General features: G+C 37.0%; 2 long non-coding RNA genes and 1 other non-coding gene across 3 annotated transcripts; all 3 read right to left on the bottom strand.

The window, feature by feature from the left end:
* Nucleotides 1-46,552: 46,552 nt before the first annotated feature.
* On the bottom strand, nucleotides 46,553-46,658 carry LOC140869976 (small nucleolar RNA R71). Its single transcript, XR_012146963.1, has one exon. It is a non-coding gene; the product is annotated as a small nucleolar RNA R71 (small nucleolar RNA).
* Nucleotides 46,659-71,924: 25,266 nt separating this feature from the next.
* Nucleotides 71,925-72,812, bottom strand: LOC140894743 (uncharacterized). Its single transcript, XR_012153922.1, has 3 exons — nucleotides 72,672-72,812; nucleotides 72,043-72,125; nucleotides 71,925-71,964 (listed from the first exon to the last, which is right to left on the bottom strand). It is a non-coding gene; the product is annotated as an uncharacterized lncRNA (long non-coding RNA).
* A 27,105-nt stretch (nucleotides 72,813-99,917) lies between these two features.
* Nucleotides 99,918-100,759, bottom strand: LOC140867831 (uncharacterized). Its single transcript, XR_012145281.1, has 3 exons — nucleotides 100,680-100,759; nucleotides 100,133-100,192; nucleotides 99,918-100,040 (listed from the first exon to the last, which is right to left on the bottom strand). It is a non-coding gene; the product is annotated as an uncharacterized lncRNA (long non-coding RNA).
* Nucleotides 100,760-113,662: the final 12,903 nt, after the last annotated feature.

Below are 113,662 nucleotides of genomic sequence, written 5' to 3'. Positions count from 1 at the left end.
TCACCACATACTTGTGAGTGTGGATATCCTAAGCTATCTGCGAAAATTAGTGTGACGAATCTTCTGGCCAGAGTACATTATGTGTTTTAGGTTAATGGGTTATCCTAGTAACACATGGCGATGTCACTAATAGATCTCCAAGATGTTATGCATAGTTATCGAATCTCGAACGACTCTCCGATATACCACTGGTTTTTGATTCAATCGGGATATATGGTTTGAAGGGATCCGTACTATACCTAACCAAAATCTACTGTGATCTTGCAGGCACTATCAGTAATACCTAGGGAATCATGGGGCGATGTTGCTAGGCACTCTTACCATGATTCGATGGGTAAATCCGGAAATTGTTGTTCCGATGTCACCAGGAGTTGTGAGCCCACGGCTAGCTGTATTCCTGAACCATTGAGGGTTACACAAGTAATGGAATTACAACAAACCCCGTAGAGATAGTTAAAGTTTTAAAGAGTTTTAAAATAATGAAAGAGAAGTTAGACATCTTAAACAAAAGTGGGAGATGAGATTTTCCTAAAATGACCTAGTGGGATGTACATTTTTGGAGATCACTGAATTCGTATTCATAAAAATTATCTTGACACTAAAAGATGCAGAAATGGGTTCTGTGCACGACTTAGGTGACATCAGTATATCAATCGGAGTCACGATGCATTTATATACTAATTTCAAAAACAACGGTCTTGCCTTGTTTACTTAACTTATGGATTGTGGGCTTTAAGGAGTAAAGAGTCCTGATACAATTAAAACTAGAACTTATCTATAAATCGAGGTGTTGGGTTCAAAAATCAACTTAAACATTGTGTCATATAATTTACGAAATTACGGCACTAAAAATAATCTAAGGGATTTTCGAAAATCCTTTGGCTCCTTTTTGAGAAAATTCGGATTGTGATTTTTGTGAAAAATAACTATTCTGAATTTAACAGATCATATCTGATTTATTCACTACGCAAAACTTCTGATTGATTTCTAGTGCAGTCAATCAGAGGGTTTTCTGTTTACTGTTCCGTGGACCTATATACCGGTGATTGATCGTGACGCCATCAGTTCCCGGGGATTTACAAGAAGAGCAGACTTAAATTCTGTTGGAGTCCATAATCTCGTTTCGAGATTTAAGGTAAAACATTAATTATGATTATTTGTTTTACTTGTGTAATTTTAATCGTAAAAGTTTTTGATACCCAGATATGGAATTCCGTTCCATCTAAAAATATAAAATTTTTAAACTTCCTATTCCGCTGCACCGGGTATCCATTCTAATTGATCTGAACACCGTTTTCCAACAGTGGTATCAGAGCCAAGGTTTGCACAGATCAAACGATTAAATTAATCGATTGTACAAATATTTTAAGCCTCGTTTTTGAAACAAAACAAATTTTTAAAAAATCAAAATTTTGACATGGCAAAACACGGGCACTAGCGATCGGTCGCAGCCCGGGATTGTCCCGGGCAGCCCGAGAAAATTAAAATTGTTTATTTTTAAAAAAATATTTTGAATTTTTGAAATTCTAGTAGTTTTGATCCGATCGAAAATTGTTTTCGATTGGATCACGAGGCATCGGATCGAATTGTTTCGAGTCCGAAATTTTTTTTAAAAAAAATTAAATTGATTTTTGATTAAATTTGAATTTTAGGAAAATTTAAAAATTTTATCCGTTAAATTGAATTATAATAAAATTAATTATTTTGGTACAATTGATGATAAGATAATGATCTTATAGATGGATAAGATAAAATATGATTTTATCTTTTAATTAAAATGTCATTGCATGTTTTATCCAATTATTTTAATTAATATGAATTACTAAAAATTATATAAAAGGATGATCGAGTTGCCATGACCAATATTTTAGGTGTATGTTAGGTGATTTACATTTGTCTTATTGTTGTTGGTGTTTTATTAATGGGCTTGGTTTATAGCCCAATATGATTGTCATATGTAATAAAAGTGGGCCTGGTTTAAGGCCCGTTCCCACCCCTAAAATGTATCCCATTTTTGTCATCGAAATTTAATGTAAATTTATTAGACATAGTGGTAGATAAATGTTTTTGAAGAAATGGTGGGCCCAGCAGACAATGAAGACGAAGAAATGTAAATTGGAAGCTCAATGTAATAGGAATTGCATAGCATACTTGCCAATCATCTAGGATTGGACTTAGACTTTGTGATTGGCAAACAACGGGTCGATTAGTAAATGGGAATCGATTCATCCTTTAATATAATATATAGATATTATTGATTTATGCATGTTTAGACATAAATTGTATGACATCCCGCAAGCATACATAAATTGAAGTGATAAGACATATTTTCAAAATAAAATCCCGTCATTTTAAATATGATTTAAAATTGATATCAAGGATAAACACAAGTGGAATTTTAAATATTTATTTAAATATTCCTACCTCCCATCAACGATCAATGTATGTTATGCTTACCCGCGGATATGGTCCGGGTCATAGTATTGGGGGGGCCCTGTTCGTTCGGAAAGCTGTACATTAGATCGACTACATGTTAATAAGTTGGGTGGAAACTCTCCCATGGGATTGGCTCATATATATTGTGGGATCCACATTGGCGACCGTCCATCACAACTTAATTCTTGATGGGTCATCTTGACATGTCACAATAAATGGCGTCATATTATTGGACATGAGGTAAAATAGAAACATGGAGGTTTCTATTGAAGACAATTGGGCTCTACCTTTTGAAAATTATAGTTGGCTGAGATTATATCGCGACTATAGTTTGTCCCAATTGACTCCATGTTCCCACTAAAGAAAATGTTTCTCGTTTTCACTAGAGGGTAGTTGAAATCGTCGACAAATAGTAGGAGTGTAATTCAATAAAATGAAATCTCGGCCATATTTATATGTCTTAGTAAATTAATTAAACAATTCATCGATTAATTGTCTGGCTTTCATCTCAGTATATCATTATGATGAATTCTTTCGTAATCCACATGTTTCAATTCTCGAAACAAAACAAAACTTACTTGGCGCAAAACAATATGGAATGATTCCATAAGTTAAGATTGTCCTAAGTATCGAAAAGATTTTCTAAGTGTTAGAAAAAAAAAGAAAATCTTCTCCGAAAACAGCCAGCCGGCTAGATGTAACTGTCGAAAGGTTGGCCGAAAAAACTAAGAGAAAAATTGGTTGGACCCATGATCTCAAACGCCAAATGTTACATGCAAAATTGGACAAGGTCTAAACAAGTTTAGCCATCACTGCAAGAAACCCGGTCATTGGAAAACTGTAACTGCAAGGAATACCCTCGAGCAGTTGCGAAACGTCAAAGGGTATGTTTTACAGTTGAAATAAATGTTTTTCTTAATATTATTTTTCATGGTATTGGATACCAGATGTAGATCTCACATTTGGCAATGAGTTGCAAATGATGACAAGAAGTAATCGGCTAAGGATGGGTGAGACCCAGTCAAGGCTCGGGAATGGTTCCAGAGTTTAAATCCATGAGCTATGGGAATTATTTGTTTAAATTTTGCAAACCAATTTTAAAGTTGTATTATGAGAAAAGATATTTTTATTTGTGCCAAAGATTTCATTAAAACATTATTTCTATTTCTATGCTTGATAGAGATGAGTTTTCTTGTAAATTGTTGTGAATGGGATTTGCAATATTTACAAGAATGAATGTTTTGATTTGAAGTGGAAAATTTAAAAACGATCTATATAACTTAAAATTAAAAGACAGTTTCCAATTAATTATGTTTTGAATAAACCGGTAACAACAAATAAAAGGAAAAAACGATAGTCAAAACCCGGCAAACCTTTGGCATGCTAGGTTATGGGGGTCATATTTCCTCAAGGAGGATGAACAAGCTAGTGGGAGATGGCATGTTTGAATATGTCCTGAAAATAACTCTCTACCGTACTTGTGAGTTCCCTTGCCTAAAGGGAAAAATGACTAATCTATCTCCTTTCAAAGGGAAACCAACCTGAGCGAAGTTCAAAATACTGTTGGATTTGAATCCATACAGATGTTATGCGGTCCAACTTTAGGATGGTTACTTAAATGTGGCAACACCTACTTCATTACCCTTTACTGATGATTTAATGTCAATGGTATGGGCGTATTTATATTTAATGAAATATAAGTCTGAAGCATTTGAAAGGTTCAAAGAATTCAAGGCTAAAGTAGAAAACAATGCAAGGGAAAAAGTAATTAAAGGCGACTTCGATCGGATCGAGGTGGAGAATACTTAAGTAACCGAGTTTTTGGACCTATTCTAAAAGAGAATTGGGATTTCTCTCAATCAGTGGAACCTCCTCCTATACAACCTCATCTGAATGGTGTTTCGGAGCGTTCGCAATCGAACTATTGTTGGCACATGGTTAAGATCCATGATGAGCTTCACGTGAGCTTCCACCTTCGTTTTGGTGCTACGCGCTTGAAACGGCGGTATAGTTTGTTAAAACAACGTCCACACTAAAGCAGTAAATAAAACATACCATAACGAGTTATGGAATGGCAAAGCTCCTAATGTATCTCGTAACTTGGAGGATTTGGGGATGTTCCTGTCTTACGTGAAGCAAGACAGTGGGAGATAAGTTGTGATAGTCCGATTCCTCCTTATGTTATTTTGTGGGGTATCCGAAGAATTCAATCGGATATTATTTCTAACATCCTCCTAATGAAACAAAAGTGTTTTGTTTCAAAGGAATGCCACCTTCTTGGAGAACGCGGAGATACTTATTGGTTAAGAAAGGCAAGGATGATGGAACTCGAAGAAATTCCGAGAAGAACCCGAGATACAAAATAGTGATCCTAACACCTCATAGAATCATCACAAGACAAACGCCTAACTACTAGGAGATCCGAGAGGAACTATCTAGGCCTCCTATTAGATATGGTCTTCTTCTTGAAGGGGATCAAAGTGAACCCGACATTGGATGTGATCCAAGAAACTCCAAGGAAGCAATTTCTGATGCGGATATCAAATTTTATGGCTTGAAGCTTTGCAATCGGAAATAGATTCGATGCATTCGTAACCAAGTTTGGTCTTTAGTAGATCCTCCCCGATGGAATTGATCCAATTGGGTGCAAATGGATCTACAATGAGAAAGCATGGGGCCTGATGGAAATGGTATTGACCTACAAGGCACGATTGGTGGCAAAAGATAGTTATGACTCAAAGACAAGGGAGTTGACTATGATGAAACCTTTTCAACCAGTCGCAATGTTCAAGTCCATAAGAATCCTTATTGCCATAGCAGCATGGTTTAATGAACTATGAGATATGCAAATGGATGTAAAGACCTTGCCATTATTCTTAATGGAAACATTAAGGAAGAGATCTATATGATGCAGCATGAGGGATTACACAACAATCCATGGGAAGCGAGCCATAATGTAATGCAAGCATCAGGAGATCAATCTATAGTCCTGCAAACAAGCATCAAGAAGTTTGGAACCAGAAATTTGATGAAACAATAAAGGATTTTGGTTTCATCAAAAACCCGGAGGAACCATGGTGCGTGTACAAGAAAGTAGTTAAGGATGCCAGTAACAGTCTTAGTACTTTATGTTGATGACATTCTACTCATAGGGGAATGACGTAGGGATGTTGCAGTCAACAAAGATATGGTTAATCAAGTAGATTCTCCGATGAAGGATTTTGCGTGAGGCCTCCTATATTCTTGGATACATATCTATAGAGATAGATCTAAGAGGAATGATAGGACTTACTCAATCAACGCTACATCGAAACCATAATTAGTGTGAATATACAGAGCAATAGGTTTTCGAATAAGTGAAGGAAGATGGGTCCCAAGAGCAGGCACATCTACCTATGTGTCATTGGAGTTTCCTTTATCCAAGTGTATGTATTCCAAGACTGACGAAGGAGATAGAGAAGATGACACACATACCATATGCATCAGGCCATTGGTAGTATCATGTAATGTGATAGATATTCTACCAGAACCGGATGTGGCCTATGCTCTGAGCGTCACGAGCAGATATCAAGCCAATCCCGGTCAAAGGCATTGGAAAGCCGTGAAGGATATTCTTAAGTACTTGCGAAGGACTAAGAATTTGTTCATGGTTTTGAAAGAGTGGGTGCCCAGTGAGCCAACTTGTGGCTATGGGCTTTGATGACTCTTTGTAAAAACAATCTTTTGTTTTAATGTAATTTACACTTTTATTAATGGCAATGACTTTATATTACTTCATATTGTTATATATGTGATATACTATATGTTGTATTTGATAAAGACCTTGAAATATACCATAGTGTATGTAAGATGTGGTAGAACATGGAGATGTCTATCATGAAATACATCTTATAGTCCACTAAATGGTATGATTCTAAAATGTTCCTAGTCGATTGAGCCGTCCCGATAATAAGGATAAGGATCGCTCCGAGTTTGAAGACTAGCATTTGCGATGCGGAGTACCACGTTTCATTGGTAGTGTGGAACATAGAGATTGTTCGAAGCACCGCAAATAGGATATTCATAGGAATGAATAATCGAACTACCCTATCCGGACTTTCCCAAGTGGTTTTATCACTTTATTCGAGTGGATAAAGTCCGCGGTTTTTTTGGTTGTACACCATTAGTCCTTACGATTCTTGAAACATCATGGAGAACTTCTATATGCTAGATGCTGTGCTTGGGACTCGTTTACCGACTACTAATGGGGGTCATCAGGTGTCGGTAAATTGGGTAACAGCTACGACAACATATGGAGGAGTCGATACTTGCATTGTTAGTCAAGGATTCACCACATTACTTGCGAGTGTGGATATCCTATGCGATCTGAGTGAGATATTAGTGTGACAAATCTTCTGGCCAGAGTACTTGATGTGATTTATAGAAATGGTTTCTTAGTAGCACATGCGATGTCCACTAAATTTGATCTTCAAGATGTAATTGCATAGTTTTATCGAATCCTTGAGCGAGCACTCGATATAATACCAATGGTTTGTTGATTCGATCGGGATATATGGATGAAGGGACCGTACTGTAACGCTAACCAAAATCTACTGGTTCTTGTATGCACTATCAGTGATACCTAGGGAATCATGGGGCGATGTTGCTTACTAGGCTCTTTAACCATGATTCGTTTAGGCAAGTCGGAAAGGTGTTGTTCCGAGTCACAAGGAGTTGTGAGCCCACCGGCTAGCTCGTATACCCTGAACCATTTGAGGGTCACACATGGAATGGAGTTTTTAATCCCCGTTGAGATAGTTAAATTTAAAAGAGTTAAATTTAATGAATTAAAAGAAGTTTGGACTTCTTAAAAATAAGAGAAAATGGAGTAGGATTTCACTAAAATGACATAGGGATGGACATTTTTGGAAAACCACTGAATTCGGATTCAGGAAAAATTTATTTTGACTTTAAAAATGGTGCAGAAATGGTTTCTGTGCACATTGGTGAAAATCGGTTTCATCAATCGGCAGTCACGATGAAAGTTTTATTATTAATTTTTGAAAGCGGTGCGGGGCATCGCTTGTTCGGGCCCTAACTTATGACTAATGGGCCCCTAAGTGTGTTTAGTGGCCTGCATTATAAATAAGTATATTGCAGTACAAAAATTACAAAAACAATAGGTCCATAATTTTGAGAGCAAAATTTCGAAACCCTCCTCCATCTCAAAAGATTTTCAGGCCGACCCCTCCCCGTCTGCCCGAGAAAAATTCCGGTCTGTGATTTTGAATTGCAGTCCAAGGAATAACGAAAACATTCGCTATTCGTTTAATCACTTTCGCAGAAAACTTTCTGACAGATAGTTCTAGTGCAATCTGTCAGAGGGATTGTTAAAACCCCATTCGTGGACCTGATTGAAGGAAGTTTCATCAGTTTCCTGGGAGATAACAAGAAGCCGCAGAGAAATCTGTGTGGTGTTCCATTATTCTCGCTTCGAGATTGAAGGTAAAATTTAATTAATTTTATTTTAAATTTTACACACACTTTATAATATTAATCGTTGAAACGGGTTGATACCGCACACTATGGAATTGTTCCATAATAAAACATTTTTAAACTTCCGCTGCACCGGGTATCAATCGTGATTGAACTGAACGCCAGTTTTCCCTACAGTGGTATTCAGAGCCAGTTTGCTCAGATCAAACGATTAAATTAATCAATTGTACAAAATTTTTGAGTCTCGGTTTTTGAAACAAAATAAATATTTTTAAATAAAAAAAATTTTTCGGGGCAAAACCCGGGCAGCGATTGGATCGCTGCCCGGTGGGGCAGCAATTGTTGCTGCCCCGGGCAGCGCTGTGCGCTGCCCAGGGCAGCGCACGGCGCTGCCCTAAGGGGGCAGCCGGGCTGCCCCCGACCCGCGCCCCGGGTGCGGGCCGGCCCGGGAGTGTCCCGGGCGGCCCGGGGGAAAATTTATATTTTATTTAAAATTAATTTTAATGTGTTAAAATTTTATTTTTGGTCCGGTCAAAAATTGTTTTTGATTGGTTCACGAGATTTCGGATCGAATTGTTCGAGTCCGTAAATTTTAAAATTGATTTTTGGATAAATTTGAATTTTTGGAAAATTTTAATATTTTATCCTTAAATTGAATTTTGAAATCAATTATTTTTGGTACAATTGATGATAAGATATGAACATATGATATATTAAGTAAAATATGATTTTATCTGTAAAATTGGATTTTATAGATAAAATATGATTTTATTTGATATAGAGATAAAAATGATTTTATGTGTAAAATATGATTTTATATATAAAATATGATTTTATCTTGTTTAAATTTAAATTGCCACTGCATGTTATCCAATAAATTAATTTTGAATAATGTTATTGGATAAGGATGATCGATTGCCATGACCAATTTTGTAGGTGTATGTTAGGAGTTTACATTTTGTTTTTATTGTTGTTGGTTTTATTAATGGGCCTGGTTTATGGCCCGATATGAATGTCATATGTAATAAAAGTGGGCTTGGTTTATGGCCCGTTCCCACCCCTAAAAATGTATCCCCTACTTGTCATTGTTATTTATTGTAAATACATTAGATTTAGTGGGAGATCAAGATTTGAAGATGGTGGGCCCAGCAGACAATAAAGACTGAAGAAAATGTAAATTGAAAGCATATGTAATAGGATTGCATTGCATACTGCATATTACCTAGGATTGGACTAAGACCCGTGATTGGCAACCACGGGTCAATTAGAAAATGGAATCGATCATCCTATATAATATTTGATATTATGATTGTATGCATGTTTTAGACATAATTGCAGTGAATCCGGCAAGCATGCAATAAAAAATATGAATGAGACAAATATTTTATAATTAAAAATCCCTCATTTTAAATATGATTTAAAATTGATATCAAGATAAATAAAGGAAATTTAAATTTGTTTTAAATGTTCCTACCTTCCATCAACGGTCAATGTATGTGATGCTACCCGCGGATACGGTCCGGCTCATATTATTGGGGGGCCCGTCCGTCGGAAAGCTGTACATTGGATCGACACATGTTGTAAGGTTGGGTGGAACTCCCATGGGATCGGCTCATATTATTGGGGGATCCACATGGCGACCGTCATCATACTTAATATTGATGGGTCATCTTGACATGTCACTTTAAACGGCGTCATATTATTGGGCCCTTATTGGACATGAGGTAAATACATGGGGGTTGCTTTGGAAGCAATTGGGCTCTACCTTTTGAGAATTATGGTTGGCTGATATTATTCGGGACCATAAGTTTGTCAATTGGACTCCATGTTCTCACTAAGGAAAAAGTTTCCCGTTTTCACTAAGAGGGTGGTGAAATCGTTAAAATAGTGGGAGTGAGATTCATAAAATTAAATTCGCCTATTTATTCTTAGTAAATTGCTTAAACAATCATTGATATTTGTCTGTTTCATCTCAGTAATCCACATATTTCTGTTCTCCAACAAAACAAACTTATTGGCGCAAACAAATACAGAATGATTCCATAAGTTAAGATTGTCCTAAGTTCGGAAAAGATTTTCTAAGTGTTAGAAAAGGCTTCTCCGAAAACAGCCCCGGCTGATGTAACTAGAAAAATGGTTGGACCATGATCTCAAGGCAATATGTTACATACAAAATTGGACAAGTCTAAACAAGTTTGCCATCACTGCAAGAAACCCGGTTATTGGAAACGTAACTGCAAGGAATACCTCGAGCAGTTGCGAACTGCAAAGGGTATGTTATACATTGAAATAAATATTTTTTACTACTTCTTGGGTATTGGATACCAGATGTAGATCTCATATTTGCAATGAGTTGCAAATGATGATAAGAAGTAATAGGCTAAGGATGGGTGAGACCCAGTCAAGGCTCGGGAATGGTTCCAGAGTTAAATCCATAGCTATGGGAAATATTTATTTAAATTTTGCAGAACGGTTTTAAGTTACTTTTAAGAGATGTTTTATTTGTTCCGGATTTGATTAAAAACATTATTTCTGTTTCTATGCTAGATAGAGATGGTTATTCTTGCAATTTTGTGAATGGGATTTGCAATATTTACAAGAATGAATGTTTAATTGGAAATGGACAACTTGAAACGATCTATACAACTTAAAACTAAAAGACGTTCCAATAAATTATGTTGATAAACCGGCAACAACAAACAAAAGGAAAATCGATAGCCAAAACCCGGCAAACCTTTGGCACGCTAGACTAGGTCATATTTCCTCAAGGAGGATGAACAAGCTAGTGGGAGAGGGCATGTTTGATATGTCTGATATTAACTCTCTACCTACTTGTGAATCCTGCCTAAAAGGGAAAATGACTAAATCTCCTTTTAAGGGGAAACCTGAGCGTAGTCAAAATCTGTTGGATTTGATCCATACAGATGTTTGTGGTCCATTTAGAGTTGGGACTCAACATGGCCACACCTACTTCATTACCTTTACTGATGATTATTCAAGATATGGGTATTTATATTTAATGAAATATAAGTCTGAAGCATTTGAAAAGTTCAAAGAATTCAAGGCTGAAGTAGAAAACAAGCTAGGTAAAAGTATTAAGGCACTTCGATCGGATCGAGGTGGAGAATACTTGAGTACCGAGTTTTTGGACTATCTGAAAGAGAATGGGATTCTTTCTCAGTGGACTCCTCCTATGACACCACAGCTGAATGGTGTATCGGAGCGTCGTAATCGAACTTTGTTGGACATGGTTCGATCCATGATGAGCTTCACTGAGCTTCCACCTTCGTTTTGGGGCTATGCGCTTGAAACGGCGGTATTGTTGTTGAACAACGTCCACACTAAAGCAGTGGACAAAACACCATACGAGTTATGGAATGGCAAAGCTCCTAAGTATTCGTACTTGAGGATTTGGGGATGTCCTGCTTACGTGAAGCGGACATTGGAAGATAAGTTGGATAGTCGATCCAGCTTATGTTATTTTGTAGGGTATCCGAAGAATTCAATCGGATATTATTTCTATTATCCTGCTGAAACAAAGGTGTTTGTTTCTAGAAATGCCACCTTCTTGGAGAAGGAGTTCTTATTGGATAAGAAAGGCGAGATGATGGAACTCAAAGAAGTTCGAGAAGAACCCGAAATACAAAATAACGATCCTACGCCTCAGGAACCATTACTGGACACGCCTGAACCTAGAAGATCCAAGAGGACTTCTAGACCTCCTGTTCGATATGGTCTTCTTCTTGAAGGGGATCAAGATGAACCCGACATTGGATGTGATCCAAGAAACTTCAAGGAAGCAATTTCTGATGCGGATTCAAATTTATGGCTTGAAGCTATGCAGTCTGAATTGGATTCAATGCATACAACCAAGTTTGGTCTTTAGTAGATCCTCCTGATGGGAATTGTTCCAATAGGGTGTAAATGGATCTACAAGAGAAAGCTTGGGCCTGATGGTAAGGTATTGACCTACAAGGCGCGATTGGTGGCGAAAGGTTACACTCAAAGACAAGGAGTTGACTATGATGAAACCTTTTCACCAGTTGCAATGTTCAAGTCCATAAGAATCATTATTGCCATAGCTGCATGGTATGACTATGAGATATGGCAAATGGATGTGAAGACTGCTTTTCTTAATGGAGACATTAAGGAAGAAATCTATATGAAGCAGCCAGAGGGGTTCACATCCAGGGAAGCGAGCATAAGGTATGCAAGCTTCAGAGATCAATTTATGGTCTAAAACAAGCATCAAGAAGTTGGAACCAGAAATTTGATGAAACAATAAAAGATTTTGGTTTCATCAAGAACCCGGAGGAACCATGCGTGTACAAGAAAGTAGTTAAGGATGCGGTGACATTCTTAGTACTTTATGTTGATGACATCCTACTCATTGGAATGACGTAGGGATGTTGCAGTCAACAAAGATATGGTTATCAGTAGATTCTCGATGAAGGATTTGGTGAGGCATCCTACATTCTTGGGATACAGATCTATAAGATAGGTCTAAGAGAATGATAGACTCACTCAATCAACCTACATCGATACCATATTGAAACGGTTTTCAATGGATGGGTCCAAGAGAGGACATCTACCCATGTGTCATGGAGTTTCTCTATCCAAGTCTATGTGTCCCAAGACTGATGCAGAGATAGAGAATATGACACATGTACCATATGCGTCAGCTATAGGTAGTATCATGTATGGGATGATATCTACCAGACCGGATGTAGCATTTGCTCTGAGTGTCACGAGCAGATATCAGTCTAATCCTGGTCAAATGCATTGGAAAGCCGTGAAGGACATTCTTAAGTACTTACGAAGGACTAAGAATATGTTCACGTCTATGGAGGACGAGAACTCAAATTGGAAGGCTATACCGACTCTAGCTTCCAAAGTGACGTGGATGACTCGAAGTCAACCTCTGGATTTGTATTCATGCTCAATGGCGGTGCTGTCTCTTGGAAGAGTTCCAAGCAGGACACCACAGCGGATTCCACCACTGAGGCTGAATACATTGCAGCATCAGCTGCTGCTAAAGAGGCCGTTTAGATGAGGAATTTCGTCCAAGAGTTGGGCGTCATTCCTGAATTTGTTGGTCCAGTCCCGGTGTACTGTGACAACACGGGTGCCGTTGCTCAAGCAAAGGAACCAAGGTCTCATCAAAGATCCAAACACGTACTGAGGAAATACCACATCATCCGGGAGATTGTGGAAAGAGGAGACATCACTGTCGAACGAGTGGCCTCTGCAGACAATATCGCTGATCCGCTTACTAAGCCCTTGCCAGGACCATTGTTTGACAAACATCGCGAAGCAATGGGTCTACGTAGTATGACTAGTTGGCTATAGGGCAAGTGGGAGATTGAAAGAGTGGGTGCCCAGTGAGCCAACTTGTGGCTATGGGCTTTGATGACTCTTTGTAAAAACAATCTTTTGTTTAATGTAATTTACACTTTTATTAATGGCAATGACTTTATATTACTTCATATTGTTATATTGTGATATACTATTGTTGTTTTGATAAAGACCTTGAATATACCATAGTGTATGTAAGATGTGGTAGAACATGGAGATGTCTATCATGAAATACATCTTATAGTCACTGTATATTCTAAAATGTTCCTAGTCGATTGAGCCGTCCGATAATAAGGATAAGGATCGCTCGAGTTTGAGACTAGCATTTGCGATGCGGAGTACCACGTTTCATTGGTAGGGAACATAGAGATGTTCGAAGCATGCAAATGGATATTCATAGGATGAATAATCGAACTACCCTATCCGGACTTTCCAAGTGGTTATCACTTATCGAGTGGATAAAGTCCGCGGTTTTGGTTGTACACCATTAGTCCTTACGACTTGAAACATCATGGAGACTCTATATGCTAGTGCTGTGCTTTGACTCGTTTACCGACTCTATGGGGGTCATCAGGTGTCGGGATTGGGTACAGCTACGACACATATAGGAGTCGATGCATTGTTGTCAAGGATTCACCACATACTTGCGAGTGTGGATATCCTATGCGATCTGAGGAGATATTAGTGTGACAAATCTCTGGCCAGAGTACTTGATGTGATTTAATAAATGGTTTCTTAGTAGCACATGCGATGTCACTAATTTGATCTTCAAGATGTATTGCATAGTTATCGAATCTTGAGCGACTCTCGATATACCAATGTTGTTGATTCGATCGGGATATATGGATGAAGGGACCGTACTGTACGCTAACCAAAATCTACTGGTTCTTGTAGGCACTATCAGTGATACCTAGGGAATCATGGGGCGATGTTGCTAGGCGCTTTACCATGATTCGTTGGGCAAGTCGGAAAGTGTTGTTCCGAGTCACAAGGAGTTGTGAGCCCACGGCTAGCTGTATCCCTGAACCATTGAGGGTCACACAGTGTAATGGAGTTTTAATCCCCGTTGAGATAGTTAAATTTAAAGAGTTAAATTTAATGAATAAAGAAGTTGGACTTCTTAAAATAAGAGTAAGGGAGTAGGATTTCCTAAAATGACATAGGGATGGACATTTTTGGAAACCACTGAATTCGGATTCAGGAAAATTTATTTTGACTTTAAAATGTGCAGAAATGGTTTCTGTGCACATTGGTGAAATCGGTTCATCAATCGGAGTCACGATGAATTTTATATTAATTTCTGAACGTGCGGGCTTTGCTTGTCGGGCCCTAACTTATGACTAATGGGCCCTAAGGTGTTAGTGGCCTGCATTATAAATAAGTTATTGCAGTACAGAAATTACAAACAATAGGTCATAATTTTGAGAGCAAAATTTCGAAACCCTCCTCTCTCTCAAAAGATTTCGGCCGACCCCTCCCCTCTACCCGAGAAAATTCCGGTCTGTGATTTTGAATTGCAGTCAGGAATAACGAATCAGATTCGTTTAATCTCTTCGCAGAAAACTTCTGACAGATTTTCTAGTGCAATCTGTCAGAGGGATTTAAACCCCATTCGTGGACCTGATTGAAGGAGTTCATCAGTTCCTGGGAGATACAAGAAGCGCAGAGAAATCTGTGTGGTGTTCATTAATCTCGCTTCGAGATTGAAGGTAAAATTTAATTAATTGTTATTTAAATTTTACACACACTTATAATTTAATCGTTGAACGGTTGATACCCACACTATGGAATTGTTCCATAATAAAATTTTTAAACTTCCGCTGCACCGGGTATCAATCGTGATTGATCTGAACGCCAGTTTTCCTACAGGTTTATGGAGGGAGAGAATTGAAGTTGGAAGGCTATACTGACTCTAGCTTCCAATGTGACGTGGATGACTTGAAATCAACCTCTGGATTTGTATTCGTGCTCAATGGCGGTGCTGTCTCTTGGAAGAGTTCCAAGCAAGACACCACAGCGGATTCCACCACTGAGGCAGAATAAATTGCAACATCAGCTGCTGCTAAAGAGGCGGTTTTGGATAAGGAAATTCATCCAAGAGTTGGGTGTAATTCCTGAAGCTGTTGGTCCAGTCCCGGTGTACTGTGACAACACGGGTGCCGTTGCTCAGGCAAAGGAGCCAAGGTCTCATCAGAAGTCCAAACACGTACTGAGGAAATACCACATCATCCGGGAGATTGTGGAAAGAGGAGACATCAGTGTCGAGAGAGTGGCCTCTACAGACAATATCGCTGATCCGCTTACTAAGCCCTTGCCAGGACCATTGTTTGACAAACATCGCGAAGCAATGGGATTACGTAGTATGACTAGTTGGCTTTAGGGAAAGTGGGAGATTGAAAGAGTGGGTGCCCGGTTAGCCAACTTGTGGCTAAGGGCTTTTATGACTCTATGTAAAACAATCTTTTGTTTAATATAATTTACACTTTTATAATGGTATTTACTTTATCTTTCTTCATATTGTTATATTATGATATAATATTGTTGTTTTTGATAAAGACCTTAAATATACTATAGTGTATGTACGATGTGGTAGCACATGGGGATGGCTATCATGAAACACATCTTATAGTCACTGTATATTCTAAACTGTTCCTAGTCAATTGAGCCGTCCGCAAAAAAAAGGGATAAGGATCGCTCGAGATTGAGACTAGCATTTGCGATGTCGAGTACCACGTTTCATTGGTATGAAACATAGAGATGTTCAAAGCATGCAAATGGATATTCATATGATGAATGATCGAACTACCCTATTCGAACTTTCCAAGTGGTTATCACTTATCGAGTGGATAAAGTCCGCGGTTTTGGTTGTACACCATTAGTCCTTATTACTTGAAACATCATTGAGACTCTATATGCTAGTACTGTACTTTGACTCGTTTACCAACTCTATTGGGGTCATCAGGTGTCAAGATTGGGTACAGTTACGACACATATAGGAGTCGATGCTTTGTTGTCAAGGATTCACCACATACTTGTGAGTGTGGATATCCTATGCGATCTGAGGAGATATTAGTGTGACGAATCTCTGGCCAGAGTACATGATGTGTTTTAGGTTAATGGGTTATCCTAGTAACACATGCGATGTCACTAATAGATCTCCAAGATGTTATGCATAGTTATCGAATCTCGAACGACTCTCGATATACCAATGGTTGTTGATTCGATCGGGATATATGGTTGAAGGGATCGTACTGTACGCTAACCAAAATCTACTGGTTCTTGCAGACACTATCAGTAATACCTAGGGAATCATGGGGCGATGTTGCTAGGCGCTCTTACCATGATTCGATGGGTAAATAGGAAATTGTTGTTCCGAGTCACAAGGAGTTGTGAGCCCACGGCTAGCTGTATTCCTGAACCATTGAGGGTTACACAAGTAATGGATTACTAAAACCTCGTAGAGATAGTTAAATTTAAAGAGTTAAATTTAATGAAAGAGAAGTTGGACTTCTTAATTAAAGGGAGTGAGATTTCCTAAAATGACATAGGGATGGGCATTTTTGGAAATCACTGAATTCGGATTCAGAAAAATTATCTTGACTCTAAAAGATGCAGAAATAGTTTCTGTGCACATTGGTGAAATCAGTTTATCAATCGGAGTCACGATGAATTTTATATTAATTTCTATAACAACGGGCTTGGCTTGTTGGGCTTAAGTTATGGATTGTGGGTTTTAAGGAGTTAGAGTCCTGATACAATTATAAGTAGAAATTATCTATAAATAGAGGTGTTGGGTTCGAAAATCAACTACATTGTGTCTTATAATTTTCGAACACTGCATAAATAATCTAAGGGATTTTTTGAAAATTCCTTGCTCCTTTTTGAGAAAATTCGGATTGTGATTTTTGTGAAAAATTACAATTCTGAATTAACAGATCATATCTGTTTATTCTCTACGCAAAACTTCTGATTGATTTCTAGTGCAGTCAATCAGAGGGTTTCTGTTTTCTGTTCGTGGACCTTATTTTGGTGATTGATCGTGACGCCATGAGTTCCCGGGATTTACAAAAAGAGCAGATTAAATTCTGTTGGAGTCCATAATCTCGTTTCGAGATTTAAGGTAAAACATTAATTATGATTATTTGTTTTACTTGTGTGAATTTAATCGTAAAAGTTTTGATACCTAAATATGGAATCGTTCCATATTAATAAAATAAATTTTTAAACTTCCGCTGCACCGGGTATCAATTCTAATTGATCTGAACACAGTTTTCCAACACAAATCCGAATTCTGACAGACGGATATCGAAAATCGGAAGATTGAAATGAAGAAAAGAACGTGGGTTTGCTTCTGGTTTTTCCATCCTTGGCTGCTGTCTCACGTTGGAACTAGGAGGAAAGTCAAGTGGGAATTAAGATATATATTTCATATTTGCAGTTTAGTCCCTGAACACTTCAGAAATTACAATTTAGTCCTCGGCCAATATTTTAATCCAATTTCAATCCTTATTAATTTAAGAATATTAGAATTTAATTCTAAACTCTAAAAATTCTCAAATTAAATATTCTCGGATTAAAATTAAATCATTTCGATCTTAAAATTGCGATATTTGCAAATTGCCTTCTGCGCGAGTTTCACCTCTGAATTCAATTCTCTTTAATTCACGAAACTTGGAATTTAAATCTCAAATTCCATAAATATTCAAATCGAATATTTCAATCTTTTAATTTAAGAATCCCGGAATTTAAATCTCAAAAACTGTAAATTCTCAAATTAAATATTTTCAACTCGGAAATTAAATCTTTAATTTCCATAAATATTCCAATTAATATTTTCTCATATTCGGCATTTAAATCTCTAATCCCGAAATTAATAATTGAAGATTTTCCGGATCTTACAGTTATTGTAGTGTAAATTTAGTTATACAATAGTGTAAACCTAGTGTAATTTTAGTTATACTATAGTATAATGCTAGTGTTATTTTAGTTATACTATAGTGTAATTCTAGTATAATTTTAGTTATACTATAGTGTAATTCTACTGTTATTTTAGTTATACTATAGTGTTATTGTAGTGTAAATTTAGTTACACTATAGTGTAAACCTAGTGTAATTTTAGTTATACTATAATGTAATGCTAGTATTATTTTAGTTATACTATAGTTTTATTGTAGTGTAAATTTAGTTATACTATATTGTAATTCTAGTGTAATTTTAGTTATACTATAGTGTAATGCTAGTGTTATTTTAGTTATACTATAGTGTTATTGTAACGCCCGGAATTATTTATTTTTAATTCGAAAATATTTAATTTGGGAATATTTAGAGTTTTGATTTAAATTCTAATATTCTTAAATTATTTATGATTGAAATTGAATGAGATAAGAAGTTGAGGACATAATTGCAAATTTTGAAGATTTGAAGGGCCAAAATGTTGGAAAACGGTGATCAGATCAATCAGAATTGATACCCGGTGCAGCGGAAGTTTTAAAATTTTATATGAAACGATTCCATATCATGGGTATCAAAACTTTACGATTAAATTGTGCGTGTAAAAATTAAATAACAATTAAATTTTTACCTTGAAATCTCGAAACGAGATTATGGACACCAACAGATTACTCTGCTCTTGTTGTATATCACAGGAACTGATGAACGAACAATTCTTCAATCAGGTCCACGAACAGAAGTTTAATCCCTCTGATAGATTGCACTAGAAAATCTATCAGAAGTTTCTACGAAGAGAATTAACGAATTTGATCCGTTAAACCAGACTGCAAATTCAAAATTCACAGGCTGGATTTTCAGAGAGAAAACACAGAGGGGGGCGGCCGAATTCTAAAGACTGGAGTCTAGGGTTTTCGAAAATTATGAGCCTCTGTTATGTAGTTTCTGTACTACAATAACTTATTTATAATGTGGGCTGCTAACAGCTTAGGGCCCATTAGTCATAAGTTCAAGCTTGACAAGCAAAGCCCGCATGTTCAGAAATTAATATAAAATTCATCATGACTCCGATTGATAAACCAATTTCACCAATGTGCACAGAAACCATTTCTGCATCTTTTAAAGTCAAGATAAATTTTCTGAATCCGAATTCAGTGATTTCCAAAAATGTCCATCCCTATGTCATTTTAGGAAATCTTACTCCTCTACTCTGATATAAGAAGTCCTACTTCTTTGTTCATTCAATTTAACTCTTTAAATTTAACTATCTCAACGGGGATTAAAAATCCATTACTTGTGTGAACCTCAATGGTTCAGGGATACAGCTAGCCGTGGGCTCACAACTCCTTGTGACTCGGAACAACAATTTCCGACTTGCCCATCGAATCATGGTAAGGGTGCCTAGCAACATCGCCCCATGATTCCCTAGGTATCACTGATAGTGCCTGCAAGAACCAACAGATTTTGGTTAGCGTACAGTACGGTCCCTTCATCCATATATCCCGATCGAATCAACAACCATTGGCAAATCGAGAGTCATTCGAGATTCGATAACTATGCAATGCATCTTGAAGATCAAATAATGACATCGCATGTGCTACTAAGAAACCATTTCTTAAAACACATCATGTACTCTGGCCAGAGATTCGTCACACTAATATCTCCTCAGATTGCATAGGATATCCATACTAACAAGTATGTGGTGAATCCTTGACAACAAAGCATCGACTCCTATATGTGTCGTAACTGTACCCAATCCCGACACCTGATGACCCCAATAGAGTCGGTAAACGAGTCAAAGCACAGTACTAGCATATAGAGTCTCAATGATGTTTCAAGTAGTAAGGACTAATGGTGTACAACCAAAACCGCGGACTTTATCCACTCGATAAGTGATAACCACTTGGAAAGTCCGGATAGGGTAGTTCGATCATTCATCGTATGAATATCCATTTGCATGCTTTGAACATCTCTATGTTCCATACCAATGAAACGTGGTACTCGGCATCGCAAATGCTAGTCTCAATCTCAAGCGATCCTTATCCCTATTAACGGACGGCTCAATCGACTAGGAACTGTTTAGAATATACAGTGACTATAAGATGTGTTTCATGATAGCCATCCCCATGTGCCACCACATCTTACATACACTATAGTATATTCAAGGTCTTCATCTAAACATCTTATAGTATGTCACAACATAATAATATGATAAAAGATAAAGTAAACGCCTTTATAAAAGTGTAAATTATATTAAACAAAAGATTGTTTATACATAGAGTCATCAAAGCCCTTAGCCACAAGTTGGCTCACCGGGCACCCAATCTTTCAATCTCCCACTTGCCCTAAAGCCAACAAGTCATACTACGCAGTCCAATTGCTTTGCGATGTTTGTCAAATAATGGTCCTGGCAAGGGCTTAGTAAGTGGATCAGCGATATTGTCTGCAGAGGCCACTCTCTCGACAGTGATGTCTCCTCTTTCCATGATCTCCCGGATGATGTGGTATTTCCTCAGTACGTGTTTGGATCTTTGATGAGACCTTGGTTCCTTTGCCTGAGCAACGGCACCCGTGTTGTCACAGTACACCGGGACTGAACCAACAACTTCAGGAATGACGCCCAACTCTTGGACGAAATTCCTCATCCAAACGGCCTCTTTAGCAGCAGCTGATGCCGCAATGTATTCTGCCTCAGTGGTGGAATCCGCTGTGGTGTCCTGCTTGGAACTCTTCCAAGAGACAGCACTGCCATTGTGCATGAACACAAATCCAGAGGTTGACTTCCAGTCATCCACGTCACTTTGGAAGCTAGAGTCGGTATAGCCTTCCAATTTCAATTCTCTTCCTCCATATACCATGAAATATTCTTAGTCCTTCGTAAGTACTTAAGAATGTCCTTCACGGCTTTCCAATGCATTTGACCGGGATTAGCTTGATATCTGCTCGTGACACTCAGAGCAAATGCTACATCCGGTCTGGTAGATATCATCCCATACATGATACTACCTATGGCTGACGCATATGGTACATGTGTCATTTTCTCTATCTCTTCATCAGTCTTGGGACACATGGACTTGGATAGAGAAACTCCATGACACATAGGTAGATGTCCTCTCTTGGACCCATCCATTGAAAACCTTTTCAATATGGCTTCGATGTAAGTAGCTTGAGTAAGTCCTATCATTCTCTTAGATCTATCTCTATAGATCTGTATCCCTAGAATATAGGATGCCTCACCCAAATCCTTCATCGAGAATCTACCTGATAACCATATATTTGTTGACTGCAACATCCCTACATCATTCCCAATGAGTAGGATGTCATCAACATAAAGTACTAAGAATGTCACAGCATCCTTAATTACTTTCTTGTACACGCACGGTTCCTCCGGGTTCTTGATGAAACCAAAATCCTTTATTGTTTCATCAAATTTCTGGTTCCAACTTCTTGATGCTTGTTTGAGACCATAGATTGATCTCTGAAGCTTGCATACCTTATGCTCGCTTCCCATGGATGTGTATCCCTCAGGCTGCGTCATATAGATCTCTTCCTTAATGTTTCCATTAAGAAATGCAGTCTTCACATCCATTTGCCATATCTCATAGTCATACCAAGCAGCTATGGCAATAAGGATTCTTATGGACTTGAACATTGCAACTGGTGAAAAGGTTTCATCATAGTCAACTCCTTGTCTTTGAGTATAACCTTTCGCCACCAATCGTGCCTTGTAGGTCAATACCTTACCATCAGGCCCAAGCTTTCTCTTGTAGATCTATTTACACCCTATTGGAACAATTCCATCGGGAGGATCTACTAAAGACCAAACTTGGTTTGTATGCATCGAATCTATTTCCGACTGCATAGCTTCAAGCCATAAATTTGAATCCGCATCAGAAATTGATTCCTTGAAGTTTCTTGGATCACATCCAACGTCGGGTTCATCTTGATCCCCTTCAAGAAGAAGACCATATCGAATAGGAGGTCTAGAAGTCCTCTCGGATCTTCTAGGTATAGGCGTGTCCATCAATGGTTCCTGAGGTGTAGGATCATTATTTTGTATCTTGGGTTCTTCTCGAATTTCTTCGAGTTCCATCATCTCGCCTTTCTTATCCAATAAGAACTCCTTCTACAAGAAGGTGGCATTCCTTGAAACAAACACTTTTGTTTCAGTAGGATGATAGAAATAATATCCGATTGAATTCTTCGGATACCCTACAAAATAACATAAGGTGGATCGACTATCCAACTTATCTCCCACTGTCTGCTTCACGTAAGCAGGACATCCCCAAATCCTCAAGTACGAATACTTAGGAGCTTTGCCATTCCATAACTCGTATGGTGTTTTATCCACTGCTTTGGTGTGGACGTTGTTCAACAACAATACCGCCGTTTCAAGCGCGTAGCCCCAAAACGAAGGTGGAAGCTCAGTGAAGCTCATCATGGATCGAACCATGTCCAATAAAGTTCGATTACGACGCTCCGATACACCATTCAGCTGAGGTGTCATAGGAGGAGTCCACTGAGAGAGAATCCCATTCTCTTTCAGATAGTCCAAAAACTCGGTACTTAAGTATTCTCCACCTCGATCCGATCAAAGTGCTTTAATACTTTTACCTTGCTTGTTTTCTACTTCAGCCTTGAATTCTTTGAACTTTTCAAATGCTTTAGACTTATATTTCATTAAATATAAATATCCATACCTTGAATAATCATCAGTAAATGTAATGAAGTAGGTGTGGCCAAATTGAGTACCAATTCTAAATGGACCACAAACATCTGTATGGATCAAATCCAACAGATTTTGACTACGCTCAGGTTTCCCCTTGAATGGAGATTTAGTCATTTTTCCTTTCAGGCAGGATTCAAACGTAGGTAGAGAGTTAATATCAGACATATCAAACATGCCCTCTCCCACTAGCTTGTTCATCCTCCTTGAGGAAATATGACCTAGCCTAGCATGCCAAAGATTTGCCGGGTTTTGACTATCGTTTTTCCTTTTAATTGTTGTTACCGGTTTATCGACATAATTTATTGGAACGTCTTTTAATTTTAAGTTATATAGATCATTTTCAAGTTGTCCATTTCCAATCAAACATTCATTCTTGTAAATATTGCAAATCCCATTCACAAAATTTCAAGAAAAACCATCTCTATCAAGCATAGAAACAGAAATAATGTTTTTAATCAAGTCTGGAACAAATAAAACATCTCTCAAAAGTAACTTAAAATCATTCTGCAAAATTAAATAAACGTCTCCCACAGCTTTGGCTTCAACTCTAGAACCATTCCCGAGCCTTGACTGGGTCTCACCCATCCTTAGCCTATTACTTCTTGTCATCATTTGCAACTCATTGCAAATGTGAGATCTACATTTGGTATCCAATACCCAAGAAGTAGTATTAAGAAAAACATTTATTTCAATGTAAAACATACCCTTTGCAGTTCGCAACTGCTCGAGATATTCCTTGCAGTTACGTTTCCAATGACCGGGTTTCTTGCAGTGATGGCAAACTTGTTTAGACTTGTCCAATTTTGCATGTAACATTTGGTCTTGAGATCATGGTCCAACCATTTCTCTAGTTCGGCCAACCTTTTGGCAGTTACAACAGCCGGGGCTGTTTTCGGAGAAGCCTTATCTAACACTTAGAAAATCTTTTCCGAACTTAGGACAATCTTAACTTATGGAATCATTCTGTATTGTTTGCGCCAGTAAGTTTGTTTTGTTCGAGAATTGAAACATGTGGATTACGAAGATTCATCATACTGATACTGAGATGAAACAGACAATTATCGATGATTGTTTAATTAATTTACTAAGACATAAAATATGGCAAAATTTATTTTATGAATCTCACTCCCACTATTTTAACGATTTCACTACCCTCTAGTGAAAACGGGAAATTGTTTTCCTTAGTGGGAACATGGAGTCCAATTGACAAACTATGGTCCCGAATAATATCAGCCAACCATAATTTTCAAAAGGTAGAGCCCAATTGCTTCCAAAGCAACCTCCACGTTTTTACCTCATGTCCAATAAGGGCCCAATAATATGACGCCGTTTATTGTGACATGTCAAGATGACCCATCAATATTAAGTTGTGATGGACGGTCGCCATGTGGATCCCCCAATAATATGAGCCGATCCCATGGGAGTTCCACCCAACTTACAACATGTGTCGATCCAATGTACAGCTTTCCGACGAACGGGCCCCCCCCAATAATATGAGCCGGACCGTATCCGCGGGTAGCATCTCATACATTGATCGTTGATGGAAGGTAGGAACATTTAAACAATATTTAAATTTCCTTTATTTATCTTGATATCAATTTTAAATCATATTTAAAATGAGGGATTTTAATTTTAAAAATTTGTCTCATCATTTAAAATTTGTATGCTTGCGGGATTCATACAATTTAGTCATGCATACAACGATAATATCATATATTATATAGGATGATCGATTCCATTTCTAATCGACCCGTGGTTGCCAATCACGAGTCTAAGTCCAATCCTATGTAATATGTAGGTATGCAATGCAATCCTATTACATTGAGCTTCCAATTTACATTTTTTCAGTCTTTATTGTCTGCTGGGCCCACCTCCGTCTTCAAATCTTCATCTCCCACTAAGTCTAATGTATTTACAATAAATAACTATGACAAGTAGGGGATAAATTTTAAGGGGTGGGAACGGGCCATAAACCAGGCCCACTTTTATTACATATGACAATTCATATTGGGCCATAAACCAGGCCCATTAATAAATCCAACAACAATAAAAACAAATGTAAATTCCCTAACATACACCTACAAAATTGGTCATGGCAATCGATCATCCTTATCCAATAATATTTAATTCAAAATTAATTTATTGGATAACATGCAATGGCAATCAAATTAAAAAGGATAAAATCATATTCCATATATAAAATCTTATTTTACATACAAAATCATATTTTATCTTTTTATCAAATAAAATCATATTTTACATATAAAATCCAATTTTATACATAAAATCATATTTTATTCAATATTTCCATAAGATCATATCTTATCACCAATTGTACCAAAAATAATTAATTTCATAAAATCTGATTTAACGGATAAATTCTATAAATTTTCCAAAAATTCAAATTTATCCAAAAATCAATTTTAAAATTTTCGGACTCGAACAATTTGATCCGACGCCTCGTGGACCAATCAAAAACAATTTTCGATCGGACCAAAATTAGAATTTTAACATATTAAAATTTTAATTAAAATAAAAAATAAATTTTCCTGGGCCGCCCGGGACGATCCCGGGCAGCCCGCGCCCCAAAAGGGGCTCGGGCCGGGCAGCCCGTCAAAAAATTTAATTTTTAAAATTTGTTTTGTTTAATAAACCGAGGCTTAAAAATTTTTTGTACAATCGATTAATTTAATCGCTTGATCTGAGAACCTGGCTATGATACCACTGTTGGAGAACGGTGATCAGATCAATCAGAATTGATACCCGGTGCAGCGGAAGTTTTAAAATTTTATATGGAACGATTCCATATCATGGGTATCAAAACTTTACGATTAAATTGTGCGTGTAAAAATTAAATAACAATTAAATTTTTACCTTGAAATCTCGAAATGAGATTATGGACACCAACAGATTACTCTGCTCTTGTTGTATATCCCAGGAACTGATGGACGAACAATTTTTAAATCAGGTCCACGAACAGAAGTTTAACCCCTCTGATAGATTGCACTAGAAAATCTATCAGAAGTTTTTACGAAGAGAATTAACGAATTTGATCCGTTAAACCAGACTGCAAATTCAAAATTCACAGGCTGGATTTTCAGAGAGAAAACACAGAGGGGGGCGGCCGAATTCTCAAGACTGGAGTCTAGGGTTTTCGAAAATTATGAGCCTCTGTTATGTAATTTTTGTACTGCAATAACTTATTTATAATGTGGGCTGCTAACAGCTTAGGGCCCATTAGTCATAAGTTCAAGCCTGACAAGCAAAACCCGCATGTTCAGAAATTAATATAAAATTAATCATGACTCCGATTGATAAACCAATTTCACCAATGTGCACAGAAACCATTTCTGCATCTTTTAAAGTCAAGATAAATTTTCTGAATCCGAATTCAGTGATTTCCAAAAATGCCCATCCCTATGTCATTTTAGGAAATCTTACTCCTCTACTCTGATATAAGAAGTCCTACTTCTTTGTTCATTAAATTTAACTCTTTAAATTTAACTATCTCAACGAGGATTAAAAATCCATTACTTGTGTGACCCTCAATGGTTCAAGGATACAGCTAGCCGTGGGCTCACAACTCCTTGTGACTCGGAACAACAATTTCCGACTTGCCCATCGAATCATGGTAAGAGCGCCTAGAAACATCGCCCCATGATTCCCTAGGTATCACTGATAGTGCCTGCAAGAACCAATAGATTTTGGTTAGCGTACAGTACGGTCCCTTCATCCATATATCCCGATCAAATCAACAACCATTGGTAAATCGAGAGTCGTTCGAGATTCGATAACTATGCAATGCATCTTGAAGATCAAATAGTGACATCGCATGTGCTACTAAGAAACCATTTCTTAAAACACATCATGTACACTGGCTAGAGATTCGTCACACTAATATCTCCTCAGATTGCATAGGATATCCATACTAACAAGTATGTGGTGAATCCTTGACAACAAAGCATCGACTCCTATATGTGTCATAACTGTACCCAATCCCGACACCTGAGGACCCCAATAGAGTTGGTAAACGAGTCAAAGCACAGTACTAGCATATAGAGTCTCAATGATGTTTCAAGTAGTAAGGACTAATGGTGTACAACCAAAACCGCGGATTTTATCCACTCGATAAGTGATAACCACTTGGAAAGTCCGGATAGGGTAGTTCGATCATTCATCGTATGAATATCCATTTGCATGCTTTGAACATCTCTATGTTCCATACCAATGAAACGTGGTACTCGGCATCGCAAATGCTAGTCTCAATCTCAAGCGATCCTTATCCCTATTAACGGACGGCTCAATCGACTAGGAACTATTTAGAATATACAGTGACTATAAGATGTGTTTCATGATAGCCATCCCCATGTGCCACCACATCTTACATACACTATAGTATATTCAAGGTCTTCATCTAAACATCTTATAGTATGTCACAACATAATAATATGATAAAAGATAAAGTAAACGCCTTTATAAAAGTGTAAATTATATTAAACAAAAGATTGTTTATACATAGAGTCATCAAAGCCCTTAGCCACAAGTTGGCTCACCGGGAACCCACTCTTTCACAAAATGCAAATAGTTGAAAAGTTGGTGGACACTTGTTAATCTTATGCATATTCACGTGTATACTATCATGTTTCATCAGAAATGGAAAAGGAAGAAACCGAGAGCAAAAACACAAAAGAACTCCAAGCTTCTTCTTTATCTTTAAATTGCTATATCTTGAGTTTCGGGTATCCGATTTTGATTCCGAAAAGGGTTCTGGACTCCTTGCAAGAAGACCTTCGATTTGATGTGAGTTTTCTTTTGATTCATTATGGTTAGAGAAGTCGAAAATGGCAGAGATCAGATGAGGTTATGAATTGTTGTTGTTGAGCTTGTATTCCTTGTTCTATTGAGTTCGGGTTGAAGGATGGCTATCGATTATGTTCTTATGAATTTCCAACAAGTATTTCAAAATTCCTATCTTATGTTATGCTAGTTTTGATTGATATTCAGTTGATGGAAGATGTATATGGTGATAGATTAAGAGTTCGGATTGCCGAATTATACCGATATGCCGTCGAACTTTTGATTTGAAGTTGTTTTGCTTGTTTCTTTGTGAGCTGACATTGACATGGATTAGAGCTGATATTTCCTTGGCAATTATTTTGTGATTTCAGTTGTAAACAAGGACCATCGAGCATGAGAACATCAACTTCAAATCGGTAGAAGAAAGAATAAGATTTGGACACCTAGAAGACACCATAAACTTTGCAATCGAAAGGTAAAAGTGGACTACTATTTTGAATGAGATTATAACTCGAGATGGTTTGTATCGAGTTCCCTAAATCACATACTTATTTTATTACTTGCTTTTATATGTTTTCTATGAATTATTGAATGAGTCTATGGTGTTAATGAATGCTATATTGATTTTATATGTGCATTCATATTGATAAATCAATTCTTTGATTTTGAAATGAATGGAAACGTTCGATTAGACGATTTGAGGGATTATATATGTATGTCCTGGGTGGTTGACTTAGCCTAGCGTCTGATTTACATATATAGTGGCTTCAAAGTCTAGAGAAGCAAGATAAGTAGCCCCACCTCGATTGGGAGAATCGGTGGTTAGTTATGATATCTTCTTCTCGGGATCCCAACCGATGAAATGAGAGAATTCGTTAGAGAACCTTGTTTTAAAACATGCATTGTAGATACTTTTATATCATGAATTTGATATATGCTTTGCTATGCATGTTTAGTTGCTTTTACTGGGAAATATATTTCTCACCGGAGTTATCCGGCTATTGTTGTGTTGTGTGTGTCATGGCAATAGGCGGAAGTGGAACTGGACAGAAGCGAACTTGAAGAACAAGGGATAAGAGAATAGCGTGATGATACGAGTTTAGATGATTGTGAGCTGTCAATGCTAGAGTTGAGTCCAAAGACATGATTATATTATAGTTACTTGTACCTAGACTTATTGTTGATATCGTTATTGTCTTAATGATATGTACAAGACTTGAGATGATGTTGCTACTCTTAGGACTTAACTTGATGTTTGTAAACAATGTTTCATGTATGATATATTAGCCTGTCTTGAGATGATTTTAAGGCTTTAACATGATCCATTTCTATCAAATTATATCTTGTTAGAATGCATGCTAGTTTATGATTTGGTATAGACTATGTATGAGTTGATATCAGATGAGAAGTGAATGAAGGAACTAGAGTTGACAGCAACTTAGTATCTGTTTCTATTTGCTGGACTTGAGCTCGCTCGATCGGGTGTTTTCTACCGATCGAGCGAGGCCTTAATTTAGGAAGAAGAATCTTGAGCAATTTGTGCTCGCTCGATCTGTGGAAAGTGACCGATCGAGCGAGGCCAACATTGTTCCACCTGAGAGTTGGGCTTAAGTGCTCGCTCGATCGGTGGGTTTTCACCGTTCGAGTGAGGTACTAATTTAAATTATTTTTTTTTTACGTTATTTAGACTTTGATTCTTTGTCTATTATTTATGATGATTTGATTAATGAGAGATTAGAACTCGGGTCGTCACAGTTATTGTTGTGTAAATTTAGTTATACTATAGTGTAAACCTAGTGTAATTTAAGTTATACTATAGTGTAATGCTAGTGTTATTTTAGTTATACTGTAATGTCATTGTAGTGTAAATTTAGTTATACTATATTATAATCCTAGAGTAATTTTAGTTATACTATAGTGTAATGCTAGTGATATTTTAGTTATACTATAGTGTTATTGTAGTGTAAATTTAGTTATATTATAGTGTAATCCTTGTGTAATTTTAGTTATACTATAATGTAATTTTAGTGTTATATTAGTTATACTATAGTGTTATTGTAATGTAAATTTAGTTACACTATAGTGTAAACCTAGTGTAATTTTAGTTATACTATAGTGTAAAGTTAGTGTTATTTTAGTTATACTATAGTGTTATTGTAGTGTAAATTTAGTTATACTATAGTGTGATTTTAGTTATATTATAGTGTAATGTTAGTGTTATTTTAGTTACCCTTTAGTGTTATTGTAGTTTAAATTTAGTTATACTACAGTGTAAACCTAGTGTATATAGAGTTATACTATAGTGTAATGCTAGTGTTATTTTAGTTATACTATAGTGTAATCCTAGTGTAATTTTAGTTGAACATACGAAATAATACCTTTTATGGGTCAAAAATATGCCTCATATAGTTGATCCATGACCCCAGAGGTTGACTTGATGAGTTATCCTCATCAATTGTTGTTTCATCCAGATCATCAAAGACTGATGATAGATTAGCACTTGTTTCTTGAGTTTTAGATTCCTCAACATTTTGTTTCCCAACCGGTGGTTGTATTTTTTGTTCTTGTAAAACAAATGGTTTTAGCATATGTTGTTTATAAGAAACCAATGGTTTCTCTATAGCCTTTACAATTGGCCCTTGAATAGCAGCCCATAGTTGGGTTTGAGCTTGCATACATCCTGTAATTCGATTAGATACTTTGATCCGATCAGCTTGTTGTAACCTGCCGGCCATTTCAGCATTAATGGCTAACTGGTTGAACTCGTTTTGAAGCAACCCAAGGTGTTCCCTGAGATGCCTCTGCATTTTCATGATGGAATCCACGTCACTTCCTTCCATCTCTTGTTAAGAAATCTGCAAGAATATTTTCATGAGATTTAATAATAACAATATCAAAAATATAATTTTGACATAATGCATGCCATCTTAATAACCTAGCTTTCTCAGGTTTAGATTCGATCTTATTTTTCAGGAAAGCTTTTACCTGGGTGTTATCAACCTTCAGTGTGAATTTTTTAGCAAGTAAAAATAATGGCCATTTTTCGAAAGCCCTTTTAACTGCATAAAATTCCTTCTCGCTGATATGCCATCTAATGGCCTCAGATTCTGAAAAAAGACAGCTACAGTATCTGCATTGTATTTCTCCATCCGAGGTGATCTTGGTAAGGACTGCTGCCCACCATTCATCACTAGCATCCGTAAATAACACCAGATCATCTTCATCTACGGGTATAGCCATTATTGGGAGATTCTTACATATCTCCTTTAATTGGTTTACCCCTTTAGTATGGTCATCTGTCCATACAAACCTGGCATTCTTTTTTAACAAAGGACTGAACACCTTTCTGTACATTGCTAGGTTGTTTATGAACATCCCAGCAAAATTAACTATTCCAAGAAAACTCTGGAGTTGTTTTACATCTTTTAGTTTATCTGAAAAATTCTTTACTTTTTTCACAATATGGTGTTGTAGAATTATTCCAGTTTCATCAATTTCAATACCAAGGAATTCAATTTTCCTTGTTGCTATGACTGCTTTCTTTTTAGATAAAAACAGTCCTTCTTGTTTACAAATTTTAGAGAAAATCTCTAAATGTTTAACATGTTCGTTTATGTTTTTTGATGCTATAAGAATATCATCAATATAAACAAACATAAAGTTGAAATAATCTTTAAAAAAGTTATCCATCTTTTTTTTAAATATCTGGGGTGCATTAGCCAATCTCATAGGCATAACTTCCCAAATATAGTGTCCTTGTGGAGTAGAGAAGGCTGTGAATTTCTTACTGCCTTTTTCCATTCGAATCTGGTAAAATCCAGACTTACAATCAAATTTTGAGAACACTCTAGCATTTCGTACACAGCTAATTAGGTGTTCTCTACTCGGTATGAAGTACCCATCAAACTCCAAGATTTTATTAATACCTTGGTAATTAATAACTAACCTGGGTTTCCTCTTTTTATTTCATCATGATTTCTGACCAGAAAACCTGGGCTGCTATATGGTGAAACTCCTTCTTTGATTAGACCAAGATCCAAATGTTCCTTGATAATCATTCTCATATCCCTTTGATCTATTATGTTCATCGGGATAGGCTTATATCTGACGAATTCATACTCTTTGCCTTATTTTAGAGTAATACTGGCTTTGAGTTGATTTCTATCCCACCATGCTAAAGGATGCTCGTTGTAACTTTCTTTGAGTCTTTTTTTGACATATTCAAGGGATAGCTTATTTTCTAACTCTATATCTCTGTGATTTAGAGTTAGAAAATAAGTTCTTGTTCTATATCTCCATATCCTCTATTTGGAGTTCTTGTTCTGTTTTTATTTTCAACATAGTTTCTCAAAACCTTATCGGTGTTTGTAATCCGGAAAATGCATTATATAATCAACTTTGTGGGTGTTTCTCTCAAATATTAATATTAGATTATTCTACTAATCATATATCCTACTTTTCCAATGTCATTGTATGTTTCCTTCAAGTTTATGAAGTTTAATGCAAATCCAACACTTACTCAAATTCAAACTAAAACAAATGTAGGAAATCGTTTGAGAAAAAACATACAAATCATAATTGGAGTCTAAACTATTTCATGTGTCTCCTCTTCATTATTCCTTGTGATCTGCTATCTTTGAATGATTGTAATAGGAAATCAACAATACCTATCTAAAGGTCAGTGGGCTGGTAAAGCTTTTTCAACACAATCAAGTTCTGAAATCAAATTCTCAAAAATCGAGTTATGCTATGGATCAGCCGTGATTCCATGAGAAGTTTAAGGGTTTGTGGGTCGGGTTCATTTTTTACATCCCTAATTATGTATAAAATATTAATTAAGTAGGATTAATGCATTATTAAGTAAGAAAAGAAGTCATCGAACATCAACTACTTTAGAATTACCGAAGATTTGTGTAGACCTTTCCAAGGGTGTTCAGACCAACATATCATCAACGCGTCCAATGTGGATCAACATGTGATCGGAGCTTCCAATCATACTCATGCAGGCATGTGACAACTCAAGCATGACTGGTGACTTCATAGCCAGTTAGGAATTTTTTAAATCCGTATATTAATATATCATATGAGATCATTTCCTTGGCACCACTAGTTATGTTATGAAGTGCTTCTATAATAGACGGATACTTTTATATATTTGATAATGAAAATTTGGGTACTGTTTGTTTGGAAAAAAAATTATTTTATATTGATTTCATAAATATTTATGATGTAGTATTTATGTTGTAAAATATTTATAAACAATTGTATGTTTTGTGCAGTAAGTCTACTTTAAATTGTTTATTACTAGGCTTTCAAATTAAAATCACATATAGTCGAGATTTCGTTGTTAAGTAGATAAATTGAATTATTATTATTAATATTATGTTTTTTAAATTTTAAAATTAATTATTTTGTTAAAAAAAAATAAAAAATCAAATCGGGTTTGTTTGGGTTGATTTGGTTGGTCTGGTTCGGGTTGATAGATTTTTTGATAATATCTTGTGTCAACCCGACTCAAACACCCGAAACCACCAAAAGCCTAAAAAATGTATTATCACCATGCATACTCTTATACATTAAATTGAATGAGGATACTACCTTTAGGATTTTGATTAATCATGTCAATGTCAAAGCACTTGATACCTTGTTGTTGTATGAATAGAAATTGAACGTGAATCACAACTTGAAAGAAAATGAATAAGATATGGTGCAACTCTTAAAGAGGGTAAAAAGAAGAACATAATCTCATGGAAAAAGGGGGTCGGTTTTTGAAGAAACTTTAGACTGAGAAAGTGTTTTATTGCATAAAACTTTGTGTTTTACAAGTGATCATCCAATAGCCGACGACAGCCTCTGGTCTGGACCCCAACTCTTGAGATCATCTCTAATAGCCTCCATTGAATTAGAAAACAGCCATACATACATTCTTCAGATTATAACTGCATCCCGTGCCAAATTGCCTAGAGTTCAATTCTTATAAAGGAGCTCTTACCAGAGTCCAGCCCCGGTATCCACTGTTCTTTGTAAGCTAATATACTTTTACCATCCCCCACACACCACCTTAGACCTTTAGAAACCAGCTCTCAGCTCCAACTAATAGATTGCCAAATAAATGAGGGCTTCACACCTCTAGGAGCATCCATCACATCCAAAAATCTAAAATATCTCGCTTTCAAAACACTCAACATAAGAGAGTCCGAGTAGTAGATGATTGATAAGTGCATTTTGTATGCATTATTTCATGATATTTTTAAGTTTATTTTTGTGTGCGTTCATATTGTTTTGTGTATTTTTATGTGTTTTATTGCATTCATGTGCACTCCACTCTCCAGGTTAATTTTGTTGGAAAATGGATTTTTGAAGAATGAATTACGGAGCAGCCATGATTCAAAAATAATATTTTATTTTAGAGATCCAATCAAATTTTAGGATTTTTTGAAGTTGCTGACCAAATTTCGGCTCGATCCAACGGTTAGAACTCAAGATATAAATTTTTCAAGAAAATTGCGTGTTAGAAAGGACACATACACGGACCACGGACATGGGTCCGGATAAGGGTCCGTGCATCTTTGTAAAAAAATCAGCGTGCCAGTTTAATGCACGAACCTAGGAACGGACCCTTATCCAAGGTCCGTGCATGTCGCAGAATCAGAACAATTGGAATTTTCGGAAATTAAAACTCTTATTTTGCGGGCTTTATTTCGTGGACTTTAAAAGACATATAAATAGAACTCTATTGCACGCATAGAAGGGGGGTTCGAAACGCAGAGATCGTGAGGCTGCTAGGAAGCTTGGAGATTGAAGAACGTTCCAATCGAGTTTTTCTTCCTTTCTTTCCTTTTGATTATTAAACTTTTTTGAATTTTGTTTTCAACTATTGATTAGTTTTCTTTCAACCAAGACGACGGGATTGGGCCGAAAAACGTGGATGTTTATTTGGGATTTTTCAGATTCGATTTGATTTTATTGATTGTTAGATTTATATTTGTATTGTGAATGATCTGGCCAATTGTTTGCTTGCATGTTAATCGATTCCAAGTCGACAGAGGAGGAATTGATTTTGATCGCTCTAATAATTAACACGAGGTTACATTGGCAAGAAATAGTATCCGATTTCATTGTGCGGTTTTAGGTGCAAACTGGGTTCTCACAATTCCAAATGCATTCAAAGTTGATTTGAATTATGAAAGATTGATCCATCAAAATTTGTGAAAGGGCCCGTGTCCTGATTTAATATTTAATGATCAAACAACCAGGATTAATTAATGTAAACAGCGAAAACGAGTTAAAAATTTGCGTTTGGGCCTACAGAAATTTCGGCATGACCTATTCGTAAATAGGACATTCCAAAAACCTGTACAACACAACCAGCAATATATACTCAAAAATAGAGTCACAACTCCAATTTACAAACCTATAGCCGCACTGGCCAGGACTAAACACATGCAGAGCCGGCAAGGCTCGATCACACAAATAACAATTCAAAACAAGATCCAAAACTATTTATACAGATACATAGGGCATCACCCCGGCAAATATAAAACTCGCTAAACTGATATATATATATATATTTGGGAACTCGACTCCACGCTCGCCTCACTGGGTACCACTAGATGACGCTCCACCAGATGCGTCAAATCCCCCTGGATAACCTGCTATGGAATCACAAACAACCACAGCATAAAAAGAAAACAGGGGTCGGACCCCAGTACGACGAACTATAAAAATTACGACAAATAACATGAATAAAATCAAGTACAATTCAATGAAATGCAATGTAATGCGTGACAGATATCAATGAAATAAGGGATACCAAAAGGAGTCCAAATAATCGTATCACAATAAACTCAGTGGCCACCCGTGCCAGGAACGCAGCAGACCTCGAATCATCACTGCTAATCCATACACGTAGCATCGGAGGGTGACAGGAGCGACCCGTCCAGCCTCATGCTGTCATCAGGAGTGTCGTACGTAGCATCGGAGGGCGACAGGAGCTACCTGTCCATGCCTCATGCTATCTCAGGAGTGTACTAAAACAATGTCACTCGCTCCATGATGACTCAATATATCTCAAGAGATCAATATCAATAGCAATCAAAGGAGTCAAGGCTCAACGTGCTATGTAAACTTGTAAATGAGTGAATGCAATCATATAATCCACGTAAGCACATAAAACACGTTATCACTCATTACAAAATACTTAATATCATTACATGCCATTATAGGCGTCGTAATATAAACAGCTCATACGTACCTCAACCAACACTTAATTACCACAGAAATATCTCAAGTAATATTCGAATACTCCAATCCTGTGAAAAACCATTTATTTCACATCAATTCCTATTTTCGTTTACAAATCTGACAATTATCGGAACTAAGTCTAAAAATCAAACTAACAGTTCCAAATATTCATATTTCATATTCAGTCATTCTATCAATGTCTAAATCTCGATAAATGACTCTAAAATGTCGCAATACCCAAAGGTAAATAATCTGAAATTTTCCAGAAAATTGCTCATACATACTAAAAATCATATATACTAGTTCTACCACAACTAAGCAACCGTATAATGATTAAAACAACTATAAACGTCAAAAATCCCAACTTATATAAATCTGAATTTTCCAAAATTCTACAATTAAGTCTGGAAATTTCGTTCAATACCTCAAATCCACAAAAATGTTGTTCCTACATCCAAAACACAACAATTATCAATTCTTTAAATCAAAATTCAACCAAAAATCATATAAGTTGAAATTAAATCGGCTCACCCCAAAACAGTCTCTGAAGTTGCGATTAAGGACTCAAAACTAAACTCAAATCGTCTCTAAAGCAAACACCACGAAGACTGGCGATGATGGCGACGGAAATCGGCCGGAAAACGTGAACAGGGGGCGGCGGGTTTCCGAGTATTGCGAGGAAATATTACAAAAGCGGTATCAAAAGATAGGTCTCGTCACGAGGATTCCGGAACTATATTTACTTTTGAAATCCGGCCAAAAACGAAGGAGATACGGGCATTTAAAGTGACGGAAGAAATGTTGAAAGAAAAAGAAAGAAAAATCGATACAGACGCCGAGAAGATGATGGTGATGAGAGAGAATATGATATGTATCATATCTATATGTATATCCATAATAAAAAAATGGTTTAGTTTAAATGTGTGTCTTATTTTATTCATTCGGGATTAAAACTTGACCCGGTTTGAGTTATTTCAACTCCTGTGTGATTTATAAATCAAATATGCAATTTAATATCGTCTATAAACCGATATTTATAAATACATATTTTTAACACACAAATTAATTAATAGAGTAAAATCGGGTCCTTACAATTTGAATAGGCTTAATTGTTCCAGAAATATTCTTTTAAACAAGTTAGGAGAATTCACCGTAATTTAAGATTAAATCTGAGTTCTGAATTGGCTACATGTTACATGATTTGTTCGGTACCTACATATGTCTTGGTTGTCTCGTTTTAATTAAATTTTCTTTTCAACTATTTTAATTCTTATTTTTTAAGCAGTTTTTATTTTCAATTCTTAGTTTATTTAAATCAAATTGCCTTTTTTTTATTATTTTGTCTAGATTAAGTAAAATAATTAAATCTTGAGAATTGACAATAGTCTCTGTGTGATCGATACTTGGACTCTCTTTTCACTTTACTATTACTTGACCTAGTGCACTTGCTAGTAAATACCGAATTAAGCGGTCAATGATACGCCACACTTGTTTGGCTAGTAATGCTTTATTGAACTCAACCATGCTATACCATTTTTTGAAACGGATGATCTCCACCAGAATTTTGCGCACAGTTGCTCGATCTCCTTGCAAACTGTTAATGGTATTTTAAAGCAAGACATTGCATATGATGGAATGGCCTGAAGTACTGCTTTAATGACAGTTTCCTTACCACCAGCCGAGAATAATTTAGATGACCAAGAATTAATCCTCTAAAAAACACGATCACAAATGGATGCAAATTGAACTCTCTTGCTTCGAATTGAAAATGTCGGGAGGCCTAAGTACAACTCATGACCTTGAACCATCGGCATATTCAAAATGTTCTGATATCTTGAATACTTTGCAAGTGAGCGCTTGGGCTAAAGGTGATAGCCGATTTTTCATAATTGATAACCTGTCCAGAAGCATCTTCATATGGCAAAAACTTTTTTATCTGCACACAATCCTGAGTATTAGCTCGGAAGAAGATTAAACTATCATCTGCAAAAAAAATGTGGGACACCATAGGGCTTCCTCGGTCTATTTTAACCCCTTGAAAAAGCCTTCTATCTGCTGCATTGTGTAAAATTGTAGACAAACCTTGCGCACATAATGCAAAGAGATACAACGACAAGTGGTCACCTTGACGCAACCCCTATTAGGCTTGACTTCACCAAAAATTTCTTGGTTAACTCGGACCGAGTATGAAACTGAAGATACACAACGCATGATTAAGTCTACCCAATCAGAAGAAAAACCAGATTTTAACATAATAAATTCCAAAAAATTCCATTCAACCCGATCGTGTGCTTTGCGCATGTCAACTTTAAGTGCTGCATACCCAAATTTCCTCTTGTTATGGTTTCTAATCCGGTGCTTACATTCAAAGCCCACAATAACATTATCCGTAATTAACCAACACGGGATAAAAGCGCTTTGAGAAAGATCAATTACCGAATTCAAGACTGATCTAAATCTATTAGTGATAGCACGAGAGACTATCTTATAACAAAAATTACACAGACTTATAGGCCTAAAATCTTTAGGGGTGCAAGGATCCACTATTTTCGGAATCAGTGTTAACAAAGTAGAATTCCGGAGGGTAACATCACCAATTTCATTTCAAATATGCAGAGTTGCGGTAGTAATCTCCTCCCTAATTAAATCCCAAGATTTTTGTTAGAAAATTGCTGTGTATCCATCTAGTCCCGGAGCTTTCGAAGGGTGCATATCGAAAATGGCTTTACGAATATCAGCTAGTGTGAAAGAGGCCTTCAAAATCGAATTCATAAATGTTGTAACACTAGGTTTCACAAACTCTAGAGCTTCGTTCAAAACCAGAGAAGAAGGTTTACTGGAAGAAAATAAATTTTGGAAATAATTGATCATTTCACTAGCCATATATCTATCATCTAAAAACCAGGTTCCATTCAACGATTTTAGTCTTTTGATTCTGTTGTGTCTCTTTCTTTCAGTAGCATAAGCATGGAAGAACTTTGTATTTCGATCACCATGACCAAGACAATTTGCACGTACTCTTTGTTTCCAGTGAATCTCATCTTGAATGTAAAGTTTTTCAATTTCTTTTTCCAGCCCATGATTTTTGGCCTATTAGCAGCATAACACTGAGAGTTTTGTAAATAATTAAGATTGAGTTGAAGTCTTTCAACCTTTTTACTCAACTGGTTGAACCGAGAACCTACCCATCTCTTAAGCTTTCCCTGACAAGCTTTGAGTTTAGATGGCACATCTAAAGATTGCTGACAGAAGTCAATTTTACGTGTTTTTATCGCATGGTTTTTGTGTTTTTTGCATTAGTTTTGTTTCATCTTGTCTACATTTAAGTTAGTTTATTAGCATTGAGTTTTTTTTTTGCATGCATTTTATTCAATCCTCCTGATTTGTGGTTGACTTGGCAGGAAAATTAGAAGAATAAATTGTTTTTGGGAAGAAACAGGGTGCACTCGAGCTGCAAGATTTGCAGCCAGAGTGCGTGCATGAGAAAAAAAACCAGAAGGGAGGCAAAACTATGCGCTCGGGCGGTCAAATATTGCAGCCCGAGCGCGGCCTCAAGGAAAAGAATCAGAGGAGAGGCAGAGTTCCATGCGCCCGAGCCGTCAAATTATACCGCTTGGGTGCTCTTGCATAATTTGGAAACTTTTAATTCCGGGTGTTTTACATGAAAAGGACTCTTCGGCATTATATATAGATAAAAATATGACGTTTTAAGGGTTCCAAACTATCAGAAATGCAGAGAGAAGCGGCCGCCATCAAGGAGAAGAACGTGAAGAGGGAGGAAACTTGAAGAACTCAAGAACTACACAAACTAGTTTTGTCTTTTCCTTTTCTTTTATTTGTTGGGATTTAGAGGATCCTACTCCACAACTATGTTTTGATTTCTTCTCGAAGATTTAATTTTGTTTTTAAGCGTTCTTGATTATACTATGGTGTTTATTGTAATTTTGTAGATGGATCAACTTCGAATTGATTTTATGTGTTATAATTGATACCGAGAGGAGATTTTATATTATGATAGAGTAATATAATCCATGGATCTACAACTTGAATAGAGATATGAGGTTGGGTACATGATAATAGTCATAGTCCACCAAGTCGAAAGCTATAGGATTCCACAAATCGTTAATGCAATTGCAATTTTTAAATAACACAAGGAGACTTGGTTATTACAATTTGTTAATTAGATTAATATAGCTCGAGAGAGTATATTTATAGTTTAGGGAATTTCGTCAAAAGCATGGCTTGAGAATTGAAATTCAATCATTAGAGAAGAAAAGAGGTAGATGAACCGAGATCTTAACAATCGTTTATTTATTTTCTGAACTTATTTTCTTTATTCTCTTTTGTTTCATCCTTTTATTTTAGTTTATTAATTTATTTTCCATCTCTTTTTAATTAGCTAAAGAATGATAATTGAGTAAATTTGTCAAACGTCAATCTCTGTGGGACGATACTCGTACTCTGTACACTATATTATTACTTGAATCGTGCACTTGCGATTTATTCGAGCTTAATTAGCTCAATGGTACCAGGAATCATAAAACTTTGTATTTAAGCCTGGGGTACAAGGTTCGATTCCTGGGGAGGGCAAAAACTCCCCACCAGTGGGGAGAAGACCATAAGTGCAAGAATGGCTGGGCCAGCCCAGTCCATTACAAAAAAAGGCACTCATCGTCTTCTCCCCCTGGTGGGGAGTTTTTGTCCTCCCTAGGAATCGAACCTTGTACCCCAGGCTTAAATACAATGTTTTATGATTCCTGGTACCATTGAGTCCCTTTTTTGTATCGCCAGTGAAACTCTCTCCTTCACCACCAATAATTCTGCTAAATGTGGAGAGAAATGGTGAGGGAGATATTTACCAAATGCAATTAAGGAATGTCTTTGATTATTTCTATCCACCACGCCGACACCAAAATAATCACTGGATCAACGATTGCAACATTGATAAGTGTAGTTTATACGCATATTTTCATGACATTTTAAAGTTAGTTTGCATGCATATGTTATGTGTTTTAGCTTATTTCATGTCGTTTCGTGCATTTTGTCTACTCATTATTCCCTATGGTTTATTTCCAGGAGATAGACGAAAACTTGGTATTTTTGGTGAAATAGAGAAGTTCTGCTTTGGCAATGAAAGATCGAGCCAAATGGAACAAAAGAAGGAAGAGAACGAGTGCAGAGCAGTTGAAGAAGGCTGTACATCTAAGTGAAATGAAGAAACAAGATGCGCATCTGCGCAAAGACAAGAAAAAAGACTAGTCGCGCATCTGCTCAAGAGTTGCGCGTCTGCGCTGTAGGAAGAAGGGATGCGCGATTGCGCTGCTGATGGGAACTTGAAGTAGCGCTAATGAGATTGGAAACCACACATAATGATGCACAATCGCACAAGAGGGAAGATGGTTGGCGCATGAAGCTGCGCAATAGCGCAACAATGGATGAAGAAGAGATGCGCGCGAGCGCAATCCACACCGCGCGCGAGCGCGGTAACAATTTCCAGCAGAGTTGAGGGCAAGAACATGCGCGGGCGTGATTGTTTGCGCATGCGCGTGAGAGAATACTTGAGGTACAATTTTGTAAGCCTGCGCGCGAGCGCGATTTCATCAAGCTCAAGCGCTTGTCGCGGATTTTGAAAGTTCGGAAATTCCTTGTGGCGTAGGGAATTTAATTATATTGAGATCCAAACACTATAAATAGGATTTTTTTATTACTTTTGGAGGGTTCCGGTTCCAGTTCCAGAATTCCAGAAGGCAAACGACGCGAGGCGGCTACTGCTTGTGAGATTTTCTTATTCTTTTCTTTTCTTTTTATTTTATTTTTCATGATTAAAACTTTGTTTGAATTATGAATTTGATTATTGAATAGTTTTATTTTTCGATCAAGGCCACGTGATTGGGTCAGACAATTTATGTAGAAAAATTGTTTGTTTATTTGAGATTTTCAAAATTGATTTTATTTTATTGATTGTCAAATTTATATTTGTCTTGTGAATAGCCTGATCAACTGTTTGCTTGCATGTTAATTGATTCCAAGTCGACAGAGGAGGTTTCGATTTTGATCACTTTGATTATCAACATATTGTAAAACTAACTAGAAATTGAATTTGTTTTCAATATGCGGTTTGGGTGTAAACTGAATTTTTACAGTTTCTCATGCATTCAAATTTGATTAGAATTACAAAAAATTAATCCGTTAATATTTGAATAGGTTTGATTGTTCTAGAAATAGTCCTTTGAACAAAGTAGGAGAATTCCCGTGAATTAAAATTAAATCTGAGGCTTGAATCAACTTCTTGTTACATAATTTGTTTGGTACCTACGTGTGTCCTTGATCAAACTTTTCCCATATTTGAATTTAATCTAAATTTTCTTGTTGCGTTCTAGTTAACTTAATTTTATTTGCAATTTTAATTACTAGTTAAAAATCTGAATTCAATTTTATTCACTAGTCTAGATTAAGTAGGAATAAATATAATTTGGTAGTTACAAAATACAGTCCTTGTTGGTTCGACATCCGAATTTCTATTCACTATCTATAACTTGACCTGGTACGCTTGCCAGTAGAATGTATTCACACCGATTAAGCCGGTCAAGTTTTTGGCGCTGTTGTCGGGGACTGTAGTGATATCAAAATTTTTATTTCTCTTGAGATTAGACTTTATATTTTGTATTTTTATTTATTAAATTCTAAAATTTTGCTTTGTTTCTAATTTTCAGGTACTAGCTTGTTGTGCATTCATAGCACTCGATCCAAGGAGCTTTTTCCGCTTGATTTGTAGATCGAATGCATGCTCAGCAAGATCTGGAAAGCAAGGAAGAATTTTAATTTAGTACTTGAAACAGAATCTGAGGCAGAAGAAGAGATGGCAGATAATAGAACAGTTCTAGATTTAATTCGCCCACCTGTTGTTGGTTATGGATCAAGCATAGTTCGTCCTGCTGTGGAGGCGAACACTTTCGAGCTGAAGCCTTATATTATTCAGATGATCCAGCTTCAGGCAAGATTTGGGGGCACATCTGTGGAAGACCCCTACGCTCATCTGGAGCGTTTTCTGTCGATCTACGACACGTTCAAATTCAATGGGGTAACCTCTGATGCAGTGCATCTGCGGTTATTCCCGTTCTCTCTACAAGGTGAAGCGACTGAGTGGCTCGATGATCTCCCTACAGGTTCTATCCTACCTGGACTGAACTTTTTCAAACTTTTTTGAACAAATACTTCCCTCCTACGAAGATGACGAAATTGTTTTCAGATATTATTTCTTTCAAGAAGAAGGAGGGAGAATCTCTACACACGGCATGGACCAGATTCAAGAAGATGTTGAGGATGTGTCCTCAGCATAATCTTACTCAAATCCAGCAGACTCAGACGTTCTACAACGGAGCCGATCAGTCGGTTCGATCTATGCTGGATGCTGCTGCTAATGGATGTTTATTCAGGAAAATGCCAGCGGATGCCTGGGAGATCATTGATAACATGGCAGAGAGTAATATTGGGTGAGCGGATGTGAAGAAATAGAAGGTGGCTGGAGTTCTAGAGGTCGATTCTTTGATGGCCCTGAATGTGAAGATTGACGCTCTGACGCACCAAGTGTCACTTTTTAAAGCAGAGTCAATGATTCAAGTACAAGGAGAACAACAGTTGTTTGAGGTTAAGGCAGCTAATTTTGCAGGAAATCAAGGACGGCAGCCGTACAACTCATACAACAACTATAATCAGAACTGGCAGCCCAAGCAAGAGGAGAAGAAGCCGAAATTTGAAGAAATCATGATGAAGTATATGGCGGGTACTGAGGCTCGCCTACAGAATCAAGAAAGTATGCTACAGAAGTTGGAAATTCAGATGGGTCAAATCGCAACCCAATTGTCAACTCGCCCTACTAGATCTTTACCGAGTAACACTGAAACAAATCCCAAGGGCGTGAATGCAATCTAGGTAGTTACTAGAGCACAGTCTGAGAAGCAGCCGGAAGAAGAGAATATCATGGAGGGGCCGAAAATTGAAACAATCAAGGAGGATGTGCGTGCTGAAAATTCCTCCACGACAGGTAAGAAAGGTAAGACTTCAAAATTTGAAGTTAATGATAATGTTGATATGTCTACATTACCTTTTCCCCTTAGAGCTAAGCAATTACTATTTGATTCTAAATTTAAAAAGTTTCTTGAAATTTTCAAGAAACTGCATATTAACATACCCTTTGCAGATGATTTAGCTCAGATGCCGAATTATGCAAGATTTCTGAAGGATTTACTGAGGAATAAAAAGAAGCTGAATGATCTGACGCAAGCAACACTGAATGAGGAATGATCGGCAGTGCTAAAAAATAAGCTTCCACCAAAATCTCAGGATCCAGGGAGTTTTTCTATGCCCTGTCAAATTGGAAGTTTATCTTTTGCAAATGTTTTGTGTGATCTAGGGTCAAGCATAAATTTTATGCCTCATGTACTTGTGATAAGTGCATTTTATGCACTTAATTTATATATGATTTGACTTGGATTTTGTGATGTATCGAGTGAATATTATGCGTATTTGTTGTTGTTTTTGTGAGTTGCAAGGATTTGAAGAAAAGTAGCAAGAAGAAGCGGAAAGCCGAATTACGAGATAGCAAACTTCAGAAAATTACTGGGAATGTAACAGACATCCAAATCCGATCTCCACCATTCAAATTGAATTTTAGGATGTTTTAAGGTTGCTGCCAAAATTTCAGCTCGATCCGACAGCTAGAACTTAAGTTATGATTATTTCAACAATGCTGCGCATATGGTGAAATGGAAGAACAAGTAGCGCCCCAGCTCTAGTTTTTCAGTACTCCAGCGCCTATAAATTCATGTCCAGAGTGCCCCAGCGCCGTATTTTGAGCGCTCCAGCGCGAGACGTCCGTCATTGAAAAATAAAATACGAAACTTGAGCGCCCCAGCGCCGAATTATTAGCGCTCCAGCGCTGCGCAGCCTCCAAAAATATGGAAATTATTTAATCGATTTTAAAAGGGATTTTATGACTTATTCTGGAGGATACGAGGGTTTAGAGAGTTTTTAGAGAATAGAGACGGCTATTGAGAGTTTTGAAGTGCACAAGAGCTCGAGAATTTGATACGAAGACAGAAGACGGCGGCAACCGGCGACGAAAAAACTTAATTTTACTTCGTTCTAGTTTTTCTTTAAACTCTATTTTTCTAGTTTGATGGATTATTTGAAGAACAAGTTTTGTTCGATCTTTGAATTTGTTATGAACTAATTTATTAGTCTAGAGGTAGACGGATCTTGACTGGAAACCATGATTGAGATATTTTGATTTATATATTTGAATTCTTCGCACAGTTTATTTGTGTTTTCCTGATTTTAATGCTTTCAATTTACTGGCCATAGATTGAATGATAATTGATTTAGAATCTATCACTCGAGAGAGGAGATTTTGAATATGACATAGGAAAATACATCTTTGGTGTTTATATTGTTCGAGAGGCATATAACTCCATAGAAGTCTTTAGAAGAATTCTCGTTCCATTTACCGGATTTAATAGTTAAACTTAGATAGACATATTGAGTTTGCTATTGAATACGAAATTCTGCTTGACACTCGAGAGAGGTAGTAGAAAATAATAGGGATTCTTAGCTAGTAAACTAGAAGAATTGATAATTGAACAATCATTAGAAATAAATTGTGGTGGACAGTTAAGTGAAGTCGAACCTCTAGCACTCATCGCTTATTGATTTTTTCACTCGTGAACTCGTGGTTATTTAGTTTTGTTTCTTGAAAATTTTAGTTTTATAAAATCAGATCAATTTCGTAGCTCTACATAGGATTAGGATTTTATTAGTTACAAATATTTTATATAATATCATTTATTCATTCTCCGTGGGATCGACTTGGACTTAATTCCTATATTATTACTTGACATCGTGCGCTTGCGAGCGATAAACACGCAACAAGTTTTTGGCGCCGTTGTCGGGGAATGAATTTTATTTGATTTATATTAAATTGTGCTAATTGGTCTTAATTAATTTTGATTTAGAGCATTTTATTTTATTTTGTTGGTTCTAATTTTAAATATTTCCTGTCTATGCAGTTTATGCGAAAAAGCCAAAGTTACGAGTCGATGCTCTTTGATCCGGAAATCGAGAAAACTGTTAAAGCTTTGAGAAAAGCTAGAAGAGAAGAGTTGAAACAAATGGCTGAAGAAATGGAAAGAGCTGTCAATAATGCTCCGGTGCCGATCAGAGATCACTTTCGACCAGTGATCAATACTCATTATTCTAGGATAGCTCGGCAGAACATCACGACAAATAATTTTGAGTTGAAGCCAGCTCTGATTAATATGGTGCAGCAGAATCAGTTTAGGGGTGCAGCTACTGAAGATCCAAATCTGCATCTGCGTACTTTTTTGGAGATTGCTGACACATTGAAGATTCATGGTGTTACTGAGGACACCATCAGACTACGATTGTTCCCGTTCTCTCTTAGGGACAATTCTCGTAGTTGGTTGCAGTCACTACCTCTTGGGAGTATCACTACATGGAAAGACATGGCATCCAAATTTCTGGCAAAGTACTTTCCTCCTGTCAAGTCTGCCCAGCTGAAAATTGAGATCACTACTTTCAAACAGCAAGATTTTGAGCAGCTTTATGAAGCTTGGGAGCGGTACAAGGAGTTGCTTAGGAAGTGTCCAAACCATAATTTTCTGGATTGGGAACAGATTGAGTTATTCTACAATGGTTTGAATGGCCCAACGAGGATTTCTGTGGATGCTGCAGCTGGAGGTTCAATATTTTCTAAATTTCCTGAACAGGATTATGAGATGCTTGAGCAAATGACTGTTAACAGTTATCAGTGGCCGAGTGAGAGATCTATAATAAGGAAGTCTGCTGGAATTCATGAGGTTGATGCATTCACTGCTTTGACTGCTCAGATGGCTACTATTTCTACACAGTTGGTTGCACTGACCAAAGGAAATCAAGTTTCTATTAAGACAGCATCGCTGGCGACTGCCGTAAATTCTGCTAATGGATTTGAGAGTGTGGAGCAAGCTCAATATGTGAACAACAGAAATTACAACAACTATCGAGGTAATCCTGTACCCAATCAATATCACCCTAGTCTGCGTAATCATGAAAATTTTTCTTATGCTAACAATAATAATGTGTTGAATCCTCCTCCGGGATACAATACAAATAAGGGTGAGGGTAAGCCTCCTTTGGAGGATGTTGTTAATGCTTTTGTGCAGGAATCGAGCAAAAGGATGGCGAGGACTGAGACTCGCCTTGAGAGCTTAGAGACGCATGTGGCCAACATGGGTGCTGTATTGCAATCCATGGAGACTAGCATTGGGCAGTTGGCGAACGCACTGAAAGATAATAACAGAGGCCAATTCCCAAGCAATACTGAGGTGAATCCCAAGGAGCAGTGTAATTCTATCACGTTGAGGAGTGGGAAGCAGGTGGATAATGAAGAGGGCAAATATGAGAGCAAGACGTCTGAAAAAGTTGCAGTTGACGAGAAGAAGGTCGAGGAGAAAAAGTCTGAACCTGAGCAGAAAACGATGTAAAACCTCCTCTTCCATACCCCAAAATGTTCAAGAAGAAGGCAGTGGACGAGCAGTTCTCAAAATTCTTGGATATTTTCAAGAAGATACATATCAACATCCTTTTTGCTGATGCTTTGGCACAAATGCCGAATTATGCGAAGTTTATTAAAGAGGTGATGTCTAAGAAAAGGAGGCTACAAGAGAATGAGGTGGTGAGCTTAACTGAAGAATGTAGTGTTATGCTCCAAAAGAAGATGCCACAAAAGCTGAAGGATCCAGGGAGTTTTACTATTCCTTGCACTGTTGGTTCTTCTTATTTTAATAATGCACTTTGCAATCTAGGAGCTAGCATTAATCTGATGCCTTTGTCTATTTTCAGGAGCTTAAAACTTGGCGAGGTGAAGGCCACAATGATCGCATTGCAGCTAGCTGATAGATCTATCACATATCCGCTTGGAATCATTGAAGATGTGGGGACCTCGGGTGCTAATCACATCTTAAAGGGCGATTAATAACAAGAAATATTCAATCAGAATATTAATCTGCTTAAAAATCAAATAAATACTACAGGACATTTAGCGACGCAAAACCCTACATTTGGCGACACAAAAACACGTCGCAAAAGATCAACATTTTTTTTTAGACCACCTTGATGCGCGGGCGCGCCTTAGGCTCGGGCCAAGGCACCCAAAGTGCCTTGGTTAGGCGCGGCCGCGCCTCTGGGCTGGGCGGACGCGCCTGACCCTCTGATTTGGCTTCCAAAGAGCTGAAAAATGGTTCCTTTGCCCCTGTTTTGAATCTCAAACAACATCTAACTTTTCAAACATGATGCATGCTTCAAAATCTAAGCAAAAACATGCATAACTATAAGTGAACCAAGCAACACAACATAGAACTTGATATACAACCCACAAGATCTTACATACTCTTGTTCTTGACAAACATACAAGTCTTTATGAGTAAGTGTTTATAACAAAACATATACAAGATCTAGATACAAAGGTTGACATCATCTCTATTACATAAACCCGAGTTCACCACATCTAACTCCACCTCTTTCTGCTTACAACCTTCTTTGTCCTGTGCTCGCCCCATCTATTCCCATGCACACATACAAACATAGAAATAGCCGGATGTCTCCGGTGAGAATTGAATCCCAGTATAAAACAACTATATCATGCATATCATACAGTTTAAATAAATACTCATATAAACATCTCAACAAGCATTAAACCAATCTATTGCAATGCATGAGTTTAAAATATGCTATCAAGATCTATATCGGTTCTTGGGATCCCGGGAAAGAAGAACACAACAAATCTCCCACCTACTCTCCCTTTCGGGGTGGCGTTGAGCTCTTTTCCCGGACTTTGGCATACTATATCAAGTTTCTAACAATAGGAGTTGATCTATCTCCTAGGTTCCTTTATATATATCCAAACGTCCGTATTCTTTTGACGAATCTGCCATTTCAAATCTCAAAGGGTTGTTGGCTCAAGATGAATGCATCAAAATCTAGAAGCATAAAAGTAAAAGCCAACTAATAACAAGCTAAGTCAAACAAGCAAGTAAATGTGCAAATACAAGATATATAAGCACATAGTATGTGATTTTGGAAGGGCATTCAAGCAAAATCTCTTGAATGTACAAGCCCTTATTCAAAGGTTGTCTTATACCTTTCAAACTTGGTTTCAAAGCTCTTCAAATCTGATCTAGCTGCACAACAAGAACACAATCAAAATCTGCTCATACTCTTCTCAATCTTCAAGGCTAACAAGTCACAAACCTTGTTCTTCCGTCGATCGGTTTGGAAGTCGGGATTCTCGAGTTCAATCAAGCTCTTAATCAATCTTAAAGGAATCATATTCAAGCTATATATATAAGCAATAACTCAAACAATATCCATCTCAAACAATCTAGACTCCAACTTGATCATTTTTCAAACCGACGGCGTAACAGTACGAAATCGGTAATCGAAACTGAAATCTAACCAATCTATCAATCAAATGTAACTCACAAGAATCTCATATCAGCAATATATCATCAAAAACCAGCAACTCAGACATGGTTAGGTTCGAATATTAGCTGGAAAAATAACATAAATTCCAAACGACATCCGTTCTTCGACCCGATTGTGATAATACAACACATAAAAACTCAAGAACACATATCCATACTCAAATTCTGAGTTCTTTATCATCTCAATTTCAAAATATGCTGGACCATAAAGATACTTACACCAAATCTAAGCTCGTCTTTCAAGGATCGCGGAACTATGCCCGAAATTTAATTTGGATGCACAGATCTTGAAATATGGAAGATTTAAGATGAAAATTTGAAAAGAAGAAGATAACTCTCGGTTTCTTGGCTGAAGGAATTGATAAATCTGATGAATTTCATACACAATACACGTGAATATGCATAGTAGACAAGTGTCCCACTCAAAAAACCATAATTGCACTTTGGCCCTTCATTTCTTCACTATTTGCAAATTGGCCCTTGAAACTTCTTTCTAATTCAATTGCAATCCTAAATAATTTAAGAATATTAGAATTTAAATCTAAACTCCAAAAATTCTCAAATTAAATAATCTCAGATTAAAATTAAATAATCTCGGGCCTTACAGAAGATGTTTTGGTAAAAATAGATAAATTTATTTTTCCGGCGAATTTTGTTGTGCTAGATATGGAGGAGGATGCAAATATTCCACTAATATTGGGGAGACCTTTCTTGGCCACTGCTGATGCCAATATTGAGGTGAATAATGGTGAGTTGTCGATGGGTACGGACGGAGAAAGAGTTATTTTTAACATATTCAAGAAATCAAGTAATCCACCCATCGAGGAATTATGTATGATTAAGCGAGTTGTGAAGCTGGATGGCCATCCCAAACTTGTTCATGAGATAGATTCAAAGAAGAATGATCCGAAGGTGCCAAAGAAGAAGAAGAAAACGAAGAAGAAATCAAAGTTTAAAAAGGTTGTTGAATATATTTGGAGGGTGAAAGCGAAAGGGAAGACCCTCAAGAAAGCGAAACCGGGCTAGAATGGGAATAAAGTCGGGCTATGGACTATAAACTAAGCGCTTCTTGGGAGGCAACCCAAGCTAGTTGTTTTTTGCGTTTTTTTATTTTCTTTTAGTTGTTTTTGTTTTTATTTTTATCATGAGGAAAATAGACATTAATAATGATTTTGAATTGTGTAGGTTAAAAAGTATGGAGCTGAAAGAGTTTAGGAGCCACCCCTGATGAAGAGTTTTGAGTGATTAAGATGGTGCCGAGTACTGACGCTTGGTGCCTAAGGTATGCGTCCCTTGTTTTTAATGAATACTGTACATTGAGGACAATACACAATTTAAGTTTGGGGGGGTGTTTAAAAATTGTGAAAATTTGAAATTTTTTATGAGTTAGTTGGAGTTGAAGGCATGATGTTGTAATTGTGTTGGCCTGTGATGAAAAAAAATTTTGTGTGCTGAAAAAGTTTATGTTAGCTATATTTAATCTTGAGTTCTCACATTTATGCACGAATGCCATGATTTTTGATACTCCTAGCAATTAGAAAAAAAATTATGTGGATTTGTGATGTAGATTAGAGGATTTGATTCTTAACTCTTGTGATTTTTATTTGAAACTGAGGTAGATTTTTAAGATCACAGAAGTGATTTAGGCGTTTTTTTTCGAATCTATTGAGTTTTTTTTAGCCATTCTATATTCATGAAAAATCCAAAACAAATTGAGTAGCTAAAAAGTTCAAAGAAAAGTAATGGCGGAGAAAGTAAGGTGAGGAGAGGCCTTGAAAAGAAAAAAAAAATGGATTGAAATTCTAGTCCAAATACAAGGCATAAAGATGGAGATGTATGGAGTAGAAGAAAGCCAAGACTAATGTCTGGCAATGCAAATAAAATAATTTTAGCTACTCATAATCCTGCACAAATTGAAAATATTCAATTCCATTTGCTTTGCATCATGAGTCCTTATCTACATTGATATATATATGGATGCTTATCTCCTGCTGATTATAGTTGAGCCTAATGTTAATCGAAAAAGTTCTGTTGATCCGTGTGAGAAAAATTTGAACTTGGTTGAGAGTATTTTGAAACTTGAGGGCTGAGTTAATGATTTTATGAAGCTTATGGATTGCATGATTTTAACAAAAGTTAGTTGGGTAGATGAGATTGGCAAATCACACACTCACGAAAACTCTTGAGAACATTAGCCGACATGTGTATTGAATCTTGGAATGTATAAATTCGGAGGTCGACTATATAGCTCATTACTATTTTGCTCGGGACTAGCAAAAGTCTAAGTTTAGGGGGATTTGATAAGTGCATTTTATGCACTTAATTTATATATGATTTGACTTGGATTTTGTGATATATCAAGTGAATATTATGCGTATTTGTTGTTGTTTTTGTGAGTTGCAAGGATTTGAAGAAAAGTAGCAAGAAGAAGCGGAAAGACGAATTACGGGACAGAAAACTTCAGAAAATTACTGGGAATGTTACAAACATCCAAATCCGATCTCCATCGTTCAAATTGAATTTTAAGATGTTTTAAAGTTTTTGTCAAAATTTCAGCTCGATCCGACGGCTAGAACTTAAATTATGATTTTTACAAAACTGTTGCGCTGATGGTGAAATGGAAGAACAAGTAGCGCCCCCGCTCTAGTTTTCTAGCACTCCAGCGCCCGTAAATTCATGCCCAGAGAACTCCAGCACCGTATTTTGAGCACTCCAGCGCTAGACATCCGTCATTGAAAAATAAAATACGAAACTTGAGCGCCCCAGCGCCGAATTATTAGCGCGCCAGTGCTGCACAATCTCCAAAAATATGGAAAGTCATTAATCGAGTTTTAAAAGGGATTTTATGACTTATTCTGGAGGATACGAGGGTTTAGAGAGTTTTTAGAGCATAGAGACGGCTATTGAGTGTTTTGAAGTGCACAAGAGCTCGAGAATTTGATACGAAGACAGAAGACGACGGCAACCGGCGACGGAAAAGCTTAATTTTACTTCGTTCTAGTTTTCCTTTAAACTCCATTTTTCTAGTTTGATGGATTATTTGAAGAACAAGTTTTGTTTGATCTCTGAATTTGTTATGAACTAATTTCTTAGTCTAGAGGTTGACGGATCTTGACTGGAAACCATGATTGAGATATTTTGATTTATATATTTGAATTCTTCGCACAGTTTATTTGTGTTTTCCTGATTTTAATGCTTTCAATTTACTCGTCATAGATTGAATGATAATTGATTTAGAATCTATCACTCGAGAGAGGAGATTTTGAATACGACATAGGAAAATACATCTTTGGTGTTTATATTGTTCGAGAGGCATATAACTCCATAGAAGTCTTTAGAAGAATTCTCGTGCCATTTATCGGATTTAATAGTTAAACTTAGATATACATATTGAGTTTGCTATTGAATACAAAATTCTTCTTGACACTCGAGAGAGGTAGTAGAAAATAATAGGGATTCTTGGCTAGTAAACTAGAAGAATTGATAATTGAACAATCATTAGAAATAACTTGTGGTGGACAGTTAAGTGAAGTCGAAACTCTAGCATTCATCGCTTATTGTTTTTTTCTCTCATGAACTCGTGGTTATTTAGTTTTGTTTCTTGAAAATTTTAGTTTTATAAAATCAGATCAATTTCGTAGCTCTACATAGGATTAAGATTTTATTAGTTACAAATATTTGATATAATATCATTTATTCATTCTCCGTGGGATCGACTTGGACTTAATTCCTATATTATTACTTGACATCGTGCGCTTGCGAACGAAAAACACGCAACAACTTGCTAAGAAATTGGGTATATGCAACATTGAACCAGCGAATATTTCTCTTAAATTTGCTGATGGATCAATTAAATACCCAAGAGGAGTAGTGGAGAATGTCCTAGTCAAGATAGACAAGTTGATTTATCCTGTAGATTTTGTTATTCTTGACATGGATGAGGATTGTGAGGTGCCTATGATTTTAGGGCGTCCTTTTCTTGCTGCTAGTAGAGCGTTAATTGATGTGAAAAAAGGAGAATTAGTATTGAGACTGAATGATGAGCAATTTATTTTTAAAATGCTGAAGTCGGCTACTGAGAGCCCAACTTTAAAATCTTTCTCTGCTGTCAATTTTGTTGATGAAATATATGATATTGGTGGTGAATGTCTGCAGGTTCAGCTTTCTGCAGAAATTAGTCCAGTGCAAAATTTCTATAGTGGTGAAGCCTACAAGTGCAGGACTAATCTGAGTTTTTCAAAGACGGTGGATAAATCACCTTGAATGTCGCCACTCAAGAGAGGAGTATAGTCAGGCTATGACTATTGATAAGTGCATTTTATGCGCTTCTATTGTTAGTATTGTGCTTGACTCTTGTGTTTTATTGGTCGGTTTTATGCGCTTTTCTGTTGTTTTTGTTGTATGAAGGGAACAAGGCGTGGGAATCGAGTTGATGGATATAAGTGCAAAAGAGGGAAGGAAAGATCAAGAATTGAAGGCTTAAGGAATTGAAGAAAAGGAGAAATTCGAGAGCGAGGAGCGCCCGCGCGATGATATAGAGGAATATGGAATTTTTGCGTGAGCATTGGGCGCCCGCTCTATACTAAGGCGCGCACGCGCCATTGCTGAGAAGAAAAGAGGAAAAAATGCGTAAAGATTGAGCGTGCACGCCACTATATGGAGCGCCCGCGCCGTCGGTCGCACAGACTTATTTTTGGAAGAATTTTATGTTTTGGAAACTCTTGTTTTAATTCCTAGGATTATCTTTGGACGATTTGTTACCAAGAAGGAGTTTTTGGATTGTCGGAAAGAGGGGAGAAAACGTAAAAAAGGGAGACTAGGTTTTTTCTAAGAATTGGAGAATTCCATCTTTTCTTATTATTCTTACTTTGTTATTCATGAATTGTGTTGGCTAGTTTTTAATACTTGGTTAAGGAAGACGAAGCCCTTGATTAATTTATTCGAGAGATTCATGTTTTATAGATTTTGATTATTGTTGAGTATCAAGTATTATTTTGATTTATTTCATGATTGTATGTTTGATTATTAGATTGATCACCTGATAATTCTTATATATAATCTACTGCTAAATTAGAGTTTGAATCCGTAATTGTTCGAATTATCTGATTTGCGAAGCAACTACAATTAATAATCGTCCGCTTGTGAGGTTAGGAATTGTAGGGATAATAATTGACTAGGCTAAATTCATCCGCTTGTGTATGAGTTGTCTAGATTTATCAGTTTTACTAGTTTGCATACTATCGTGAGTTTATATCTAATCGCTTGTATTGGGTTGATTCATTGATAAGGGTTATCTTAGAACGCTCGTGTCTAGTTAACTAAGATTTAGGTAAAACAGAAATTTAATTTTCAATGATGAATATTCTACGTGATTAAAGATTTTTAGATAATCGATGATCGAACGAATGAAATCAAGGGTGTAGTTGACCGAAACCAAGGCTTGTCTCTTATTGAATTTCCCCACTCTTTATTTAATTTTTGCATGCCAGTGAATTTTAGTTGTTTAAATTTCTTAGTAGTTAATCCGAACTTGAAAACCCCTTTTTTATTTTAAAGAACATTTTTTAAATTTCCCTTTCCTCGTGGGAACGATCCCTAGTCACACTACTACACTAATTTGTTTATCTGATTGTGTCGGGTAATTTGGGCGTACGCGATAAGCGCTACCAAATTTTGGCACCGTTGCCGGGGAACGGTGTTAATTTATTGTGTTCTTTTTCTTAATTGCTTTCTTTTTCTTCTTTAGTTCATTCTTTCAGGTGATCTTACTGAGGAAGACTTTCTCTACGATCCGGAAATTGAAAGAACCTTGCATAGACAAAGGAGAGAACGTCGTAGGCAACAACAAGAAGCCGCTGCTCGAGCTGTTTTTCCTGAAGAAGAAGAAGAGATGACTGATAATGCGAACCTGAGCCTCAGACCATTGGGCACTCCAGATTTGAATCAACAACCCTTATGCATTACTTTTCCCCCATTAGAAAATAATGCTACATTCGAATTAAAATCTGGATTAATTCACTTGCTGCCTTCTTTCCATGGTCTTGCAGGTGAAGATCCTCATAAGCATCTGATGGAGTTCCATGTAGTGTGTATTAGCATGAAGCCACATGGAGTAACAGAGGAGCAGATCCAGCTTCAAGCCTTTCCTTTCTCTTTGAAGAGTGCTGCTAAGGATTGGCTATACTACTTGCCCTCTGGATCGATTACAACCTGGACTGACATGAAAAGGATTTTTCTTAAAAAATATTTTCCAGCATCGAGAGCAGCAAACATCAGGAAAGAGATCTATGGGATCAAGCAGATGACGGGGGAATCACTTCACGAGTATTGGGAGCGGTTCAAAAAGCTATGCGCTAGTTGCCCGCAACATCAGATAAGTGAAAACCTCTTAATTCAATATTGCTATGAAGGTTTGATACCTCATGACAGGAGTATGCTAGATGCTGCTAGTGGAGGAGTTTTTGTGGATAAAACTCCGATGCAAGCAAGGAACTTAATAGAGAATATGGCTGCCAATTCTCAGCAATTTGGCACCAACAGAACTGATCATGCACCGAGGAGAAACAATGAGGTGAATGTCTCTTCCCTTGAACAACAATTAATTGAATTAACCACTCTTGTGCGTTACATGGCTGTAGGGAATGGGCAGACTGCAAAGGCTTGTGGCATCTGCGCTGCAATAGGACACGCCACTGATATGTGTCCTACACTTCAAGAGGAATCAATTGAGCAGGTAAACGCTACTGGAGGATTTCCTGGTCCACCACAACGGAAGTATGATCCGTATTCCAACACGTACAATCCTGGTTGGAAGGATCATCCCAATTTTAGATACGGGAATCAGCAGGCAAATCAACATGGACCTCAGGCTCCACCGCCAAATCAAGCTTTTAGGCCACCCTTTCCACAGCAGCAGCAGAGACCTCAGATACCAACACCAGGTGAGTTTCTCGAAAATATCGTTAAGGAACTTGCAACTAATACTGCATCTTTTCAATAGGACACCCGAGCAAGTGTCCAAAACTTAACTACTCAAATGGGACAGCTCGCTACAGCAATCAACAAGCTAGAGGCACAAAATTCCAACAGTCTGCCATCTCAAACCGTGGTAAATCCAAGAGAGAACGCTAGTGCAATAACTTTAAGAACTGGGAAGGAGTTGAAAATGAAGGAGAAGGAAGTTGAGGTTGAGCCCAAAGAGAAGCTACACGAAGGAGAGCAAAAGGTAAGTGAGGAAAAATCATCCAAGGATGATTCGCCAAGAGGTAAGTTTCCTCCTCTATCTGAATATAAGCCTGTTGCCTCTTTCCCCTTAGCTCTTAAGGACTCTAGGAAAGGTGAGTGAATTAAAGAGTTATATGAAACTTTTCGTAGATGTGAGGTTAACATTCCATTGCTAGATGCCATTAAGCAGGTACCTCGATACGCAAAGTTTTTAAAGGAATTGTGCACAGCTAAGAGGAAACAGACTTTGAAGGGTTGTCAGAAAGTGGAGTTAGGTGAGAATGTATCTGCAGTGATCCAAAGAAAATTACCCACCAAATGCAAGGATCCAGGTATGTTCTCCATCCCATGCACTATAGGTAATATTAGACTTGAAAAGGCCATGTTAGATCTAGGAGCATCAATCAATGTCATGTCATACTCTATTTATGCATCCTTGAAACTTGGTCCACTGAATAAGACTGGCATTGTTATATAATTAGCTGATAGGTCTAATGAATATCCTAGAGGTGTGGTGGAAGATGTGCTGGTGCAAGTAAATGAGTTAGTTTTTCCTGCAGACTTTTATGTGTTAGACATGGAAAACGATGATCATAATAGTCCTATTTTATTAGGCAGACCATTTTTGAAAACATCCATGACTAAAATTGATGTTCACAGTGGCACACTCACTATGGAATTTGATGGCGAGGTTGTGAAATTTAATATCTATGATGCTATGAAATTTCCTGATAGTGATGATTGTATATTTTCTGTTGATATTGTGGATTTCTTGGCCCAAGATGTTTTTGAGCATACAGGAAAAGATGAGCTAGAGGTGGCTATTACAGCACCCACTATGAAGACGGAAGAAGGAATTAGATGCAGCCGCGAAGTGGATGAAATTGAGGATATTCTGAACATTGCTCCTGAGCTACCACAGTCAGGTGATGTATCTTATTTGTCTTTACCGATCTCTAACACTCGGCGCCTTCCATCTGTTTTGCAGGCACCAGTGGTTGAGCCGAAAACGCTTCCAACCCACCTTAAGTATGTGTTCCTTGGAGAAGGAGAAACACTACCTGTCATCATCTCCAGCAGCTTGGAAGCCGAGCAAGAAGAACAACTGGTCAAGGTTCTAAAAGAGAATAAAGGGAGGTGCACTCTTTTCTTGGCCATGCAGGTTTTTACAGAAGGTATATTCAGGATTTTGCCAAGATTGCATCTCCTATGTGCAAACTGCTGCAGAAGGATGTGTCGTTTGAATTCAATGAGTCATGCAAAACTTCTTTTGATAAACTCAAGGACTCATTGACTTCAGCGCCAATCATCCAACCACCGGATTGGACTAAGCCATTTGAAATCATGTGTGACGCCAGTGATTATGCCGTGGGAGCGGTATTGGAACAAAAAGTTGGGAAAGCATCGCACGCTATTTACTACGCTTCGCGCATTCTGAACGATGCCCAACGAAACTACTCCACTACAGAAAAGGAGCTTTTAGCAGTAGTTTTTGCTTTAGAAAAATTTCGTTCATATTTACTTGGTGCTAAAGTTATTGTCTATTCTGATCATGCAGCTCTTCGTTTTCTAATGGCGAAGAAGGAGGCAAAGCCGAGGCTAATAAGATGGATACTACTGCTGAGCGAATTTGATGTGGAGATTAAGGATAAGAGAGGAACTGAAAATCGTGTGGCTGACCACTTGAGTCGGCTAGTTCACGTTGAAGAAGAGCTGAAGTTGCGAGAAGAATTTCCCGATAAGCAGTTATTCTCAGTCAGCACGGAATTACCATGGTACGCAAATATTGTGAATTATTTAGTTACTAATGGATTTCCGTCTGAATTCTCTAAGGCACAAAAAGATAAGGTCCGAAGTGATGCTAAATATTATGTGTGGGATGATCCATACTTGTGGAAGCACTGCGCTGATCAAGTCATACGACGATGTGTATCTGCAAGCGAGGTAATCCCAATTCTCACATTTTGTCACTCATATGCTTGTGGTGGCCATTTTGGAGCAAAAAGAACTGCTAGGAAGATATTGGACTGTGGATTTTTCTGGCCATCCATATTTCGAGACGCTTACATGTTTTGTAAGTCATGTGCTCAATGCCAAAAGACAGGTAATATATCCCAGCGTAAGTAGATGCCTCAACAACCCATTTTAATATGTGAAATATTTGATGTATGGGGTATCGACTTCATGGGTCCTTTTCCTAGTTCGTACGGATTTATTTATATATTACTTGCTGTGGATTATGTCTCGAAATGGGTGGAAGCCAAGGCCACCCGTACTGACGATTCAAAAGTGGTTGCAGATTTCATTCAACACAATATTTTTTCTAGGTTTGGAATCCCAAGAGCCCTCATTAGTGATAGAGGAACGCACTTCTGCAACCGGACTGTGGCTAGTTTATTCAAGAGATATCATGTGACACACAAACTCTCCACTGCATATCACCCGCAATTGAATGGCCAAGCTGAGGTCTCAAATCGAGAAATCAAATCCATTTTGGAGAAGACAGTGAATCCCACTAGAAAAGACTGGAGTTTGCGCTTGGATGATGCACTGTGGGCATACAGAACCGCGTTCAAGACACCGATTGGGATGTCCCCATATCGGTTGATTTTTGGGAAACCATGCCATATGCCTGTCGAATTGGAGCATCGAGCCTACTGGGCTATTAAAAATTTCAACATGCGGATGGATGAGAGTGGAGCGCACAGGAAACTGCAGTTGCAAGAATTAGAAGAGATACGCAATGATGCATATGCGAGCTCAAAAATTTATAAGGAAAAGACAAAAGCTTTCCACGACAAGATGATTTCTAGAAGGGTCTTTGAAGCCGGTCAAAAAGTTTTGTTATATCACTCACGACTTCGATTATTCCCAGGTAAGTTGCGTTCTAGATGGATTGGCCCGTTTGTTATCACTAATGTTTTTCCTCATGGTGCAGTAGAGATAAAGAGCTTGGAAACGTCAAAAATATTCAAGGTGAATGGCCAACGCCTGAAGCATTACTTTGAAGGGATCCAAGCGAATGAGGAAGAGGATGCGCATGATCTCACACTCGATGATCCTCCACAGATTGATTAACTCACAGCATCCAGTCGGGCTGACGACTATAAACCAAGCGCTTTTGGGAGGCAACCCAAATTTTTCTTCTTTTTCTCGTCTTTACACCTCTGTTTCATTCATTCCTTTTGTCATTTTATCTTAGTTTTTACTTTATTTATTTTGCGTAACTTAAGAGCTGATATGGTTTTACTTTTCCGCAGGTTTTGTCGAAAAAAAAAAAATAAAATTGGACAATTCGAAGCCATAGAGCGCGCGCCCCATTATATTGCGCGGCCGCGCCACCTCTATATCAGAAGATTTATATTTTTGCATAGGCCAAGAGCGCGCGCCCCACTCTAACGCGCGCCCGCGCAGCTTTAAAGTCAGGATATTTTATTTTTGCGTAGCCCATGAGCACGCGCCCGCGCGATCTGCCATGTCGAAAGATAAATTGTGCGAAGCTTCAGCGCGTGTGCCCCACCACATTGAGCGCCCGCGCGACGGGATATATAATACACTTTTTCGAGTTTGTTGTCTCACTTTCTCTCCCAACTCTTGCAAACCTCCCTAAATCCCTAATCTCACGAGATCGATTTCATTCACCAAATCCCATCTTTGGAGCGATTTGTCTACTACTATCTCCCAAATCCTTTCCCCAATTTCTCTCAACCCGTCGAAGAAGCGTGGATTTTGGTCGGATTGCTCATATTGTTATTAGGAGTTGTTTGGAGCTTTTCAAGTCGGACATCGAGTTCGTTCTTATATTGGGTAAGTGTTGGTTTTCATCTTTGGGTTTGAAGCTTTCCTTCAAGCCGATATTCATATTGTGAAGTTGTGAAGTTTGAATTTTGTTGAAGTTTGGGGGGGGGCATATTATTTCTGCATTGGTTGTTTGGTGATTGTGGTGGAGTCGTGCCGTGGGTGTATTGTTGAAACTAGAGGGAAGAAGGGTGTGGTATTGTGGTTTTTGTGAATTTTCAGGAGTGCACACCACGTGTTTGTTATATGGCGCCCACGAAGAAAACTAAGTTTGGGGCCTCTTCTTCTTCTACTCCCGCCCCTTCCGCAGATAGTAAGCGTTTCTGGAACGCCCATGCGGCTGCAATTTATCAAGAATGGCTTGGGAAGAATATCCTCGCCGAACGAGGATTCGACGCATCTATTGGTTTTGACCCTAGTACTCATATGACGAGTGTTGGTCGGGAAATTGTTGCCCGACAATGGCAGGAGTTTGCAAAGCAACCTCAGGACGCAGTTTTTCCTTTGGTTAGAGAGTTCTACGCCAATCTCAAGGTGAAACATGTTCAGTTGAAGGTACTCGTGCGTGGGAAAATGGTTCCATTCGACTCCCACACCATTAATACTCTCTTTAAGATTCCTCCGGTGTATCACGACGAATATCAAGAATTCAAAAATAGTGACATTGATTACGACGCTGTTATTCGTCGCATCTGTCGACCGGGGGCTGAGTGGCGCTATGGGCGAGATGGTATGCCATCCAAGTTAAAGAAGACTAAACTGCAATATGAGGTCAATCTATGGTATAATTTTATTTGTGCTCGTCTGAAGCCAACCGACCATGAGCACGAGGTTACGCGGGATCGCGCTTTATTGCTCTATTGCATTGTGGAGGGGAAATCCATTGATTTGGGACTCATTTGTCAAGAGACTATTCTGCACATAGTAGGCGGCAAGACGAGTGGTGGTCTTGCATTGCCTGTCATTATTTCTGATCTTTGTGAGGAGGTCGGAGTGGAATGGAGACCCACGGAGGAGATTTTGAAGCCCATCACCGCCATTGCATTTGACTGTCACACCCGCTTGATACCTCCAGCGGTGCAGCGAGCGCAAGATGAGAGAGCTGCAGGACGTCGAGCACAGGCATCCCAGCATCATTCGGATCCTTCTATGACTGATCGATTGGCTAGACTCGAGGAGGAGGTGCGCCTATCATGACAGGAGCAGCAGCAGCAGAGAGAGGAGATTCGCACTATGCAGCAGACGTCTGGAATCTTTATGAATTACATGATGGACCTCTCTGCAGCTGTTCTCCCACACTACTTTCCTGATGGTTCCAGCTTCCTGCCCCCGCGACCACAGTGGCCTCCGATGTTTGGCCCGACTGACCCTCCTGCTGATCCACATCCTGACGGTGATGGTGGTGACAACTGACGGTCATCACCCGAGGTACATGTCCTAGTTCTGTTCTTTTATACTGTCATATCATTGAGGACAATGTATGTACCTAAGTTTGGGGGGAGTTTCGTAGGATGCTAGGTGTTGCTTTGTTTTACTTTGTTTAATTGAGCATTAGTTGTGTTTGTGTGTCCATGTTTAGTTTGCTAATTTATTGATTAATGGTTTTTGTGTGGGTTGTATGAGTTGCAGCACTTTTGAGAACAATGGTAAGATAACCAATGTTTAGTTTTTTTTTTTAATTGGGAAATTGAGTCCTTGAATGTTTGCCTCCTGACAAACAAATTTTTTTGAAACTTCGACCAAGTGGACTTGAAACTCTTATATACTCTGTGAATTTCGTTTGACCCTGAATTTGAAACGGACAGAAATAAAAAGGATTGAGGCGTTGTTTGGATCAATTGGGCCTTTACTTATTTATTCATGCATTGACCATAGTTGCCCTTTGAGCTGTCACATATACATGAGCACAAGAGGTGCATTTGCTGAGTTTTTGTTGTGCAAAATCACCGTTTACTGTTGGTGATTTCTTCTTTTTCTGCACTGGTCGAATTCATATGAGTTAATTATGGAGAGAGATTAATCTAGAACTAGCTTGAACATCCCTCGAGGCGCAATACGGGTACACTGTGACTTAGGAATGAGATAGGCAATTTTTCTAATTCGATTGAGCCTTTCAAGCCACCCTGAATACATTATGTCCCTAGTACCCCTTTTGAGCTAATTGAAAACGAATTCCATGCATAAAAACGTGTGATAAAACACCATTCGGTATTATTCCAAGGTCCTACAATTACTATCTGCAGCTTAAACACTATTTCCTACCTTTAGGGAGTAATTGCATGTTTGATTTTTATACTCTTGATTTGAATACTTAAAATGGATAGTGTGTTGAGAATTGCAATGAAATCGACAGAAGTGTAGTGTTTTGAAAAAAATAAAAATAATAATAAAAAAAATGGGATGAAAATGCAAAGGAAAAAAAAATGGAGTTGAAAAGAAGGAAAAAGTTGTCGTGTGAATGAAGAGGAGTGGATTTAAGAGATAAAATCATATTTTACTCCCTTTTTGGATTCTTGCCTTCGTTTGTAGCCATAAGCCCAGCTGTACTTTATAAGCCGAATAAGACCTATGGACCAAGTCACAGTCGCCTAATATACTAGTGGAGAGGGGTTGTGAGAGTTTAGCCTATGGATTGTCGATTGACATTTTTGATGAATATGCATTTTGATCAACTATAAATTTAGCGCTGACTGGGAGGCAACCCAGTGTTTTTTTTCGTTTGCTTTTTATTTTTATTTTTGGTTTTTGGTTTTTGTTTCTCTCTATTTTATTTTTGCTTCTTTCCCATGCCAGTTTGCCATCTCTGCTGATATACCTATTCTGCTGCGGTCACCCCAAAAGATGTTGCCGAGCAGGAAGAATCTATAACCAGGGGAGTGTTATTTTTGTTTGCATTGTGTTTATAAAAGTCTATGCATGTATTTGTTTGTTTTGCATATTGTTTATTGTTCTAGAGCATTGAGGGCAATGTTTTGGATAAGTATGGAGGGGTAGATTAGCTTTATTTTGTTTAGCATTTTGTTGCATTCATTTTGTTTCGTTAGTTGCATATAGTTCGTAGTCATGCATATTATTATTTTTTGTGTCTGTGTGTTGATCAAGAAAGAATTGGAAAACATGGCCAATGATGATTTTTTTTTTTGTTTTGTTCTATAACTGAAATCCATGACTGTCTACCTATCTGACCAATTTTGAACTGATGAACCAATTAGATGAACGATTTCTTATATACTCTGTGATTTATGCTATATTCTGAGTTTGAAAAATACAAACATAGAGATGATTGAGGCGTTGTTTGGATTTTTGGACCTGATTTTCTTGGAATTAATTTTATCCCTAGTTTCCCTTTTGAGCCTACACTTATATGAGTACATGAGGTCCAATTTCTGAAATTTATTGATAATCATCGTTCACTGTTGATGATTGTTCGTTTCTGCACTGGTTTACATTTGTATGATTTTATTGTGAATTGAGACTTGTCTAGAACTAGTTCAAACACTCTTCGATGCGAAATACGGGCAACACTAAGATTAGGAATGATTAGGCAATTTTTCTAAAAATAGTTTGAGCCTTTTAAGCTACCCATTGATACATTCTATCCCTAGTACCTTATTTGTGAGGACCTCGGGTTACTAATCTCATCTTAGGGCAATTAAAGATTAATAAAACAATTAATCAACAATAGAAAATAATACAAACCAAGAGCTAAAATTTTTTATTTTTTTTTAAATATCGGAGCCTCGCTCGATCGGTGAAAAACACCCGATCGAGCGAGCTCAATAGCTCAACTCTCGGTCTGCACATAACAAGGTCTCGCTAGATCCGGCAAAAATCGCCGATCGAGCGAGCATCAGTCCAGAAAACGTTCAGAATATTTTTTGCTATCAAAAACTTAGAACCTTGGCATGAATCTTCATACAGATCAATCATAAACATGTTATAATATCTCAAAACATGCATATATACATATAGCCATGCTCAAGCATCAAATATTAAAATTATTACATCAAATAGATAGCATAGAATCATGAAACAATAAGCTACACTAAATCTTCACATGTGAGCTTCTAAGTTTCAAGTTTCATATCAAAATTCAAGGCTATCAAACTACCATTCCTTCTCTTAAAACCCGAGTCCACACTTGCTATGTCTCGCTCTCGAGCTATCAATGTCATCTCAGACTAGCTCCTGCCCCACCTGTTGTGATGCACACATACAAAACAAAACAACAGCCGGATAAACTCCGGTGAGAAAACAATCTCAGTATAAGCAACATATTTAAAGAGTTAAATAATTCATAACAACTCTATCTCAATTCAATTCAACATATAGAGTAACTAACGCTTCTGTCATTAAAGAATCAATTCATAAAACATCGTTGCTATCAAGAATCGTATCCGATCTTGACATGGATATCCATTTATCAAAATCATTCCGGATTCGAATAAAGTCATCCTCCGACCTTGGTTTAAAAAAATAAAGTCGTCCTCCTACTTGGTATAATCAAATAAAGTCGTCCTCCGACCTTGGTATAGAATCAATTCGTAAAATCATCATATCAAAAATCATATCGACTCAAAATTAAAGATCCACTACCTGTGATGGATCGACAATATCATAATGAAATCAAAACAATAAATACGTATGTGATTTTGGCGGAAGAACTCAAGAAGAATCGTTCTCGAGTTTCAAACTTCCTGACTCTCGATGTCGTCATTATACCTTCGTATATCATCTGTCCTGAATACTTCAAAACTGAACATAATCATCAAAACAGATATATAAAACTTCGTTCAATTTCATCATATCAGAATCGCATCAAAATATCAATACATCTTCAATCAAGTCATTTCCAAACCTTCACTTCTTCCTTCGACAAAGTCCAGGTTCTCGAGTCAATAGACTTCCCTTCTAATCTGAAATAAAGTGTTCATAAGCCATTATATCATCAAGAACTCAAACACTAATCAGCTCACCCAATCTAGACTCGAACACTTTCCAAATCGTGACTCGACGACGTAACGGTGAACATTCGGTAATCCAAACTATATCTAGATTGATCCCACCATCTAATACACCATATATCACAACTATATCAGCATGAAACCCACGAAATTCAATAAGATCAGAAGCTATACATTCGAACTACATCCTGAAAATCATCATAAACCCATACGTCGCTTGTCCTTCGATCCGGTTTCAAGCATACAAGATGTATAAACTCAAGAACACGATATATATATCCTTCATATCAGCTAAAATATATCATTAAACCAGCAACTCAGAGGTATATAAAGGTTTGAACAGAACTGGAAACGCATAACAAGTTCATTCCATAAACAATCTTTGATCCAGTTTCGATATCGATATATGTGAACGGTGAAAAACATATTCATAACATCCATATCTGATCTCTGCCCATTTCGTTCTTCAAAAAATATAAGAGACATCAAAATACTTACATCAATTCGAAGGCCTTGTCACAAGGATTCCAGAACATCTTTCAGAATTGAAATCGGACGAGCGGATCAAAAGTTATGGGGTTTTGAAACAATCGAAAGAAAAGAAAATAAGATGAACTCGGATCCCCTGTTTCATTTCTGAATTCCTTCTCCCTTCTTACACGTAAAACGCTGATTAATAGACTAAAATCAGATATGTATTCACAAATTGCAACTTAGTCCCTGAACTTTCCATATATGACAATTCAGTCCTCGGCCTTCATTTTAATTCAATTTCAATCCAAAATAATTTAAGAATATTAGAATTTAAATCAAAACTCTAAATATTCTCAAATTAAATATACTCGGATTAATTAAATAATCCTGACCGTTTGCACTTTAGCCCTTGCAACTTCGATATTTGCAAATCAGTCCCTGATCAGGTTATATCTTCAAAATTCATCTTCTTTAATTCCCGAAACATGGAATTAAATCTTAAATCCCATAAATATTCAAATCGAATATTTATTCTTTTAATTTAAGAATTCTTGGAATTTAATTCTCAAAATACGTAAATTCTCAAATTAAATATTTTTGGCTCGGAAATTAAATCTATCATTTTCATAATTTCTCAAATCAATATTATCCCATAATATGGAATTTAATTCTCAAATCCCATAATTAATAATTTAATATTTTTGGGCCTTACAATTCCTCCCCTCTAAGAAATGATTTCGTCCTCGAAATCGTAGTCAAGCCAAATATCAAGTCTGATAGATTGAATGATTATCTGAAGTTATTCTCACTTCAATCATTCAACTCGAATCTGTTCAGTTGTACTCTAAGTACTGAAAATATTTCTCTCTCAGTTGTTTCTATTCTAAATCAAGAATCTATCGAATATTCGACTTACCTCATAATCTTTTCATTAGTCCTCTTGTCTGATTCAAGTATACAGAAGGAATCTATCAATACTTCCTTAATTTAGATACGTTAAACAAGTCAGCTTCATTGTATCAAGCTGGAAAGAATAAATCTTTTCCATCGTCAATTCCATTTGATATCTTATTCAATGAAATTCAATATTCAACTTCATATTCTGAATCTGTAGATTAAATTCTGCCTTTTCTCTACTCTGAATTGAATGATGTTTCACGAATAACTTTTCCGCTTAACTAATCAATTTCAGCTTTAAAAGTTATATCTATCATTCAATTACTAATTCTGGTTCTTCTTTTCCGTTTTAATTCCATATAGATTCATCGTCAAATTTGTTGTGTATCTCAAATCAAATCCGATCTGATATCGACAAATCATGTCTGATCTGATGTCATATACCTCGGTAATATCATTTCAACACAAAAAATTGGATTTCTTTCCATCATAGCATTATCTCAAAATCGGCTCAATAGCTGTTACATGAATTATAATCTTCAAGTGGCAACATATCAAATCAAGTAATACCGAATCAGGTATTGAAGTTCTGAGAATATTCTCAATATCTGGAAAATCGACTCAGATAATCCATCAATTGAAGAAGGTACAATGCAATCACATATAACCAACTCTCAGAACATCAGTCAATCAAACGATGCCACATTCTATCAATTAAATCTAACGTCTTCATTCTGACAGTAGATTTTAATCATTCCTGCACTTTCATCATATTTTTATCTTCTTCACAGATCTGAATAGATAGCTGTTCGTCACATCTCATACAGTGTATTCTGCAAAAGCTGAGTAATCCATTCAGACTATTCATTAATAGAAAAAGATGTTGTATTCACAGATTTCAAAGTATTCAGAGTTGTTGATAACCGGTATCATATCAGAAAAAAAATTCATTCTCCAAAAATTCGATTCATCTTCTCTGACTATTCTTCCAATTTAAGAATAATATATTGTACCTTTATCTCAAAAAATACTTAAAGTCTTCGGATCATCTGTATTGCAATTTAATAGTAAACCCAATGTTTCAATCTGAAACATTATTTCTTTGCTTACTGCAACGAATCTAATCACAATTCAGTGACTTGATCATACAGACATATCTTCGTATACAGTAACATCCATCATACTGTTCATAACTACCACCTGTTTACCTCATCTATACTGTTTCATCGCGGTAGTTTTGCAAAATATTCTTTCAAATTATAATCTCGTTTCAATGTTTGAAGTTTATCACTGAACTCATCTGGTCAATGATTTTCAACTTCATCGGAAACTCTCTGTACGTTTTCTTTCAAAAACGTATTAATTCTGTTACTTCTATTTTCTTTATATTATGATAAAACAATTATCGAATGAATATTGAATTCATTGTTGTGCAATTCTTCAAATTCTGACATCTCTTTTTGGAAATATCAAGCACAATCAAATAATCAATCATACTAGAATTCATTCATTCAGATCTGAGACTTCATTTCATATCTTAATCTGGCATTCTTTACTGAATTCTAATCAATTCAGTTTACTTTTTGTGTTGCTTTCATCTTCTGAACGGGTCTGCCTTACTTCCAATCGAAAATTCATTCTGATTGGTAATATATTCATCTGAATATTCAAACCAAAATACCCAGAAATCTGAAATCAATTCATCGGATGCCTATTTCATTCCTTATTTCTATCTCCAAAGACCGATAATTCATATCATCTAACCCAAAAATCATGGATCATATTCAAATTCTTCTATCAGTTACGAGTCACAATCTTAAAATACGCTGAAATATCATAAAAGGATCAATAATTCTAAAAATCAAAAGAAATAAATCAAGATTGAGAAAATCCCTCAATCAAGGTCATCCAAAATCAAATCTTCTGGATAACAAACTCTGCAAAATGAAAACAACTCACTTGCATCACATAACTCAGAATGAGTAAACCACTCAGGCTCTATGAGCAAAACAAGGAGAGCCACTCGAAATAAAATATTTCAAGAATTATATGTCTAATTGATGTATTCGATTCAGCATATTCAAAGAAAAAAAACTCATCTGTAACCGATTTTCATATCATCATCTATCTTCTAAACCTCAAGATTAATATCCAATTCATAATCTCATCAAGTTGGTAATTTATCAATTCATCAATTCTTCAATTCAATATTGAATTCCAGTTCACAACTTAAACTATAGTCAAAATCTTACTGAAACATATCTGTAATCTCTATTCATTAGCATACTCATCAATGCTAATTTAGATCTTGAACATATCTCGTGCATCGAATATACCGCTTTTGGAATATTTCTGTAATCACACATCAAATAACAAATCGAAATCACAGAATCTTAATTCGAGATTCTATATCATATCATTATATTCATATGCACATCATGTTCTTGTTGATCTAATTTTATCGCTTCATACCATCATACTGATTGGTTAAATCACAAACTCCAGTGATTCAATAATCTGAAACTATTACTAATCAGTACTTAGGTATATTCTCATAATCTGTCATGCATCGCAACCGTATAGTTCCCATATGAACAATATCATGTTCGGTGTAAGTTCATCGAAGCAATAGTTCTATTCTTCAGTGCAATTCACAAAATCTCTTTTCTGATACAGAGGTAATCATATAATAAGCTTTCAGCTATTAGGTATCTATTGCACCAATAATAACCAGGTCAAAACAAAATAAATCTGTTACCTGAAATTTAAATTTCGTTCTCAGGTGCAATTTCATTCTGATCCTCTGTATACTTCTGGAATTTATTCATTGAATAAATTTTAGCACATCTGTCTGACTTGTCCTTATACTATTTGTTCGGATATCTTCCTCCACAATGTGTGTACTAATCTCTAATATACTCTGCATTCAGAAGCAAACTACTCCATCTCAATTTGCTAGAGTTAGAGATTTATTTTCATATCATTCATTTCATATCTGTTCTGGAATAAAAATTGTAGATAAAGTTGTGAGTATCTCACATACTCTTGAATGTCTACAATTTCATTTTCTTAACTCATCCTTCAGCTTCAATTCTCTTAGACAGGACTATGTCTTTAAACAAAATGTTTCAGTCTTCAACATTTATTCAGACATAATCTGCAAATTCAAGCCATTAAATAATTCACTCAATCTTGATCTTTTTATCATTTACAATCAAATAATTGTAATAGGCTTGACAATTCAAATAAGGCATTCCTCCAAATTCAAAATATTCAGCTTCAAGAGGGTATATTTTTCTTTCTCATCATTTCTATCTGTTGTGGCAAAGAACTATAAACAAAATGTTGTTCTAAACACTTACCAAAAATCAACATACCTCTGCCTTCTTATCATTTCTTTATCAAAATCCACCAGCTGGTTGCTAGGGTTCGAAGTTGGTAGTCAATCAATCTGATCCGATATTCATCTGAATCTTTCCGGTATTTGAACAACTAGTCAAGTTCTTCAAGACAACTGTTACCTACAACATCATCTATTCATTTGCTGATATTCTGTTCTGTTCAATCAGAGATACTTCATTCAGCTGAGTAATATCGTTCTGGTCTGTTCAATCTGACCATACCATTCTGTTCAGTCTGGCCATACTATTCTGTCAGTCTGGGGTGCTTACGTCACCCAAAGAACACTGTTCTATTAAATTATGGGTACTTACATCACCCGGTAAAAATCATATAACCAAACGGTAAAAATTTCAAAAATTTACAAATCAGTAAATCAGGCAGTTAAATTTCAAAGATAGATCATGCTCACATGCAATTTAACAAATCAGCGAATCATCAAATCAAGTAATGCATAATCATGCTATACTGTAAATGCATGTGACTCAATCTACCCCGCTCAGCTTCTATCTCAGTCCAAGAACTTACGCTCTGATACCACCTGTTGTGAGGACCTCGGGTTACTAATCTCATCTTAGGGCAATTAAAGATTAATAAAACAATTAATCAACAATAGAAAATAATACAAACCAAGAGCTAAAATTTTTTTTTTTTTTTTAAAATATCGGAGCCTCGCTCGATCGATGAAAAACACCCGATCGAGCGAGCTCAATAGCTCAACTCTCGGTCTGCACATAACAAGGTCTCGCTCGATCCGGCAAAAATCGCCGATCGAGCGAGCATCAGTCCAGAAAACGTTCAGAATATTTTTTGCTATCAAAAACATAGAACCTTGGCATGAATCTTCATACAGATCAATCATAAACATGTTATAATATCTCCAAACATGCATATATACATATAGCCATGCTCAAGCATCAAATATTAAAATTATTACATCAAATAGATAGCATAGAATCATGAAACAATAAGCTACACTAAATATTCACATGTGAGCTTCTAAGATTCAAGTTTCATATCAAAATTCAAGGCTATCAAACTACCATTCCTTCTCTTAAAACCCGAGTCCACACTTGCTATGTCTCGCTCTCGAGCTATCAATGTCATCTCAGACTAGCTCCTGCCCCACCTGTTGTGATGCACACATACAAAACAAAACAAAAGCCGGATAAACTCCGGTGAGAAAACAATCTCAGTATAAGCAACATATATAAAGCATTAAATAAATCATAACAACTCTATCTCAATTCAATTCAACATATAGAGTAACTAACGCTTCTGTCATTAAAGATTCAATTCATAAAACATCGTTGCTATCAAGAATCGTATCCGATCTTGACATGGATATCCATTCATCAAAATCATTCCGGATTCGAATAAAGTCGTCCTCCGACCTTGGTATAAAAAAATAAAGTCGTCCTCCGACTTGGTATAATCAAATAAAGTCGTCCTCCGACCTTGGTAAAGAATCAATTCGTAAAATCATCATATCAAAAATCATATCGACTCAAAATTAAAGATCCACTACCTGTGATGGATCGACAATATCATAATCAAATCAAAACAATAAATACATATGTGATTTTGGCGGAAGAACTCAAGAAGAATCGTTCTCGAGTTTCAAACTTCCTGACTCTCGATGTCGTCATTATACCTTCGTATATCATCTGTCCTGAATACTTCAAATCTGAACATAATCATCAAAACAGATATATCAAACTTCGTTCAATTTCATCATATCAGAATCGCATCAAAATATCAATACATCTTCAATCAAGTCATTTCCAAACCTTCACTTCTTCCTTCGACAAAGTCCAGGTTCTCGAGTCAATAGACTTCCCTTCTAATCTGAAATAAAGTGTTCATAAGCCATTATATCATCAAGAACTCAAACACTAATCAGCTCACCCAATCTAGACTCGAACACTTTCCAAATCGTGACTCGACGACGTAACGGTGAACATTCGGTAATCCAAACTATATCTAGATTGATCCCACCATCTAATACACCATATATCACAACTATATCAGCATGAAACCCATGAAATTCAGTAAGATCAGAAGCTATACATTCGAACTACATCCTGAAAATCATCATAAACCCATACGTCGCTTGTCCTTCGATCCGGTTTCAAGCATACAAGATGTATAAACTCAAGAACACGATATATATATCCTTCATATCAGCTAAAATATATCATTAAACCAGCAACTCAGAGGTATATAAAGGTTTGAACAGAACTGGAAACGCATAACAAGTTCATTCCATAAACAATCTTTGATCCGGTTTCGATATCGATATATGTGAACGGTGAAAAACATATTCATAACATCCATATCTGATCTCTGCCCATTTCGTTCTTCAAAAAATATAAGAGACATCAAAATACTTACATCAATTCGAAGGCCTCGTCACAAGGATTCCAGAACATCTTTCGGAATTGAAATCGGACGAGCGGATCAAAAGTTATGGGGTTTTGAAACAATCGAAAGCAAAGAAAATAAGATGAACTCGGCTCCCCTGTTTCATTTCTGAATTCCTTCTCCCTTCTTACACGTAAAACGCTGATTAATAGACTAAAATCAGATATGTATTCACAAATTGCAACTTAGTCCCTGAACTTTCCATATATGACAATTCAGTCCTCGGCCTTCATTTTAATTCAATTTCAATCCAAAATAATTTAAGAATATTAGAATTTAAATCAAAACTCTAAATATTCTCAAATTAAATATACTCGGATTAAAATTAAATAAAATCGAATTAATTAAATAATCCTGACCGTTTGCACTTTAGCCCTTGCAACTTCGATATTTGCAAATCAGTCCCTGATCAGGTTATATCTTCAAAATTCATCTTCTTTAATTCTCGAAACATGGAATTAAATCTTAAATCCCATAAATATTCAAATCGAATATTTATTCTTTTAATTTAAGAATTCTTGGAATTTAATTCTCAAAATCCGTAAATTCTCAAATTAAATATTTTCGGCTCGGAAATTAAATCTATCATTTTCATAATTTCTCAAATCAATATTATCCCATAATATGGAATTTAATTCTCAAATCCCATAATTAATAATTTAATATTTTCGGGCCTTACAATATTTGAGCTTAATTTAAATCGAATGACATGCATGAAAACGTGTGATAAACCCCCATTCGTCATCTTTTCAAAGTCCTGCACTCACTACCTAATAATAACCTAAACACTATTTCCTACCTATAAGTGAGTAATTTAAACGTTAAAATTCTATATGCTCTTAGTTGATATTTGAGAATATGGAATAGTGTGGTGGAAGCAATGAAAAGAACGGTAGTAGTGGAAATACAAGAAAGAAAAAAAAATTAAGGGATTAAAAAGGGGTTGAAAAAAAAATGAAGAAAAAAACAAAAATAAAAGAATCAAGAAAAAATGAAAAGATCAATGGAGTGAAGGGGAGATGTGAATTTCGAATGCAGAGGAGTGGATTTTTAGAGATTGAGCATACTTACTCCCTAGTTTGAATTCTTATTCCTTCGTTTGTAGCCATGAGTCAGGCCTAACATTATAATCTTATTAAGTCATATTGATCGAGTCACAGTTGCCCAATATACTAGTGGAGAAGAGTTGCGATAATTTAGCATATGGATTGTTGATAGAAACTTTTAATGATTATGAATTTTAATCAAAACACGCACACACTCTTTTTCGTTGCAATAAACCGATTGTGAGTGTTTTTGATTGGATGATATCATATATTTGATCATGTGCTACCTAGAAAAGTCCTCATGATTTATGAATGTGTGGATTAAACTTGGATGCAGGTATTTTGAAACGTGAGTTGCGGCGATTATAAGTTTATGCGGTGAGCTAGTTTATTATTAAAATTTCAAGTGTTAGTAGGTTTGATGTAATTAGATTTGAATTTTTTTTAAAAAATTATTGCTGAGGTCATTGCTTTATAGTATTTCTTGATTTTTGTTTATTGTTTGTTGTTGCATGTCTTGCTCGAGGGCATGCAATGGTTAAGTATGAGGGTGTTGATAAGTGTAATTTATACGCATATTTTCATGACATTTTCAAGTAAGTTTGCATGCATATGTTATGTGTTTTAGCTTATTTTGTGTCATTTTGTGCATTTTGTCTACTCATTATTCCTATGGTTTATTTATAGGAGATAGACGTAAACTTGGTATTTTTGACGAAATAGAGAAGTTGCGCTTTGGCAATGAAAGATCGAGCCAAATGGAACAAGAGAAGGAAGAGAACGAGTGCAGAGCTGTTGAAGAAGGCTGTACATCGAAGTGAAATGAAGAAACAAGATGCACATCTGCGCAAAGCCAAGAAAAGAGACGAGTCATGCATCTGCTCAAGAGTTGCGCGTCTACGCTGTAAGAAGAAGGGACGTGCGATTGCACTGCGGATGGGCACTTGAAGTAGCGCTAATGAGATTGGCAACCTCGCATAATGATGCACAATCTCTCAAGAAGGCATATGGTTGGCGCATGAAGCTGCGCAATCGCGCAACAATGGATGAAGAAGAGACACGCACGAGCGCGATCCATACCGCGCACGAGCGCGGTAACAATTTCCAACAGAGTTTAGGGCAAGAACGCGCGCGGGCGTGATTTTTTATGCGTGCGCGTGAGAGAAGACTTGAGGTACTATTTTGTAAGCCTGGGCGCGAGCGCGATTTCATCAAGCTCGAGCGCGTGTCGTGGATTTTGAAAGTTCGGAAATTCCTTGGGGCGTAGGGAATTTAATTATATTGAGATCCAAACACCATAAATAGGATTTTTTTTTTATTACTTTTGGAGGGTTCCGGTTCCAGTTCCAGAAGGCAGACGACGCGAGGCGTCTACTGCTTGTGAGATTTTCTTATTCTTTTCTTTTATTTTTATTTTATTTTTCATGATTAAAGCTTTGGTTGAATTATGAATTTGATTATTGAGTAGTTTTCTTTTTCGATCAAGGCCGCGTGATTGGGCCAGACAATTTATGTAGAAAACTTGTTTGTTTATTTGAGATTTTTAGAATTGATTTTATTTTATTGAATCAACTTCTTGTTACATAATTTGTCTGGTACCTACGTGTGTCCTTGATCGAACTTTTCCAATATTTTAATTTAATCTAAATTTTCTTGCTGCGTTCTAGTTAATTTAATTTTATTTGCAATTTCAATTACTAGTTAAAAATTTGAATTCACTTTTATTCACTGGTCTAGATTAAGTAGGAATAAATATATTTTGGTAGTTACAAAATACATTCCCTGTGGGTTCGACATCCGAATTTCTATTCACTATCTATAACTTGACCTGATACGCTTGCCAGTAGAATTTATTCACACCGATTAAGCCGGTCAAGCATCCACATTGATTTTGATTTTCCCAAGTCTTGGAGGCAGCTAGAGCAAGTAGCTATAAAATGGACTGAACTTACAGGTTTAGAAATTGTATGGAAACTCGCTTTAAAACTATTAGCACGATGCACAATGGGTAAATATAAGGGATTTTTCCCTTCAAAAACCTTCTTGTTTCAGTCACTCCATATGCTCCAACACAACACAACACAACACAACATTTGTTTAAAAAAAACAACACCACCACAAAATTCTCCAAATCACCATCCACTCCTTTCTCCACCACCCAACATAAAATATCAATAAGCGATCCTCAAGAGAACTTGGATAACATATCCAAAAGTGTCGTCATATTTAACACTTTTCTAACATGTGGGCAATACCAGAATGCATGTGAGATGTTTTTCGGAGAGTTATTACAATGGAACAATTTATTATCCACCTTTATCCCTCGCAATATGAGGTTAGATCTCAAAGATAGTGTATTAAATAGAGCTCGCCATAAGTGAAACTTTATTTTGTTTGGGATCCTCAACTTCCACATATTTTTTATCTTCGTAGATATCTTACAATATACTACATTACTTGTTGCCTCTTCCATCTCCATGACTAAGTGATACCCAATTTGAATGTGTAATTCGCATTTGATGTATAATGACATAACATTCTATCGATTTGTGAATCTACCCCTAATGGAATACACCTAATTACATCAAGATCCATTGGTCGTAGATGTTGTTTGATCATATTCCAATCCCAGTCTCTATCATATGTCATTAAATCACATACCCGCAAAAGAACCTGACTTGATGAAGGATACTGGTTTGGAATGTTTTGGTCTAGAAATTCAAGGGACCTTAAATACATATAATGTCACGCCCCGAGACCGAGACGTGCCACTGGAGTTGTTTCAAATTCACAAAAATTATAAAACAACCAGCCTCGTAGTACAGTATAGACCAAACCAGTCTATTATCATAAATAAATTCCAAAATATCGTCTTTACAACTCGATAAATCCAAAATAACAAAACTAACTTGCGGAAGCGTCTAAAAACTTAATATCAAAATATTAATGCAAAAATCCCAAAATAAACATAACGAAATTAAATCTTAAAATTCTTCTATCACCATCCCCAAAACATATCTTGTTCACGAACTTCTACATCATCATCTTCATCATCTGGGAGGGAAAAATAAGGGGTGAGTGTTTTGGGAAACACTCAGCAAGTGGGGGCCGTTCGAGACATATACCAAATATATGCATAACATAAAATAATAATCGTGAACATGAACATCAACATAAACATAACTCAATACTTGGGCCATCGGGCTATAACATCATCATGATACATAAACTTTCAACACATGAACATAAGCACTGAAATTCATCTCCTTTCCATGATTTACTGTCTCATATATGTTAATCCTCTAAGGAGCGAGGCCATGTCCAATATGTTAATCCTCTATGGAGTGAGGCCATACAACGGTTACAATCTCACCGTATAAGGGTCATATCATTATCATATCCATTCGAATCATAACAGTGCTTGACAACATGCATGACATAACATGAACCAACATGACACGAATAAAAGACACATGCTCGAACGAATTTCGAAAACCAAAATACCATGACTCATCAATAAATATTTTTAAAATCACAACAAGAAATATACATATAAAATCCCACTTACAGTTGCTGCGAGTATCAAATATTCCAATAGGCGAAGCTTTGACCGAAAGTATTACAGAAGCAAAATCTCAAAAATTCAGAATTGAACTTTTGGCAGTGAGTTAGGATAGTTTCTGAAGGTTTTATTTCCCAAACTCTCAAGCACTAACCTTCGAAATTAAAAGAAAAACTTGACAGATTAATGGCATACTCACGACTCTCAATAAAAGAAAGTGGACAATTTCTAGGAGTACCTTTCCACCTCAAGTCTCGAATTTAAGGCAGACTAGAGGACAAGTATTAACAAGACTTGTCTTCCCAACTCCCTAGGCAAAATTCCCACGTGATAATGAAAGAGAAAGTTGGAGAAATCTTTGACTCCACTTATTGAAAATATTGGAAGAAAAATTGGTAGCCTTTGACTTCAAATTATGGAGAAAATAGCACTTTCTGAATGTGACTCGGAGAGCTAAAGAGGCCGCTCCTTTGCACTTAAATAGGAGACTACAAATCGTCCAAATAAAAGAGGAAGATCTGCCTTGATTTCGAAACTTTGGGGAAGGAAAATCTTACATATTCATTCCTTGATTTAATTTCTGAAATTATAATGATTGTGTCCAAATTTTAGCCATTATCTTGTCATCACAAAAAGGAAAGATTTTTTTTTATTTTCATGCTGAGAGTTTATTCCTTAATGAATAAACTTGGAGACCAAGTTTCGGGTTTCACATATAAATTCCTTCTAGATGCAATTCTCCATCGAATCCATTTTGGTAGTAAATCACACCCCCTCCCCCTACTTATAGAACACTTTTCAATGCAAATGGTGAATTATAAACCCTAGATGCTTCAAAAAAAGTGCTGGAATAGAAGAATAGAGCCAGATATTAACAGTGATGTTCTAACTTAGAAAGTATACAAGACACAGTCCTAAGTAAGAAACAACAACAAACAAAAAATAAAAGAACCTGGATCACTATAGAATGACTTTAACACCAAGATATTAAATCATAATAAATCTTAACACTTACTTCTTGTAAATAGTTAACACATTCCATGTATCTATTATTGTCGAGGTTGCTTCGTGGTCCATCCTCAAGATCTAAGGTATGTGCAAGTGTGTCCTTAGTGGGTTCATGGGACCTTATATGAAAGGACTCGAACTAATAAATACTAGAAATTTTTTTTAAATAATAACTAATAAAATAATAATATACGTCCATACATATATGTATAAATACTGGAAATAACTATTTAATTAAAAACATGATAAATAACTTAATTAAGTATCAATGAAATCTTGAAACAAATAAACACTAAAATAAATCTCAAATTCCTTATTTGAACTAAATAACATTAAAAAGTTTGCCATGCAAGCATAATAAAAATAATATTTTCAACCAACCACTAAAAATAAATATGCGAAAAATCTTGTTTAAAAACTGATAAAATTCCCAAAATATAACATATCAGCACTGGTCACGGGCGCCGTCTGCATGGAAGCTCATAGGCCCTCACCGTCGGTCGGAGCATTCGTGTCATCTTCGTAATCATGCTCACCTGCACCATATAAACGTAATGAGCCTAGAGTCCCAGCATGTTTTATCTCATAATAACAAGGTTTAAAATCACACAAGCATGTAATCATACTAATATATATATTCTTCGTGAACATGCATGCATGATCTTAAAATAATGCAACATAAAAAAATATTATATGTTGTAACTTTCATCATAAATAAATAAATCTGAGCTATATCATAAAATACATAGTATAATTGAGCATGTCATAATCATAAAATAGTGTAGTTCATATCCATGAATGTGGCTCATAATCATGAGCGAACTGATCAGTCTATGAATCATCGTACATGGCGGTGAATAAATTCACCTCTATGCCGGTAGTAGAACTACCTCTGTGTCAGTGGTAAAACCACCTCTATGACAACTGTGCCGGTGGTAAACCAGCTTTGTGCTGCCACATCACTTCGATTTCCATAAAATATTTTTCATGCTCAAACATTAGCATATAATTCATTATAAAAATCATTTCATGTATGTGTGCACCTTAAAATTTGTCCATAATATATATTTAATTAATTTTCATAGTATTTATACTTGTACATAAAATAAGGGTCATGCATAAAATAAATTAAATATATATTCTGGACTCAATAATGTTTCATGGGATTTTCCAGACTGCTGGTACCCTAGACTTAAGCCCATAATTCCTAACACTGGCTCATTAACGTAACTAAAGCCCAAATTTCATAATTAGACCCAAATAATATATTTAAACATAATTGAACCCAAATAAAATATTTATGCCCAATATAACATACTTGGCCCAATAGCTAGCCCAAGCCCATTATTAATCACTGACAGACCCAAATTTCCCCAGACTAGCCCAATAATTCCCATGGGCTCCCAAGCCCATGAACATTATTGGGCTCACTTAAATTAATATTTTTAGGTCTAAAATAAAATGCTTAGAAGCCCAAATACATTTATATTAGTTGACTTAGCCCATTAAGCAATTAATTTGAATAACAACTTACAAATAAAATACCCAAGCCCAACTAATCTAACCCAGACCCGGACCCAAATAACTTGACCCTAGACCCGACGGACCCGACCCGGACCCCCCAACCCTTGCCCGGCCCTCCCCCAGACCAAAACCCGATTCCCCCGCCTTGATCCCTACACTGCCGCATGAAGCAGAATTTAAGGGCTGCTGTCATCATACTCCGGTCACCCCTGGCAGAGCACCACCACCTACACTAGCCCACTTCAATACGTTTCCAACAAGCCAAAAACAAACCCAAACCGACACCTGTAGAAGGAGAACAAACCAAAACAACTTCAGACCGTTCGGCCACCCATCTCCGGAAATTACCTGCTGAAGCACCACCTGGAATATCTTCCCCAAGGTCTTGGGGTTCTAACCCAACTAAAATCACCCTAAAACACGCCTTGTGGACCGAGAAAGAGCCAATCTCCCAACCTCGCTCAACATGCGCGATCTGCTGCGCATCAAAAGATATGGCTTCGATTCCAGCCCTTTCCTACTCCAAACCCAGACCAAACTCGACCCTAGGGACCCTAAGACAACCCCCAACCAATGAACAACAGCCTGGTCTTCCCCCCATGCAAAAAAACGTGAGCATATTCATGAAAAACAACCAAAAACTGTGTGATGTTCATGTTCCAGCCGTAAAACTTCATCGCATCCGAAAATAACAGAAAGCAACCAACGATATCTGACATGAACGTGTTATATAGCTTATATAGTGTTAAAAAATAGAATTCAACTTGCCTTTGTTGAAGATTTAAACAAAACAAAACCTATATCGCGCGTACGGGGCTCTGGGACGAACGGATCTTCAACCAAGCTTGAAAATCTCCAACGAAACGTCTATGGTGGCTGAAGAAAATGGGGGGCACGACTGAGAGAGTGGGTGATGGCGGCTAAGAGGATTGAGCATGAGATAGGGTAGGAATTAGGGTAGAAATTTAATTAGAATAATACTAATTAATTGAATTAATTAGTATACCATAAAATACCATCTAAAACTGATAATAAAATTTAAATATGATAATAACATGAAAATCCCAAAATAATATAATACGGGATTTTTAAAAGCCCTAAAAAGTTAATAAAATGGCTTAATTTGGTGGAAAATGAAATACTATATATATATATACTTATAAATACTAAAATTTTCATTAAATAATACCTTAAAATAATATTTTAAGGCCCTAAAAATCTCATAAAATAATTTGGATGGAAATCCAACATCTCGTCCGTCCACGGTCTCTTCTACGCGATCAAATAAATCATTTACACAAAATCCAAAAATTCCAAAATTACGTGTTAAATGTTAAAATAAACTTTAAATCATGCATATAATTCACTTAATATCACAAAAAATTATTTAACCCAAATTCTAAACTTTTAAATTAATTATTTTTCTAATTATGTATGCGGATTTACGTAGAAAAAATACCGGGTGCTACAATTCTCCCCCCACCCCCTAAATTGAATTTCGTCCTCGAAATTAAAGGACTTACCCGAACAACTCTGGGTAGCGAGTTCTAATGTCAGCCTCATTCTCCCAGTAGCTTCCTCCTCAGAGTGATTCAGCCACTGAACATTGACCATCGGTATGACTTTCGTCCTAAGCCTCCGCTCCTCTCTAGCCAAAATCCAAATTGGCCTCTCCTCGAATGCTAGCTCTGGTGTCAACTGTAAGGGCTCATAATCCAGAACATGCAATGGATTCGAGATGTATCTCCGAAGCATGGACACATGAAACACGTTGTGCACTGCTGCAAGGCCTGGTGGTAGCGCCAAACGATAACCCAGCATGCCAATCCTCTCCAAGATCTCGAATGGACCAATATATCTTGGATTAAGCTTGCCTCTCCGACCAAAGCGCACAACACTCTTCATAGGTGACACTTTCAGAAACACATGGTCACCCACAGCAAACTCAAGGTCTCATCGTCGTTTGTCCGCATAACTCTTCTGACGACTCAGTGCAGTCCTCATACGATCACGAATCTGAGTCACAATATCTGTAGTCTGCTGCACTATCTCAGGTCAAAGTAGGACTCTCTCCCCGACTTCATCCCAGTGCATGGGAGATCTGCATCTCCTCCGATAGAGTGCCACATAAGGAACCATACCTATAGATGCCTGATAACTTTTGTTATAGATGAAATCCACTAGCGGTAATATCGATTCCCAAGTGCCCTGGAAATCGATGACACAAGCCCTCAATAAATCTTCGAGAACCTGGATCACTCTCTTAGACTGGCCACCTGTCTGGGATGAAAAGCGGTGTTGAACAGTAACTTAGTCTCCAAAGCTGTGTGTAAACTCTTCCAAAAATGCAGATATGAACCTCGAATCTCTGTCTGACACAATAGACACAGGTATGCCATGCAGTCTAACAATCTCCTTGATATAAAGCTCTGCATAATAAGTCAAAGTAAAGGTAGTCCTCACCGGTAGAAAATGAGCTGACTTGGTGAGTCGATCAACAATCACCCAAATCGCTGTACAACCTCTATCACTCCTAGGAAGTCTAACCACAAAATCCATCGTGATGTTCTCTCACTTCTATTTCGGAATGGGGAGAGGTCTAAGCAAACTTGCAGGACGCTGATGCTCTGCTTTGACTTGTTGACAAGTCAAACACTCTGATACAAATCGTCCGATGTCTCTCTTCATACCGGGCCACCAATACAAAGACAGCAAATCTCGGTACATCTTCGTACTTCCGGGATGTATGGAGTATGGAGATGCGTGAGCCTCTGTCAAAATATCTATCCTCAACTGATCGATATTTGGTACCCACATCCGACCTCGGTACTGAACAATACCATCTACGACAGTATAAATAAGACTGCCATTAGCTTCATCCCTCTGCCTCATACGCTGTAACTGGTCATCAGCGGGCTGTCCATCTATGATCCAATCTCGAAGAGTCGGCTGCACTGTCAATGCTGCTAAACTCGGTGCATGCCCGCCCGAGTAAACCTCTAAATCAAACCTCTGAATCTCCCTCTGAAGTGGCAACTATACCGATAAACACGATACCACTGATGCCTTCCGACTCAAAGCGTCGGCCACAACATTAGCTTTACCAGGATGGTAACTAATGTCACAATCATAATCCTTCACAAGCTCCAACCATCTGCGCTGCCTCATGTTCAACTTCTTCTGAGTGAAGAAGTACTTTGAGGCTCTTGTGATTGGTGAAGATCTTACACTTCTCACCGTACAAGTAGTGCCTCCAATTTTTCAATGCAAACACCACTGCTGCAAGCTCCGGATCATGCGTCGGATAATTCTTCTCATGAATTTTCAGTTGTCTTGACGCATAAGCAATCACTCTGTTGCATTGCATGAGTATGGCGCTTAATCCCATCTTAGATACGTCTGTGTAAGAAACAAGCTCCTCGTGCTCCACTGACATTGCCAACACTGGCGCAGATGTGAGTGCCTCCTTCAGCTGATCAAAGCTCATCTGACAATCAGGACTCCACACAAATTTTGCATTCTTCTTTGTCAAGGATGTCAAGGGCACTGCAATAGATGAAAAGCCCTTGATAAATTTCCGGTAGTATCCTGCTAGGCCCAAGAAACTACGAATCTCTAATGCGTTCTTTGGAATCCCTAAATTCTGTACTGCCTCAACCTTATCCAGATCTACTGCTATCCCGTCTCTAGAAACAATATGGCCAGAAAATGCCACCTGCTTGAGCCAAAATTCACACTTGCTGAATTTCGCATACAATCGATGCTCCCTCAAAACCTGCAAAGTTGTCTGCAAGTGCTGTCTATGCTCCTCTATGCTCCTAGAGTATATCAAGATATCATCAATATACACAATGATGAACTGGTCTAGATATGGATGGAATACACAGTTCATGAGATCCATGAAGACCACTGGAACATTAGTCAATCCGAATGGCATCACTAAGAACTCGTAATGCCCATAACGTGTCCGAAAAGCACTCTTGGACATATCCTCTTCTTTGACCCGTAACTGATGATATCCAGGTTGCAGATTAATCTTTGAGAATACTGAAGCTCCCCGCAACTGATCAAGTAGATCCTCTATCCTTGAAATTCGACTGAAACTCTAATAGGGGAGTCTCTAAAAATTCAATTTAATGAATCAACATTTACATATCTAGTTCCCAAGTTTCAGTATCCCAAAAGTCATGCTTCCGCTGCGCACTCTGATAAACAACATATTTTATCTGTCCCATGTGTCTCCGTCATCTCAATCAAGCCTACATTTATAAACTTTCTCTGTTAAATACCCCATAAAAAGAATTATTATAACTTACTTACATTCCACTATAACCCAAATTTGACATTTATAAATTTCTTAATAATATATTGAAAGTACAACTACATGCTTACTTCAATACATAAAACCCAAATATTAACTCTAATGTTCCTCTCACCAAACACAACAATCGCATTGCCAGCACTTGACTGATTACATATACTTATACACTCCACTTATCTATTCCCAAACAAACATGAGACGAACTTTTGTCCCAAATTTGTCATTTAAACATAACACTTAGAATATCAACTCCTATAATAAACTTAACTTAAAAAAACTTTATCATGTAAACTCAAAAATAACATCACATAACAACTATGTTGCTTGTCATAACGGAATCTCCAAAAATCATAACCTATACGTGTAAGCCATAATTCCCAAATAATTCCTCATAACGAGTTAAATAATTACATATATAATATACAATAATGCTAATCCCACAATCAATTTACCCAATAATATACCCATGAAATCAGTCTAACTTAAAATCAATAAGTTACTACAAAAAAATTCAAGTGCCAACCCATATATCATAAATATCAAACTTAGATTCAAACAAAATATAACATAATTCCCAAATTCGAAATTCCTTGTGGTCAACTTGTCGTATAACATGTCTCGGGGCATACTGCATCACCACACATTCTTCACGTAAATCGCAATGCATAACTAAGTATTTTAAAACTTTCATAACATAAAAATTTAAACCGTAAACACATGCTCCTAATAAAACATATTAAAACATTTAAAACTTACAGACCGGTAGTGTGGCTTCTGAGATCCACGTAGCAGACTAGTCACTCTCCAAGGACCGTGCTCTGATACCAAATGAAAGGACTCGAACTAATAAATAATAGAATTTTTTTATTAAAATAATAACTAATAAAATAATACACATACACCCATACATATATGTATAAATACTAGAAATGACTATTTAATTAAAAACTTGATAAATAACTTAATTAAGTATCAATAAAATCTTGAAACAAATAAACACTAAAATAAATCTCAAATTCCTTATTTGAACTAAATAACATTAAAAAGTTTGCCATGCAAGAATAATAAAAATAATATTTTTGTGATGACCCGAGTTCTAATCTCTCATTAATCTCATTAATCATTATTAAACCATGTGAGACAATAATCAAAGTCTAAACAAAAGAATAAAAAAATTTTTTTTTTTTAAATAAGTTGCACTGCGCACGCGCGGGCATCACCCCTCGCGCGCGCGCCGGCCAATGGGACCGAGGTCCCCTGGTTTGGCTCGCGCGCGCGTGAGCAGGAGCTCGCCCGTGCGCCAGCCAAACCAACAGAAAAAAAATAATGGCTCAGCTGCTGTCAAAAACGAGATCATGCCTATGATTGATTCAAGATCATGTCCTACCAAAGTCTAGACATGATGAAATCAAGCATACAACTACCATGCATTCTAACATGCTTTTAATGCTAGTAATAAACCATTCCAAGGCTTTACAACATAATCATCATTCTCATAACATGCAATAACATTGTCATATATCCAGATCAAGACACCTTATGTTGATTCAAGGATTTACAACATATTTCCAATCCTATAAACATCAACAAAACCACAACTCAATCATCTACAAGTCTTGGTACAAGTATCCTTAAACATGATCATGATTAAGACTCATTAAACTTCATGACAGCACACATAACTCCTAACTCAGATCCTCACGCTATATCGATTTCATCCCTTGTTCTTTAAGTCCGCCTTTGCCCGGTTCCACTTCCTCCTATTGCAATGACACATACAACAAAACAATAGCCGGATAACTCCGGTGAGAAATAGATTTCCCAGTAAAAGCAACTAAACATGCATAATCAATATCACAATCATGATATAGAAATAAATACAATGCATGCTTTCAAAACAAGGTTCTTTTCATCATTCATCAATTGGGATCCCGAGAAGAAGATATCATAGCTAATCCACCGACACACCCTATCGAGGTGGGGCTACTATCTTGCTCCTCTAGACTTTGAAGCCATTATATATGTAGCTCAGACGCTAGGCTCAAACAACCACCCAGGCCATACATATACAATCCCTCAAATCGTCTATTCGAACGTGTCCGTTCATTTCAAACTCAAAGGAATAAGTCATCAAGATGAATGCAACATGTAACATAATCAGGGCATTCATTATATCAAGAACTTATTCAAGTAATCAAAAGAAAGCACATAAGAGCACTTAAACAAACAAGTATGTGAATTGAGGGAACTCGATACAAACCATCTCGAGTTGTAATCCCAATCAAATTGTAGTCCACTTTTACCTTTCAAATATGATGTTTGGGATGTCTTTGAGCTTGTCCAATTCTGTCCAAGATCAATTACCAAACACAACTCAAATTCTGTTCAATATCAACTCAACCTTCCACAAGAACTTCAAAGGAAACTCAACCAACCTTGTGTATTCTTTTATCGGTTTCGAATTCAACGTTTTTGAGTTCACTTGTCCTGTTTACACACTGAAATCATAGCATAACAAGCAAGAAATCATCAGCTAATAGTTCAACAACTTCAGATTCCAAAAACAATAGCAAATCACTTCGATTCAAGAGTTCGATAGCATTTCGGTATTACTTCGGCGATCCCGAACAACTCTAAATCATTTCTCACATTCATATCAGATGTTCAACCACTCAACTCAATATATCAGCAAGTATATATCAATCGAAACATATCTGGAAATCATAAGGACATGATATACACATCACTCTTCAACCAAACTTCAAGAACATCAAAGCTAGAAGATCAAAACCATCAAATTCATTCCAACTTCTGATCCCTGTCCATTTCGAATTCTCAAACCAACATGAAAGACAGAAAAACTTACATCAAATCGAAGGTCTTGTTGAGAGGATTCCAGAACATCTTTCGGAATCGAAAACGGATAACCGTAGCTCAAGATATGAAGATTTGAAGATGAGTGAAAGCTTGGAAATTCTCCGGAAACTCGCTCTCGGTTTCTTGGCTTGGAAATCTGATGAAATGTGTTGATTGACACGTGCACATGCTGATACATCACTCCAATTCTGATAAGTTTAGTCATTATTGCACTTTAGTCCCTCAAGAGTCCAATAATTGCAATTCAATCCTCAATTACTCAATTCATTCAATTTCAATCCTAATCAATTTCAGAATATTAGAATTTAAATCAAAACTCCAAATATTCCCAAATTAATTATTCTCGGATTAAAACTAAATATTTTCGGGCGTTACAATTCTCCCCCACTAAGACTCGATTTCGTCCTCGAAATCTTAGTAATATCAATAGATCATATCACAGATATCAGATAACAGAAAACTAAATGAGACTCACATCAATGAAATAACTCTGGATATCGTTGCCTCATATCTGATTCTGTCTCCCACGTCGCTTCTTCAATACCATGACGACTCCACTGAACTTTCACAAGTGGAATAGTCTTCGTTCGTAGTTGCTTCTCTTTTTGATCAAGAATCTGAATTGGCTTTTCAAAATAACTCAAAGTCTCGTCGAGTTCAGCCTCATCAGATTGAAGTACATGTGATTCTTCAGCAAGGTATTTTCGAAGCATCGATACATGAAAGACCTCATGTATTACAGATAGCGATGGAGGAAGAGCTAATCGATAGGAGAGATTGCCTATTTTCTCCAAAATCTCATTAGGACCAATATATCGTGGAGACAACTTCCCTCGCTTGCCAAATCTGACAGTACCTCTGAAAGGAGAAATCTTCAGGAATACTCGATCCCCCTGATCAAAAGACAAAGGTCGACGTCGAATGTTAGCATATTTCGCTTGTCTATCTTGAGCTGTCTTCATTCGTTTCTGAATAAGCTTCACCTGGTCATTCATATCACGTATCATATCAGGACCAATATCAGGTACTTCAGAAATATCATCCCAGTACAAAGGAGATCGACATTTTCTTCCGTATAAAGCTTCAAAAGGAGCCATTCCAATACTCAATTGATAGCTGTTGTTGTACGAGAATTCACAAAGAGGTAATGAATCTTGCCAACTCGTGCCAAAATCAAGCACTACAGCTCTCAACATGTCCTCCAATGTCTGAATGGTACGCTCAGACTGCCCGTCTGTTTGTGGATGATAAGCTGTGCTCAAACGAAGCTGAGTACCCAAAGCACTCTGTAAGCTATGCCAGAAGTGAGATGTAAATCGAGGATCACGATCTGATACAATAGACTTCGGCACACCATGTAATCTAACAACTTCACGGACATAAATTTCTGTCATCTGATCATGTCTGTACGTCATACGATAAGGTATAAAACACGCTGATTTCGTCAATCTGTCAATAATCACCCAGATAGCATCACAGCCTCTAGAAGATCGAGGTAATCTAGTCACAAAGTCCATGGAAATATGATCCCATTTCCATTCCGGTACAGACAAACTCTGTAACAAACCAGGCGGTCTCTTTCTCTCAGCCTTCACCTGTTGGCAATTCAAACATCGAGCTACAAAATCAGTGATATCAGTCTTCATTGGCTTCCACCAGTATCGAGTCTTCAGATCATTATACATCTTCCTACCTCCAGGATGAATACTATAACGACTACAGTGCGCCTCTGTCAGTAGTTGTTGTCGCACATCAGAAATATCAGGCACTACAAGGCGATTGTGAACATAAAGAAGATCATCTCGAACCCGATATTCAGATACATGCCCTGATCTGACTTTCTCAATCGAATTCTGTATATTCTGATCAAGTTTCTGAGCATCTCGAATTCTTACCAATAAAGCTGGTTCAGCTTGCATTTGATAGAGTCGAAGAGGTTGATAATTCGTATCAAATACTAACCCAGACAGACAACAGTCTTCAATCAAATTCGATACACCAATTGTCGATAAGGACAAAGAACATACCTTTCGACTGAGTGCATCTGCTGCCGCATTCGATTTCCCTGGATAGTACTTAATCTCACAATCAAAGTCTTTAAGCAAATCAAGCCACCTCCGCTGTCTCATATTAAATTCTGACTGTGAAAATAGATACTTCAGACTCTTGTGATCAGAATAAATCTCAAACTGCTCCCCATACAGATAATGTCGCCAAATCTTCAAAGCAAATACGATGGCGGCCAATTCAAGATCATGAATCGGATATCTGGTTTCATGAGGCTTCAACTATCTTGAGGCATAAGCAATCACATGTCCTCGCTGCATCAAAACACACCCTAATCCTCGATGAGATGCATCACAGTAAACAGTGAAACCACCAGAACCTGAAGGAATCGTCAAGACTGGTGCACTGGTCAGTCGTGTCTTCAACTCAAGAAAACTAGATTCACAAGCTTCAGACCAGATAAAAGAAGCATTTTTCTGAGTTAACTGAGTAATTGGCTTCGCAATACTGGAAAAATCCTTGATAAATCGACGATAATACCCAGCCAATCCCATAAAACTCCGGATCTCAGGAACAGATGTCGGTCTAGCCCAATTGATCACTGCTTCAACTTTACTTGGATCCACAGAAATACCATTTCCAGATATAATATGTCCAAGAAAGACAACCTGTTTCAGCCAAAACTCACATTTCGAAAGTTTAGCATACAATTTCTCGGCTCGTAAAGTTTTCAAAACTGTTCTCAGATGTTCAGCATGATCAATCAGATTCTTGGAATAGATCAGAATATCATCAATAAATATAATCACGAAATCATCGAGATACTTCTGAAACACACGGTTCATCAAAGCCATGAATACAGCTGGAGCATTCGTCAAACCAAACGGCATAACTATAAACTCATAATGGCCATACCTGGTTCTGAACGCAGTCTTAGGAATATCAGAATCCCTAACTCTCAGCTGATGGTATCCAGATCTCAGATCGATCTTGGAATACACCGAAGAACCCTGCAACTGATCAAACAAATCATCAATACGAGGCAAAGGGTATTTGTTCTTTACCGTAGCCTTGTTCAGTTGCCGGTAGTCAATGCACAATCTCATTGAACCGTCTTTCTTTCTAACAAACAGTACTGGAGCTCCCCAAGGAGAAACACTGGGTCGAATGTATCCCTTGGCCAGTAAATCTTCTAACTGTTCCTTCAATTCTTTCAGTTCAACTGGTGCCATTCGATAAGGTGCTTTCGAAATCGGTGCAGTTCCAGGCATCAGTTCAATGTTGAAGTCAATCTCACGATACGGAGGTAATCCTGGAATCTCATCCGGAAAGACGTCCGCAAATTCACTAACCACTGGCAAATCAGCCAGGTTCAGGCTAGGTTTCAACAAATCCACTGCATAAACAAGAAATCCCTCCGCTCCTTTCTGCAAAAGTCGGGCCATAGATAATACAGAAATAAGAGGAATCTTAGCACGTGAACCCTTACCATAGAACTTCCATTCTCCAGCCATCTCAGGTCTGAATCTCACTACCTTCTGAAAGCAATCGACGGTAGCTCTGTACTTATTCAGCATATCAATCCCAATAATACAATCAAAATCAGACATACCAAGTACAAAACAATCGATCTCAATCTCATTACCCTCATACTGTAGTACACAATTCTTTACTATCTGAATCGAGATAAGACCCCTCCCCAAAGGAGAAGAAACAGATACTACAACTGGTAATGACTCAACAAGCAAAGAATGCAATGCAACAAATTTGGCAGATAGAAACGTATGGGATGCACCGGTATCAAACAACACATAAGCAGAATAACCAGAAATAGAACAGTTACCTGCAATCACATCATCAGGTGCTCCCTGTGCCTGCTCCTCAGTCAAAGCAAAGACATGAGCCTGCTGTCTCTGAGGCTGATTGCCTGTCTGACTTCCACCTGGTCGAGTCTGCTGCTGTGGATGTGCTGGCTGAAAAGAATGAACAGAAGAGGCCTGCCTTCCAGGTTGAGCCACTGATCGTGATGACTCTGCACCTCTTGCCTGTCCAGTATTTCTCTGAGGACACACCCTTGCAAAATGACCCGTCTGTTGGCATACATGGCACCTCCCAGATACACCTCGGCACTGATCGGTTGGATGATTTCCACCACAACTGTTGCAGAACACTCCTGACTTCTGTTTCGTACCACTGGAACTCGAAGAACTGCTCCCAGACTTCTTAAACTGTTTTCCTCTTGCTTGCAAAAACCTTTTCTTTCCACTGCTACTACCATCTTCAAATCGAAAAGGTTGCTGTTGCGGAGTTGGAGCTGCAGGTTGTGACTGTCTTGGAGGTTGTGTGGTATACAAAGCTCCTCGCTGCTGTATCAAACCAGCTTCCGCTCCCTTGGAACTGTTCAAGGCATCAGCAAAGGTATTCGGTCGCCTTGTATTCACCAGTGTAAAAACATCCGGACTCAGGCCATTGATAAACTGATCAGCCATAGCCTCGTCACTGTCAGCAACATGTGGAGAAAAACGTAGCAATGTAGAGAATTTTGCAACGTAGTCTTCATTATTCAAATTCCCCTGTTTCAGATTTGCAAACTCAGCCCCTTTATCCTTGCGGTAAGACACAGGAAAGAAGCGTTGGTAGAACTCAGTTTTGAAGACATTCCAAGTCAGTACAGTTCCTCTACGCTCCAAAGCTCTTTTTGTAGTGAACCACCAGCTCTTCGCAACTTCATGCAACTGGTGCCCAATCAATCTAACTCTCCGTTCATCCCCGTAGTCAAGTGAATCAAATAGCATCTCCATATCATCAAGCCATCCCTCGCATTCAACAGCATTTTCTGTACCTTTTAAAGTAGGCGGCTTGTAGGATTGGAAACGTTTCAGAAGTGTTTCCATAGGAGTTGCTGTCATATCAGTCATATCTCTTGACGTACTTCCCTGTTCATTACTCGGCACTGCAGTAGCTTGAGGCACTATCGTGTAACAACTGTCGGTGGAGTATGAACTGTCTGTTCTGGTAGAGAAATAGGAACATGGGGTCTCAGAGGAGGTCGGCCTGGTCTTCGAGACATATCTGATTATCAAAATGGTTAGGATACCAAATCATCAAATTATCTCAGTCCTCCTCTGATCATCTTACCTCTGATCAAGACTCGGTTCTGATTCAATCTTAAATTAATAATCATACTCTTCAAATAAAACATGCTTCCAATCAATTCAGATAATCAGGTAGCATGTCATAATTCATCAGGATACATGCCTCTATCAGTTCAGATATTCCAATAAGCATGCATCTTTAATCATCGTAATCATACTTTCAAATAAAATAAATACAACATCTTGTAATAAAATACTTGAAAGTAAATCATGCTAGAATTTAAAACATGTAATTCAATCACGTAATTAAATCATAGCATGATAAAAAAAAAACATAAATAAGTAAGGCAGAAGACTCGATCTACCCCACTCACTGTCTATCTAAGTCCAGAATGTTCTTGCTTTGATACCACCTGTTGTGATGACCCGAGTTCTAATCTCTCATTAATCTCATTAATCATTATTAAACCATGTGAGACAATAATCAAAGTCTAAACAAAAGAATAAAAAAAAAAAAAAATTTTTAAATAAGTTGCACTGCGCACGCGCGGGCATCACCCCTCGCGCGCGCGCCGGCCAATGGGACCGAGGTCCCCTGGTTTGGCTCGCGCGCGCGCGAGCAGGAGCTCGCCCGTGCGCCAGCCAAACCAACAGAAAAAAAAATAATGGCTCAGCTGCTGTCAAAAACGAGATCATGCCTATGATTGATTCAAGATCATGTCCTACCAAAGTCTAGACATGATGAAATCAAGCATAACAACTACCATGCATTCTAACATGCTTTTAATGCTAGTAATAAACCATTCCAAGGCTTTACAACATAATCATCATTCTCATAACATGCAATAACATTGTCATATATCCAGATCAAGACACCTTATGTTGATTCAAGGATTTACAACATATTTCCAATCCTATAAACATCAACAAAACCACAACTCAATCATCTACAAGTCTTGGTACAAGTATCCTTAAACATGATCATGATTAAGACTCATTAAACTTCATGACAGCACACATAACTCCTAACTCGGATCCTCACGCTATATCGATTTCATCCCTTGTTCTTTAAGTCCGCCTTTGCCCGGTTCCACTTCCTCCTATTGCAATGACACATACAACAAAACAATAGCCGAATAACTCCGGTGAGAAATAGATTTCCCAGTAAAAGCAACTAAACATGCATAATCAATATCACAATCATGATATAGAAATAAATACAATGCATGCTTTCAAAACAAGGTTCTTTTCATCATTCATCAATTGGGATCCCGAGAAGAAGATATCATAGCTAATCCACCGACACACCCTATCGAGGTGGGGCTACTATCTTGCTCCTCTAGACTTTGAAGCCATTATATATGTAGCTCAGACGCTAGGCTCAAACAACCACCCAGGCCATACATATACAATCCCTCAAATCGTCTATTCGAACGTGTCCGTTCATTTCAAACTCAAAGGAATAAGTCATCAAGATGAATGCAACATGTAACATAATCAGGGCATTCATTATATCAAGAACTTATTCAAGTAATCAAAAGAAAGCACATAAGAGCACTTAAACAAACAAGTATGTGAATTGAGGGAACTCGATACAAACCATCTCGAGTTGTAATCCCAATCAAATTGTAGTCCACTTTTACCTTTCAAATATGATGTTTGGGATGTCTTTGAGCTTGTCCAATTCTGTCCAAGATCAATTACCAAACACAACTCAAATTCTGTTCAATATCAACTCAACCTTCCACAAGAACTTCAAAGGAAACTCAACCAACCTTGTGTATTCTTTTATCGGTTTCGAATTCAACGCTCTCGAGTTCACTTGTCCTGTTTACACACTGAAATCATAGCATAACAAGCAAGAAATCATCAGCTAATAGTTCAACAACTTTAGATTCCAAAAACAATAGCAAATCACTTCGATTCAAGAGTTCGACAGCATTTCGGTATTACTTCGGCGATCCCGAACAACTCTAAATCATTTCTCACATTCATATCAGATGTTCAACCACTCAACTCAATATATCAGCAAGTATATATCAATCGAAACATATCTGGAAATCATAAGGACATGATATACACATCACTCTTCAACCAAACTTCAAGAACATCAAAGCTAGAAGATCAAAACCATCAAATTCATTCCAACTTCTGATCCCTGTCCATTTCGAATTCTCAAACCAACATGAAAGACAGAAAAACTTACATCAAATCGAAGGTCTTGTTGAGAGGATTCCAGAACATCTTTCGGAATCGAAAACGGATAACCGTAGCTCAAGATATGAAGATTTGAAGATGAGTGAAAGCTTGGAAATTCTCCGGAAACTCGCTCTCGGTTTCTTGGCTTGGAAATCTGATGAAATGTGTTGATTGACACGTGCACATGCTGATACATCACTCCAATTCTGATAAGTTTAGTCATTATTGCACTTTAGTCCCTCAAGAGTCCAATAATTGCAATTCAGTCCTCAATTACTCAATTCATTCAATTTCAATCCTAATCAATTTCAGAATATTAGAATTTAAATCAAAACTCCAAATATTCCCAAATTAATTATTCTCGGATTAAAACTAAATATTTTCGGGCGTTACAATTTTCATCCAACCACTAAAAATAAATATGCGAAAAAACTTGTTTAAAAACTTATAAAATTCCCAAAATGTAGCATATCAGCACTGATCACGGGCGTCATATGCATGGAAGCTCATAGGCCCTCACCGCCGGTCGGAGCATTCATGTCATCGTCGTAATCATGCTCACCTGCACCATATAAGTGTAGTGGGCCTAGAGGCCCAGCATGTTTTATCTCATAATAACAAGGTTTAAAATCACACAAGCATGTAATCATACTAATACATATATTCATCGTGAACATGCATGCATGATCTTAAAATAATGCAACATAATAAAATATTCTATGTCGTAACTGTCATCATAAATAAATAAATCTGAGCTATATCGTAAAATACATAACATAATTGAGCATGTCATAATCATAAAACAGTGTAGGTCATATCCATGAATGTGGCCCATAATCATGAGCGACTGATCAGTCTAAGAACCATCGTACGTGGCGGTGAATAAATTCACCTCTATGCCGGTAGTAGAACTACCTCTGTGCCAGTGGTAAAACCACCTCTATGCCAGTAGTAAAACTACCTCTGTGCCGGTAGTAAACCACCTCTGTGCTGCCACATCACTTCAATTTCCATAAAATATTTTTCATGCTAAAACATTAACATATAATTCATCATAAAAATCATTTCATGTATGCGTGCACTTTAAAATTTGTCCGTAATATATATTTAATTAATTTTTATAATATTTATACTTGTACAAAAAATAAGAGTCACGCATAAAATAAATTAAATATATCTACCGGACTCAATAATGTTTCATAGGATTTTCCAGACTGATGGTCCCCTAGACTTAAGCCCATAATTCCTAAGAATGACCTATTAACTTAACTAAAGCCTAAATTTCATAATTAGACCTAAATAATATATTTAAACATAATTGGGCCCAAATAAAATATTTAAGACCAATATAACATACTTGGCCAAATAACTAGCTCAAGCTCATTAGTAATCACTGACATGCCCAAATTTTTCCAGACTAGCCCAATAATTCTCATGGGCTCCCAAGCCCATGAACATTATTGGACTCACTTAAATAAATATTTTAAGGCCTAAAATAAAATGCTTAGAAGCCCAAATACATTTATATTAGTTGACATATTCCATTAAGCAATTAATTTAAATAACAACTTACTAATAAAATACCCAAGCCCAACTAATCTAACCCAGACCCAGATCCAACTAACTTGACCCTAGACCTGACGGACCCAACCCAGACCCCCAGCCCTGGCCCGGCCCGCCCCCAGCCCAAAACCCGATTCCCCCTCCTTGATCCCTACGCTGTTGCGTGCAGCAGAATTTAAGGGCTACTGCCGCCCTACTGCGGCCATCCCTGGCCAGAGCACCACCACCTACACCTAGCCCACTTTGATATGTTTCCAAAAAGCCAAAAACCTACCCAAACAGACCCCTGTAGAAGGAGAAAAAACCAAAACAACACCGCCTATTTTTCTGCTCGCGCGCAGAACACTAGTCCCAACTTTAGACCGTTCGGCAGCCCATCTCCAGAAATTACCGGCCGGAGCACCACTTGAAATATCTTTCCCAAGTTCTTGGGGTTCTAACCAAACTAGAATCACCCTAAAACACGCCTTGTGGACCGAGAACGAGCCAATATCCCAACCTCACCCAACCTGCGCGATCTGCTGCGCATTAGAAGATATGGCTTTGGTTCCAGCCCTTTCCAACCCCAAACCCTGACCAAGCTCGACCCTAAGGACCCTAAAACAACCCCCAACCAATGAACAACAGCCAGGTCTTCCCCCATGCACAAAAACGTGAGCATATTCATGAAAAACAACCAAAAACTGTGTAATGATCATGTTCCAGCCGTAAAACTTCATCAAATCCAAAAATAACAGAAAAAAACCAATGATATCTGACATGAAAGTGTTATATAGCTTATATGGGGTTAAAGAAGAGAATTCGACATGCCTTTGTTGAAGATTTAAACAAAACGAAACCTATATCGCGCGTACGGGGCTCTGGGACGAACGGATCTTTAACCAAGCTTGAAAATCTCCAAAGAAACGTCTATGGTGGCTGAAGAAAATGGAGGACACGGCTGACAGAGTGGGTGATGGCGGCTAAGAGGATTGAGCGTGAGATAGGGTAGGAATTAGGGTAGAAATTTTATTAGAATAATACTAATTAATTGAATTAATTAGTATACCATAAAATACCATTTAAAACTGATAATAAAATTTAAATATGATAATAACATGAAAATCCCGAAATATTATAATAGGGGATTTTTAAAAGCCCTTAAAATTTAATAAAATGGCTTAATTTGGTGGAAAATGGAATTATATATATATATACTTATAAATACTAAAATTTTCATGAAATAATACCTTAAAATAATATTTTAAGGCCCATAAAAATCTCATAAAATAATTTGGATGGAAATCCAACATCTCGTCCGTTCACGGTCTCGTCTACGCGATCAAATAAATCATTTACACAAAAATACAAAAATTCCAAAATTACATGTTAAATGCTAAAATAAACTTTAATCATGCATATAATTTCCATAATATCACAAAAAATCATTTAACCCAAATTATAAATTTTTAAATTAATTATTTTCCTAATTATTCATGCGGATTTACGTAGAAAAAATACCGGGTGTTACATTATAGATATCTCTGAACGGGAAATGTAGAAGGCATGCAGAAAATATTTAGATGAGAATTAGCAGACTGCATATAGAGGATCATCTAAAACTGCCGGAGCACTTTTAGCCAAATGTTCATACCTATATCATAGATTGAATGCACAGAATAAGCTGACATATCAACTATTTCAAAAAAGGAAACTAATTATCTAAATGATAAGCTCTCGTTGCATAAATTATGCAAATGAACATTACACCAACACATATATATGTCCATGTGCACAGAATTTATGGAAGGAAAGTAATTTTATGGATCTTAAATTCAATTCAAAAAACTGAGAATTCACCTAAACTTTTATAGCAGCCTTGTTTATTCTAGACAAGAGAATCTGCTTGAGATAAAACCCACCAAGCTTGTTTAGCCAGCAAATATTGCTTAAAATAAATTAATTAAGATTAAATGTTTCTAGGGTACAATGAAATGTTTCTTGGATGCACCTTACTCTCAAGAATATGTTAAAACAATCTTCCTTGGAATGTACCCTTGGAATGTCTCAGGACCAGATGGATTTCATGCGGGTTTCTTCCAAGATAATTGGAGTTTGATAGGTGATCAAATTACATGGATATTCATGACCATTCTAAATGGGAGCAGATTTATCGGAGACCTGAATGATACACAATTGATTATGATTCCAAAGAAGAAAGATCCAAGCTGGTTGGTTTTTTATTTTCGACCAATCAGCTATGTAATGTGTTAGCCAAGATTGTGGCAAACTGATAAGTGTAATTTTTGCACTTATATTCTATATAATGTAACTTGACTTTTGTATTTGTCGAGCAATGTTATGACCGAAATAAAAATATGCAAAAAATGAAAAAATCCAAACACAAGGGCTCACCAGTGCCTGATGCTATGATGTATCGACGAAAAATAAATTTCGGCGATCGGAGCCCTAGCGCCGAAAAAATGGTGCTAGGTGTTTCAATATTTTTGGAAACTTTTCATGTGGGTTTAAAAGAAAAATTATATCAGCTGGTGGGGTATTTTTTGAAGGTTGGTAGCAGGAGAGGAGGAATGAAAACTGTTTGAAGTGCACAAAAACAAGAGAACTTGTTACGAAGACGGAATACAATGGCATCCAGGGACGAAGAAGCTTATTCTAACTTCTTTCTTGTTCTTCTTTTATTCAACATGTTTACTTTGATGGATTGTGTCAAGAAAATGTTTAGTTTTATCGTTAAACTCATGAACTAATTTTTAGTCTAACACTAGTAGAAAAGTCTCAAAAGACTTCGGTTATTAATTGAAGTTGTAGATAGATAATTACCAAAGTAGTGTCACGTGAAGTAATAGGTACTATTTTTACTTCGCGTTATAACCAAAGTCGAAGCCTTGAAATTACCAAAGTCTTTGGTCGGTTCATGGAGCCAAAACCGGTTCAAAATTGAGCCGATGCCGAAGTAAAAAACATATATTTTACTTCGGCAATTTCATTAATTAACGAAGTAAAAGAAGTCTTTTACTTCGTTAATTTCATAAATTCTCAAAGTAAAACATATGATTGTACTTCATCGATTAATGAAATTGCCGAAGTAAAAGATACGCTTATATTTCGGCAATGAGAGTAATTGATGAAGTACAAGAAAGTCTTTTACTTCGACAATTTCACTAATCGCCGAAGTACAAGACATTATTTTGCTTCGTCGATTAGTGAAATTGCCGAAGTAATAGATAACATAACTTCACAGGCTATGTATTGTTGTAAAGTAATTAGTTCTAATGACTTTGTTGCTACGATTTTATGGTAACTTCACCATTTAATTTTAGTGAAGTACCATATGTTCCACTACATTAAAATTTAGATACAATAATGACATTATAAAAATATTTTTGAAACTTAAAATATACCAATAAAGTTCATAAATTATCCATCTCAAAACAACGAACATCCATAAATCCACAAGCATATCTACCAAAATTATCCAAAATTATGCATGTATCCACAAGTATTTCCACAAAACTAAAATTGTATCTATTTAGACAAAATGAATTATTATTCCAACGTGCATGACACACTTAGGCACCTACATAGGAGTCGACGAATTCACTTCATTCACTTTTAACTTTATCAAATTGATCTTGGATCTTGGTTTAATATTGATTCTTGATGGATCCTGCAAACTAAAATGTACAAAAAGATAATTCAATGTCAATAAGAATGTCATTATCTTCCGAAAACAAGTAAACATGTATTGTTTTTTTGGTGAAGTCACTTGAATGTAAAAAAATTTACGAGACTATAGGCTTGATACATAAGATACATCAAAATCCATAAAAACTAAAGATACAAGTCAATAAAGTAAATAAATTAGGTGAGACAGAAACAACCAACCTTGTCCACAGTGCGGGTTCATTATCACAACGAACAAATAGATATCGACAAACCTTAAATTTGACACAGCTTTCTCATACGTACTAGCATGATTATGTCCAAATTCAAAATGTCCATTGATTATTCGGAAGATAAGAGAGAATAGGCACCAGAAGTGGAAAAGCTCAATTTTAATACCTTAAAGATTTTTCGTCTTGCACTCATCATGAATCAAGATGTAATCATGCAATTGATATTCACTTGTAGTTCCTAAACAAGTATATAATTTTTTTAAGAGTTTAATAACCCTACCTAAATATCAAAATCACCAAATAAAACATCAAGGTATCGAGAGAGCTTACACTCATATGTAGTTCACATCTTGAGGAATCATGTGATTCTTTCCATGGGTCCATCACCACCTATTACAATTTACAGCAAAACGCTCAATACTTAACACACGTTGATAAAAGAACAATCTTTTCTAAAACTTAAGTGATTCTGCACCGCATTCTGTGGTTACACACAAGTATACACTGGGCAAATCAACCTCCAAATGGTAAAGAATCAAGAAAAAAAAACCTTGCAGAAGTTGGTAAAAAAGTAGAAGGTAATAATAAGAAAAATGAACATTTGACACACACACACACTGTAAATTTGATAGAATTTCCTTTGCAGGTGATTGTGCATCAGAAATGCTGTGGTAGATGGAATGCCAGCCCTTCAAATTTCACAAAAGTTGCCACAGACGAGTACACATGTACAAGATCCTGAAGGTCTAAATATATGTTTCCCTTCCATACTCATTTTTACCAAAAAAAGATACAGGCAACTTCCCAATTGCCAACTGTACCTCCCCTGCATTTTAGTGTATCAGATAAGCAAATTGTATGCCGGCAAGCTAGTGACCTTTTCTATACACGACATTGGAAAGAGCTTGTGTGCGAGGCTTAGCACGCATGATTGTTTCATCGCTGTCTAATCAATTCTAAAAGTCTCTAGGGGTTTTTCCTAACCACTGATGATGACTCTTCTTCCATCTCCACAGTTTTCCACCATGTCCAACAAGTGCTAATTTCTTCATTGACAACTGACCCATGGGAACCATCTGCACAAGCCAAAAACATTTGTAGTGAGCTTACCTAAACAAAATGACCAAAAAAAAATTAATATTCACCTGTAGTTCATAAAGTAAATTTTAATTATTAGGGAGGGAGTGAACGTGAAAGGAGACGTTGTTATCATACCTTGCTAATCAAGGATAAACCATTAGCCATAAAGACTTGAAATTTAAAGCCTTCATGAACATATGAGAAAATGGAGACAATTTTACATGCTTGCACTAAAATAAACAAGAAAAAATTATATTTAAATGAAAGAAAAGAAGTTTAAAAAATTATATTTAAGAGATCTAAGCAAGCGCATGAAAAAGTAAAAGATGCTTGAAAATTACTCAAGATACAGCTAGTTAGCACCCCATCAGAAGGCATACACGAGTGACAAAATAACTGGGGGTAGTGGAATGAGAAAAAAAATATAAAAAATGAACAAGAAGCATAAACAAATAGAGAAATAAATAATGGTTGCACTTTTACCTTAACTGTTGAGGAGACAATGCACACGACATCACAAGACTAAGTGAGTTTGACAAGCATCAAGGCTTAGATAAAAATTTCAAAACAAAATAAACACGAGATAATCAGATTTAAATAAAAAAAATAGATAGATAAAACATAAAACTACATATCAAGATCCCATAAAATTTTTATTTATATTGTTCGAAGTCACATCAAAATCGTAGGGTCAAAATCAAATCGCAAAAATAGATGCATTCAATACACCACCAATTGTACATCAAATCATCACTTTTATCCAAACTAGGCAGTAAAATCAAAGGGAAGCAGCAGAGCTACACAATGCATCGTTTTACCGTGAAGAAGTTCCAGACCCACTCAGTGTAGTCTTCTCTACTAATCTTAGGCCCCGTGAAAAATCACGGAATAAGCATACTAGATTCGAGAGATTTAATTATTTAGCATTTGGAATGTATCTAAAACAAGTACCTGGCCATCTTCAGGCAAAGTAACTTTTTGATTATGGATTCAAATGATCCATTTTTCTCCAATATTGCTCGTTGTTTAACAATGTCACCGAAACAAAATAACCTACACTCAAAATCATCCAACCTAAAGAGAGAAAATATCACAAAAATGATGTGGCATAATATGTTAAAAAAGAAGCCAAGCACTGTGAAACCTCACCTTTGGATCAGAAAACTATGAAGCAAAGTAAAGCATCATGTTTCCATAGCCTGACATATATTTATGGGAATTTTATCCAAATTTGGTAATAAATTTGGACATTGATAAGTATACACGACAAATTTTAAATACAAAGTTATCATGGTAGCGACACTAGCTCACACTAGTTGAGCCAAGACCCTTGGCAACAGGAAGATCACCAAAGTCTAGATTTGCATATCAATAGAAACTGAAAAATAAGAGGAATGACTATAAAAAAGGAAGATCGGAGATAATCCTTTCACAAGTTAGTCTATTTATCAAATAAAATAAAATCATAGCATAGATGGGTAAAAAAGAACACCTTTAATGTCAAATAAAGGCTAACAATGTGCGAAGTCAAGTCAATCTGCACCAAAAATAGAATCTCGTCACTTAAATTATGAGAAAAACAAAAAACAGATTTGGGAATAAACATATCATTCTCCTGAAATTCTACAAAAAAACTGTTTCAGAGAAGAGAGCGTCAATATAATCAAAGCATAATCAACATAGGAAAGAATAATGAAAAAATCGAAAGTCAATAAAATCAAAGCATAATCAACAGAGGAAAAGAATAATGAAAAAATCGAAACAACTCAAACAAGATATCAATCGAGATTTTACTTGACGCTCAGCCTGGAAGATCTAGCTCACCAAATCTATAACGAATCCCTAAAACTTACTAGCTTTATCCACCCTCTTGGAGCCAGAGAACCCTTTAATGAGCTTAGTGCACAGAACCACAACAGCTTTGTGACTCGATCTCACCATGCTCTGATTGGAAAACAAAGAAAGCATAAACGAACAATACTCACGGGCTCATAGCAAAATTCACACAAAATCTGACACAAAATCCAAAAGAATCAAGCCATTATAATTTCCAAAAAAATTTCCTTATATCTTTGAATAACATTGCCTCTGTTCTTCGCCGAGAGCTCCAAATCGGCCTGGGTTATTGCAGGAGTAACATTTTTGCTCTTCATCAAAATATATTGATATATGAACTGGACCATGTCATCTCCCACCTCCAAAGACATCGTAGCTCAAAAAATAGTACAGGGTTTGAATGAAACCTTTAGTCGATGAAAGACGGCTAACGAAGTAGACGAAATAGCAAGGAAGAATGTTGCACAATTTTGTTTGCGACAGGGCTTGATTCACACTGTTCTTGAGATCCAAAACTCGATCCAGGCCATAACCAAGGTCCTGAGGCACTGATGTATCATCTAGGGTGGTCGCTGTGCAGTTTCCACCGATGTAGGAGCGGCGATGGTAGTAGATTTGTGCAGGAACGAGAGCGACGGGAAAAGGGGGCTGCGTTTCTTACTTAAAAAAAACAACCCTAAAGAAGATGGCAGAGCAAGAGAGAAGAAGCAAAAAAAAGACGTGAATAAAACCGAGATTCTAACATATCATTATATTACTTCACCAAATATAAATTAAAAAATTTTATTTTCATTTTTTACTTCATCAAATTTGATTCGACGAAGTAAAAACTCACTTAAATATTTAGTGAAGCCCGTTTTTTTAAATCGATGAAGTCTAAAGTGGATTTTACTTCGTTAATTTTATAACCGAAGTAAATAACTATGTATTACTTCGGTAATAGTGATTGCCGAAGTAAAAACTAGCGAAGTAAAAAGCAGAAATTCTACTAGTGTAAATGAAAGGCAGATCTTAAATTGAATCCATGATTTTGATATTTTGATTTATATATTCGAATTTTGTAACGTAGTTTATTTGTTTTTTTTTCCTTTTAATGCTTTAAATTTACTGAACATAAATTGATTTATCGTTTAAAATCTCACTAGGAAAATGAGATTTTTTATACGAGATAGGAAAACATATCGTTGGTGTTTATATTATTGAGAAGACATATAACTTTATGGAAACTATTAGAAGAATTGTTGTGTAATTTAACGGATTTAATATTCAAACTTTCATAGAAATATTGAGTTTAATATTAGAGATGAACTTCTACATATCACTTAGGAAAGATTAGAAAATTATATGGATTCTTGGTTAATAAATTAGACGAATTTATAATTAAAAAATCAATAGAGATTAATATTTGTGAATAGTCAAGTGAATTCGAACCTCTAGAATTTTTATCTCATTTATTAATTGTTTTGCTAACTCATTGTTATTTAATTTTAGTTATCTCAATTTTTAGTTAATTAGCATCAACTCAATATAATAGCCCTGAATAAGATTGAATTTTATTAGTTTCAAATATTTAATCTAAAATCATCTGATTCATTCTCAGTGGGATCAATTTGTAGTTAATTTCTATATAAACTTGTCATCATGAGCTTGCGAATGAAAAATACCACAACATTAAAGCGATGGAAAATTGTATCAAGAGTTGCCTTAATGAAATCATTGACCAAGAGAAAAAAGTGCATTTATTCCAGGCATGCTGATTGCAAATAATATCTTGGTGGCTTTCAAGTGCCTTCACACCATAAGAAGCAAGAAAAATGGAAGTCAAGCATAATGGTATTGAAACTAGACATGAGTAAAGCTTTTGATATGGTTGAATGAAATTTTTTGTATGTTGTTATGGGTAGAATGGGCTGATCAGACAAAAAAATTGTTAGAGTTTGGGATTTCCCGAGTATGTTCAGTCGCATGAGGCCTATCTGGGACTCCCAGCTTTTGTGGGAAGAAGTCAAAAGAATTCTCATAAAAACAGTAGCACAAGAAATTCCGGGATACACAATGAGCATGTTTAGACTCCCAACTATTTTGTGTAAGCAATGATTACCAATCATTGGTGGGGTGAGCTAAAAAGAAAAAGCAAGTTCATTATAAAAATAAATGGAGCCTATTGTGACCATCAAAATCAAATGGGGGAATTGAGCTTTCAAAACTGAATGTATTCTAGATTTAAAGTAAACTAATAATCATCGAATTCTGTGTGCTACGGTTTCAAAGTGCAATATTTTATTGGATTTGAAAATTCTTTTCATTGATGGAATTTAGAGACAATGAGATTTACAAGTATGCCTTCTGAGTCTTCTCGAAGATTTTCAATGACTTAATGTGTAGTTACCCAACCCGGATCAACTACTACTAAACTTGATTGAGCATGTAATTTACTTAACAAATGGTAAAAAGAATTTAACAGCGGAAATAATATCTCAACAATACAAAACAAGTCGGCAGAATACAACCAACACTAAAAACCCAAGTAAAATACTATGTTATATAACTATATCAAAAACTGTATCAAATCCCTAGAACTAAGGGAACTCACAGAAACCACTGCTCTAGTATTAAACCCTGTCTCGATTCGTCTACGTCGTCTAGTCTGAGACATGCCCCGTCGATTAGGGTGTCCAACAATAAAATAAAGGACGTGAGCGACTACGCTCAGTACAAAAGCACAAGTATACAGATTCAAATGATGCATGCAGATGACTGGGTACTGGGTATATCTGAGTAACTGCTCATTCATGGAACCATCGAGTATATAGTATCATCTGGGGTCAACTTCGCTGGGTACATCCACACACTCGTACTAATCATCGTAGCGTTAGTCTCTGTCATCACGGCGTCTTTCGGTGATAGATAATATAATCAATAAATATAGGGCTGAGTGGCCCTACTACAAAGGCTTATCTCGAAAGAGAAACAAGTCCAACATGATATGCACATGTAGCGTAATATATTAAAGCAGTAAAACATATATCATGGCACATAAATACAACATATAAGCATGTATATGTGCTGGCTATCCCAGTCAGTACTTACGTACCTCAATAAGACAGTTCTAGAAGCACTACTCTAGGTTCCAAGCTTACAAGCCAATATTAACCATATCACTATTACTGGTCTAAAAGCCTAAACTAAGCTAATAAATACTCCTTAGTTCTAATAGGGATCTCAAGTTATACATGCTTCCGTCGTTAGTCCTTTGCTGCCGAAGCCCTAACTCCTGACCACATCTCCGCTACGACTTCCGGAATGCCTCGCCAACTCCCCGACTCAACCTAGGGGATAGAGAACGACCCAACAACCAAGGAATAGAGGAAAGATTTGGTGACTTGGAAATTGAAATGAGCTCTCGGATGCCCATTTATAGGAAGAGATCGGACGATCATATCCATACTTTGAACGATCCGATCTCGCATGCAGACCACGTTCCATGCAGCTCTGATCGGACGATCCAATCGCCTCTTTCTGATTGCATGCATGCATAGACGTGTCCAAACATTGTTGACACCTCACTGGATGCATGGCCTAATTGAGATAGGACAATCCAATCTTGCATTCGGAGCTTCCGAACTCTTAGCTTCATCCAATCTACATTGTTGCATCCGATCTGTCCGGACCTTCCAATCTTGGCTAGGCTTGAGTTTGGATCATCCGAACTCCCGGAGTCAACTTTGGCCTAACAACCATTTTTAGACATTCTGGATCTGATTTCTTGGTCTGTTTGATCATATCAAAGTATCTGATTCATGTTTTAACTTATCTAAACATGATTAGACCATTTAAACACATAAATTAGGATACGTGTTACTACATTCTCCCCATCGTAAGAAATTTCGCTCGAAATTAGGCCCGATAAAAATAACAGATAAAAATAACACAAAATGTTCTTTATTACAACTGAACAATACAAGGTTCAACACCAATCCAACAGAAAAATAAAAATCTCAAAACAACTCTGGATGCTCTGCACGCATCCGGCTCTCAATCTCTCAATTTGCTTCCTCGGTACCTCTGAACTGCCACTGTACCATGACTAACGGTATGCGCTTATTACGAAGTACCTTCTCCTTTTTGTAAACAATCTTGAGGTGTCTCTCCATGTAAGACAAATCCTGTTCTAACTGAACCTCTATCGGATGTTACATATGAGACTCATCCGCAACATACTGCCTCAGCAAAGATACATAGAAAACATTATGGATACCAAAACGGTGAGGAGACAAGGCCAGAAGATAAGCCACATCTCCGACTTTCTCGAGAATCTCAAATGGCCCTATGAATCTCGGTGATAACTTACCTTTCAAATCAAACCTCATCACCTTTCGAAAAGGTGAAACCTTCAGAAAAACATGCTCTCCAGGTTGGAATTGTAAAGCTCTACACTGCGTATTAGCCTAACTAGTCTGTCGATCCTACACAACTGTGACTTGACGCTCGCCCACTTTATCCTAAAACAATGGTGTACGACAACTTCGTCCATATAAAGCCTGAAAATATGTCATCCCAATATTGCGATGGTAGCTATTATTATACGCAAACTCAACCAAGGCCAAATGCTCCTGCCAAGCTGGCATAAAACCCATTACAGAAGCCCTAACCATGTCCTCGAGAGTACGAATAGTCCTCTCTAACTGATCATTGGTCTCGGGATGATAGCCAGTACTCAAACACAAATTAGTGCCCAAATTCCGCTGGAAACTACCCCAAAATCTGTAAGTAAACCTCAGATCTCTATCACTGAGGATACTCAACAGAATCACATGCAACCAAAAAATCTCTTGCACGTACAGTCGAATGCTCCTACTTCCACTCGGAAATCTTTAAACTCTGAAGTAATCCTCTAGGTCATCGAAACTCTGACTTGACCTGCTGACAGACTAGGCATCGCGATAAAAACTAATAAACACTGCGCTCCATGCCCTTCTACCAGAATCTTGTTCGCAGATCCTTGTACATCTTTATACTGCCTAGGTGTACACTAAATCTACTGTGATGAGCCTGCGACAAAATCTTGTCTCTCAATGTGGAATAATCCAGAACTACCACAAGATCAGAAAGACACAACAACCCATTTGCCTCAAGATGAAATCCAGAAGTATTGTCTCTCTGAGCCAACCGAGAAAGTTTCTGAGTCTTCAGATCTGAATACTATGCCTCTCTGATATGCGTAAACAAAGCTGGTTCCGAAAGCATAGAAGAAACTTGGATCCCCTGTTGTTCCTTCTTATGGCGAAATGTAAATCCTAAAGAACAACATTCCTATACCACTCGAGAAATTTCACAGGTACAAATAGAACTCGCGTACACCTTGCAACTAAGAGCATCAGCAACTGGATTCGAAGAACCTGAATGATACTTGATCTCGCAGTTGTAATCTTTCAACAAATCCATCCATCTACGCAGCCTCATGTTCAAATCAGCCCGAGTGAACAAATACTTCAAACTCTTGTGGTCGGAGAAGATCTCAAACCGCTCACTTTACAAGTAATGACGTCAAATCTTAAGAGAAAATACAATGGTTACAAGCTCTAAATCACGTACGGGATAATTCTTCTCATGCATATTCAGCTGACTGTAGGCATAGGCAATCACTCGCACATTTTGAGTCAATATGCATCATAAACCCTAAAGAGAAGCATTGGTATAGACCACAAAATTACCGGATCCTAACGGCAAAGCTAACACTGGAGTTGTCATCAAACGACGTCGCAACTCGTGGAAACACTCCTCACATTCCTCAGACCACATGAAAGAAACATCTTTCTTTGTCAGCTGAGTCAAAGGTCTGACTATCTGAGAGAAAATTTCAATGAAGTGACGGTAGTATCCTGCTAAGCCCAAGAAACTACGGATCTCAGAAGCTATCGTCGGACGTGACCAATCAAGATTGCTTCTATCTTATTAGGATCAACAAAAAACCCATCCCGGGAGATCACACGACCAAGGAAAACAACTCGGTCAATCCAAAAATCACACTTGCTAAGTTTCTTATAAATCTGTTTGTCTCTCAAGATCTGTAGAACTGTGCAAAGATGATAGGCATGCTCCTCCACACTGTGAGAATAAACCAAAATGTCATCGATGAACACTACTACAAATTTATCCAAGAAATCTCGGAATACCATGTTCATCAAATCCATAAAGACAGCAGGCACATTAGTCAAACCAAATGGCATCACTAGGAACTCATAATGACCATACCGAGTAAGAAAGGTTGTCTTCGGAATATCTACGTCTCTGACTCGCAACTTATGATATCCAGATCTCATATCAATCTTCATATACACAGAAGTCCTCTGAAGATGATCAAACACATCATCTATGCACGGTAGAGGATACTTATTCCTGACGGTCACCTGATTCAACTGCTTGTAATCAATGCAAAGGCGCATCGAACCGTCTTTCTTCTTGACAAATAGAATTGGAGCCCCTAAAGGTGAAACAATCGGACGGATATATCCCTTATCAAGAAGATTCTGCAACTGTTGTTTCAACTCTCTTATCTCTGATGGTGCCATACGATAAGGTTCTTGGGAAATCGGTGCTATCCCTGACAACAAATCTATCTCAAACTCTACCACATGGACATGAGGTAATCCTGGAATCTCATCAGTAAATACATCCAGAAACTCTCAGATCACTAGTATATCCTAAATATCCGGACCCTCAATGGATGCATCAATGGCATTAATAAGGTAGCCTTCCCCGCCAGACTCTAAAGCACGACAGGATTTTAGAGTAGATAAAATCAACATCGGGACTTGCGATCCCTCACCATAGAAATACCATGCATCACCCTCTTTCAGGCAGAACTGAACAAGCTTCTGGTAGCAATCCATGGTAGCTCGATAGGTATACAGAAGGTCAATCCCGATGATGTAGTCAAAATCATCCATTGATAAAACCATCAGATTATCACACAACTGATGTCCCACAAACCCCAAGGTACATCCTACTACTAGATTCTTAGCTAGAACTTCCTGACACATCGGAGTCGAGACAGCTAAAATAATGTCTAAAGAAATATAAGGCAATCTATACTTCTTAACAAATCAAGCCGGCAGGAATACCGCACAAGCTAAAAGGGTATGAAATCATGCACTCACTATCAACATGAGCCTGCTTCTGGTTGAGTACAAAAACTTGCGCCTGAACACGTGGGCGTAATGTGGACGGACCAAGAGATGAAGCCTGTGGATGCTGCTGCACTGTAGCCTAGGAACCAATACCAGATCAACTACGGTTAGGACATCCCTCTTCAAATGGCCCAACTCTCCTCAAAGGAAACATGCTCCAGTAGCACGACGACACTGATCATACGGGTGCTTCTTCTCGCAATTCTCACATCTACCTTCCTTCTTCTACTTACCGAAATGATGGACACCACCAGAGCCAAAAAAAGATGAAGTAGTGCTCTGCTTCTTGAAGGACTGGGAACGTGGACCCAAAGAACTCATAGGTCGGGAAGACTAGAATGTCTTGATACTGATCTTCGCTTGTGGACAACGGTTCACCAAACCCTCATAGAAAGTGGGATCATCACAGACAGTGACCCTATCAAAAATTTCCTGGTTCAACCCCTGCAGAAAGTGATCGTACTTTGCCTCTGAACTTGCGCCAACGTGAGGACAATAGGGTAGAATATCAATAAACTTCTGCTGATATTCCTCAATAGACGTGGATCTCTGCTTCAGATTAAGCATTTCAATCACCTTCGCCTGACGAAGGGCTAGAGGAAAGTGCAACTGTCTGAACAATCTATAGAAATTGGCCCACCTGACATGACCATGCTCCTAAATTAACTGTGCAGATGCGGATCTCCACCACTTACGAGCACGGCCCTCCAAAAAGAAAGTTACGGCCTCCATCTTCTGATTTCTGAACAGTCAAAGGCATGGAAATAGCTCTCTATATGCTTAAGACATCCCTCAACTACCTCATGAGTCTTACCTCCTACTAAGGGCTTAGGCCCTATCTGCACAAATCGATGAAACTCAAACCGGCATTTACCCTCTTGATGATGGCGGTGTGCATGGTGACGTCTCTGAGCATTGTCGTCGTCATCCCAATGACCATCACTACCCTGACTCTCATAGTCTCGATCAGTCATCTGAAATAATTAATGCTCATCAAAACCCAAAGAACCAAATATAAATCCCAAAGATATCCTATGCATGTTCTGATACCATAAAATATAGTGACCCAACCCGGATCACCTAATACTAAACTTGATTAAGCATGCAATTTACTTAACAAATGGTAAACATAATTTAACCACGGAAATAATATCTCCACAATACAAAACAAGTCGGCAGAATACAATCGACACTAAAAACCCAAGTAAAATACTATGTTACACAACCATATCAAAAACTTTATCAAATCCCTAGAACTAAGGGAACTCACATGCATGCGGAAATAATCAAAATTAAAACTTTGAAACATGTTTTAAAAACTCTAATAAAGTATCTTAAAATAATAATAACTCTTCCATGCGACGGTCACGGGGCCACTGCTATGCTTGCTCATACATCCTCGCCATCGGTAGGAGCTACAAATGAATCATCGTACTCACCTGCACCATATAAGCATAGTGAGCCTAGAGGCTCAACATGTCTAATCCTTTATAACAAGGGTTAAAATAATACATCACATAATCATACTAATACATATAACTTACGTGGACATGCATGCATGATCTTAAAATAATGCATCATAAAAATTATTCATCATCAGTCGTACATACATCATAGCTAATCGTACATAACATAATTGAGCATGTCATCATCATAAAAACTGAATATGGTCATATCCATGAATGTGACTAATAACTGTGCCGACTGATCAGTCTAAAAACCATCGTACGTGGCGGTGGATAAATCCACCTCTATGCTGGTAGTAAACTACCTCTGTGTCAGTGGTAAAACCACTTCTATGCCGGTAGTAGAACTATGTAAGGCCCGGGATTAATTAGAGATTAATCCAAATTTATTTAATTTTAATCCGAGTATATTTAATTTGGGAATATTTGGAGTTTTGATTTAAATTCTAATATTCTTAAATTATTTGGGATTAAAATTGAATTAAAATAGGGGCCGATGACCAAATTGCAATTATTTAAGAGTTGAGGGACCAAATTTCAATTCTCTTATAACTTATCAAATTTTAAGTGTAAGAGTCAGCTTATGCAACGTGTAAGCATGGAATTTTGTTCAGAATTTTGAAGCCAAGAACAGAGAGCTCGATTGCTTTCATTTCTCTTTGAGTTTTTTATCTTCAAAACCATGTAACTTTTGAACCGGGTATCTGATTTCGATTCCGAAAAGTGTTCTGGAATCCTTATGACAAGGGCTTCGATTTGGTGTAATATTTTATATCTTTTATCATGGTTTGAATTTCGAAAATTGACAGATATCAGATATTGAGTTTTCAATCATGTTTTGCAATTTGTATTGCGTCTATTTTCGAAACTGGATCAAAGTTGGATGATTGAAGGGATTGATTATGATTTGTAGCATGTATATCGATGATTATAGCTGCTTTTATATTTTATGCTATTGAATTTGATAAAATATATGCTGATATATGAGTTTGAGTTACAAGTTTCGAAGTCGGGATTACGTCGGTTACCGATTTGGAATCGCTACGTCGTTTAATCGAGTTTTGGAACTGTTTTGATAGCCGAATTCTGAGTTGAAGTTGTTATTGAGATGTTATGAATGTTATAGTATTTTCTTATTCAGTTTCAGTTGAGTTTGAACGATAAACGACACAAGGCGCCGACTTGAACGAATGAAGAAAGAGTTGAGGTTTGAAATGCGATTGATTGATGAATTCTTGATGGTTTTGACTCGTTTCTGAAATGATAGATTGATATGAAGTTTGATATATGTATTTTGATTATATATCGCAGATTTGAAGAGTTCAGAACCTCGATAAACGAAGGTATAATGACGACATCGCGAAGTAGGGACTTTGAAACTCAAGAACGATTATCTTTGAGTTGGCCCGCAAAAATCACATACTTGTTTATGTTTTGATTTGATTGTGGTGTTGTCGATCCATCTCAGGTAGTGGATCTTTAAATTTGAGTTGATATGATGTTATATCGAATTGATTCTAAGCCAAGGTTGCGGTTAACCTTATTTGCGAGTCGTTTACGAATTCGTTAGATGGATATCCATGTCAAGATCATTTATGAATCTTGATGGCTTCGAAGTTATATGAATCAATTCGCAGTTAAAGCGTTTGAGTACTCTATTTGTTGAGTGGAGTTTTAAATAGAGTCGATATGATTTATTTAATGCTTTCAATATGTTGGTTATACTGAGAATTGTATCTCACCGGAGTTATCCGGCTGTTTTCTTGTTTTGTATATGTGCATGACAACAGAGAGGGCAGGAGCTGATCATCGACGTCATTGACAGCTGGGAGAGAGTCTAGCACGTGAGGACTTGGGTTGTAGATGATGTTTTGAATGTTAGAAGCAAGGAACTTTAGAACTTGTTGGTTTTGGAATACATGTATAAAACTTGAGATAGTTTGTGTCGTTATCGTTATCGTTTCTTTAGCGACTTGTTTGATGTAATAAAATGCATGTATACTTGCTTGAGACACAGTTTATATGTATAAGCTTGTGTTCATATCAAAATATCAGGTTTGGGAGCTGTAATTTTCGGGCAAGAAGCTGTCCAGGGCAGCGCCCGAGCTGCAGAAAACAGCAGCCCGAGCGCGGCCCGGGGCAGAAAGTTGCTCTTTGATTTGAGCATGGCGCGCCCGAGCGGCGCTTTTCAGCCGCTCGAGTGCAGCCTATTTTAAAAAAATAAAAAAATAATTTTTTTTTTCGTTTGTTACAGCTTCGGATGCTTGGTGATTGCTTATTCATTAATT

Source organism: Henckelia pumila, chromosome 4 (genome assembly GCF_033568475.1).
Source record: "Henckelia pumila isolate YLH828 chromosome 4, ASM3356847v2, whole genome shotgun sequence".
NCBI classification, from domain to species: Eukaryota; Viridiplantae; Streptophyta; class Magnoliopsida; order Lamiales; family Gesneriaceae; genus Henckelia; species Henckelia pumila.
The sequence above is the reverse complement of the archived record's forward strand: the minus strand, read 5'-3'. Positions and strand labels throughout refer to the sequence as shown.